This window comes from Cornus florida, unplaced genomic scaffold (genome assembly GCF_030987335.1).
Source record: "Cornus florida cultivar Cherokee Brave unplaced genomic scaffold, ASM3098733v1 CherokeeBrave_3.0.0_Hap2_Chr05, whole genome shotgun sequence".
NCBI classification, from domain to species: domain Eukaryota; kingdom Viridiplantae; phylum Streptophyta; class Magnoliopsida; order Cornales; family Cornaceae; genus Cornus; species Cornus florida.
Window position 1 is genome coordinate 86,853,427 of NW_026775575.1, and position 139,929 is coordinate 86,993,355.

Below are 139,929 nucleotides of genomic sequence, written 5' to 3' on the forward strand. Positions count from 1 at the left end.
TTTTGAAAGACCAGTTTACCCTTATAACACACTGCGTCGTTTTAACTTATACACTTCTTACATTTTTTTTTTTTCCTACCAAAAGATGATTTTCACCCAACACAACCCAAAACAGAGAGCTAGAGAAAGAAAGAAAAAAGACCAAAGAAATTCGAGGTCGGCGGGATGGCTCAGTCTCAGATGACGGCGACTTGTGCGCGAAGGACTCGGCTGTGAAGAGAGCTCGGTTGACTCGGCCATGAACTGTGGAGGCGGCGGCAAGCTCAAAGGGGCTCAGCGGTGAACTGTGGACGACTGTGTGCTCGAAACACGGACGACGGTGTGCTCGGCTATGGAGATGGCGGAATGGGCTTGTGAGCTTGGAATGGACGGTGGAATGGACCGGCGACCAAGGTGAGCTGAACGGCAGGCAAGGCGGTGACGGCGATGGGCTGACGCAACGGTGCAAAGAAGTGCGATATATATGGCCGACGGATCTGGCGGGTGGTGCAACGGTTATGATGGAGCTATGACAGGAGACCCACCGATCCCAACAATAGATTCCTTGGCTTATCCAAACACTCCTCAGACGACATCTACCACTCCGATCCCATCCACAAATTCTTCGGCTTTATCATCCCTTTTAGTCAATCAATTCGCGCGAATGGGGTAAACTGCAAAATATATATATAATTTAGGTGAGTTTCTTACACATACTTCAATAGTTTCAATAGTTCAGAAGATTTTTTATAATTTTTATAATTCGAAAGAATTTCTTGCATATATCTCAATAATTCAAGAAGGTTTAATGCCCTTTACCCCAAAATAAATTACTCTCACAAGCACTCCCTTGTGTGTACTACACGGTGACAAGATTCACATACTAAAAACGAACAAATGACCTAATGGTCACAAAACAACAAAATGACATGAAATATTACCGCTCGAGTTTTGATATGGCATTGCGTCACATGTAATTGACAAATTGACGGTGATATGTTCAATGAATCTAAAAATCATAAGTAAAAACAAAGACCCAGTGGTATCATTTCTTTCACCATAACTAGAAACAAAGACCAGTGGTATCATTTCTTTCATTCGGAAGAAAAGTTGGGAATTTGAATATTGGTGAAGACAGTAGAGTATGTGTAATTACTTTAACTTCAAAAGATATAAAAAAAAATATCAAATTCTTTCTAATTTTATTTCAAAGGGAACACAAGTAAAATAATATGTTAAATAAATACTGTAAAAAAAATATACTTACAAATACAAGAATCTCAATATTAATTAATAATATTTTAATAAAATACAATCACAAATATCATGATAAAAAAAAAATAGAAAAAATAGAACAAAACATAATTATACATAAATTAAAAAAAATTAAAAAGAAATAAAAATTAGAAAAGAAAAAATACTATTATGTAACAATTTTTTTCTTTTTTTTTTCAAATGAAAATTAGAAGAGTTTAAAATTAGAAGAGTTTAAAATTTTTTAAAAAATACTATTTAAAATTACCATTTAAGTGTATGCATATGAAAAAATATATATACCCTTGGAGCAAGGACAGGGCACGTGCCCCCTTAATTGGCTCAGCCCCTGCCTCCCATCACCATCGCCACTTTTCTCTCCTCTCCATCGCCACCCAATTTTGATCACCCTCCGTCATTATTGTTTGTTTCTCTCATAATTTACTTTTTTTTCATCCAGGGAGTTTCTGTTTTTTGATTTTGTTGCCATTATTCGATTCCGAAGAAAGCCCGAGTGAAAGTGAGATATTAAATGTCAGACATTCAAGTTATTGTCCAAGGTGGAAGAAGCAGACGTTATCATCTGAACCGGTATATAATTAAGTCATGAGGTGGAGGCAGTGTGTATATATATAGGTTTGATGGAAGGGATCATTGGTAGGAGGTGCAGTGTGTGTGTATATATATATATATATATATAGGTTTGGGTTTGGGTTTGTGTTCTTTGCTGGGTCTGAAAATTGGAATGGAGTTGGTGGCGGCGGCGGTGGTGGTGAGAAAAGGAGAGGGGGTTTGGGTTTGGGTTTGTGTTCTTTGCTGGGATTGAAAATTGGAATGGAGTTGGTGGTGGCAGCGGCGGATGTGAGGAAAGGAGAGGGAGAAAGAAAAGGGTATTTTTTTCTTTGTTTTTTTTTTTTTTTGCTGGCACCGGAACTCCAGGCAGGGCCAAGAAAAGAAAAGGATATTTTTGTTCATTAAAATAAAGATTTATTTTTTATTTTTTATTTGATGACAAGGTAAGGGATAATAGGTAATTTTTACTTAGTTTGAAGGGAATTTTTGTCACTTGTGCCTAAGCAAGTGTGTACAAACATATATTTTATATTATATAAAAAATTATACGTGTCTTAAGTCATATAAGAAGGAAGTTACTTTTTATTTAGGGTGAGGTGAACCAATAAAATATCAACAGGTGTTAAAATTTTAAAAGAAAAAAAAAATTAATGACTATTAAAAATAAAAACTGATCCTTCCTCTTTCTCTCTCAGATAGAGATATATATTACTAATTAAAAAAAAAGCAAATAAAATTAGAGAACATCTAAATACAATATTTAAAAAAAAAAATAAAAAAAAAATTATCAATTATAGTTATAAATATAATAGACATACATATACAGAGTAACTAAAATAGACTATTGATATTCTAGAAAGAGATATTTATCGAGTAAAAATAATTGAGTGACTTGCATGATTTTGAAAATAAACTCTGTGAATTTATGATGGTGGTGGTGTACGAAAATTAAAAAGAAAATATTATTTAATTTTAAATTCAAAATACAAAAATAATATATATTCTCGATAGTCATTGTTTTATTTTTTAAATTTTTTTTTAATACGTGTGTTAGAGAAGAAGTTCTTTTTTATGAGGCAAGTATTTTTCTTATATAAAAAGATGCGCCATTGAATTTATAATTGGTGAGGATCAATTATTATCATAAACATGTCCCACGTTGTGGTTGTACATATTGCGTAACAGTTGGGAAAGGAGATGCACGGCGAATCATTATCCTCCACATCACAGATTGATAATAGACTGAGGACCCCTTCGTCAATCACTCACTCAATCAATTTTTTGTTGAGCTTGTCAGAGTTGCATAAGTGGCCTTAAATTCGTTCCAAAAAACATATCTGTCGTGTGGTCCATGCAACCATACTGCTGAGAGAAAAACACGTGATCCTGATACATTTAAGCTTGTGCTTATTATGAAAATATAATAATAGAAATTACCGACCTTTAATACTGTAGACACACTTTGACATGACATGGATGGGCAGAGTGAACGGCCTTGATGTGGCAGGTCTCCCTTAATCATCAAGTAGGAGACAATCGTTGTTCGAATGGAGTTTGACTAAATCTTATATTTCGTTTCATGTTTCATTAGGGGGTGGTCATTGACGTCTCACATCGTATTAACTTAAAAATATTATAATAAATAGTTCAATTTGAATATAACCTGTTTAACAATTATGTTAAAAACTCTTAACACTATCACGATTTGTTTATTAAATGAGTTACACGAGTTACTAATAATCTATTTATAAAAATAAAAATAAAAAATTATATTATTTAAATTATTAATAATATTTAATAAAATAATAAATATTAAAAAAATATAAATTTTAATCAATAAAATTACTAAATAGTGTATAGTTTATAAAAAATTAAATTATAAGACACAAGCTTATATAGTAATTTTAAAACTTAAAGAAATTTACTTATAACGTATATAGTTAAACGTGTATAAACGGGTTAAACGAGTTGAACCCCTCAATCCAAATGAATTAATCGTGTTAACTCATTTATAACCCAAACCCGTTTAATGTCAACCCAAATTTATTTAATTCGTGTCGTGTATCTGAGTCTTGTTGGCGAGTCGTATCAATTTTCGCCACCCTTATATTTCATCATGAAATCATCTACGCCAATTTTATTCCTATTTTTTAAACTAAAATTTTGATTGATATATTAACTCTATCTCATAATAGTTGACTGTCTAAAAAATGTGACCTACAACTCAAAACACCAAACTATATTATAACATAGAGGGAATACTATTTTAGCATCTCTTTCAATTATGATAAATAAACGAGATGCAAAAATATAAAATAACAAATAAATAAACACCTCTAATATAAAAATAAGAAAATAAATAAAAATATACGCGCGCGCGCGCACACACACATATATAAATTGACCCTTAAATACGGATATTTAGTCAAACTGTACCGTATTGGACATATCCCATCCCAACGGAAGATATTCTTCCGATCCCGTACAACACCCATTGCTGCAAAGGATCCCAACTCTTATTCCGATCCTCACATTACACGGTCCTTGACCCAAAAAGATGGCACTAAGATCTAGACCTAAGGTAATGGTGTTAACGAAGCAGCATAGCTGCGGAACAATAAAAATAGGTTCAAACTTCAAATCTTGCCAAGTGAGAAAATACAAGAGTACAACTTCTCTTCAATCTCACCCATGAGAATTGAGGTTTCTATAAACACGGAACATTCATTTGTCAAGAAACGAGGTTTTTGATAATATCAAAGCATACATAATACTCTTATAACAGGAAGACACTTTTTATGGGCACTGCATCACAATTAACACGAAGATGGTTTATAAGTTTTAATCTTTCTGCATAAATTGGAGCGTATTTCTACAGATACAGTGACACGCTCATTTAGATACATTTGATACACATCCATAGCAAAAGCACAAGAAAGCACCAGGATGGTACAGCTTAGTTTACTGAAGCCGTAAATGTGAGAGATGGAAGGTGTATGCTAAGATCATCCAAATTGGCGCAGCCACGGATGCTCAAACCATGCTCGTTTGCTAAATGCAATAGGCATATGAAACACAGATGGGGGGAGATATCCTCACGTGCAGCAACTGCTCCACAATCAATCGGAAAACTGGCCAAGACTTGCCTGAAAGATGCTGTTCCTTCCTGCCCCTTCTCATGAATGAAGTATTCGGTAATTAGAATTGAGATTTTCATAGAAAACAAGAATGGGAATGAGCCAACATAAGCACAATATAAACGTCAACTTATATAGCATCAGAATAATGGAAGCAGAGTATATTTAACACTCCCACTATAGCACACATGACACGGAGTGAATCCAACCGCAAAAAAGGAAATGTCATGGAGTTCAATATTTTTCTTAATGGTGTAACTGATATCTAGTAGACAAGTAAAACTTGCAAAGTAGATGAATTATTTTTACTCAATTATATTTGTAGAATCTCCACTTCACAGATTCTTTTACCACAAAGAACATTTAAGTTTCCGTCAAATTAGCAAAATACATTGTAAGTACATGTTATGCTAGGAAAATCCGGCATTGTCCAAAATTAGTATTCTGATAATTCTAATTTTATAGTTTATATATAAAAGGTTCTGATTTCATCTTTTTGATTTAATTTTCTCAAGACTTCATCATTTCACTTATCTTGAATTTAGCCAAGAGGACTATAAGTATGGTTTCAGTGATAGAATCAATGACAGCATAGAATGACAACAAATTACCATAGAACCAAAAATCAAAAACCGCCATTCATTATCCTCATGTTTGCTTATCAAATAAATTCCAGCTTAATCAATTGAAGAGTAGTCATTAATAAATCAAAAATCAAGAACAATGACAAAGGCAGGCCTTCTGACAAGGAACCAAGTAGGGCCAAGACCAACATACTTGTCATATAATAATCCTGAGAGTAAATATAAAATTTTCATAAATCTCCAGATTAGAAAAGATTTCATAATATGATCGGGAGACTTGAAATCTGATTCTCTTCTCTGGGGCAAAAAATTCCTTCAATTTAATCTAACCATCATATGAGACATAAAAGAAACTTAATTTGTCCAATCTTCAAGAGAATCTACCAAGGAAATATATGGTCTAATTGTATTGGGCAAGGATCGGGAGACCCAGTTCGGAAGAGGTAAGCATTTCAAGAGAATCTACCAAGGAAATATATGGTCTAATTGTATTGGGCAAGGATCGGGAGACCCAGTTTGGAAGAGGTAAGCATCCAAACCTAGACAAATGTGTGTGTGTGTGGGGGGGGGGGGGGGGGATTTGGGCATTGTTTGGAGTCAGCAGTCGTACAAGAAGCATCCAGCATTGTTTATAAAGAATTGAAGTATAAGCTTACCTGAACAGACAATTGAGTGGGTTCTCGTATGTGGTTCCAGAGTGTTTCTTTCAATGAATGGACATCAACTCGTTTAGCAGTTTTGTCATATTGGACTTCTATCTTATTTACCTGAGATGTTGAGGCAACAAAAGTGAAAATTCATTACACATATTTTCAATAAATACTGGTATAGTTTAACAAATACTAATTATACTATCAAATGGTGGTAATGCGAAGTATTCCTGTCAAGCTGTGATCTAATTAATACATGGAGGAAAAGAAAACAACCCATGGTTTTGAGACCTTAATTTGTCATTTGGGGCCCAAGCTAACTAAAATCTTTTTACCAAGCAGTGTTACTATGTGCATTAATTGTGTTTCCGTTTTTAGAAACCAAAACGATTGAAAAGAACAAGACTCCAATCTTTTATTTTCCTTTCTTCCTATATCTTAGCAACCAAATGAAGGTGTGATATCTGATACAATATCCCATCAAATTCCAGAAGATGTGAAGCCACAAATCAAATTGTAAGTATACCATAATTCTTTCCTCCTCACACTCACACCAAAGCACTAAAGCAATCAATAAATCAACACATAAAACATTAAATAATAAGAAACCAACCTGGCGAGGCTGAGACACAAGTGCGCTTGAGTCCTCTATATCACTATGGACACATCCATCATCAAATTCACCACCAAACATATTTTCGTCATCCCATGATGGCAGTGGGCCATAATCATCTCTTTGATGAAGAAAGTCATCTGACAATAGAATCCAGATTATTATATATTAATATTTTTGAGAAATATCAAGGCATGATGAGACATAATCATTCTATATACAAAACGAAAAGAATTCAATTGGTCATTTTGGTAGGAGGGAAGAGTGGGTAGAAGGAGAAAGAGGGAACAACAAAGGGATAGATGGATAGGTGTAACAAGGGTCATTTGTCCCACATCGGATCCGGATAGGAAAGTGATTGGGTATAAATGAGTGGATATGCAGCACTGTCCATCAGCTTGAGCTATTGGGTAATGAGAAATCACTCACCCGTTATAGTTTGTATCAGTGTTAGACCCAATCCTTGATCTGGTGTCACCCCAGCGCCCGGCCCGGAAGGCGTCCGGATTTGCAGTCCAAATAGGCAGAGTGGCTCGAGCCGCAACGAGGGCGTCGCAAGTTTGGGTGGGGGAGAATGTAACAAGGATCATTTGTCCTACATCAGAATCCGGATGGGAAAGTGATTCGGTATAAATGGGTGGGTATGCAGCACTACCCAACAACTTCAGCTTTTGAGTAAATGGGCAAGCGAGAGGAGGGAGACGTTTCCCTTAGGACCTACAATATTCCTTCCTCCCAAAAGTTTGGGAAGGAGAGAGGGTTCCCCACTTATTTCTTACATTTTTATTGTTCAAAAAACACATTTATTTAGAATCATAAAAGTATCCCATCACCCCCCCCCCCCCCCTCTCCCTCTTTCCTCCTTTCCTCCCTACTCCACGGGACAACATGAGAGACAGATCCTTTCCTTTTCCTAGACAAGGTTAAAAGAACCAACCCCTTCCCCCCTTCTCTTTTTTTTCCTCTCTTTTGCTTGTAGTTATAAAAAAAATTAGTAAATCACCATGTTAATTATATGTCCCACCAATGGGGCATTAGCCCAATGGTATAACCTTCCTTACCTCAAAGGGTTAGGGGAGGGTTTCGAGCCCCGGCATGGACAAAGTGTGTGTGAGTACTTACCTAACCAAAAACAGAAAAAGTGGTCCAATCGTTCCTAATTCCCTGTAAAGATTAATCCGACACATATCCAATGTACTTAAGAACCCTAATAGAAACGACATCATCCATTAATACTTTGTAAAATAAGTGGCTGCCAGTTTGAAAATGTATCAATTTTTTACTTAAATCTTAGTTACTTTAAAATGATGATAGTTTGCACAAATACATTTCAATTTGTACTTATTGAGAACCATTACCATTCCTCCCCCACTGGAACCGACAATAGAGACCTATATGTGCTAAGTTACACCAAAACAGAGCTTACATAAATCAAATCAACAATGAATTTTTTAAAATAAACAAATGTTTTTGGTCCCAAATTCAAAATTAATGCAATCCGACCGTCAAGATTCTGAATTCCTTCTATTAGTTAATTTTTTAAGCAACCAAGAACGAAATGCTAACAGGATTTATATTTTCTCTGCCCTGAAACTCTAAGAACAAGCTATGATTTCTAATTACATTAAACTTTTCATAATTCAAAACACATTCCTCTGTTTATAACAAACATGCAGTTATTAGATATTCAGCACATAAATCATAAAAAAAGAGCAGCAGATTTTATAATAGCAGCACCAAAACCTGACACTAATAACATGAGCAGTAAGTTCGTATGTGATTTGAGAATGAGAACCCGATGGTTCAAAGAAATTAAAGTATTCAACATAATTAAAGTATTCAACATAAGAAAAACTCAGAAATTAGAACCACTTTCACATCTAGAAAAAAATAATTCAGATATTTTTTGCAAGAGAAGTTATCTTACCAGAACGATTTCTTCCTCTCCTCCCAAGGCACTGCAAACAAAAAACATCTTGTCAATAATTATTTCTAAAAGAATAGATGTCCATTTTTCAATTAGTGACAATCATTACCATAACATTAGGTAGAAGAAATAGCTTGACAAGATCCTCTGGTTGATAATGGCAATCTTCCGGAAGTGTCATATTACATGGTGCTCTATTTGCAGGCAGCAATAATGACTTAGGATTCCTAGGAGGAGCAAAGACATCTGATATGTCATTATCCAAGGCAATTGTAAAATCAATATCAATTTCTGGCTTTTTTTTATTCCTTGGTCTCTTAGTTGTTAATGATGGTTCATTTTCCTTGGCAGGATCCTCTGAACCTAAAAAAATAGATTCTACATTAAATAAAAAACAATTGATGCTAAATCAGAAATGCATATTGATGCCATCGCCTGTAACAAGCTTCCAAAGCCTACCTTTAGCCTTCCTATACTTCCAATGATCAGGACCTGCCCAGGCATTCTGTTTTGAAGTAAATCCCAAACTTAAAAACAAATAGCCATCAACTTTCTCAAATCTGTCATCCACATCATGGTCATGGAAAGTGAATGATTCATTTTCCTGCAAAAAAAAAAAAAATCACAACATGTCAGCCAAGTTTATTCCGATCTTGTTCTGATCAGAAAGAATAAAATTTCAAAGACGACAACTAAAACCACTTCTGTGGGTTAAGTATTTATCAAGCACCTCTAAGTGACTTGGTAAATCTGGATCTCCACCAAAAGAGTCCTCTCCAACCACACTTGCTTGGTCATCGTGATCAAAGGCCCAGTTCTCACAGTTCTCAAATGCATTGCCATCAAACTCAGAGTTATCATTATGAGCTTCATAAACTTGCTCCACTGGTTTCCCAAATGCATCTGATGGTCTCCGATCTTCATCAAATTGATTGACTATAATTCCAAGACTTGGTGAAATTTCATTCTCCCTGGGCATGTTCAACGCCATCTGTTCAATGCATTCTGTAGAGAAAACAAGGAAATGAATATGCCAATTAGAAAAATGTAATTTGCCAGTTCAGCAAGCAACAATAAACATAAACAAAATCATCATATATAGCAAAAGAAGCATACCTCTAGCAAAAGATATATCAATTGTGTCTTCTGTATCATGTTGAATCGCACATGGTGTACACTTCCCTGGTACTTCCAGCGAATCAAAGAGCACCCGACAGCTACCGTATACTCCAAGATTATTCAATAAGAGACCCTTGGCCCCACCTTCATCAAACTGTGCGGATGTCTGATGATAGAGAGGATCCACTGCAAATGCAACTGAAACACACACACACACACAAAAAAAATCCATCATAACCTCAACGCCGTATGTGTCTGATAGGCTGATACTACTAACAGAGTATATGGGAAGTATAGTCACCATCAAACTTCTTCACGTTGAGAGCCTCAAATGACGATTCCAGTGTTGATAAAGGTGACAACTGCGTATACAGACTTCGATTAGTTTTAGATCTAGTAATTCATCTCTTATATAAGACAGCTATCTACCTTCCTCTCTTGCTCTTTCTTGGAGCAACCTTCATCTTGCCCCCTGTTGATGTTGGCATCCTCCACCATATTATCTGTCATAATAGCAAAAATACCCAGATAACAAACTTCTGCAAGTCAGAAACTTAGAAGATACCATAGTGTAGTTATCAGTCTTACAAAGCAATATCTATACATACACATGTATATATGTGAGTCTATAACTGTAATAAACAAATCTGCCTAGGAGAAGCCACAACATTTAATAATTAAGAGCAAGTTGGATATTTATAAGATAATAAAAGTTAACATCAATATCAGAAGAAACAATCTGTTGCACATACAACAGTGCCCTATTTGTGGATCTAGTGATAAAAAGCAAGCAGAAATTCAAAGGAACTTAAGTAGATAAAGAATATTACAACACAACAACTTTTGCAAGAGAAAAAAGTTATTAAAGCCAATTTGAGTAAAAAAAAAAAAAAAAAAGATGCCGAGGATAAACCCTTCTTACTAGTCACCAAGGAAGTGCAACAATTAGAATTATATAGAGTCAAAAAAGTTCCCATGAAATTTGAATAACTACAACCTTGAAGAACATGACTAAGAGAAACTTGTTAAATAAAATGAGCTTTTAGGGGTGATAGAAGATCTAACCTTGTTCGTTTTCTTGTCCCACTCGATTAATCCCACCAAGGACCTTATATGCCTCTGAATGCACTGAATCCACCCTCATTGAGTAAATCTTAACTCCAGCTTCAAGAGTGCAACTTGCCTGCCCACATAAAACTAAAAATATTATACATCAATTCCACAATGTGGTTAAATGTGTGTGTTTTATCAGTTAGGGCTGCAGAGTTCTAAACAACTTTGAAATGAATCTTAAAATATGATCTACAATTTTATTCTCATGATCATGGCTTGTGGCTTCAAGTCTCAAGAAAGCACAATGATGTATATTTATGTACATGTGTATAATGTACCAAAAAACACGTACATTTCATGCATTTTCCCATGTGGGCACATGAACATTAATGAGCAGGTGCTGTTTACAGCAATAATGTTGGTTGTATAACCAACAAAGGAGTAATTATGCAGTGAGTATTTGTTCTTCCCCCAACAAAAAATGTTTAAAATAATACATAGACGAAATGGTTCTGCCAACCTCGCCCTTTCTTAAAAACACACTGTTTTAAATAGCAATATTGAGAGTAAATTGTTGCACATAAGTCTTATTCACCTTCAAATTGTTAAAAGTATATAGCTTTATCACAACACAATCTCTCTTCTTCTAAAGTTAAAAGGGTTCACCCAAATACTTGGCCAATCTTCTAACAAAAGTCAGGATATCCTTCTACATATCCTCATATGTCAAGACCAAAACCTTCTGGGGTAATTCTAAGCTTGCATTCCAATACCCTAACACATGATTCAAATCGGACCAAAGTCAAAGACCCCTTCACAGAACATGTCCATTCCTTCTAGTGAAAGAGGTGGTAACTTACTTGACACCTATGAACTCATTTGGCTAAAGACTAAAGTGCTTAGATATGATTAATTACAGTAAATAATACAAAATATAAATCACCAAACTATTACATGTGTATTTATTGTTCCTCTAATCCATAAGAGGCAAGAGGCAGCAAACCTTTTGAAAATTCGTCTCCACATCATCTTCTTCTTCGACTTTAATAAGGTCACAAATATGATCTATCAGATTCAGCTCCCACGTATTCTTTTGATTAATTTTCTACATCACACACATTCCAAGATTTAAAATGCATATATTTGAGCAATCAAAATCATATTCATACATAAATCAATACATCCACAAACACACACATAGAGAGAAGGAAAGAGAATGTATTGAGAAAAGAGGTCTCAGACATTTTCGCTGGCGAGTTTGATGCAATTATGGAACAACTCGAGAATCTGTTGTTTGCCAAGACAAGGGTCGGGAGGAGGGCCGGCGCAGGTAGTGGGGGCAACGGATTTGCGGCGAATGGCAGCGGCACGGGCGGCTCTTGCCTGAGCGCGTTCCAGTTTGTCGTCGTTGGAGCCCAAGAAGAATGGACTAGTCGGAGATTGGAGGCGAGGGGCCATTGGAGCTCTCTGTTTCAGTGCCGTTGCTGGATTGGGGCTTAGGGTTTCAGCCATTGGTTAGGGTTATGGATCTCGTTACAACTCGATCAGATCTCAGAGTATAATGAAGGATTAATAATACTTGTTTTGAGAGCAAAACAAGAGAGAAAATATTGGAAGTCGGAGGATTGGAGTTCTGATTAAGGTTGTGTGAGAAAAAAATGTTTTCCCTCCGTTTACGTATTTGAATTTGAGGGTGAAGAAATGGTGTTTATCACACAAGTCATTGAAAGATTAGTCACGGTAGATCACGACCGTTAAATTTGTTTACTCGCCTGATCGATTAATAGGAGTTTTTATTTACTTGGGATGGGAAGAACCCGAAAAGACACAAAATGTGATGCATTGTGAAGTGGGAATTCGGATCCTTTCCAAATACTATTATTCATCATTTTTATTATCTTATAACTACTGACTACATTTTGATTTCATAATCAACTTAATTCAATTTGTGTTATTATTGAGCAAGACACTCATGTCACAATCTAAAGTTTAGAGTTCAAATTTACTTATACGTTGGATAGAGGATTATGAAATGTTTTGAAAGATTTAATACTACAATTATTGATAAAAAAAATATATATAAATAAATAATGAGTATGTCACTTTTATTTTTTAAGGAAAATAATGTAGCTTGATGGTACTTTCTTACTTTGAGTGTTCAAGTCCAATATATGTATTTTTAACAATGAAATATATATATATATATTTGTCATTATTACATTACTTTAATACCTTTTTAATTTTTGTCGTTATTACATCACTTTAATGGTGTGTAATTTTCAAAAAACTTAACCTACTTGTAGAGAGATTACATCATGTAAGTAACGCGCTAGTGCGGAAAATGACATCTGCATGACACGAGGAAGGTGAAGTTCTAAAGCATTTCGAAATTGTATAGAGAATTGTGGAGTATTATAAAGAGTCGAAAGGTTTTAGAAAGCTGGAGAGCTTGTAAATAAGCTTTTAGAGGAGTAGAGAATTGTGGAGTATTACATATATTGAAGGTAGATAGGATGAGATAGGATGTCTATAAATTGGAGAGAACACGTAATTAGTATATTTTCTTTTAGTTGAATTTTTTAAAGAAATTAGAGGTGAATGGTGAGGCATTTTTTTATAAATTTTAAAACCCCAATATACATGTTTGTGAATGATGGTGTCTAACCAAGGAATTGCTGAATACAAACAGTTTGTTCAAATTACCATAATTTTTTTCCAGTACTACATAAACCTCATCTCCATGATGAATTGAAACGTGTGAAAATTCATAAATCTATTGTTTCAAATATATTGAAAATTCGTAACTCTTCAGGAGGACCTTCACAATTTTTTATTGTCTTCGCTATTTTTTAATCCTTGAACCTCATCCTTGAACCTCTCAAGCTGATGAATATTATTCAAAATAATACTTCAATAATATTTCAAAAGCTTTTGCATTATCAACATTGCACCAAAATACCCAGCATGTGTGTCCACCAAAATACACTGCGTGACGAATAATACTTCAGCTTTTTGCATTATCAACATTCCACCAAAATTCCTTCCAAAAAAAAAAACATTCCACCAAAATACCTTCCAAAAAAAACATTCCACCAACATACCCTGCGACGACTTGGTGGGGCCGTGGGTGTTGTTGACCAGCATAATAGTATTAGTCATCTTTAAACACTCATTCATTTATGTTGTCTGTGACATTCATTAATTTGCTTTCTCCATATTGTTTTTAAGGCAAATTTCTCAAAACCCCCAAAACTATTAAAAAGTGATCATAAAACCCCAACCAGTTTTTAAAACCCCCAACAATTTAGAAACGTTATCATATTACCCCAACTCTAGCAATTGGCTCCGTTAACCCAGCGCGTGGTTAACAAATGCTTTGACAAATTGACTTTTGTGACGAAAATACCCTTGTTGTCACATGTGCCAAAGAAGTGATGTATATTTAAATGTGTTATACCGAAAATACCCCCAAGCTTGTAATGGTAAAAACCCACAAAAGTTACTCTCCATGTGCGTTGCAGGAAGCCCTAGAAGTCACCCGAGTCGCCGTGTTTCCTCCATTATAGGAACCAGTAGAAGTGATCTTGAAGCGTGAAGGTTAATTGTTACTTTAATTTAAGGTAATTTCGTAACCTAATGTAATCTAATAAGTAGCCCTACCCAAGCACAGTTGATACTAATTTATTTGAGGATTTCTGAAAATGTAATTGCTTTGAGGTTTAAAATCATACATTAGATGTTGTTTAAACCCATTTTCTAAATTTTGTTTTCAAACTCATACATACAATACAATCCCTACCTTAGTGTCCAACTATAACCACCGTCGAAATTAGATGTTGTTTTCAGTTGATTTTTAGTGTTTTTATTAAAATTAGATGTTGATTTGAGTTGATTTTTTATTTGTAGATTCGAATCCCAGAATGTCTTATTCAAGCATAAAGTATGGGAATCTTGATTTAAGGTATACTAATGTTCAATGTGATTGTGGCAAAATAGCTCTAATTCTGGTAATAGGGTCTGATGAGTATGACAATTTGGGAAAGCTATACTACAGATGTCCAAAACGAAGATGTGGATTTTGGGAATGGTGTGAACCAATTTCGACAAGAACTTCAAATGAAAATGTGAAGAAGATTGAGGTTGGTCAAGGTGTTGATAGAAAAGATATTAAGTTGTATGCCATCGAAGGAAGGCTTCAGTTGATGAAGAAACTTATTGTAGCATGTATCATCATTTCTATTGCTGCTTTTGTGAGAACTGTGGGAGAGAAGTAAAGTGCTTGTTGGTGACTACTTGTGGTTTTGTGTTTATGTCAACTTTGGGAGGGAATTGAAGTAGGTGCAACTTAGTTTTTTTGGTATTTAACTTGTTTAGGAGTTGGATGTTTTTGTCTTTGATTTAGGGATGATGTACAACATTGATAATATTAAACTTGTTGCAGCATTTATGATGTTAAAGTAATCTGTTTATCTTAAATTAAAATTCACAATATTGATACCAAATTGGCAAATGCAATATTCATACCATAACCTGTCCAAAAAGTAGTACAACATGTTCATACCATAACTTGTTCATGCAATAAAGTAATACAATCTGTACTTGAGAAATGAAATTCATCCACATGTAACATATTCACAAAACCATACCATAACCTATCCATACAACAAAATGATACCCCAATAAAACATATAGACCATAAAATAATAATTATACATTAAGTGATCAGGTTTGGTTGTGATTACAAAACTCATAGAACTGTCATCTACCATTAAGGGTTACAAAATAAATAGTGAAGTCTCATACACTGTCATAGCACTGTCATCCACCATTGAGGGTTACAAAAAAGTAAAAGCACTGTCATAGCACTTGTCCAACACAAGCTTTACAAAAAGAAGTGTCACCAAAAATCAATGCATATTATTATCAATGCATTATCCATCAAATGTCCAAAAATCAATGAAATATACTGTCACCAATCATCCATCAACCAACCTGCAAAAATAATAAAAGCATTTCATGAATTTATATTCCATGTTAATGAAATCATGAATCAGTCTTATGGCATGGAACTTACTTGAATCACAAAAATTAGTAAGAGGTTCTTCAATCTTGTGTGCCTTGTGTGGATGGATAATCCATATAAAACACTTGATGTTGGTTGAATGATGATGCCTACAGAAACATATAAAGTATTAATGTTAGTGCATTTGTAACAAGGAAATGAATTTATTCTAACAAAACGCATTTATACCTGTGAATGACCTAAAACATCTCCTACACCAACGCCATGACCTCTATTAGTACCCCTATCTCCAGCCTAAACAAACATATAAAATATTAATGTCAGTGCATTGATATGAAGAAAATGAATTTATAACAACAAACAAACATCTATATCAAGAAATGTCAGTTCATTTATATAAAGAAATGTCAGTACATTTATATAAAAAAAACTAGCATTGATACCTGTGAATGACCTGTATCCCCAAGTCCACCTCTTACAACACCTGCAGCCCTAGCAGCAGCAACAACAGGTCTTCCAACACCTCTTCCAACACCTCTTCTATCCCTAACAGCAACAAAAGGTCTTCCAACACCTCTTTCACCCCTAGTAGCAACACCACCACCACCGGCAGGTCTTCCACCACCCCTACCAATAATATTCTCATCCCTGCCACCACCTACTCCACCTGTACCCCTCTGAAGTAGTGGTCGTCCAACTCTACCTTTAGGTGGTCTTGTAGCAGGTTCAGCTGCCTTGCAAGTTCTGACATTGTGGCCCTTTTGAAGACCTTTTTTGCAGCTCAATTTCATCTTCTTCTTGGGCACAGCAGTAGTTAAAACCTCATCTGGACCTCTCTTCCTAATTTTTTTAGGCCTTCCTGGTTGAGGCCTATGAGGTGGTGGCAAAATAGGAGTAGTTCCTACTTCTCTTGTCAAATTTCCCAATGAAACTGGAGTTATCACATGGGCATAACACCTGAAAAAAGTGTCCCTGTAGTACCAAAGACTCGCATATGTTTCTAGATCCTCCCTTCTGAACATTGCCACAGCATATGCATGCTTGCATGGTATTCCACTTATGTCCCAGTACTTACACGAACAGGTTCTCTCTGCCACATTGACATAATCACTAACTTCTGCATCTTGGTATGAGATGTTATCCACTTCATACTTATCATTCCCAGCAGGCTCCACATGTAACCTTCTTACCTTTTCTGAAATCTTTTGTAACTTGTCTATAATTCTTGGGCACAACAATCCATTTACCCTTGCCATGTCAACCCTATTCTTTTCAAATCATTAGCTGTTTTCTGATGCTCTCAAACATATACACTAAAAGTTTTTCCCTTGCTTTCCCAATGAAATTGTTGAAAGACTCACACATGTTGTTAACACATAGGCTACTCTTACTCTTGCCACTATATGATGACTTTGCCCACACCTTCCTAGGAATCTTCATTAACCACTCATATGCATTTTTGTCTACATTCCTCATTTTTTGCATATAAAGCTCAAACTCAGATGTAGTATATGCAGCGGCTGCATCCCAATATAAGTTCTTTAGTCATGTACCTTCGTATTTTAGCTTGAAATTGTCATATAAGTGCTTCAGGCAGAATCTTATGTCTGCTCCAGGGTACATGTTTTCAAATGTCTCAACTAGGCCCTGCAAATTATATTGAAGTGCAAATTAATGTAAATAATTGGATAAAGCTTTATAAAATGTGATAAATAGAAACTTTTAAAAGTTTCATACCTTCTGTCTATCTAAGATAAATGTGAAGTCAAGGTAGTTACCAACCAATCCCATCAATTCATTCAAGAACCATTCCCAAGAGTCCCTACATTCTGACTCAACATAAGCAATTGCAATAGGGAATAAGCCATTGTTGGCATCCCTACCAACTGCAGCCAACATGTGGCCCCCATAGGGTCCCTTCAGGAATGTTCCATCTAGACTAATAAATGGTTTACATCATTCTTTGAATCCTCTTCATATTGATTCTAACGAAAAAAACATCCTGTAGAATGCACGACCTTCATCACTATATGCCATTGTACTTACATGAGCAACACTTCCAGGATTACTTTGAACAACCAGCTGACAATAATCTCTTGCTTTTCCAAATTGTTGTTCATGATTACCCTCGATAAGTTGTACAGCCAAACTCTTTGCCCTTCTAACCTTCTACTTAGTCATAACAACATGAAGATCTTTCTCAACTGTATTTGCTATTCCAGCCACTGTGCAACCAGGATCAACCCTAACTGTCCCAATATAATGCTTAACAATATAGTTATATGTCACCTGTCCATTCACCCTTACACCTATACAATTATGCTTATCATTGAATTTTCTTACTTGAAATGAGTCATCATTAGTGTTGGAAGATCCACGAATCTTCCATCCACATTCTTGTTTGCATAATGATAGTCACTCTATCTCATAATTCCTTACAAAAGTGAGGTCAAACTTCCCTTTGATTGTTGTATCCCTCACTGTTTCTCTAAATTCAGCTGCTGAACCAAACTTCTGTCCAACTTGTAATTTCTTGATTCCCAAGTCCCTCCTCATATTAAAGTTCAAGTTTGTAGAAGTTACACAATTCCCATCATCATCATCACTTTCATTGGCTAAACTTATCAACTCCTCACTTGGATCATACTCAGTTTGTCTGTCAACTTCATCATTTTCATCTTCAAGACCTGCAGATTCAGGTGCATCATCAGCACACGCATGTTCATTCTCAACATTACAATCTTCATTCAATTCAGCTGCATAGTCAGAATGATCATTACATGTATCTACATTCAACTCCTCACTTGGCTCATACTCAGTATCACTATCAACTTCATCATTTTCATATTTAAGACCTGTATCTTCAACATCAGCACCTACATCTGCATCATCAAAATTGAAGTTTTCATCATTATCAGCTGCATATGTTGCATCTTCATCATCATTTTCATCATTTGGTTCATCCTCAATTTAAAAACTGTCATCACTCAAGTCTATGAAAACTTCAGCTGCAACATTAGGTTGTCCTCCATTAGCATTCCTATCATCTCCAGCATTAGGTTCTACTCTATTAGCATTATTTTCACTAATGTTTATACTCCCCTCAACTATAGTCCCATGTACTGGAGTTACATCAACTGTCCCATTATCATTTTCATTCCTATCATCTCCAGTTGGTGGCACCACAAAAATTCTCATGAATGAGAACTTTTTATGCTTACCAACCATCTCAATATAATCATTGTCAGTAACCAATTTTGATAAACTCCCATCAATCAGATCTCTGTAGTACAAAACACTATTTGTAAGACAACCAACTATTTGTGAAATTGCTTTGAAATCAATCATTCACATACGTTCAATATCTACTCCGTCAATCTCAGTAACAGATCCACCAATATATTCCATTTGCCCTGTCATAACAAATTCACCACCATGATGGACTCGAAGACAATATAATTTGTTGAAAATAGGTGTATAACCTATCAAAACACAAATTGTAATAAACACAAATTCATGCTTGCAACTTACTAATTATAATGCTAAAAACCAAACACAAAACCGTAAGAACAACTAACCCTAATACAAAGTACAACATATAAAATTCAAAACACTAATTTAATCAATGGGAACCACAATCCTAATATAAAATTACATTAACCCTAATATAAAATATAAAATTTAAAATTACATTAACCCTAATATAAAATTACAATACATTAACATTAACCTTAATATAAAATTACAATAACCCTAATAAACAATAACCCTAATTTAATCAATGGTCCCAACCTGTTGGAATCATACCCAACACGACAAAGATCCACATGAATAAAGTTGTTCAACTAAAAGTCATAAACTATCAAATAAAGACATACCTGTCGACATATTGTCCACCAAAGTTGAAGACAACAGCCTTGAATAGACCACTCTTTAGCTTCTTCACTGACCCACGAATGAGACCCACAGATGAAAAGCACAACACAGATTCTACTGTAATGCACCCAAGAGTTTGAACAATGAAACGCCTCAACACAGATCCTAGCCGTCTGAGTGTATTCAGTGTTTTAGGGTTCAAAGCAAACGATTCTTCTTCAACGCACCCAAGAGACCTTAGCCGTCTGAGTGTATTAAGGTTCTAATTAGGGTTCTAAGCAAAAATATACAAGTGTAACAATATATATATACGACTGTTGCAATGAATCAAACGACAGCGTTTTAAGTAAAATACAATTGCTGCCTTGAATAAAACGACGGGGTTTTGATGTCCAACTATATTGGCACTAAACGCGGTCGTTTTGTGCTGAAGGATAATATTGTAATTTCTAAAATATGATTTTTTGATTTTTTAAATAAAAGGGAATATAATAAAGGTAATTTAGTCATTTCACATACCCTTAACGACCAATTGCCAGAGTTGAGGTAATATGATAACGTTTCTATATTGTTGGGGGTTTTTAAAACTGGTTGGGGTTTTATGATCACTTTTTAGTAGTTTTGGGGGTTTTGAGAAATTTGCCCTTGTTTTTATGAAAGATACAATTTTTTATTCTTAGTTGATACTCACACACCCCCATCAAAAAATTGTTTGCATTCAAAAGGATTTGAATCTTAAATTTGATACTTTTTGAAGCACCATGACTAAATTTTTACCCACTTGAACCAACCCCTCAGATTCATCGAAGACACATTAATTTCCTCCATTATGAATAACATTAGCCAAAAAAAAAAAAAAAAAAAAAACCTAGCTCCTTGATAACTAATTAGCACTGTGCAACTTGATCCAAAAGTCTTCTGTTCAATTTATGGAGTCTGTAGACATCCAAAACTTCAGTCCTAAGTTTGCTCAACACCCATTGTTTTGAATGTGCCTCTGGGTATCAAAGGAGATGGTCCTGCAAGCAGCAAAATAAATATGTAGAAATCCAAGATCAGCAACTATGATTTATCACCTTACTGGTACAACCAATCAATAAAAACATTTAAATTGTGTGACCACTTTGTTTTAATAGTGTCAATTGATTGGTTGTACCAATGACCTGTTACATCCATTATAACGAATAATTTCTCCGAAAAATCACCAGCAGTTGGGCAAACCCTCTTTTATTTTAATTGTTGGATATATCCAGTATTGCTGCATCAAGAAGTCATATATTGAATTGCAAGTGTGCGCGCGTATATATAAATATATTTTGGTGGGTAACCGCAAAGAGAAGAATCATTTATTGAATTGCAAGTATGTATATAATTTTGGAGGGTAATCCGAAAGTTTTAAGAGTAAGTGGTCCAACATCCTATTTGAACCCCCCTCAAACCAATTTACAGCTTTTCTACAACTAGAAGTCAATTTAACAGCCGTCCGACCTACTCTTCTCATCAAACCTGCTGCTGCACGTAAACAACAGCCGCACAGCCTGAGGTGAAGAACTGCATTTTACATATCATGACTCTAATTGGATTTTCTCATTAGATACGCAACTATGCATCCCAACACTGCACCAGCAACAACCTGTACGAAACAGAATAAAGAACCAACATTCAATCAATGATCAAGAAGTCATCTTTGGAATGCACTCAAGCTATACGTTGAACTAGTTTTTCATCAATTTCAATGCACCAATTCCATGCTACTGAACATAGCATCAATACCTATGGTCAAGGACTCTAGATATCTAACAGCCTTCTGTCGTATCACAACAATAGCTGTTAACATGAAAAAGAAAAACGTTTCATAACCCTATAGTTCAATCATGCATTGGGTACTGGTGGGCACTAGGCATTGTGGAAAGTGGAATCCTGGCATGTCATAGTGTTGCACGTGATAGCCACCTAGCCAAGTAACATGATGATAATGACAACTAAGATCAAGGTTATTGGTTGAGTTTGGAGTGGCATTATTGACATTTCAAATTTTGTTTTCCTTTGATTTACAATCAAAACAGATCATTGTACTCTATTCGATACCAAGAAAATCAAATTCCGTGGTAGTAATAGCAACAATTATACATGCCTGTTCCTCTACATGTTTAACGAGAACGGTGGAGATACCGTCTGCATGGCTACTGCTAAAAGAAAAATACACAAGGAATCAAAAAAATAACATAAACAGAACAGAACTTATAGCAGATTTTGGCAAAGATCAAAATTCTTTTAAATTGAAACTAAAGATTTAACCAGGAGAGGGCACAAGAAGATTGAAAGCAAAGCAAAGGAAGAACTAAAACCCTGTCCTCCTAACCTTCTAAGAACATTCTTTCATGCTTTTGAGAAATTTTCTACAGGGGAGAGAGCTACAAAGAAAAGAATCTTTCTATTCAAAATAAAGGCCATTTTTATTCTTCCATTGCAATGTCAAAGTCCCTCTGTGTTTGATTCCCCTAACTGAGACTGTCATGGATACTAGGCTAAAACATCCGAATGCATATGGCATAAATGCATAATGATATTACAGTAACATGTGCCCATCTTTTGACTTCCAAATTAAATTCTCAGAATTCACAGTAATTGAGTTACTGAGATAACAATACATCAATAAAATAAGTTGATCACCTGCATAAAGAAATTTATCTCGTATAATGAGCTTAAATCAGTGAATACCTAACTATTTAGAATTACGTGTGCATAGATTACAACAGACCTGGAGTGGAGTATGGCCAAGCGAATCACGCAGAGGTCTGGAGGTGGATAAGGGGTGTTCTGGAGGAAATTCACACACAATTTGGTTCAACAACTGCAAATAGATCAAATCGAACAGAAATAAGAATACATGGATGGAACATTTTTATGGTTTACACACCTACTACATGCACAAAAGATGTACTAAATTGCACCATTAAGTTGATTACAACCAGCAAACTTGTACTGCCCCAAGACTGAAATAATTAATCATTTAGTAAAAATCCGAGAAAGGGATGCAGAGTAGAAGTAAAAAGGGAGCCTAGAATTTCCAAGAAACAATTTCCAAAATCATTCCTTTGTCCCCTGCATCGCCATGACTTGTTATTTATGCAGTTTTCTGTTTCATGTTAAATTCAATAAAATTTATGTGTCTATGTGTGTCTTTTTTCTTTTTTTGGGGAGGGGGGTGGAGGGGCACGATCAAGTCAAATCACCATAAGCAATGCATTGCTGTTGTCTATCCATTAATCAATGTCATTAATAAAAAGGTTGATGATGGTCTGAAGCCCCTCAAAAAAGAAAATTCATCCAATCTTGTACGTTCACCAAATCTTTTTTTATTTTTAATAATTGTATTGGAAACTTGCCATTCTCAAGTATTGTTGCAGTAACCATGAAACTGGTTCCTCATTCTTCTTTTTTTCCTAGTTGGTACTCACACACGCATGCTTCCATGAAGGCTTGAACCCCTGACCTCCCTTTGGGAAGTAGGGGCCTAGTTCTTCATTCTTAGAACTTTGTCCTCAATTTTCTATGATAACAGCACCAAGTGAAATGAGGAATGGATTCAAAGAGGTCAGTAACAATAACAACTTACATGGATGGGAGAAAGAACAGTGTTACACTTAGAAACAAAACTGGAAAAACCTAGAAATTATGTAAGTTGTCCAGGAGTTAATAATTGTATTGGAAACTTTCCATTCTCAAGCATTGTTGTAGTAACCATGAAACTGATTCCTCATTCTTAGAACTTTGTCCTCAATTTTCTATGATAACAGCACCAAGCGAAATGAGGACTGGATTCAAAGAGGTCAGTAACAATAACAACTTACATGGATAGGAGAAAGAACAGTGTTACACTTAGAAACAAAACTGGAAAAACCTAGAAATTATATAAGACGTCCAGGAGTTGATCTTAAATCTATTGGCAATAAAAAGGAATTCACTTCATCAAAGCATATCCACCGAACAATAAAATTTTGAACAGAATGTCCTTGATATATCTTTTTAAGTAGTTCTGATTTATGGGTATAATTCCAGCAGTTTTTATTTTTAAAAAACTACAATAGGTTGAAGGTCAAACCCAGTGCACGAGGCTCCCACCATTGCGGGGCTTGGGGGGGTGTAATACCCCTAATTTTAAAAAGGATATTCTTGGTATTTAATGGTATTTAATTTATTATTTAAGTGCATTTTATTTGATTATGTGTCATTATTTTTTTTATTAGGTGCTTAATTGTTTTCTTTTGTGGTGATTTAATTTATTTAAATGATATTTATTTTTAGTTATTTGATTGGAATTACTTGTTAGTATTTTAATTATTTAATTGGCATTAATGGTTTAAGTGTAATTGGTTTAGTTATTTGATTGGAATTACTTGTTAGTATTTTAATTATTTTATTGGCATTAATGGTTTAAGTGTAATTGGTTTAATTATTCTATGTGTGTCTTATTTTATGTGTGTCTTATTTAGTTTAATTGAGTTTACTAATTATTATTTTGTTCAATTAGATTATTTGTTAAGTATTTAATGGTGAATAGGGTAATTAGGTAAATACATCTAACTAGGGTTTTAATTACAGTATAAATTAGGGTTTTATATTATAACCGTCGTAGATTTCTACGTTAATTGGATGGGCCGGTTAAGATTGTGAGTTGGACTTAAATGAACCTAGGGTTTAGAAAAACTCTATAAGTATAATGTAGACGTCTGTGTAGGTTTTTTTTTAAACAAAGCACACGTTTTGTGGAAGTGGAGAAGGAAAAACACAGTTTTTCACATTCTGCCAAGGTTTGATCAAAGCTCCGATCCCGCTTTGTCCGTGGTCCGATCGAGCTGAATTTTGGAGGAGAGGTTCACGACTCAGTGACGCACAATCTGAACGGTGGAGATCAGAGTTTGACCTCGGGAACAGTGATTCGTACTCGTGAACAGTAACTGGGTCGCACAGGTTTTTTCCATTCTGCCCAGATTTCATCAAACATCCGATCCCGCTTCGTCCGTGGTCCGATCGAGCTGAATTTTGGAGGAGAGGTTCACGACTCAGTGACGCACAATCTGAACGGTGGAGATCAGAGTTTGACCTCGGGAATAGTGATTCGTACTCGTGAACAGTAACTGGGTCGCACATGTTTTTTTCCATTCTGCCCAGATTTCATCAAACATCCGATCCCGCTTCATCCGTGGTCCGATCGAGCTAAAATTTGGAGGATAGGTTCATGACTCAGTGTCGCACAATCTGAACGGTGGAGATCAGATTTTGAGTTCGGGAATAGTGTTTCGTACATGTGAACAGTAACCGGGTTTTGGAACTCGCCGGGATTTTTTAAGAAGACGACGTTGAAACTTTGAACAAAAGTTTCTGAGGCAAGATTCTATCCTTACTCTTTCCCTTAGGCTTCATACTCTTTGCACTCTTAAATGATTCCAGGATTAATGAAGATTAAACCAAACTAAAATGATATCTGTTTTGCTATGAAACTGGTAGTTACAGTAGAGTTGTATGCTTATTCAACCTAGACTAAGCATGTTTGTGGATGCATTGTGGTTCTGTGGTTCACGTTTTTCCTTACCACTGCTAGTATAAATTATTGAAAGGATGGGTCTAGATGATAGCTATCTTAAGTTCTGTAATAGCAACTGTTGGAACTTAAATACTAGGAGGATTTGAGTTTAACACTAGATCGATTTTGTGGAACACTATAATTTGAGCATGTCTACACACATACTGTGAATATTGTTTTGATGCTTACATTATCACAGTTTGTATCAACTGTGGAGGTTAGGATTTTGTGATACATACCCTACATATCTGTATGTCATTTGTAAGGTGTTAAATGGAAGTTTTAATTAATTCTGTCTTTATATCAGACTTAAGGGAACAACTTAAATTGGGCATGTATATGTTGTTGTTGTGACCCTATTTATCAATGCTTATTTTATCACTGCTAACATTGAATGTTGGATGTTGGAATTTAGTTGATATATACTTGATTTATTGGTATTATTAACTACTGGAGGATTGGAAAGTAGGCACCGGTATGGGACGGTGGCATACTAAGGATGGGTTTGGTTTTTAAAACAATACCATTACCCACCTACTTGGAATAAGGATGGGAATAACTAAAAGTTAAGTCCCGTGGATTTGTATTGTCATGGCAACTACTTGTTGAGCGGCAATACCAGGGATTTTGGATGGATTTTATATATGTACTGTTATGGTGCCTCGGTATGAGCTTGAGCCTCAGGACCGATGGCTAGGGAGCGTATATGCATCGGGATGTGTAGCTGGCTACGATGGTTGGAAGTGTACCCTGTTTAGGTATAGGTACATATGCCCACTTTGTGTGCGTTTTAGCATGTTACCTCTATTCAGGTTGAGATCGGCCTGTAGTCTAGTGAGAGTCCTTTAGTGTAACTATATATATATATTTACGGACTATTAGCTATTGTTGAGTTGTTTAGGATGTACATACGTATCGTGCCTCTGTTTGGATTGTAGTAGTATAAAACTTGCTCGTGGGCCTGACCCACTTCTATTTTTCATGTACACGACAGTTCCAGGCTTAGACATGCTCGTGCTGAGCAGAGGTCTCTATTCACTCTTCCGACGATGTAGGGCTCTCTCTATAGTTTTATTTCTGGACGTTTATTACAGTTGTTCTATCTTCCGTTTGGATGTTTAATAGGGGTCCACTAGAGATGGATTCCCAAGTTGTAAACTGATGGAGTTTTGGAGTTTGGGTTTGATGGATTTTAATAATTATAATATTTTGCGGATTCTATTTTTAGTTCCTTCCAGCTTTAATTTCATTTCTTAATTTATTTTGTATTCCGTGTTCATTATAAAATATTAATTGTTTGATATTCCCTCGGGTTTGGGCCTGAGCCTGATCAACCCGTATCTCGGATCCGAGGGGTATCACAGGGGGGGTGGTCAGATGTACGCATGCGAAGAGGTTGTTTACGTGCTCACAATGGAGCAACTTTACTGTTGCACCAAGGCTTGCCCTCTTGTCAGATAAATAACTTCTTCAAGAGAGCATGCGAACTTCTTCATTATGTTTGATTTCTTTTTCTTTTCTTTTGAAGAATGTTTTAACTACATTGCATGTCCAAAAGTGTGATGAAGTAGCCTGTCAAAAGAAACAACGACCGCCTCCAAATACCAAACTCATAAACATTTATGCTGAAACACTAAGAACTTATTCAACTCAGGATTTACAAGAGTACTTACATGTGAACTTGCATGTGTGGGTAGACAGATTTGCAAGGTACACTACTAGAATGTAGGTATGCATGTCAAGTGTGGGTGTAAATCTGGAAGTTGGATACATGTAATTCACCATTCTTAGAACCAATGGACGTGTCTGAATGGTCAAAGCCTATCACAAACCCTTCCTTATGTCGTGACGTGTTTACGTGGTATATAGTGCTTAGCATGGATATTTACACTTTTTTTGAAATATTTCATGCAAGAGAAGAACTTAATAAGAACATTCACGTTCCTCTCTTCTTAAGCAGAGACGCATTGTGATGTGTCGAACTGTATATATGTGCACCAAAATCCACGTCACATTGTATTTCACCTACTGGGAAGTGTCCATGCAACATAACATGCAAGACGACTAAAACCAACTCAACAAAAATATGCAACCACTGTTTTTCTGATTGTGATAGGAAATCTTACTTCAGCTTGCCGACCAGCATGAAGCCTAACCCCAGATGCATCATACATCACCTGCATATATTTTGAATTTGTCAACCATCTCACCCAGCCTTGACAAATAAACACAAATAAATTATTTTCCCAGAGTTGGCTATTTCAAAGTTAGTGAGATATAACACAAATAGAACCATTAATGGCACAGGTTAATTTGAGATTTACTTAGAGCAGCTTGAACTATGTTGATGGGTTATTTGTTATGCACACATTCACAAGATGACAGTAGTAACACGAGACGAAAGGATTAAAAACCAACTGGAAGGGTATGGGAATTTGCAATGAAGATAGATGACTACACCCTTACGGAATAGTGACATGATTCACGAGGGTAACATTAGGAGAAAGAGAAGATCAAAATCAGCATACGTTGAAGTAGTAAAGAAAGGTGCAATAACCTGAGGTATAAATGAAATTATAGTATTATACCCTTAAAGTTGGGATAACACTGTGTTGACTTAAGGGATTAATCTTAATGCTTTTTGAATGCAGCAGAACCAATAATCTATCTCATGTTCTCAAATCATAGAGGGACACCAGGTCCAAGATAAAACCAAGACACCTAACCTGCCGAATCTCATCAACATAATCTGAGGTTTTAATTACGATACATTAATCCTCTCATGCAAAAAGTGACTGAAATGAATATACTAATTCATAGAAAGCTTAAATGGAATTAAGATACTTTCCTTAGAGTATCATAGCCAGAGTGCCAGACATTAAGAAAGAATGAATTCCTTTCCAGAACCCTAATTTACTAAAAGAAGTATTTTGAAAAGGTTACATAATCAGATAGTAAGCCAACGTTCCACATTTATACTGCTAGACCATTATCAAGTCATATTCTCAATATAAAATGTCTAAAACATTATCAAGTCTCAAGTGAGGAACCAACAAGTAGAACTGACCAATTCTAGTTCAGTGTGCAAAACTGCAATAATTTGGCAATGATGATGAGTAAGAATTGATATAAACATGTGAGTATGAACAAGATGAACAAAACCTGTTTAGAAAGTACGTACAATACATGCCAAGACAATTGCAATGGCAAAAGTTGGTCCTCCTGTCCCTTCATGTAGTCCTATAGCTACTGCTAGAGCAGTAACAGTTGCAGAATGTGATGATGGCATTCCACCAGAATCAATCATCCTTTTAGAATCCCATCTCTTTTCCTTGTACCTGAATATCTAGGAGAAGTGTATTGTAAAAATGAGATAGTATATAAATATATGCATGTACTTATCAAGGTTTGAAAAATCATACAAGAAATAGACGCATATTGTAAAAATGAGATAGTATTTCAATATATCCATGTACTTATGAAGGTTTGAAAATTATACAAAAAATTTTAGTCATAGACTCATGACCTTTCTTATCATTCGCTAAAAACCTCAGATGCGTCCTTATTGTGTCATCATTTAAAGAGAACAATGATGCAGCAAAATGGTCGAATTAAAGCTAAAATATCTATACCCTTGATGCATTTACACCAATTAAGTAATTAAAAATAGGAAATTGATGCGATACGATTGAAGCCGGAACTAAAACGTGGGAGATTCTATCATTTAAAAGACCAACAATATCTCTTGAACTTAAGTTCCTGAAAATAAGATGGGAAGAGTGAAGCTTCACATAACAACTTAAAAATTTTAAAAAAATAAGTCATAGTTTCTAAACTAGAACAGTATAATATTACAGAATCCATAAGATACAATAAAGACTGACCTATAAGAAAGTTAGCAGTCTAAGTTTCACATGCTTTAGATGGTTCAGAATGATATAGAATTGATTAATATCACTCTCACAAACAAAAGGCAATTAATGACAGATAGTGCAACAGGTCGCCAACTAAGACAGACGCATATCAAAAGGGCTTTGGAGATGATCCTGTAAAGGCTTTGTGGTCTAAGTGACCAAATGTGGAGAGAGAGAGCTTAATACCAAAATAACATAAGTTCAGAGCATCTTGAGAGCACCTCTAAATATATTTATTAGTATACGTAGCATTATTTAATATATGGCATTCAAAATATTTATGCACCTAAAAGGAGTAGGAGACCTTTATTCCCTATGAGATGCAGGGTTCAACACTTGTTCACTAGTATTATAGATTTGTTCAGTTACAAATAATGGAACGGGGATAAGAGCTAGTAAGACGTTGTCCACTGAATGCGAATCTGTAGTAACATGCACAATCAAATTCAGATGGATGTCCTGTAAAAGACCAGAGCAGGCCATATCCATGCTCTGACAATGCCACAGACTAATCACGGATCCATGCTGAAAACCAAGCAACCACGAATGAATGTTCCCTCCCTGGCTTGATCAACAACACATACCTTCCTTCCTAACAGACTAACCACGGATCCATGCTGAAAACCAGGCAAGCATGAATGAATGTTCCCTCTCTGGCTTGATCAACAACACATACCTTCCTTCCCAATGTCAGATTCAAACATTCTCAGACTTGCAATTTCAGAGTGGGAGTGCTGGCATATACAGGCGAATTAAGACACTTAGCTTGTGAGACTATATGAAACTAATGGACCCCTCAATTAGCAACCAACACAAAGTTAACATCAAGACATCTGTCACTTAGTGATACTTCTTCCACCACTCGCATGGCACCAACATGGCAAGTACACTTGTACACAAAGCATCGAACATCGATTTCCTATCACGAGTCCACCTAAATTGATAGATAAGGTATGTGAAGACATAAAAATTGTGACCTCACCATTCTTATAATCTACTTTTAAGAATTAAAAATGTTGGCAAATTCACCTCATGCGAGTGTGAGTCTATGTCCATATCCATGTAACGCAGGTATATAATAACTAGACGCTAGAACTTTAAAAACACACCCAAAAGCTTTATACACAAAAAGCTCAAATGTGTTCCTACACTTTTCACTTACTTTTCTCCATCTCAATAAACTTCACCTTTCTATTCAATACCCAGAAATCTAAAGAAGGTTTCAGGGATACGTACTGGTAAAACTTTCACCTATTGCAATTTTTTGTCAAAAAAAGAGAACAAAAACTCATAATCCGTTGCAAGCACCTAAAGCACAACTATAAATTCAATGCTCAACACACATCAACAGGATAATCAGATAAAATACATTATTTGATACAGGTTATGCTGATACTGTGATGAGATCAATTTAGACACTTTTTTGTTCAGTCTTTTTATTCATTCCATTTCTTCATTGCAGCTTCAGGTGAAACAGAATTTCAAATCCTACCTACAAAGACCAAATTTCAACTCCAAAATTCAATTTTCTACACAGGTTCACATTATCCTTGTTTAGATCATAATATTAACTGCAACAGCGAATTTAGAGCTCTAAACGCATCATACAAAAACCTAGATAACACTAACGTAAATAATTAGAGGATTGATTAACGAAATTTTTATTTTTTATTTTTTTAAAAAAGCAGTTCCTGCAAAAAATATAATTTTGAGAGAGATTGAACGGACCAGGTTGTGAAGAGCTTGAGGAATTGAGCGATAAAGAAGGCGAGGAATGCAGAGAGTAGAGGGACGTTCGCCGGGAGGAGGGAAGCCGGAGACGGCGACGACGTCGCCCTGCCGTCGGCTGCTGTGACCACCTCGTCCATGAATCCGATCGGAAGAATATGAGATAACCACTGCAGCCCCTATCTCTCTCTCTTCTTTCTCTCTCTAGAATTCGACGCGTTTCGGCTCCGCATAATTCTTATTGGAGTTTGCAGAAAGTTAAAAGGGCCCACCAATGAGATGGAACTCAGCCTCCTATTTGTCTGTTCCGCGGCCACATCTGACAAATAGTTGGTTTAGATGGCAAGGAAGAAATAAAAGAATTTGAGAATGCCAAGTAAAGTTAAAAGACTCAAAGTTGAGTATTGTGGAAATTCTTAGAATTATGGGTGGTTTATCATTTTATAATCAAAAAGAAAAAGGACGGTGTTGTTTTTTTTTTTTTTTTTTTTGTGTTTTTTGCTTTTGTAATGTAGTGTTAAGCAAAGATTGAAATGATAATATAACTTTTTAAATTTAACTAACTCATCCATTAACATCACAAAGTGGGATTTAGTGACATTTGAAGCACATTAAAACCTATTCAATTGATAATTAGTAATTTTCAATAAAAGTTTCGAAATTTTTTAAAATTTTTTTTCAATAAAAGTGACATCAATGCAAAATGTTTGTAATAAAATACATTTATTGATTAACATGGTAATAGTCTTATTAAACAAATTAAATAATGCTATGGAAAGAGCTGACAAGAGTCATGAGATGCTACTAACAGCATTAGTCAAATAAATTTCTTAAAATAGCTGAGTTCTATATTAGAATATGTTCAATAAAAAATGATGGTAATTACATATGAATAAAATATCACTACATGTGATTAATTTACATAATTGAGATTGAAATTATGGATCTGACTATACTTTTAACTAGTTGTTCAAGTCGTATCACAAGGTAATTTAACACACAACACGTTAGAAATGTATAAGAACTATTTATTATTATTGTTTATTTTTTTAAGCATAAGATTTTTATTTTTTCAAAAAATAAAAATTTAAAAAAATAAAGTCAATGACATTCAACATTGCTCTGACACAAACTTGCTAGTTTGCATGATATTCTCTCTCTCAAAATAAAACATCCATTTTGATTGTTCTAAACTATAGCAAACTATCGTCAGCTGACATCTCCCCAAGCGTAATGGTACGAAGGTCTAAACAAATTGACATTGAAGAAATAAGACAGTTATGCATAAGCAAAAACTTTCATACATATTATGCCATAAAGGTTAGTTATATTCAATGTTGCCCTATCTAGTTTGTAGCTTCTATCAGTACCAATTGGCCAAGTTGCCAAAACCCAAAAACTGCATAGATTGATCTTTTGCCCCTCTACACAACAAACTTTCTTCTAACTCCATTTTATTTACAGTGCCTCGCCTTCTACGAGTAAGTCCTCATGCATGGAAGTCTAAATGTAGCATGAGGACTGCGAATCTTCTACCAACATTTCCTCGTGCATGGAGGTCTAAAAGTACACTGGAGATTGTGAATCTTCGCGAATTTTGGGCAGTAAGGATGGAGTAGAGTCACTGTCTTCGGTGGGCAATGGTGTATTCCTTCGGGATTGGCGTTTTGTGGGGACAAGCACAGGCTCCAAATTAGATTCTTCGCTATCTGCATCGCTCTCACTATCATCTCCACCCCTGAATACCGGATGGATGTAAGCATTTTGAAGGTACTCTTTCAAGTTCAGGTATGGCTCCCTTGTACGCTCCAAGGTATCCTTCATCATTGCTTCCTGAAAAGTCCAAATAAACAAACAATGTGATTGATTAAAGATAAATTACGACCCAAGGATGAGGAGAAAAAACAAAAAAAGGAGAGAAGTTCCCATTGTTTTTCTTACCATCTGAACTTATAGGGTCTGATTATTTTTTGGCTTAGAGAGAACACAACACCACCACCAAGCCCTTTTTTCAATTACTTGGGGTCGGCTACATGAATCCTATGTTTCCATTCCGCTCTATTTAAGGCCATAGCCCAGGTCAGTCAATCAAAGGGAACACCCTCATTTAGTTGTATATTCATAGGATTCATGTTAATATTGGTCATGACAGTTTTTCTTTTTTAAGCCAGCTGTCAAGCTACCTGCCACAAACCTTCTCATTTATCTGGGCTTAAGACCAGTTGTGTAAAGAACAAAGGCGGAGTTCGCCAGTGTAGAACACAAAGGAGAAGGAAATTCCAAAATCATGCTCCATCAATTTGGCACTGCAAAGTGATCCAACTATTTGAGAACTAAGATGACCTAGCTCTTCTCAATATTAAAATAGCTCTGGTCATTTCAGCATCTAGCAATTATTTCAGAACTAAGACGTATTGGATTTTATTTAATATAGGAAATATCAGGCTATTTCAGCTTTTAACGAACTATTCTGAACAGTGACAGGCACTGGGGAATCAATTGAGGATGCATTAATGGTCAATAGATGAAAATAAATTGGTAAAGGGGAAGAAGTAGATTGTGATCACTAAAAGAGAACAAAATGAAGTCCATCAACAAAATGATGAAAAATGAAGCAACAGAGACGCTAATTGAAACAAACACCAAACCTGTAATGGGTATCTGACAAAAGCTGGCTCATAACGACCTTTGCAGAATATATGGAACGATATGGTCAATACTGGGAGTGTGATGAGCAAAGGAGTTGACTGAGCGGCAGCTTTCGTACTTAATAGTCCCATTAAAAGCAGCTGCGAGACAACCAATGCAGCTATGATTCGTCCATGGACATCAGGCCAGAATGCCGCAGCACTCTCATACTCCTGATTGTAGACGTTTATAATCTACATAGTCAACATAAACTTTATCAGAGCACACACACACACATATATATATATATATATATTTGGGACAAACTATCAAAAGATACTGCAGTGTAAAAGCAATGGATATTTATGCCACATGTAACTGGCATCACAAACACTACTACGATGGACTTGCTACACAATCAAGTTCTGTCCTGCAAGGTATATATACTACACTGGAATTGTTCCATACTCCCCAGATATCAAAGAAATCAATGTTATAGTGTCAAAAGCAGCATGTTCCTGATTGTAGACGTAACTTACAGAATCATGCAACAAATATAATATTTATACAGCATAGTAGCATACTATTTTATTAGGTATAATATAGTTTCAACTTTCAAATTTTTCGTAGTGTATGTCAGGGTTCAAACCCATTGCCTATAAAATACAAATAATTTACTTATCAAGTAAAGAAAAAAGAAAATTCTATCAGGCATATATATATATAGGATGCAAATGTCCCATTCACACACTGAACAAATCAACTAACCTAGGGATCTGAATGCTCCTGTTAATCAACTAACCTAGGGATCTGAATGGGATCCTTGAGCAAGTATGCTCCTGTTAATAATTTTTTTTTCTTCATCTAAGACACATTTTACAAAAGCCTTATCTGTAGTTTTTTTTTTTTTCCCTGGGTAAGCCTTATCAGTTAAAATAAAATAAAACAGGAGGAAATTATAAGCTTGAGCATAACAAGAGATTGGAAATGCCCAGCTTGAATAAAGGCTGATGTTGATGGTCTATTTTAAATTTAGGCAGGCATAAGTGTACCACACACACAGATCTAATCATCGGTCAACTCCCAAGCAATAATTTAAATACGTGTCTGATAAAGATCTGGTAACTTAACAAGAGGTGGAGGAAGAAGAGCAATCCATGGCATCTACCATTTCTATAACAGAGGATGCACGCTGAAATCTCCAAAGTGAATTCCTCTCTCTTTTATTCCTCCAGATCAAATTGAAAAAGTACATATATGCAGATGAGATCTATAGTAGAAACTTTACTTTCTGGTTCACCTGATTTACGTGTGTGTATTTAAGTCCTGTCGTTGAGCTTGGATTACAAATGTCATCAAAATAATACCATATATATTTTGGCTAAAATATCAACATTTACCTGATGTCGGTATACAACATATGCCAGCCCAAAGAATATAATGATGAAAGGAAGTAGAATTGGGGTCACCACAGCGTAAACAAGGCCAAGCAAGAAATAAAGTTGTATTTGGGGTTCCCCTGTGTTAAAACCAAGACTTCCTGGATCCATTGCCTCTTCCCTATCCTTTTCAGTCTTCACCAAAAAGAAATTTTTTAAGTGAAAGAATATCAATGGTTTTAACCGCAGAATCTCCCCAGCAACTCCAGCCCATCCATCCACCATTATATAAGTTATAAAGAAGGTTGCCTTCATTGGAATCGAACCACCAATTGTTATTGGGATACTGCACAAGTATGCACTCAGCATTAGGAGCACTAGACGTAAATTACAGTCTAGATGAAACAATACACATAGTACCCACAAAAAAAAACTGGATAAGAATATGCCATAAATGTAATAGAGTGTCATTCTGTCTCTTAAGGGAGAAGGCAAGAAACATATCTCAAAATCACATAGAAGGGAAGATACACAGTCCTGAATAAATCTGATTATGCATAAAATACATGAAAATTCACACTCTCAGTCTTCTAGGACCTAAGGGAAAAAAAAAAGATGTTTCCTTCAATGTACTTGCATGCAATTCCACATTGAATGTGAACATTTTACCCGTTTATAGGAAAACATCTAATACCCACAACCAGTTGGATTCAACTACTAGATATATGAGAAGCAATGAATTATGCTTTCTTACTATTTTTTTTCCCCTTAGTTGGTACTCACACACACATGCCTCCACTGAGGCTTGAGCCCTTGACCTCCCTTTGGGAAGTAAGAGCCTGATACCACTAGGCCACTGGCCCATTGGTAATTATGCTTTCTTACTTGCTTAGTTGCTTGTGTCCATGTTATGGAGAGTCAAAGAAATCCTGATGATTTATAGTGGGCTGACAATTGAATTCATAAGACCATTACTCAAAGTTGGTACCAGCTATGCAGGATACAAGGAGACAGAATTCGTTCACTAGACAGATTTGTTCAAGAATCTGATTGTAGGAAATATTCCTTCCTACAGAAGATTCAATAAGAGAAATCAAATGCCAAACTTAGACAAAGTTAAGATCTTAACTGTAAACATGAAAAAGCATGTCCCTTTCTTTTTGATAGATATCATCCAAGACCAATCCTTAAACAGTAATTTATACATTTGATTGTAGGAGATTTTACTGCTACCCTTCATTGATCCTTTGTTCTCTTTTAGATCCTAATACAAATCACTTTTACATCTTTGGATTAGTTAAAATGTTTACTGGAAGTTTGTTTATTCTTCATTTTTTTTTCTCTCTCTCTCAATATTATGCCTTGGATTCATGACACACTCCAATTAAGTTCCAATCTTTGTATTGTTGCCCAACAATTTTATTTTATTTTATGAAAGCAGACGTATTTCAGAAACTAATCCAACTGCTATCAGTGCAACTGTGGGGATTTACAATGTATGTTATGAATATAATTATAGGGGCAAGTCAAGTGGGTGTGTAAGTTTCAAATAGGAAAAAAGAGAATAAAGAATAGAATTATAGAAGTCATCGGTCAGATGGATAACTATTTTTGAGCAACAAATAAGCAACTTAATTTGGTCAAAGCAACTATCTGCAACTTAAATTGGCTGGTGAATATTTTCAGAACACAATCTATTTTTTTTTTAAATTTTTTGTCCATGGACAAGTTAATACAAAGAAACACAGGTTAACACATGAAAGGGTTTCAATCAACCGACAAAGATCACAAAGAATACGCATAATGCATAGCAAGTGATAGGAACATACTCATTTGCAGACTGGTGAATAAAATTATTTAGTTGTTGAAATGCAGTTCCTGTAATAATGCTCCCAAGAAAAACATTAATAAATTGGAAAATATAGTATCTTGTTGCAGATCTCCTCTCTAGAGCTGATATGGAGTTAAATCCTTCAAATTTAGACATTAGCATCAATATTGAGGGTAGAATAATGAGAAAAATCTTCAATGCAATTCCTGGAAGAAAACCTTGGATGAATGACTTGATAAATTTCCTGCATGGAAACATGGTGTTGTAATCAAATATTAGTAGTGAAAAATTGATAAACTAGGCAAGGTTAGGACAGAACAATCAAAAGTAATGCTATCTCACTTCATATATAATAAAACTGTTTCAAGAAAAAGATGTCTTTTGATGTATATTATCAAAATAAAGATGGCCAGTTTTAAGTATTCAGACCTTAGATTCTGATTGTTCTTAAATGTTAAAAGAAACCAATAAATCAGCACTAAGATTGTGATAGTTGAAAAACTATGACTGGTACACTCATGCAAGGAAAAGTCATTCTGAATTAATTACTAGCAAAGATCATCTAATAAGGTGACCTTAAAAGTATAAAACCTAGAACTTGATACTCATAGGGTCAGCGAAATATATGCAGGTAACTCCCTGCAACCTGGAGCTGGAGCTGGCAACTCCCTGCAACCTGCTTTTTAGCACATACACACATATGTATGTGCATTGGTATTATACCAATTACCAAGTCAACACATAAACTGGGCAATCTTTCTTTGTAGATTCATTCATTGAAAGCACTCGTGAGTCGTGACAAGGAACTTCAATGTTTTCTCAGAACTGTACCAAAAGGGTTTGATAAAGAGTTTCTGTTGTTATGGAGAGAAATAAGACTTGGAGCAAGCCATTTAGATATGCACTCATTAATATAGACTACAGCCCCCAGCCTTTTGTATTCTTGTTCGATCATTGAAAGTAGATGAAATGTCCCTATAAGATGCTGCTATCTAATAAGGAATGAAGCGAATGCACAAATACACCTCCTTTAGAAGTGATCAAGCATTATAAGCACTCTTAATAGTGCATTGTCATGCCCAGGCTTTTAATCCGCCCGAACTCATACGAGGCACGAGATGTCCATTTTCTGAAAGCTACTGAAAACTTTTAAAAGACTAGGCTAAATGCAATGGGAAGTAAAATTATCTAAAAGAGTCTTTGTACATTTTTATGGAGTTGCCACGTAACACCAACATAAGGTGTGTTAGACCTCCTGATCCAGGTTTTATAAAGAAAAAAAAAGTTTTCATGGCTATTTGGAAAGGTTTTAGAAAAAGAAGTTTGATGGCTATTTGGAAACATACTTCTGAAGATTATTTTGGAAAGGCCCTTTTTTGTTTACATTAATCGAAGGGTACTCACTCATACAAGAGGAAGATGTTAGTCACTGTAAAACATATATAAGAATGGTTATCATAAATCTTTACAATACTCCCTATTTTGGCTATCAATCTTGACCAAACAGTTGTGTGTGGTATTGCCTAAAGGCCAAAGTGGAATTCATATGAAAAATCATACGGAATGCGTCAAAGGTGACTTCTACCTAAAGGCCAAAGTGGAATTCATATGAAAAATCATACGGAATGCGTCAAAGGTGACTTCTACCATAAATAAGACAATAGCCATTAGAGGTCATTCGGGATGTCACCTAAGTCATGCTGAGACTTAGTTTCGCAAAAGTCATGGAAGGAAGGGTCTTAGGAGAACATGGGAGTATTTGAACAACAACAATAACAACAAGAAGCATGCCTTTTCCCAATTACTTGGGGTTGGCTACATGAATCTTACATTTTCATTCCGCTCTATTTAAGGCCACAGCCTTCAAGCCACATGCTAACACGGGAGTATTTGAAATATTTTAAAAACCAAAAGATTCATGAGAATAGAAAGAAATTGCTTGGGAAGAGCTTACTTGTGATGTAAAAAGGATCTTGGACACCACGAAGGGTTTTACAAAACAAGTAAAACGTTTTCTGAAGAAAAACATGTGAGGGAAATATGTTTTATGAAACCAATAGTGTTTTGGAAACAAGATATTGAAAGTGAATAAGCAGCAATAAGAGAATAACTGAGGCATTTTTCAAAAACATTGATGAGGACTTGGGAGAAGGAAGCATAATTTTGAAAACATGTAGAGGATATAAAGAGTGCTTCAGATAAGAAACGAATCATATTTTATATAATCCTATGTGTACTGACAATGCCCAGTAAGCATGACCACAAGAAGACTACATTCGCCAAAAAACAATTTAATTAGATGCTGTCAAGTATCTAACATAAAAATTATATTCTTATTTGAACCCCAGCCATTCTATATACAGCCAACCACAGAAAACAAGCAATATGCCAGATCTATAGGATCTTAAAATCAGAACAAATTCCTGCCACATGGAATGAGAAAAGGACATGGTACTATAACATTTCTCATGTCCAATGATAAAAGATATCCATCTTATGTCAATATGCCACATTACTTACTTCCAACTGCATTATAACCAGAACCATGAGCTGATCGATTGCCATAATAAAAATAAAATAAGAAAGACTTCCTAACAAGGTCCATTAAACTTCATTTATGTCTCTGATGTATTATATGAATAATGAGACTCTAAAAGTTGGTTTTCGACACACTATACGATCTCAGGAGACTCTAGAGAAGCAGGGAAAGGAAAAAAAACATTCAAGCTGTATAAAAGCTGGGATGATATTGTAGTTTGTACCAAGAATATGGGACATAAAATTCCATAGAAATTGAGAAAATATAAATGTCACGGTGGATTGGAAATACTACAAGCAACTGAATCATGTCATATGCAAAGATTTTTTCGTACCACAATAAACTATTGCCTGCAATATGAATAGGATATAATTTATAAGCACATATTTTAGTATTTTCGATGGCTAACAACATCATTAATGATCTTCTCAAGACAATTCAAATATTCAACTGGCTCAATATCGCCAACGAACAAAAATGTGTGTGTGTATACATGCATCTATAGAGAAAGACATCACTACTACAGAATTTTCGGGGTGGAGTATCCATGGTCTTGGATTAAGACTGTGTTTCAAGAAAGAAGAAGAAGATGATGATGATGCAGAAGATAATAATAGCAAACTCACACTTCAATTATGGACTTCAGGAAGGGAGCTGCTTTCTCTATTCCATCAATGTTAGCAAGTGTCTGCACAAATGCTATTGGAATCATGAAAAAGAAGGTGAGGAAGAAGAATGCAACAGCAATTATAAGCCTCCTAATTGAGAGCGAAACATATGGGATTGCCAGGTTATCCCAATAAATATCACGTGGCTCTGGAGCCCACTCGGTTAACCATATAGTTGGGTTTCTGGATTGTTGAGTTTGTGCACAAACAGCAGCTCCCCATCGAGTTTTGAAGGAGACAAATGAAGCTGGCATTATATATTTAGGATTGGTGGTAATAGTCTCTCTCTCTGCAGATATCTGACAATGATCCACCCATAATAATCAGAGTAAGCAATGAACCAATATCAAACTGTACAGTAAAATGTAAAACACATTCTATAAATTATGCCCTATTTTAACGAGTTTTTTTTTTTTTTTTTGATAAGTCTATTTTAACGAGTTTTGAAGGAGACAAATGAAGCTGGCATTATACATTTAGGGTTGGTAATAGTTTCTCTCTGCAGATATCTGACAATGATCCACCCATAATAATCAGAGTAAGAATTGAACCAATATCAAACTGTACAGTAAAATGTAAAACACATTCTATAAATTATGTCCTATTTTATCCAGCCATGAAACTAAAGTTGTAGAAAGAACAGTTTCTTTAATCTCTAAAAATAAATAAATAAAACTATAATAATGTTAGGCAGATAAAATGGAACACCCTCCTAAAAAATGCTATGTCACGAGAAAAGCCAGTCATTTAAAAAATGCTGGTGTAATGTGTTAAAATCTGAAGGCCTTAAATGTGCATCCACATACCAAGCAGAACATATAGTAGAAGGAGGTCTCGAACTAGTAACACAAAGTAAAAGAACATAAGTCTACCACTCAATATGGACTTACAATCCTGACAGAAGTGAGAAATTAAAGGCATTAGCCCATCATGATTCCTAAAGCACAGGAAAACATCCATTCCTCCCTTCTCTTGGACATCTCTAGGATTAACTACCACGATCTAAATTTCCTTATGCTTCGGCCAGGTTTCAATGATCCGGCATCTTCGTGCGTTAAGATCATGCAGTAACATTTCTGAGGTAGCTTGCTAAGTGCAGCTCATGGTATTGAATTTTTGAATGACTTTGTTATAAGGGTGTTGCTTTTAGAGAAATCCAAAAGAAAACCTACAGAACTTTTGAAATTTCAAAGATTCAACCAAAATTCACATAATAAAAATTGAATAAAAAATATTATGTAAAACTTGAATACTCAAAACTTTGAACAAAAGAAAATTCTATAGCATTATGATCCAAACAATCATAAATTGTTGGGGGGGGGGGGGGGGGGGGGGGGGGGGGACTTTAAAGATACGCCAGCTCCTCAATAAAGGATGGTAGAATGAGGTGTTGGAAGGACACTCGGTGTATTAATGCCCCTTTGATGCTGATTTCCAGAACCTTCTATATTTTGAATCATAAGGAGGCTCTTGTCTCATATGATGCTTGGTTTCCGGAGAGAGTTCTTTGGGAAGTGCAGTTCATAAAAGTGTTAATGTATTGGAGTTATTGTTAGTCGATGCATTCTTTAGTTTGTTGTATGGATTTCAGATGAGGAGTGATGCTGGTTTCTGAGAATGCAAGAAGCCAGAAAATTTTCAGGTTAAGTCTTCTTATAAGGCGTTGGTTGTTGATGGGTGTGGAGACTCTAGGTTAACCTTGGAACCCATCTGCAGAGCCAAAATACCTTCCAAAGTGGGCTTCTTTGTACAGATGCTTCCTTGGAAAAGATTCTAACTATGGTATTATGCTTTGATCATTGTTTGGTGTGCAAGGTGCACTAGGTGATATGGAGTTCGGTTTTAGAGGTGTTGACAACTTGGACTGGTAGAAAGTGAAATCATTAGGAGGAGAGTGGGCCGGTGCATGCTGCATGTGCATTTGGAAGGAAGAATAGACATATCCCCAATAGTTTTCTTTTCTGGTTCATGAGCTGACATCATGTTCAATTCCTTGATCTTGCGGTTGTCGCATAAGAATACTTTGTCCATGTTGATTTCTTAGGTGACATGTTTCTTGGTTAGAGCCTTGTTTAATGTTGGATGACCTAAAATATTAATTAGCTGAGCTAAGTTTAAGAATATAGTTATTTTTGAAACAAAAAAAAAAACTTTTAGAATGTAGTTATTTATAGTAATTAGAAAATACCTTTTAACATATAGATTTTGAAAGCTTAAAACTTTTACCTTTTTTATTTAAAAATAAATAAAGAAGATTTTACTTCTATTATATATATATGGTCAACCTAAAATTGATGCAACAAACAACCATTCAATGTTTCATCAACATATGTTGATTTGTTATCAACTTTTTCAAATAAAAGAATTGAGTATAATGGCTATCAGTCCTATGTAGATTTCTACCTTGCCGCGACAAATGTGAAAGCAAAATTTAAACTTATAGGCTACATATACATTGTTTCTGTTGATATTGTTACAAATAAGTGTTAACAACATCTACTCTAATGCTACGTTTGGTGTGCATGAATGGAATGGAATGCAAGTGGGAATGGAATGAGAATGGGAATGGGATGTAACGCCCATTCTCATTCTATTGTTTGGTTGTATGAAACACATAGGAATGGAATGATAATAACCATTCTATTTTTTGGTTGGACCAATTTAAAATTTAGAATGGAATGAATTTCAAATGGAATTCTCCAAAATACCCTATTACTGACAAATAAATTAAATTAACAGAATAGCATTCTTTTCCAATATTTTTAAAAGAAATTACGCAGGTGGTAGATGGTGGTGACGATGGTGGTTATGGTAGAAAGTGGTAGTGGTGTAGGTGGTGGTGTTGGAAGGCAGTGGTGGCAGAAGGCAATAGTGGTGTTGGTGGAAGGCGGTGGCGGTGGCAGTGGCGGTGGAATTACTGGTGGTAGTGGTGTCAGGTGTCCATGGTATAGGTGATGATGGTGGAAGGCAATGGCGGTGGCAGTGGCGTGGTGGTGGTGGAAGGCGGCAATAGTGCAGGTGCTGGTGATGGAAGGCAGTGGAGGTGATGATGGTGGTGGTGTTGGAAGGCACTGGAGGTGGCGGCCGTGGTGGAAGGCAGTGGTGATAGAGGTGGTCGTGGTGGAAGACGGTGGTGATCGTAAAGGTCGGTGGTGGTGGCGGTGGCGGTGGCAATAGAGGTGGCGGTATTGGTGGAGGTGGCGGCGGCGGTGTGGTGGTGGTGGAAGGCGACAACAGTGGTGGCGATGGGAGTGGTGGAAGGTAGTTGTGGTGTAAATAGAAGGTGGCGGTGGTGGTGGTGACGGCGGCGGTAGCGGCGGTGGTAATGGTGACAGTTGTGGTGGCAATGACAATGGTGGAAGGCAATGGAAGTGGCAGTGGTCGATGGTGGCGGCGGAAGTCGCTGGTGGCGGCGGCAGTGTGGTGGTTGAAAGTGGAAACAATGGTGGTGATGGCAGTAGCAGTGGTGAAAGCCAATGGACGTAGCGGCGGCGGTTGTGGTAGAAGGTGGTGGAAATCAACGGATGTGGTGGTGATGGTAGTGGTGGAAGCCAGTGGTGGTGGAAGGTAGTAGTGGCGGTGACAGTGGTGGTGTTGGAAAGCAGTGGGGGGGTGGCCGCGGTGGTGGTGGCGGTGGCGGTGGAAGGCAGTGGTGGTGTTGGTGAGTTTTGGACTTAGAACATGATGGTTTTTTCGGAATTTGATTTTTTTAAAATTTTACTTGGGAATGGAATGGTCATTCCATAGGTTTAGTTGTGGTATTGATTTTCATTCCAATAGAATGCCCATTCTCACTTTAAAGTGTATACTAAACAAATGAATGGTTGGAATGGGCATTCCATTCCATTCATGCACACCAAATGCAGCATAAAAGCTTAAGCTGTTAGAAACGGTGTCACATTACTATTTATATCCTCTAACACACCCCTCACGTGTGGCCTTCTTTCTGGTCCAACACGTGTTTTCAATTTTAATTATCAGGGTGATGGTCAGGTTTGAATTTGAGACCTTTGGCTCGGATATCATGTTAACACTAAAGCTATTAGAGAGGGTGTCACATTACTATTTATATCCTCTAACAATAAGGATGTACATAATTGAATGTAAAATTTGCTTTATATGTACAAGAGATAGGAATATATCCACCCTCATCATTTTACCTTCCGAAAAAAAGAATTATTTATATTGGTTTTTGAGCTCATTTGTTTAAAGACTGCAAAGCTATTTATCAGTGGTTGGGAGCAAATATTGGGTTTTGAGCTCATTTATTGTGATCATATGCACCTGATCATGTCCTTTAATGTTGAGAATTATACACTTCGTTTGGCACCGAGGAAGCAAATCACATCACAAACATAGAGACCCAATCACAAAACAAACAACATAAAGAAACACGAACGGACAGATTAACATGGTTTGCTGAACTCGACCTACGTTGGAGAAGAAATTTCAATAATCATGAATCAAGAAGAGAATATACTAATGGTAGAGAATGCCTACCCATTTATTGCATCTCTCTACTCTCACCCACTCTCTTCTCTTCTCACTCCTCCATTCTGTTTCTTCTCTGCCTTCTCCACCCAACTCCACATCTATTTAGAGTTCCTAACCCAACTCCTTGTAGGAAGACTTTATTAACAAGAAATTACCTAATCAAATACAACTCTAATTTAGAAACCTAATTAGACTAAAATTTGAGCACAATACATAACATTTAATCTTATAAACCTTTGTAGATTCTGTTTCCCCATATGGAAAGGAGAATCTTTCAAGATTGCAAGCATAATATATATATATATATATATATATCTACAGCTATTAAGAATAGTGCATTATGCGCTGTGTGTCTGCTTATACGGGGTGCTTTTCTTCTCCTTTTATTTTTCTCTTTAATATTCTGCTTTCTGTAACTTTTAAAAATCCAAAAGCAGCACTTGTAACCCTTTTTCAACACTCTAATCTTACTTTGATAAACTCAATTGCTTCCTCCACAGAAAGGTTCAATTACAGCAACCAAACCCACAAAAGAAGTCAAGTTAAGTTCATGGGTTATTATTCAACCCCTCTAACCCTAATCAACATCAATGCTTTTACCTACCTTTAACCTTTAATTAACTTCTAAAACCCAAAGAACTAATACAGAAACTCTCGCAATTAGTTTTCAAATTATTACAATATATCACTTATAAAACCAAACCAATTCCAAACGTTTTCCATCTATAAAGCCTGTAAACCTTCTTTCTACTTATTACAACTCTAAGCCCACACCATAAAATCAATTGTAGGCAGCATTACTTTTAGTTTCCTAGTACTTTCATATAATATTACCTCCTCCAAAACATTTGTCATGTCATTTGTGTTAAAAGATATAAAAGTTGACGAGAGAAATTTAACATGAAGAACACAAAGATATACGTGGTTCAACCACTAGGGCTTACATCCATGGCACACAAAGCCCAAATGGCTACATCACTTTCTTCGTATTCTTTCTTATTTTTGTATACAATGATTACCTCTATTTATAGGTGAAAGAATACAAACATGTGCTAAATATGATATGTAAAAGATTCCTAAAACCACTCCCTTGATTCACTCATATCAATATTCTGTCAAGGAGTGATTTAAGGGCTTTAATCACTCCTATAATGATATTCTCCAACAATTTGGACCATTATCAAATCACCTTCTTTGATAGCTTTAGTCAAATTTTATGGTTCGAAATTCAGATTGCAATATTTTAGCACCACTGCTGGTTCCTGATATGATTGACTCAACATAACAGAAAAAACACCAACTAAACCAAGATGATTGGATAGAACACTATTATACAATAGATCCAGACTTAAGTGATCACAGCCACTTCATCACCTACCTTCAGAATGTGAGCGAGAAGCCCTAGATAGCACACGGAATCCATCCCTCCCCACCAGAACCCCCAAAACAAGGGATGTTGATAATTGATGAATTTGACAACAATATTCTGGCAGATGAAAGGTCCTTAAAGTTGTCTGTTTCATGATACACGGAAATATAATTCTTCACAGACATCAAAAAGGATATCTTCAAGAAAGACTTCAGTGAAGTACTTAAAATTAATCACAAAAAGCAAAGCATTTAGATTCCCTTTTACTAAAATAAAAAGAAACACGAGAAATGGAAAATTTTCAACACATCCATGTATGTATATGGGACATAAAGTTAATAGGTCACCTTTCTTCTAATATTCATACAGTAATAAATTCCTGTGTAGTATAAAGTGAGGATAGCTAGAGCATATTTAGGAAGCTCAACACAAGGGTAAAATAATAATAATAAGTTTGGAAAAATGAGTAATAACAATATCAACATTTAGCACTTACTTCTTCTGATAGCTTCTCAATCTCTGATGTATAAAAATCAATGGCATCCACTCTCTTCCCCCATAGGCCAAGAAAACCAGTCTGCTTAATGAAAAAAGTTCCCTGACAAAAAGTTAGTAATGAATTCTAGGATACAGCATGATGTAACTTTTTTCTAAAGCTCGCATAAAGCACTATTTTTAAAGATGTCAAATGACTATAAAGTCATTAACTGTACAATACCTTCACAGAGGGTCTTTTTGATTGATTTCTAGAATATTTCAGCTGATAGTAGTCAAGCCAGTTCTGCATTCTTTTCTTCTCCTTGACTAATTTAGAAAGTTTATTTGCATTGCACACAACCTGCATGCAAATGTCTAAGTAAAAGAAGTTTATAGCATTTCATCCACACAGTAATTGGTTCTTTGAGTTTATGCAGTACAAGTGTGAGAACAATACTATATTAGATAGATATAAATGAAATTTGTATACAACCTAGAGATCATTATTTAGAAAATAAATGAATTCAAATGTACAATATAAAATGAGCTTGATACCCACATGATAAACAGTCAGGAGCAATGCTGGTATTATCTGAGTCACTGAGAAAGAATGGTTTCTGAAGTTGGTTTCATGAATAGCCAGTTAATAAACCTAAATATTTAAAATATCCTACAAAGGTGGGGATTTACTAGTTTTAAGTGTTAAAATAGCCTCCGAAAGTTTCAAAAGCACAATTCATTAAATATTCACATCCTCTTAGAAGGTCAGGCAACACTGGTATTATCTGACTCACTGAGAGAGAATGGCTTGTTAAGTTAATTTCAAGATACTAAAAAAGGGTGGGGGATTTATGAACTTGAAGTGTCAAAATAGCCTCCAAAAGTTTTAAAAGTAAGTCCCAACTTACCATTTTTTGGGTAGCCTTCCATCTCCCACAATCATGCCCATCAGCTAATTTAAACTAAAACATAAGTCACTGAATCTTAAACAGGAAAAAAGGGCTAGCCCAGTGCACGAGGCTCCCACCATTACTGGACAGGCTGCTTCCGTTTTGAACCCGTGACCTCTGAGTCACAGTGGAGCTACCTTACCGTTGTGCCAAGGCCCACCCACACTGAATCCTAAACTGAAGTTCATCTTAAATATACAATTTGAAGTCCAGAACAGTCCCCACAGAAACCATACTATTTAACTTTTAAAATAGCTTAATGGTAATTGAACACTCTCAATCAGTCAATCACACTTCCAAGTTTACAGTCAGCTGGTTTTGACCCAATTTAAAATGCAAATAAAGAGAGGCAAGAGTGAGAAAGAAAAAGGAAAGAAAGGGTGAAAAAAGAAGAAGGAAAATAATCATATCCGTGATTGTCATTTCTCTGCAACTAATAGAAATTCATCAAATAAAACATAACACAAAAAGACAGTACATGAGAGATGTAAAATCCCAAACCTCAACACTACATACCAAATTACAGTCTAAATAAGACTAAAATGAGGACTACTTCACAACTTGGAACATTTAACCTTAGTCCAATAACAGGCCTTAGTACAGTGTACATTGAAGCCACCTCCTCAAGACTCTTAGCTTATCAACATAGATGGGAGTGCTGCCTGATAGTAGAGGAGGCTCAGAAGTAATCATTAGGAAACAAGAAAGGTGGCCGTCAAACACCTTTGCTAGTCCTAAGGTACCAAAATAACAGCGTACTACCAAAAATCAGTGGCAAAAGGTAATAAAAGTTGGAGGTGGAGGTTGATCTTAGCCTGATGACCATACCTCCCATATTCAAGAAATAAATATAGATATCCTAATAAACTATATCAAACCTCTATTGAAAGTCAAAGGAATAAAAAATTAATCTCTGAAAATCCTCACAACCAAGCCCTTCATTTTCAGCTAACATATAAAGAAACCGTCTAATAGACACAAGATTCACCGACGGAGATCATGATGGGTCTCCTCACACGCTTTCTGCGATACACATATATTTAGGCGTAGGCTCAAGACTTCTAGGGTATTTTGTTATTTTGGGGGTTTTAGTATTTGACAGGAGTTTGAGTCGTTTGACTGTTTACTACACTTTTTTTATTTTGGTTTCTTATATATATGCTTTGGTGCCATAGGGGGTTTTACGCCAGACTTATATGCTTTGTATTGATAATATTGCAGACTTCTCTTACTCCCTGAGATTTCTTTCTTCTGTTTAACTTCCCTATTCTTCTTCTCCTCTTCCCTTTCTTCCCTCTTCTCTCTTTATTGTAGGACTCAAGGAAGTCTCAAATAGCTGAAATAAGAAGCATGAAGTGGATGAAATTTAAGATAGTACATGGCTAGAGTTTACAGTCAGATTGTAGGAATGTAAAATTTTAAAAATGAGAAAAGAAATGAGGAATAAGAGAAACATATTGAACATAGAGGAAAGGCATATAAATTCTGTAGAAAAAGCATATTAAATTCTGAACATAGTTTTTAAATTTTAATGGAGTAGTAGCAGGACGAAACCTGATAAGTGAGATAGTGATCTGGATGGTTGACCATGAAAAAATGCTCCACAAGCTGACTGACTGATTCATCAGGGTCTGGCGGCACATTTTTAACAAGTACCTACACAAAAATGTATAAAGTTCAGAAATAAGAAATGAGACGCATAACGCTGATGGAAACAACAGTTTAGAAGCACCACAACTCAAACTGGCATTTTGTTATGACCACAAATCATCATCATCCTTACCTTAATCCCATATGAATGGGGTGTGCCACATGAATTCTCTCTCTCAAAGTTTTTCTATTACATGCTAATTCTCCTACTATATTTAACTTTTTATAACCATTTTTAATAACCTCATCCCTGTTATTTTTTGCTGCCCTCTCCGTCTGTTTCCTTCTATTACAACTAGTCTTCCTTGTTTGACCAGCATGTAGCTAGGCCTCTGATATATGTCCAAACCATCTAAGTCTACTCTCTCAAGTTTTCTCACCAATGGGTGCTACACCTAGTTTTCCTCTCACACTTTCATTAGGGACCCTATCTCTTCTAGTCACTCCACTCATCCATCTTAACATGATTTTAAACCATCGAATTTGTGTTATGAACACAAATCATGTTTTTAAATAAGAAAGATTGAACTATAATAAATATCTTGTAACAAAAAGGACCAAAAAAAATTGATTAATTGCTACCAAGAATTCACCTTATATAATTAATTGTTGTTGGTTTTAAACATATTAAGTGAGGGTAAGGCTTAACCAACAGTAGGTGATGAAGAACCAGGCCTGACCTGAGAGCTTGAAGTCCATACGGCCCATGCCTATTATTGGAGACGTGGGAAGGAAAGATAGAATTAAGAATTAAGAATTTTGACTTTTGACTTTTATTATTATTATTATTTGATTTTAGGATTTCTATTTATGGTAATAGTTTGATTAGGGTTTTTCTTCGATCCCTATATAAGGTTGGTCAAGACATTGTGAAAGGAAGCTTTGATGATTGATTATTGATTATTATTCAGAAATTATTGTGTTTCTTCTCCCTCTGTGATTCTTCTCTTCTCTCTCATTCTGATTTCTTCCCTTATTATTCTTATTCTATTTCTCTCTCAATCTCCTTCTTAACTTCTTTCTTATTTACTTGAATTATGTTCTCGAATTGCCCCTACCCGCTACTGCATCAGTAGGTTTCCAATTCCAAATGATCTACATCAAATTGAAGAAGATAAAAGAAACATACCAACAAAATTTTCTTGAGTATGACTCCCAAATTGTTCCACACATGGGAAAAAGTAATAATAATAAGGATGGCAATTAAGAGTTTATAGCCGGTTCCTCCCATACTAGGTGATGCTCACCTTGGAATCACTATTATGTGCAATCTACTTATAAGCTTTGCAAGACTCATGTATGGTTCTCTTGTGCCAAATCTTATTATTCTTATTCTATTTCTCTCTCAATCTCTTTCTTAACTTCTTTCTTATTTACTTGAATTATGTTCTCGAGTCGCCCGTACCCGCTACTGCATCAGTAGGTTTCCAATTCCAAATGATCTACATCAAATTGAAGAAGATAAAAGAAACGTACCAACAAAATTTTCTTGAGTATGACTCCCAAATTGTTCCACACATGGGAAAAAGTAATAATAATAAGGATGGCAATTAAGAATTTATAGCCAGTTCCTCCCATACTAGGTGATGCTCACCTTGGAATCACTATTATGTGCAATTTACTTATAAGCTTTGCAAGACTCATGTATGGTTCTCTTGTGCCAAATCTTCCATTATGAGGGGACCTCCAACTACCTTAAAACTTATTCAGATTCTTGAGAAACTCAAATCGTGAAACAATTTATGGTTTAGATAAAGGCAGAAGACACTATAATTGAGAAATTACCAAAAGTATATTAAAGTTTCCATAATCGACTTTTTGTGATCAAGTCAAAAGCTATCATTTAGTACTTGTTTCAAATATGAGTAATCACCATCAACAGTGTACTACTAGATATCTTTGATGACTCCACTAATATTGCACTTGCCTTGTGATACAAAAAGGCTTTCACACACAAATTTGAACAGTTCCAACATGCCCAAACCTTCGAATATTAGGGAAGAAGAAAGCTCCCATGTTTCATCATCGATATCTGCTCGTGCAGCTTTCATTTCCCACTTTATTCTTTTTAAATGATTTACCAAGAAAAGGACTTTCAACCGTGATGTTTATTCATCATTCCTCGAAACTTGCTATTAGTTTAAACATGCACCCCAATTGATGAGGCCCAAACCAAGACCACATATTAGCATGAGTCCAAGAGAGAAGATTTCTACATCATTAAGCTTATTCAAGAAATATTCATGAAAAGGTATGGAATCAGGTGAAAGCATTAAAAAATGCACAATTCTAATATAAAAGTAGTTTATAAACTTCAACAAAATGATAGACTACATTAATCAAAGTCGATATGGAAATATCCAACATTATAACTACCCTGACTATCTCTGTATGACATATACGTTCTTTTCGAGTTTTTCAAACCTTGAAGTTATAATCTTGAATTAAATATTACTCATAATTCTAGATCATCCAAGCCAATTAAAGAAACTAATTGAAACCAAGGAGTAAAAGTATAGTCATTTGTATTCATTAGTCTTATGAAAGAAATAGTTGGCTTACGGTAAATTGGTCTGGGCGCCGATGCTCTGATGCAAGAAAATGCAACCTCATTGATGCTATTATCTCATACTCCTTTTTCAATACATAGCACGTCCAGAAGGTAAAGACATAAGCCATTACCAAATGGGTCCAGAATCTGCAACCCGAAAATAAGTAGAAATTTATTGAAGCAGCATAATTGCAAATCAAAGTCGCTATTACGTTTTGAAAGGAAGACCACAAAATCATAAATAATCTAATAAACCAGCTGCAATAGCTAAGGTGCCATGCTGAGGGGCACACTCTGCATTCTATTTGGGGAATTGCCAGAAAGTCCCAACAAGGTTCTCTAACTCATATACTAGGAAGTGGCATAGCCTCCAGGCTTCTTTTGAGTTTGTAAGTGTGTGTGTGGCCTTTAGATCATTTTAAAAACAGTGTTAATACACACTTCAAGATTTATAGTACATATGAATCAATGTTGCTGTCGTAAAAAAAGCAGTTGTTTTTCCATGAGAAAACTATTGGACCATAACCCTAAATATTGATGTAGAGTAGCGCGAGGCCCGTGATCTAAATTAAAGGGGTGAATAGGTTTGTTTAATTAATTGATTTTAACTAACTTTTGAATTTTAACTAGATTAAGGACAACTCAAAAATTAGATAAATCCATTCATCATATTTTAAAAGCATCTATAAATATGTAAGGTAAAGCATTAGCACAATAAAAACAGGATTTTAATGTGGACACCCCAAGGAGAAAAATCACGGGATCTAGTCTAGACTAATCAAATCCACTAAGATTCCATTTGGTTTAGATGGAATCAACTAGAAGAAAAAGGAAATAGATTTAAATTTTTTTTTTAGAGTTTGGATAGAGTGAAAAGGAAAAGTTCTCGAAAATAGGATTCCCGCACTTGGCTATTTTCTCCCAAAAGGTTTCTCGCACAAAACACGTGAAAATATTTCGCATGAAAGAAGCACCTTTTATTTTACATTCCGATTTACCCAACAACAACTTCATTGTTTTTCTACTGATTTCAAAGGACTGCAGACCAACAACTTCATAGTTTTTCCTGTGGGTTTCAAAGAACTGCAGACCTGGGTGAAGGCAAGTTCTCTCTCAAATTATTTAGCTATATGTATGGAATATCAAGTAATATCCTGTGTGCGTGGACGGATCTAATCTTTGATAGTAATAGTACAAGCATAAAATTGCTATAAGTTAATCCCAAACCAAGGTCCTAAAATCATTGGACGCCCCTCTCGACTCCTACTCTCAATCCCATATATATATATATATAAGACTCAATTTCACTCATATAAAAGATAATCCTGGACTGTATATTTAAAGTGTTTCTTCTAATCTAGCTTCATCAGAAAGACTTGATACATAGAAAATTTGTCTGAGCACCCATTTCTTTATTGAACTAGATGTTGCTTCCAATCTTTATTAGTGATTAGATTTCTGAATGAATTCATTTTGTTGTTGCCTACAGCAGCTGAAAGTACATCGTAACTTGTAGTAAAGCTGAGGTCTATGAAACTGAGATGAGACTCTAAAGAATGAGGTGCATGGTTTGTGGCATTTCAGAGCAAGGACTGGTGAAACACAAAATTTTATTATTCTACTATTTTATATAAAAAGCGCAATTTAGGTAAGTACAAATATTTTCTAGCAACTTTCATGGAATCCAAACTATAAAATGGTATTTTCCAACAACTTTCTTGAAAAAAATTCATGCCAAAAAATCATTTTTATTTTCTTTCACTTTACTTTCTTTTCTTTTCACTTTCCACTATTATTTTCTATCTATCCAAACACTAACTTAACGAGAAAGAGATCATATAACTATGTTAAAAGTTTCCCCAAACCCCTAAAAAAAACCTAGTTACCTCCTGACACAAATGGACGCCAATGTCCCCAATCGAGTCTGTAGGTCGTAGGCTCCATCAACAAATCCATGCCTCACGTAATTTGCTTCTTCACAAACACTGTGATCTCTACAACTAGTTTGTCCAAGCAGTGTGTTTGTTGTGTAGAACTCCTTGTTGGTGTTGAAATCTCCATAGGCTCATCAAAAGTTGATAATCAACACCTAAATACATACTCACTATACTAGATTCTATGATGATACTGAAAAAACAAAGTTCTAGCAAGAATTTGCTGGGTAGCACTCAAAATCCCTATATATGCTCTATTGTCTATCAAAGTGCCTTGTTCTATATGTATTAGGATTTTGTTTAAGGAAGTTCCAAAACATGGTTATGCAGTTCAAAAAGAATTCTTATGAATCAAAACATGTAAAGTATGAAACTCTAATTGATGAATGTATGAACCATTAGTGAGTACGTATACGAGTGTTGAGTTTACCTTTTTGCCCTTATATGTAGCTTTGTCTTCCAATTAAGACATTGGACAAAAGGTAAGCAACGAACACCTAGGAAGCATGGATACTTCCCCAGGGTCGTTGTGGCCATATTAGATGCCTATCCAACATGGATATGTGTTCGATACGGATGTATCGGAATTTTAATTTTTTTTGTAATAAAAAATAAAATCAGAAAAGGCTAGTGTTAGGACCTCTATGGGCGGGTGTGATGTGGGCGAGCACTGGCAGGCTACAGGGTGTCATGATCCCACATCGCCTGGGGAAGGTGATATGCTATATATAACATTTAACACTCTTTTATGACACAACACATTTTAAAGCTGTGATGGTCGTGAACCCATCAGAACTCCAAAGTTAAGCGCGTTTACTCTGGAGTAGTACCAGGATGGGTGATCCCCTGGGAAGTCTCTAGTTCGGTTAACTAAAAACGGACAATATTGTGTCTGGGTAGGGTGGGGGTTGTTACAAATGGTATCAGAGCCTGACTCAGCCGAAAGTGTGGCCAACAGGGGGGGTGATTGTGACGACCTTTGTGGGCAGGTGTGATGTGGGCAAGCACTGGCAAGCTACAAGGTGTCATGATCGCACATCGCCTGAAGAATGTGAAGTGTTATATGTAAGGTTCAACACCCTTCTATGACACAACGCGTTTTAAAGACATGATGGTCATAAATCCATCAGAACTCCAAAGTTAAGCGTGCTTACTCTGGAGTATCCATACTAGAATGGGTGACCCCATGGGAAGTCTCTGGTCTGAGGGAGCTAAAAGCGGACAATATTGTGTCTTGGTAGGGTAAAGGTTGTTACATACGGCTGGGCAAAATTGTAAATATTAGAACATACAATTGGATAATATCAACTGTTTAGCTTGAACATATCATTAGATAATATTAGAGGCAACAATTAATTAAATATCATTAAATTGTTTCAGAAAGGGTAGAAATAGAGGCGGTTCTCACAAAAAGAAGTCAAGTGCCAATAAAATGACAGAGTGGTAGATATTCAAAAAAAAAATCTCTTATAATTCAAACTTCCACATAAGAAAATAAAATGTTCACTATTGTCAATTAACAAAGTCCCATTGAATCCTCTCCTCCTTTTGTTGTTCACAAATTATATGTGAACAACACATATTATATGTGAACACAAAAGGAGGAGAGAATTCAATGCTTTTATGCAGTGAAAGTAACACTTAAATGGATCAGGTAAAAATCAAAGACTTAAATGGATCAGGTAAAAATCATTAACATCAATTCCCAAAGGGAAAATCATATTAAGAAAAAAGAAAAAAGAAAAGAAAAGAAATATACGTCAAATTTTAGTGTCAGAAGTCTTGCATACCTACGTGATCCGGCAGGAATGTTTGAGATAGAAAGCTTGTCTATGTCACTGTAAGTTAAATTAGAATGCTCTAAAGTACCATTGGTAAAATTAACTGGCACCATGACTGTGAAAGCAAGGAATGTGATAGGAATGAAAATTTTAAGTCTGCAATCAAGAAAAAGAAAATGAAGCAGAATCAATCCAAGAGAATAGAAGGAATATCATGTTATCAAGAACACGATAAAATGCAAAACAGTATCAACCTAATTTCTTTCTTTCTTTAACTTCTCTACAATCCTTGTATTTATAAAACTCAAAACAACATCACTCTGTTAACATATTATATAGCACCTTTGATCTTCTTTATTCAATAATCATCGTCCTTTAAAAATTTGTTTGAACAAAATGCACTGAAAAATTATTTGCATTTAAAACGTAGATCGCATTGTTTGATACTATTACTTCTAAATTAAATATTTTGTGCCTTTAATTACTTCTTTGATTCAAAGATCAGTAGCTGGAAACATAATTTTACTTTTAATTCCTTTCTTGTGAGGTTGTTTACAAATACAAGAGTCGTAACCACATGGGTTTCTATTCTTGCAAGGGCTAAACTTGTTCACTTTGAAGCTTTTTAATTTTTAAAACAAATTTTTTTTTTTCTGAGTTAAAACACAAACATTCACACAGGGTTTAAAGTTTACACTTCAGGGATCCTGAATAGTGACACTGATAAGGCATATATTATAAATACAAACTAGGTTACAGATGAAACAGATGCAACAGAGGATGACACATGAGTTCAGAAGTTTGTCAATCACAAATTGAGTATGAAATGCTTTTCTCTAATGTTTATCTGATCAATCATAATAATAATCACCTTTTCGGATCTAAATGATTATGGAATCAAATATGTGGTCGAAATCAACTATTAGTGATTCCCACAAACTCAATTATATAGTTTTCTATTGAATTGTATAACAACAATTGGATCCCCAGGACAGACATTAACTTTCCTTAAGTCTAGGTGTGGCTAAAATTTTTTTTTAAAAAAAACTACTCTTCTTCTTCTTCTTCTTCAGCTATTTTAACAAAAAAAAAAAAAAAAAAAAATAGGTATGTTAAATAATAGTGTCTTTAACCTCTTTTCTTTCTACCTATCAATAAATAAATAAATTAAAAAGTTGTTAACCTCTCTTCTTCTTCCTTCCTGTCTTTTTCTTTTCTTTTTAATATCTATAATGATTCACCTTTCAGCCATTTCACAATGAAGTTTTAAACTTATCACGGATTTTTTTTTTTTAAATTGCAAGACATCAGGTATCCCGTATCCCCAACAGCCAACCACACAAGCAACAAGTATATGAAAACGATGGGAACTGAAAGTTATCAGAGCATACCCTGTCAAGTAAATCCTCAGGTAAACAGCAGAGTCCAATCCTGCATGGTCAATAAGCTCGGGTTCTGGCATTTGCAATGCAGCAGGCATCCAATTCAGAAATTTCATGTATGAACGGTAGTCCAAATTGACGAATCTGTGTACAAATGCACCCGAGTGCAATGGACTGCTTCTTAAACCCTTTAGATACCATTTTGGAAAGTAGACCCTATCGTTGAAAGGCTGAAGCCGAATTATAGCAAATGCCACAAAGAAAGCAAATGCACTAAGGATATTGATAGCTGCTGCAACCCCTATATCATTAAGTGAAGCCATTTATCCACTTCAAAAAAGATGAGTAATTTCCCTGTGCACAAGGAGAACTTCTAATATTATATTTCATGTACAAAATCAAAGAAAAGTATGAACTGCTGATCAAGTGCAACCCGTTATTTTGTGATGTTACATGGACTCTTCAAAAGTAGCGAAGTACCCTCGGACATGGGTATGGGATATACGTCCGACACTTTTGGGTGGACATGTAGTTAGAAACCATATCCAATCATTCAATTATATTATATTATTAATTTAAAATGAGTTAAATGCCTAAAATGAACACTATATTAGATAAAAACATTACTTTACTCTGAAAAAAAAGAGTAAAATGAATATTTAGCCGTGTCCATGTGTCCTGTTTAGAGATCTGTGTCCATGTCTTCTTCTGTTTAGAGATTTGACATGTCCGACGCACGGATACATATCCGTGTCCGACACACATATCCGAGTCCAGGTAACATAGGACTGAAGGGTGTAACCTTTGTATATTCATATGTATGCGGTGCATTGTTGCATTATTAGAAGCTTTAAATCTCTAGTACTTTTAACTCTCAGGATTCCATTATAACCGGGTGTCCACAATAGGTATTAATTAGCACCAAAATTTGTCCAGAATAATGAAATAAGACAACACAAAAAAAAGCATTCCATGATGTTGCAGGAACAAAATTACAAATAACAATATCCTGCTCCTACACTCAAAAAAGACTGCCTTCCAGGTTCCAACTGCGCAGAAATGTGTTTTTAAAAGAAACAAAATAATATATATATATAAATCAAGCCAAAGAGATTTAACTTATCAAGGTTCAACAATTTCAATTAGTGAGCTACTTTGAAAAATCTAATTATCACAAGCAATACCAAGTTATTGCACCCGGTAAGTCCAACAAAATCAAGTGTTTTCCAAAGAATTGTGTTGATAACAGCACAATCAGGGTTTTCTTTATGGATACAATTTTGAGATGAAATTAAGATGCATATGAAAGGGAAAAACTGAGAGTTGTTAATTCTTATTTTTTTATTTAGAAAAAAAAAAAAAAAAAAAAATGAAATGAAAATTGTTACCTAGATACACCTTTTGTTTCTTTTTTTTTTTCCAAGTCGACAAAACCTTAAACCCCAAGTTCTTCAGATTCGTTGAATCGTATGTCATCATATCTATCCTTATTGCCACAACCTTAAAATTGTGTATGATCTGTATAAATGCGTGTATGCGTGTGTATTCATACATATATATATATATATATACGTACAGCTGCATATACATTGTAAACTCTAGAGACGAACACGATTAAAAAGAAATTCAAAGAAACATACACTTCAATCTCTGAACTTGACTTCTGTCCAGTGCTTGATAAACCCAAAACTCTTTCAAAACTAAGTCAAATCGTTACGTTTCGAGTTCAAATTGAACTGCTTGTCCTAACTTGAGAGGAGAAGAAGAACAGATCGGACACGAAACCGACAAAGTTCACGGTTATAGTTTTACCAAAACGACAACGTCCAGAAATTTCTTGCCAAATGGAGTGAGATTCTTCGCTAGAATGCGCCGAAGATGGTGAGAGATGTAAAAAAGAAAATGACATGAAAATATAAACTAAAAAGCGCCTGAGACAGCGAAACAATTGATGGGCTGAATGTGAACAGTGCTTTGCCTATTTAATTCTTCAGTTTGGTTTGCTGTCGGCAATTAAAAAAGTTATAACGGCTACTTTTCTAAGCTCTGTGACAAATGTACTAGTGTACTACGTAGTATATTATTTTCGTCCTTGTCTAACCTTTTTCTTTTTCCTTTTCTTTTCTTTTCCCCTTCAAAAGCACAGGAAAATTAGGAGAGATCTAAAAATCGAAAAACCAAAAATATATAAAAAAAAAGAAAGTCACGTGATCCAAATATAACACATTGAAATAGTAAAACTTTTCAAAATATTATTTGTATCATTTTAAGAGCATATTAGATGGTTTAGTAAATAGAAAATGATTCGAGTCCATGTTAAAATTTAGGAAGATCTGATCCAATACATAAAGGAGGATCCAAATTCACATTATTCTTTATAAGATCCAAATACACAGAAGAGGATCCGAGTTCACATTATACTTCAGAAGATTCGATCAAATGATCAGGAGATGATTCGAGTTCTTGTAACTACTTCAAGACAATGGCCGATACATCTTTTATATATATATATATATATATTTGTTTTGCTTTTCTGGCTTGGCTTGGCTGAATAGGGATATATATTAATTGCAATATATGACCCTATATACAGTTGTACAGGGTGGTGTGATCCTAAAATATCAACATTGCTTGAATGCGTATGAAGAAATATATACATGTAAGACGAGTTATTATCAGCAATAATACACAAGGTGCTGTCTGCTGTGTGTTTTCCATTTCCACACATCCACGTTCAGGGTGGCACCTACTTGCCTGCTACCAAATTGGAGAAATCGGATTTTGAAGAGACGTCTAAAATGGTACATGGTACCACTACAAAGAAATTATATATTTGATAGCCAGAAATCTACAACCAATGCCATTCACATGACCCACAGCCCTGCCCTGAATTCAGGGCAGTGGGTTGAATAGTTCATAAAATATTACAATTGCCACAGAACAATCATCAGATTAAACTCCAAATAAACAGCACATCTCCTCATTTGTTGGCAGTGAAACCACATCCACCAGTGCCTTATAAATGTAGGTCAGTAACTCATTCCAAAATCACACGAAGTGAAAGAGAAATTACGGGATTAGTTCTTTTGATGAACAGCAATTCGGTGAATGTCCATCTCCTTCAACATGACAGAGCGTCCGCATGAATCACATGGAGCAGTTCTTGACCCACACTCACTCTCGTGTTCCGAAAGTCCTCTTAATCTGTCCCTTGCATCTGCAGCAGAATTGCCAGCTTGAACCATATCCCCACAAAACCGACATGTAATTAAGCGCAAGGGGCAATCTGAGGATTGGTGTTGCACCTGCAAAAAGATAAAGGCAAGGAGGAAAGGAATTAAAACAAGGCAATTGTATTAACAAACTTATGTTACAATATAATGGCTAAATTTTAAGGTTTCATCTCCTAAATTTTTCTCCGTTCATTTTGGCCAATGTAGATAATATCGTTCAACCAGACACAAGAAATTTCTGAATTTTGGGATTTAGCAAGAATTTCAAATTTGGACACAGACCGAGCCAAGTTTATGACATCATTACTTCAAATACTCTGTCCTGTATACCATCCCATAAACTGGGAGCTGAACACCTCAATCTGACAGGTCCAAATGGACTTATTGCCCAATGCCCTTTGAAAGAAAATTATTCAAAATCAACACTGATCAAGCGTCACATTTTTGCAAGTCAGAAAATTTATGGAATTTTTTTGTTTTTCTTTCCTGAAAAGGTATTTTGCAGATATAAAAAATATGCTGATCAGAACACATTTGCAATTGCTCAATTAATGAGGCAGCTCACCAATTTAGGGCCAGAACTGCCACATTAGAACACTAGAGATCAGAAAGCAGGTAACACGGTGTTACCTTAGCTTCCATCAGAAAAAAAGTTAAATCAACTATGAAACAAATTGCAGAAACACGTTGCTTACCATCTTTTTACCTCTTAGCTTCCATCGGAAAAAAAGTTAAATCAACTATGAAAAAAATTGCAGAAACACGTTGCTTACCATCTTTTCTTTCTCAAGGACAATTCCACAGGGGCAGTGAAGAGGCTCATGGAAAACTTTCACGTGCTTCTCAATTTCTCCTTGTTGAAAAGCTTGCCCACATTTATCACAGTGGATATGATTTTTGGACTCTTCAATCCTAAGAACAACCCCACAACCAGCATGCTGACAGACGACATTATGCCTGCTACAATATGCCTCATGTAGGGCTATAGTCCTAGTGGGTATATAATGCTTGCAATTTCTACACTCCACAGTATCTATCTCCATAGATGAAGAGGAAGACATAGTTTGTTGACCCACTTTCTGATCAAAGTTATCTTGAACTGTTACTCTTAACAGATAGTTTGTTCTCCCCTTGAATCCATATACACCAATGCTGTAGGTACCTATTCCCAAACTCTGGTCTTTTGAGCTAAGGATCAAAGCCTTTGAACCAACATCATGTGAAGACCATCCATGCTGGTGCCTGGTTGGGAATAAGAGGGGATGCCTGGAAATATAAAGATCAGTATCACCATCTTGCCTATCTGGTTCTAGCTTTACCACAATTTTGGAGTCTGCAGACAAAATCTTTCCCCAAGTATCGTTGTCTATTGAGAACTTGTAATACACATAGTTTCCTTCGTCAACAACGGCAGATTCTGATATTCCAAATTTAAGAGCTTTTAGGACATGCTGATTTGTTCCCTCTGCAACTGACTCAGGACCTACTACATCAACCTCAATATCTGTTTCTAGAACAGACACACTTGAAGAGGGTTTTAATTCAAGAACTCGTAAATGGTACTCCAGTGCACCATGCTTGACTGTGAGCACATCATCTTGAGAAAGAGTTGCATGCTGGCGAAGGCTTGTTTCAAGGACAGCCTTGTGATTGGGTATGTCTGAAAAGCCAAATTCATTAGGTTGAAGTTTTGCATAAGCTCCTTTTGGCAGCCAAACGTAACGAATTTCAACCAAGGAAGTCTCGGGAGCTTCTGCAGGGAATAAGTTACCCCATACATGAGGAGGAAGCCCAACGGAACCTTCCTCAGCAGTGAATTCCAGGACACCAGCATGTGTTGTTTTATGATTTTGTCTGTCATCATCTTTCACGTCTGAAGGCACCTCTTTATGTATTAGTGTCAACCGGAAGTGTATGGGTCCTTTGTCAAAAGCACCTTGTTCAGACAAATCTGTGAAGCAGGATGGTGGTAATTTGATTTTATCTCCATTACCCTGATAAGGCACAGCTTCTAAGACACGATAAAACATAAGCCCTCTCCCAGCAAGTAGACTTTCTTCCATTTCTTGATCAGCCTGACAAGAGCAATCAAAAGTCCTTGTGAATAATGAATGTATTTAACTCATTAGTCATGAATGGAGTAAGTGGCGTAAACATGATTTTTTTTAAACAATTTCATCTTTAGAACCTAAGTAACGGAACAAAACAATAGAGGTCAGCATTCAACTATAGTATTCAACAACCCTACATCCCATGTTTTGGACAAGCTTGCTTGGTCAGACATGGGGTAGAGTGGCAACCTAAGAAGCACGGACACGGATACGACACAACACGACATGGACACGACAAGTCCAAAAAAAATTAGGACATGGACACAACACAGCGAATAGTATATATATATGACGTAGTACTTCAAAAATTACTGAGTGTTACTATTTTTTATCGACCTCACAATGAAAAAAAAACAAAAATCATAACTCATAACTAATAAACTATAAAAGAACAATGTTGCAGAGTTATAAAACCAAATAAAAAACAAGACATCAGAATAATAACTAGTATCATTTAATCACCATTGCAACTTTACTCCAAATACAAAAGCATAGACAGAAAGGACTATTAACATTCATGACTGTTTAACATTCAGGACTTTACTGTTAGCACTTAACATTCACAAAAACCTAAAGGCTAGTCCCCAAAAAAGATACAAAAACAAGTTAGTGTACTATCATCTATTCCCATCCATCATTTGACCTAGGACTTTTACCATTAACAATACCGAAAGGGTAGTACAAAACAAAAAACAGAACATATCAGCATTAAAAAAAAAAAAAAAAAAATTTCAGACACGCGTGTTGAACACAACCCCCTGGTGTGTCAGACGCGTGTCCGCGGAGTGTCCGTGCTGTGTCCGAAAATTTAAAAAAAATAATAAATTCCAAACACGTTTTTTGGTGTGTCCGACACGTGTCGGGGCGTGTCCGACACGTGTCGGGGCGTGTCCGACGCGTGTTGGACACGGATTCTTCGCCCATTTTGGCATGTCCGTGCTTCCTAGGTGGCAGCTTTACCTTGTTGGTAGGTTAAACTACCTACAGGCTAGTTCATTATAATTTGGAGATTGCAAGGAAATCATCAGATCTCTAAAAATTAATTACTCAAAGTGAAAATGAGGGAACAGTGAAAATTCATCATCGTGAGATTCACAATTGACTGTTATAGCTACCTTGGATTGATCATTTACATGGAAAGTTAACATAGACATTGCGGATAGAGTTCAGACAGAATTGGTTGATACAGAGAAGTGCATGAACGAGTTTTTCCGTTAACAAATACAGAACAAGTTAATGGAAAAAGTGGAATAAAATTATTTAAACTCCGATCTAGTACAAAGTGACGAAAAATTTGTAGATTTTCTAGGTAATTTGAGATGTACTGAAGCAGGGTACAGCTAGCTCCTGTATACTTCATGTGTACATGGCTTGCATGTTTTTTGGCGCTTCGTGTTTTACAACGCTTTTACTTATACAAAAAGGATAAGAGAGGAACCCTCACCAAGATCACACCCCTCAAACATAAAAACCATTCTAGGCAGGGTAGACTTTTCCACATTAGTTGTACATATCATAGTCCCCTAGCCAAACAACACAAACTCGAGCATATTTCACATTTCTGCTGGCTATGCAACCAAATATTCCTTAAATTTTTGTAGACAACACTTACGGAAATCCATCCAACACATATCTGCAGAAAGTAATAAAGACTTTATTATCACCACCTTCTCACCCTCTGTAAGCTGTGCAACTCCTCCCTCTTCAAACAACCATGTTACGGAATTCACAAAAACACACACTTCAATCTCTGCTGCACCTTATCATCCTTACCTTCACTCCGTATGAACAAAGTTTCTATTTACATGTAGTTTCTCCTATTATATCTAATTTTTTAAAGACGTGTCCAATTACTTCATCCATGTTAATGTTGGTCAGCTTTTTTGTCTTTTACCGTCTCTTAGGCCCAGACAAGCCTAAAAGGGCAAAGAATCCGTGTCGGACACCAACACATGCTGGACACGCCTCGACACGTGTTGGACACGCTTGGGCACGAGTCCGACACTCCTTGGATACGTGTCCCATTCTTGGGGATTTTTAAAAAAGTTTTAGAAACAATGTTGAGTTGAAGTATAAATATTAAGAGTTGTTTAATAACTTTCAGCAATATGATGGTAATTACTTAAAAGTTGTTTTATAAAATAATTTTATATTAAAACAATTAGAAATTATCCTTATATTTAAGTTCAAGGTTCGAACTCTTGCACGATCATCTTTAACTCTCTTGTTCTCCCACCAACCAAGCTTCGCTACTGGTGGATGGTCTCTCTATCTCTCTCTTCTCTTTTCTCTCTTCTTCTTCGCCGTCCTCTTTTTTTTTCTTCTTCTTGTTGTTCACAAATCCTAGATACTTCTTTCTTCCTTTCAAAATTTCGTTTTGCGTTTCTTTTTCCTTTTTCCTCTATTCCCCGTGAACTTTTTTTGTCTTCTATGGATTCTTACATTTATTTTTAACGAAGGCCTAATTCTTATCCTAACAAAACCCTAATCCTCTTCGTTTCTTTGTTTTTTCTCTCTTTCTTAACCCTCTTTCTATCATTCTTTCTTTTTCCCAGCAAAACACTTTTTTTTTTCATTATGAGGTTGTAAAAACTAATATTACTCTTAATTTCTTAAAGTACAACATCATATATATAAAATATATATTTATTATTTGCCATGTCCATGTCCGAAATTTACTGGATTTGACATGTTGCCGTATCCGTTTCCGTGCTTCTTAGCGGCTAACAGTCATCTCCTCCTCTTTACATACCACATCTATTAGCCATCTGGCACCATCTTCTTCAGGGGAAATTTCCAAGCAAAGAAAACCACCTTTAAAGGGGAAGGGTTCCAAATGGCATATGCTCTTCATGGAAATTCCTAACTCCCTCCCTCCCTCTACAATCTCTCAAAAAAGGATAAACCACTAAAGATCCCCATTAAACACCTTTCATGTGATTGAATCCTCAATCTGCGGGAGCATATCAACTAAATGAATAAAAAGAATGGACACTCAAATGGGTTATTTTTATCACATTTTGTGGATTGAAGCAAATATACTTAATTGATAATTTTAAATTAACGCAGATTGAGTATGATACACTCGGTTATTTCAATCACACTTAAGTTTATGCCCTTCAGCTGTTCCATACGAATACACATATTTTGTTCTCCAATGACCAACATATACATAGTATATACATATTGCATACTCCAATCTTAGATCAAAATTCATAATGCCCCAAATAGAAACAAATGAAATTTAGTAGTACATAAAAAAGGTTCCAAAATTACAAATAAATGTAGCAACTCCATATCTATTGCAGATTAATTAATCAACAAAATTTCTCTTACTAATTCTGAAAGAGTTCAAAGCAGAAACAAATCAATTACATGCCCTAATTGAAATAGGAAGGGTTTTTTTCTTTTCAAGAGAAGCAAACAAAAAAAGATTGATTTAGCATAATATTGAAACAGATCAATTCAAAAAAGAGGGCAAAAGATAGGTGAGACCTTGAGTTGAGCTTCGGCAGCCTCGATCCTTCGAGATCTCTGCGCAGCTTCAATGGACTCGCGTTGCTTAATCGCCTCCTGTTTGGATTTTCTCTCTCTTTGCAGCTTCAGCCTGGCCTTCTCTTTCCTCTCCGTCTGTTCTTTCTCCAACTTCTCTCTTGCTCTTCTCAGCTCAAAATCCATCTCTCTAACCTTCCAATCTCAATCTCAGTAATCTCTCTCTATATACCTCAGCAATCTCTCTCTATATATAAAGCGTGTATAGCTTTCCCGAGACAATTGCAACGATCAAAATTCAGAGGAGGTTTAATTAATTGTTGTGGCGTTGAGGTTTTTTAGAGTTGAAGTCTCCGATTTCTTGTTGAAGATGATATGAAAACAGGTATTTATCCTTCTTGACTCACAATTTGGATCATTTTCATTCGAGAAGGAACTAGGCCTTACTTTCAGACATGGGTCTCAATTGGTGGGGCCCATCAACCCAAATGGCTTCAATGGGCCCAATCAGCCCATATACCCTCCCTTTGACCAGAAATGGGTCCAATCAGTCCATATACCCTCCATTTGACCATAATCGCACAATTTTTTATTTTTTTTTTTATTTTTTTTTATATATATACATATATATATATATATTTTGTGGTGTGCTAGAAGTCTTGAATTCTTTTAAAAGAAGGAATGGCATATTTGACTTTTTAAAGTATTTTCATACTACCAATGTTCTTAGAGCAACCCTACCAATGTTCTTAGAGCAACCCAGCGCAAGGCACCCCTTTCATTCTACACTTTATGTAAAGTGTATAAGCATATCAGCAATTAATTCTATACTTATTTTGGAGACTCCAAATTTTTGTTGTGCACTCATGTTTTTTATTCTATATTTTATTAAATAATTATTTTTAAAAAACTAATTTTTTATTTTTTATTTTTTTTTATTTTTTTAACGATTTTATTCTCAACAACTATAATACTAACGGCTATAATTGTTTGCTCCAATTATATATTTAGATACAAGATTTTTAAAAAACAATAATATTACATATATTAAAAAAAAAAAAAAAAAAAAAAGTGCATTACATAGCTTCCTACAAATAAAATAAAACAATACAACTCAAGGAAAAAAAAAAAAATACATTAATACTTCCACATATGAAAAAAAATATAGTAACATTACAATTAATTGCCCCTTTTTGCATAACACGCCATAATTTCATTTTGTCGATGCTCGATTCATACTTTCATCGCCGGTGTTGTAGCATTATTTGGATTTTTTCCCATCATTTGTCTTTTCTAAAGAACTTGCTCCTACTCAATCTCCATCATCTTCATTTCTTTTTCCGCCTCAAGCTCATTTAAATTTCATTTCTTTTTGCAGCTTAAGCTCCAATCGCCTTGTCCGTTTTTGTTTCATGCCCAAATCGAATTTTAATTTCATTTTTAAGGTACGAGATTCGAGTGCTAAGTTGTCCATCAATTTATTTTGCTCGGCAAATCCTTGAAACGATGTAAGAAATAAGTCATTTTGCACATTATCTTTACTTTTACGACCCCTTTTGACAGGTTTTCGCCCAATAGGTCATGAAGTGTCACGTGAACCTTCGTCAATGGCCGGTTAGCCGTTGTCGCCAAGGTTTACCGAACCTGGTGTTGATATTGCAAGAGTTGACTAAGTAGATGAATTAGTTGGGATTGAACCTGTTGTTGATGGAACTGTTTGGTAACAATCTCCAGGCTCATTCATATCAAGATCCATAGCTCTCTTATTTGTGTTTGGTGTTTGTTTTTTCTTCATTGTATTGCAATTTTGGAGCCATTTTGAAGATTTCTGAAGAAGATTCCAACAGTACTCCAACTTAAATGGTTCCCTTTCTTCATGTTCAAATAATGCTTTTGTTGCCATGTGCTATAAAAATTAAACAAAAACTATATTTAGACAGATTGTCAATTAAAATAAATATTTATTTTTAAGGAAATTTAGACAGTAAGAAATTTATTACAAAGTAAGAAACTTACGACATCTTCAACGTTGTATCCACTTTGACATTGGTTTTGGATCTGTTGGTGGTATCCACTAAATTTGCTGACTACTTGCTTAATTATTGTGAATCGATTCGACAAACCTAACTGCTGTCGGCACTGCACCATGTCGCTCATTTGGCATTTGAAATCAGCATGGATACGTCCCCAATATGTGTCACTTTGTTGATTTGCACCTATTATTGGATCTTTCGGTCCCAATATTAATCCACACTTTGCATAACGCTTCATCTTCTTGGGTGGACCAAATTTTCCTATCTTCCTTGAATTAGACTTGGATTGAGAAGGTTCAGATTGAGATGTATATTAGGAAGGAGGTTAAGATTGGATAGGAGGTGGGTATTAGGAAGAAAGTGGGTATTGAGAATGAGATTGATATTTGGAAGAAGGTAGGGTTTGAGAAGGAGATTGGTATTGGGAAGAAAGTAAGTATTGGGAATGAGATTGGTATAAGGAATGTGGTGGGTTTTGGAAATGAGAGAATTGAGATTGAGATAGGTTTTCGGATTGGTAAAATCCTGAAGAGTAAAAATCATAATTGAATTGTGGTTGTAGTTCAGAGTTTTGCGATGGGGGTAATAGAGGTCATTGATCCATAAAGTGTTCAAGGAAGAAAATTTCGTCAGAAAAAATTGAAAGAAAGATTGAGAAAGAGAAAGATAAGTAACTGATGAATAATGAGAAATTTTGATAAAAGTGTAATGGTATTTATAGAGAATATGTGATATTACAAACGGTTATATTCACTTTGTTTTTTCTCAACGACTATAATTTATTTGTTTTTTCTCAACAGCTATATTATATTTGTCTTTTTTTCTAACGACTATATTATGTTTGTCTTATTCCAACGGCTATATTATGTTTGTTTTTTTCCCAACGGTTATATTCTGTTTGTTTTTTTTTCAACAATTATATTCTCAATGGCTATATAAACCATTCATTCCCTCATTTTTTTCAATTATCAAGTCCATTTTTTTACATCTTCGAATCATTTTCTCTTATTTGAGTCTTTATCTTTATTATAGAAAAAAAAAAAAAAGGCTTCATCATCACAATCTATTTCAGTGTCTGGGTCAATTTCTGACGGAGAAGATTTTTTTGAAGAACGTCAAAAAAGGATGCGGTGATGCAACTGTTATCACCTGAGAAGGTAAATGCATTCTTTCGACGTCGTAAAAGAAAATATATTAAACGTGATCGAGAGGAGGCAGCTCAACGCCTATTCCAATAATATTTTGTTGAAAATCCCACTTTTACACCCGAGATGTTTCGTAGACGATTTCGGATGCTGCGAGAGTTATTTGTTCGCATTTTAAACGATGTTACAACATATAACGAATGGTTCATCTAGAAGCCTGATGCCCTCAGTCGTATGGGTTTCACTCCTATACAGAAGATGACAGCTGCAATACGTATACTCGCATATGAAATTTCAGCAGATCTTTGTGATGAGTATATAAAGATTTCTGAAACCACTGCGGTTGAAAGCTTAAAGCGCTTTTGTGATGCTATAATTACGGTGTATGCAGGGCAATACCAATGCACACCAAATGAATAGGACATTGCACGTCTGCTTCGAGAAGGGGAGAAAAAAGGCTTCTCAGGTATGCTTAGCTCCATAAATTGTATGCATTGGAAATGGAAAAATTGCTCTACAGGGTGGCATGATACACATAGGGGAAGAAATCATAAGCCTACCCTCATATTGGAGGCGGTTGCACAGAAAGATCTGTAGATCTGGCATGCTTTATTTGGCATGGTTGGTTCAAACAATGACGTGAATGTCTTGGATCATTCCCCAGTATTCAATAGCCTGATCAATTGCACAATGCCTCCGATTAATTACGAGATAAATGGGCATCGACATGTAATGGGAAATTACCTATCTGATGGTATTTATCCCAAGTGGGCAACTTTTATTCAGACCATCCCACACCCAACAATTGGAAAAGAGAAATTATTTGCTAAAAAACAAGAAGCCGTTAGGAAAGATGTTGAACGAGTGTTGGGCGTGCTACAAATCAGGTGGGCTATAACGCAAGGACCCGTACATTATTAGGATAAAGAAGATCTGAACAATATAATGAGAATGTGCATCATATTGTACAATATGATCATTGAAAATGAGTGCGAACACAGTTTGCGATGGACACCTCCGCCGGATTAGCCAATATCCCTCCCACAATACATTTGAAACCTAACAATGTTGGCGACACACATTTCCAGTCGCTTTAGAAGAATTCGTAATAGAACGGATAATACTGATCTTAGGAGACATCTGATGGAACATTTGTGGAATTAATTTGGTGATGAAAATGTTTAAATTTGATATAATCGAATAAAATGTAATTTTTATATTATTATGCGAATTAATTAAATCATTACGTGATGAAAATGTTTAAATTTATTAATCGAATAAAATGTTATTTTTTTTATATTATTATGCAACTGAATTAAATTATTATGCAATAAATAAATTAATTAAATTGATAAGTCAAAAAGTACAAACTTTTTTTTTAAAAAATAATTAATTAAATTCTTATGCAAATTAAATGACTCTCTTTATTTATTTAGGAAAAATGACTCTTTTTTAATTAATTAAATCATGACTATCTTTACATTAATTAATTAATTCAATACACATACAATAATTATTTTACACATTATCACACAATATCACTTTTCCTTTTTATATCATTATCACACGCAATGGCCTACTGCGCCAGGTGCTACTTCATTCTTCATCTGTGGAGTGTGGAGTGTGTCATATGACATGGGGCCTACTTGTGTGTAATGTGCATAGTAAAGGCTTTCATTCAACATAGGTTCAAATATTGTACACTATTGCCTTGAGCTAGGGTTGCTCTTAGAAAGTACTTGTATACTCCGATTTTAAGGAGTAATTATATCATTTTGGTTATTTAAAAGTCAAGTGAGACTATAGATGTGATGTGATGTGATATCTTAGGGTGGGTTTGATATGCGATGTATTTTAAACGTTATATTTTTGGTTAATATCAAAACAACCGTTTTGTTATAAGAATGTTTTGAGTAGAAATCGAAACTATGTTAACAAAAATTTGTTTTGAGAAATTCAAAAAATTTGTTTTACTTTTTTCGCTACAATATCAAAACACATAATATACCAATTTAGTGATATGTGTTTAGACAAAAAAATCTGATATATTATAAACTATTCCAAATTAATATCAATTGTCCCAAATATAATATGAGTCCAAATTTGAATACCAATATCAAATTTGAATACCAATATCATAATGCATGCCAAACGGGCTCTTAATAATTCATTTGGTATATAAGTATATAAATTATAAATCACCTTTTTTTTTTCTTTTTTTTTTTTTTTTTTTTTTCTTCTTATAAATTACAGTGTGGTACTTGAATCCTCAATAGAATACAACCTGAATAAATATACACATTGGTAGTCATAATATTTATGGTGAAGTGGCTACGCCTGTGTATATTAGCCAAAATTATATTTTTTTTATGTTCGGTGTGCCACGATTGGAATGGAATTTAAAGTGGGATGAAAATTCATTACACAACTAAACCTATGGAATGACCATTACATTAGAATGAAAATCCATTTCACAACTAAACCCATGGAATGACCATTCCATTCCCAAGTATTTTTTTAAAAAAAACCAACTTCTCAAAATACCTTGATATTCCAACTCCAAAAACCACCACTATCTTCTACCACAACCACCTCCGCTTTTCACTACCACCACCGACTTCCACCACTACCATCGCCTTCTACCACCACCACAACCACCGATTTTCATAACCGCCCACCGATTTCTACCACCGCCACCGCCTTTCACCACCGACACTACCTTCCTTTGCCGCAACCACCATCACCACCTCCACCACCTTTCACCATAGCTACCACCACCATCGCCACCGTCTTTCACCATCGCTACCTCCCATCATCGTCGCCTTTCACCACCACCACCGCAGCTAATGCCTTCCACCACCGCCACCACCTTCCCCCACCACACTATTGCCACCGCTTTCCACCAACACCATCGCCGCCTTCCAACACCATCACCTACACCACTACCGCTTTCCAACTCCAACACCATCGTCACCACCATCCACCACCGCCACTGCCACCATTTATTTTTAAAATATTATAAAAGAATGTCATTTTGTTAATTTAATTTATTTATTACTAAGAGTGATATTTTAGAGAATTCAATTTTATCATTCTATTCTTATACTTTTCATATTTACAACTAAACAATATCATGAGAATGACCATTCCATTTAATTTTCTTTCTCACTTGCATTCTACTTCATTCTCATTTGTATTCCATTTCATTCTTGCACACCAAATACATCAATAAGTCAAATTTATATTCTCTTACTTTCCGTAATCATATCACTAGGCAAATGGAGGACAAATACTAATTTTATTTACAAGGTTTTTAGGTTTAGTGAAAATAAAACCATTAAAAGAATCATATAACTCCCATACTCTAAAAATCACAATAAGAGTCCACGTATAGTTTGTCTTTAACCTTGTGAAGTCTTTAGCCATTGAGGTGAAAGTCACTTTTATCAAGATTTGTCCAACTTAATTTGATAATTGACTTTGATGATCAAACTCATATTTACGATAGATTAAATGAATTCAATAAAAATAAATGATTTAATTTTGATTTAATGAATTCATCATAATGCAGTTCTCATTTATATAAGTTAATCGCACTTGTTCTACTTTTGAACTCCAAATCTTTATTCTAATTTTATTTACATAACAAAGTGTTTCGATTTAATGAGAATATTACAATACGAATGCACATATATATTATATAATCTGTCTTCAACTTTGTGAAACCTTTCATTGTTGAGGTGAAATTCACCTTCACCAAGACAGGTCCACATTTGAAAATTAACATTGACGTACGATTTTCGAGTCAAATCCACCATTTAGATTTAAAATGAAGGTTTGATTTTTAAATAAAATGTAGTAAGATACTGTGGAGGGAAAAAAACTCCCTCCAATAAAAAGCGCACACGTTATCACTACACATATCTACATTCCAAGGACATATAAGGCCCATCATACTCAAGCCCAAATTGAGGGTATTTTTAGCCCAAGACCATTGTTATTTGTCCTCCAACCTCCATCAAGGCCGAATTAAGAGGTCATTAGCCCAACTTGTTAATATTAAACATCCGGTCCGTTACTCAAGCCCAGCCGGATCAAAGTATGTTTAGCCCAGTTATTCAAGAATGCATAAGTCCTACCATTGAAGGATTTACCGTAGAAGGAAAATTCTGAGATAGGAAGTTCTGTACAAGGCAAGTTCTATGTATGGAAAATTAGACAATGGAAAGAACTCTATTAGTAAAGAATGTTTATATAGAAAGAATTGGAGGGCAAGCAAGGCGAGTCCTACCATAATTTTACAATCTTTTGTATATAAATAGAGGCTTAGACCTCCAATAAAGGGATCAAGCAATTCTACGCTTCGAGATATATTGTTCTTGTTTATTTTACTATTGATTGAGTGAGTTGTTTTATTTTTCTTAATCATTATTGGTTGAGCAAAATTTTGCACCTACACTTTGGCACCGTCTGTGGGAATCGTATAAAAATATACTCCCACTTGTTCTTCAAATCAAATCCTTAGTCATATCTGGAATGTCAAACGGAGAGTCAGCAATGAATCAACAGATAGAATTGATGCAAAAGATGCGAGAGGAGTTCTTGCACCAATTTGAGACACTCCGGCAAGCAAACGATACGAGTGTCGCCCAGATAGTTGCGCTTCAGCGGCAGACTCATACGCTGCACACGGCAATGGCCAGGCTAACGCCACAACCACCACTAGGCGATGCTGCAGCACCACCCCCCACCCAGAATTTACCTCCAGTTCACGAGCCTCCGGCCAACGGGACACCACCCAACGGGGCTCGACCTAATGAGGTTTAGCAAAAGCAAGGGACGAGGTTTGAGGCGGTTGCTTCGGATAATCTCCCGTGCTGCACACAGGATGAACAGGCCGAGTCCAGCCATAGGCTTACGGTATGGTCCAATGGCGTTCCAGATGGCGCACGCATACAAGATGCCTTCGACGAAAAGAATCCATTAAGAGTTCAGACACCAGCCGAGATGGCTAGAGAGCACAAGAACTCCTTGGTCAAGACCCCCTTTACTGACAATGTGTACCTTGTGGAGAGACCAAAAAAGTTCACTATGCCATCCTTCACCCAGTTCGATGGGGCAGGAGACCCCTCTCGGCATCTCGATCATTATGCGCAAAAGATGGCACTGGACGATCATAACGATCCGTGGATGTGTAAGGTTTTTCCTACCAGTTTAACCGGAGCAACGTTAGAATGGTTTAGGAATAGGCCACACAAGTCTATCCCTGATTATGAGACCTTGTGCACTATGTTCTTAGCCCAGTATTGCGGAAATAAGAAGTAGAAGAAAAGTATCGCCAGCCTTTTCACCATAAGGCAAAGGAAGGGAGAAACTCTGTAAGATTTCTTATCCAGGTTTAACATGGAAGCCTCAGAGATAGCAGATTGCCACCCTGCCACGGCAATCGAAACATTTAAGTTGGCAATGATTCAGGGAACCAAGTTTCACATATCCTTGATCAAATATTCCCCCCCGGATATGCAGACTTTGAACGCTAGGGCACAAATCTACATTCGGTTGGAGGAAAACGTAGCCCACCGTGCACAGCACGCTACCCTCGTCACAGTGGAAAACAAGTCTCGAGAGAAAGCTGCAAGCACAAGGATGCAGAAGGTTCCTCATACCGCCACACAAGTCACCCAAGCGCCTGAGAAGAGGCAAAGGACAGAGGACAGGCTTACCCCTCTCCGTACTACCTTAGCGCGCCTATTCCAAGAGAATAAGACGAGGTTCGTAACTCCTCAGCCCATGAAACAACCCTTGGAGCAGAGGGACAAAAGCAAACATTGTGCCTACCATAGAGACTATGGGCATACCACCAATGACTACAGGTCCCTTCAGCGATAGGTAGAAAGCATGATAGCGAGAGGAGAGTTGGTGGAGTATCTCGCCACGAAGGAGTACGTAAAACCTCGGGAGGTTAACCCTCGACGGGTAGAGGGCGGTCAGGTAAAGGTTATCCATGCCATACACGGAAGGTCAGAGGATGATAAAGAGTCTAAAGAATTGTACAGATCCAGGCTGAGAGAGGCTCATAAGTTATGAAGATTGTCTTCGGTAAACACGGTTGCACCATGCAGCATCAACATTGGATTCGGTAACAATGATCTGTCTAGAGTCCAGCGCCCGCATGAGGACCCCTTGGTCATTAGCCTCCTGGTAGCGAATTATATGATCAGGAGAGTGCTGATAGATCCGGGAAGTAGCGCCAACATCATTACAAAAGCAGCCTTTGATCAGCTGGGGGTCTCACCATCATCCATCAGGCCAACTTCTAGCCCCTTAATGGGGTTTGATGGTACTAAGGTGAATCCGCTTGGGGTGATCGATCTATCCGTTACTGCAGCAAAGAGGACTCTGAAGGAGAACTTTGTAGTGACGGAAATTCATCCATCTTATAACCTCATTATGGGGAGAGGTTGGATCCATCGTATGAACGGAGTCCCTTCTACCCTTCATCAAGTAATGAGGTGTTTATCCCCAGATGGCAGGGAGGTCATCGACCTCTGGGGAGACCAGGTTGCTGCAAAAGAATGTTACATGCTAACGCTACATGAAGCAAAGAAGGCGTCAAAATCACCTCAGTTAGAGGCGAATCCCAAAGACGCAATCAAATAGCAGTTACAGTATCCTCTGCCCAAGTATCTCAAAGCAGAGGAAGAAGTCGAGGCTGAAGCACCTACCGAGGAATCCCTCGAAGCTATAAAGGTAGTCCTCGGAAACCCTCAGAAAGTCACCTACATTGGCTCATCTTGCACAGCTGAAGAGAAGGAAGCATTGATCAGGGTCATTCGGTGCAATTCGGATATCTTTGCCTGGGATCACTCGGACATGGTAGGGATCGATCCTACGGTCTCATGCCATAATTTAAGGGTTAACCCAGAATTCAGGCCAGTCAAGCAGAGGCACCGACGGTTCGCACCTGAACGAAATCGCATAATAGCCGAAGAAGTAAATAAACTATTACAAGCAGGATTCATTCGAGAGGTGCAATACCCACAATGGCTCTCAAATGAAGTAGTCATTCAAAAGAAGAATGGGAAATGGGGGGTATGTGTAGATTATACTAACCTTAACAAAGCTTGCCCAAAAGATAGCTTCCCTCTGCCCAAGATTGATCAAATGGTGGATGCTACGACAGGTTATGAGAGGCTCACATTCCTCGATGCATACTCCGGCTATAATCAGATTCCCATGAATCCTAAAGATGAGGAGAAAACCGCTTTCATCACAGAGACGGGCACTTACTGCTACAGAGTGATGCCCTTCGGTCTAAAGAATGCCGGAGCCACCTACCAGTGACTTGTCAATAAAATCTTCAATAATCTACTGGGGAATACAGTTGAAGCCTATATTGATGACATGGTGGTCAAAAGTATACGGAAAGAGGACCACCCGAAGCACCTCCAGGAGGTCTTTGATACTCTCAAGAGGTACAATATGAAGCTGAACCCCACCAAGTGCTCCTTCGCCGTCTCGTCAGGACAGTTCCTCGGACACATTGTAAATAAAAGAGGAATAGAAGTAAGCCCAGCTCAGGCAAAGGCACTCATACAGAACCAAGAGCCAAAAACCCGCAGGGAAGTGCAACTTCTAACCGGCCGAATTGCGGCTCTCAACCGGTTCATATCCCGATTATCTGATAAGTATAAACCTTTCTTTGATGCTATTCGATCCAAAAACAAAGATATATGGGGACCTCAGCAGCAGGAAGCTCTCAATCAATTGAAAAGCTACATGATAAAACCCCCAATCCTTTCTGCTCCAACGCCCGGAGACACTCTCATCCTGTACTTGGCAGTATCAGCTATAGCAATAAGCGCAGTGTTGATTAAAAAAGAAGGCAAGGTTCAGCACCCAATCTTTTACACAAGCAAAACGATGACGGATGCCGAGACACGGTACAGCAAGACGGAAAAGGTAATCCTGGCGTTAATTTATGCCAAGAGGAAACTTCGACATTACTTCGAATCTCACAGCATAGTGGTACTTACAAATCACCCTATACGGGCTATCCTAGCTAAACCAGACTTGTCTGGTCGAATTACAAAATGGGCTATTGAACTTAGCTCTTTTGACATCACCTATACACCAAAGGTATCTCACAAGGGGCAGTTAGTAGCGGATTTCCTACTAGAGTATGAAGATCAATCTGAGGAACCGACACTTTAAGAGCCGTACTGGGAGTTACGGGTTGATGGCTCTTCCAACCAGAAAAGGGCAGGGGCCGGTATTGACATCACAACACCCGAGGGTACCAAGCTGCAGCAGTCAATTTTGTTAGATTTCCCAGCTACTAATAACGAGGCCAAGTATGAGGCATTGCTTGCCAGACTTCGGCTAGCTAAACAGCTATAGGTACGGTGTTTAAAAGTTTTTAGTGACTCACAGCTTGTGATCAATCAAGTGACAGGGCACTATTATCCCAAGGAGGAACGTATGAAGTCATACAAAGATGCTGTAGAGAGTGCTATCCGGGAGTTCGATCAAATCGAATTCCATCAGGTACCACGAGATGAAAATGCCGAAGCAGATCGATTGGCCGCAGCCGCATCATCTTCAGACGGAGAGTTGATTCGGCTTGTTCCAATCGATGTTCTCGAAGAACCCAGCATTAATCCCCGGCAAGAGGTGATGGTGATCCCTGAAGTTCCACGTGAGCCATGCTGGATTGATCCAATCGAGGCCTACCTCAAGGAGGGAGTTCTCCCAAATCAAAAAGCTGAGGCAAGGAAGCTTAGGCTTACCGCGGCTAAGTACTCAATCATCAATAACCAGTTGTACCGAAGGTCATTCTCCGGTCCTTATCTCAAGTGTTTAACCCCTACTGAGGCTCTCACAATTCTAAAACAAATTCATGAAGGAGATTATGGAAATCACTCGGGAGGAAGATCCCTTGCACACAAAATTCTAACCCAAGGTTATTTTTGGCCATACTTGGCTCGGAATGCCGAAGAATACTCAAGAAGATGTGACAAGTGTCAGCGCCATGGTCCAATAAAGCATCAACCTGCCGAAGGTTTGCACGCCATGGCTAATCCATGGCCGTTCGCCCAATGGGGGATTGATGTAGTAGGACCGTTACCCAAAACCATGGAAAAAAAGGAGCATGTGCTTCTGGCTACGGATTACTTCACCAAGTGGGTGGAAGCTGAAGCCTTCTCTAGCGTCACCCACGAAGAAGTATAGCATTTCATTTGGAGCAACATTATTTGCCGGTTTGGGGTACCAAAAGTCATCGTAATGGACAATGGTAAGAACCTCGATAACAGAAGTACAAGAAAGTTCTTTAGCGAACATAGAATCCTGCAAAAATTGGCTGCAGTTAGTCATCCACAAGGCAATGGGCAAGCTGAAATAACTAATCTCACGATATTTGGGTGCTTAAAGAAAAAATTGGAGAAATTAAAGACAAAATGGTACGAGAATCTCCCTTAAGTGCTCTGGGCCTATCGAACCACTCCAAGACGACCCACGGGAGAAAGCCCATTTGCTATGGCATATGGATCCGAAGCTGTCATTCCTACCGAGTCCATAATCCCAACCCTTCGGAAATCCTTGGTACTGGAAGGGAACAATGAGCAACAACTCGAACATAGCCTTGATCTTGTGGACGAAAGGAGAGATGCAGCAGCAATTCGGCTCGCGGCATACCAACAGCAGGTGTGTAACAGTTATAACAAACGCGTCAGATTCCGGAGCTTTGTGGTAGGCGATTGGGTTTTGAAGCAGGAGACAGCTCATGTAAAGAAACTGGAACCTAATTGGACCGGACCCTACAGGGTTACCGAAGTAGTGGGGAAAGGAGCATATCGTTTGGCCGAAACTGGCGGACGTCCCATTGCGCGTCCTTGGAACGCAATACACCTTAAAAGGTATTTCCATTAGTTAAGTTTGTCAATTTTGCTACAAATTCTTAACAAATAAGGCTGAGTATGTCCACAGTCAGCCAAACTTTTCTTTATTTTGCTTCTATATTCAGTACAACTCTGCTCTATTTTTTTTTCTTTCTATAAAAATGGGGGCCATACTACTCTATGATTATGCAACTTTTATGCATGCGTCGCATTAGATTATGCAACTTTTATGCATGCGTCGCATTAGGCAATTTTTATGCATGCCAAGTCGCACTATGCAATTTTTATGCAATTAGAAGCAAGCTGCTAAAAAGCATTCGTCACAATGATTTTTAAGGAAAAAAAACATGAGTTATGGCCTATGCTTAAAACTTTTTATCCCACATCGACAAAAAAGTATGTGCTACATTCTGTTATATATGGGAATATTCAAATAGTTAATTACGGTGTAAGGAGGGCCCACTGGTAGTTAAGGCTGTCAAGCTCGATACCAGAGGCATTCCTTACACCAACCTTTTTGACAAAATTCAGTCTATATCCCACATCGGATAGAAATAGAAAAGAAATGCGGTTCATATATGCGTGGTCCACAACATTTGGTTGCCAAGAAGGGAGTATCAGTGGAGGAGGAAAGTCTCCAAAGTCAACAAATAGGAAACTTCACAGCCACTGTTACTCGCTTTCTTGGCCTCTTATCATTTTTGAATCCTCAGCCTCATGATAAGTTGTTTGAGAAAAAATATAAACAAACTTCCCCTCAGGCTCAGCGCCGTGGGGTAGTTCATTCGCCTCGGACCCTAAGTGTTCGGCTCGGCAAAAATCTCGCCTCGGACCTTAAGTGTTCGGCTCGGCAAAAATCTCGCCCTGGACCCTAAGTGTCCGGCTCGGCAAAACCTCCCCTCCGGCTCCGCGCCAGGGAGTGTTTAATTCGCCTCGGATCCTAAGTGTCCGAGACAGCGCCTCGGACCTTAAGTGTTCGGCTCGGCAAAAATCTCGCCTCGGACCCTAAGTGTCCGGCTCGGCAAAACCTCCCATCCGGCTCCGCGCCAGGGAGTGTTTAATTCGCCTCGGATCCTAAGTGTCCGAGACAGCTTCGGACCCTAAGTGTCCTATTCAGTAATATTCCTCCACACTCAGTGCTGAGGAATAATTCGCTTCAAACCTCTGGTGCCCGGATCAGAACTCTTTCCTCCGGAGTCCAAGTGTTTAATACCCTGTGGATGTGGATATATCATAAGTTCATCATGATCCACCCCACATCAGGAACACACAAGAAGGAAAGAGTATGTATACGTCTACTGCAGGAGAGTCAAAGGCAAGGAGAGTTCACTTAACAGTTAAATCATTGTCCATATGAATCATCCTGAGATATTAACTAAACTGTTAAAAGGATCACTTTCTTCCCACCATCCTTGTTTTTTCTCGGATAGCATAAATCCGAAGCATAAAGACAATGTGTTTTTGTTTGTCATAAAAATATTACCAGTCAGAAAAATATGAACAGTATCAAAAGCATACAGCAAAAACAAATCAGGTATTGAAAGCCTAAAACAAAAAATTATATTCATTATCCCAAACATACTGTCAATAAAAACAAAATACATGGTTCTACTTCCTCTTCGGATCGAATGGAGTAGATTCAAAAGCATCCACTACAGTAGGACTTGGGGTAGGAGGAATTGAAGCCGTAGGGGCAGAAGAGCTAGGAGTACCCTTCAGGTGCGCCTTCACCATCTCGGCGAAGCGGATTTCAGCTTCCAAAGCCTCTGGCCCTTCATCATATGGGAAGTGCACCCCCACCTGCTTGTCAAAAGCGTCCGGATCCATCGTCCTAGGGCCTGAGCCCTGATTATAGCCAGACCAGAACGCTTTAGCACTAGCCAGGTGTGCCAGACAGGAGTAGCGCCCCTGCATTTGCTTCCCCGCCTTGAAGCAAGTAGTAAGAGCCTCGGTCAGACGTTGAACTTCTGCCTGAAGAGAATCCACCTTAGCCTCAGAAGCAGCCAACTGCCTCTTATACGCATCCTTGGCTTCAGAAGCTATCCTCAGATTGGTAGAGGCAGTGGTGGCTCTCTTCTCTGCATTGTCAAGATCCTTTTCCAGCTTCTTGATGGAGAGGGATTGGGCTTCAGCAGTGGCGCAGAGGGCCATGGTGTGGTATAGACTCTGTATAACAGAGGAACAAATATGAGCATAAATGGAAACATAAGCAAGCAAGAGGAACATAATTCTGAAGGAGCAATGCGAACCTCTATGGCCCGGACCGGGGCAGAGGGGAGTAATTGTTCCAACCCCATTTGGCTGATGGCTTCCTCGTCCTTTGGGAGCCACATCCCTCGAGTCACCGCCAGTGCAGCTAAAGGGTCTGTAATCACAGAATCCCCTGAGTGCAGGACTGACTTGTCAGCCCTGGTGAAGGAAGGAGTCCAAAGAGCCCCAGTCTCAGCCAGAACAAAGGCCCTGACTTCATCTTCAGGTTCGGCCTCTCTAGCCTTTTTCCCTCTGCTTTTAGAAGGGACCTTGCCCTTGCCAGAGGATGGGGGGTTGAGGCGAGATTTCTTCATTGGTGGTTCCTCAGTCTCCACCTCATCCTCAGTAGATCTAATAACGACCAAGGGTTGGGCATCTTCGGCTTTCTTTTTTAAAGCCTCAGCCCTCCGTATCTCCTCCTCAGTCATGGGGAAACTGTCAAAGGATGGTAGAGACAGATCCATGAGGTCTGCAGCAACAGCACTGGAGGCAATATCCTTGAGGTTTGAAGAAGTTAGCAGGTCCTCGATAGGCGAGGGGTCACTCCAGACTCGTTCCTCAAGAAAAGAAAGTCTGTTCCTTGCTGCGGAGGATGGGAATGTAGCTGAAAAAATACCAAGAAACTCATAAGTACGGCGAAACATTAAGACTTGGCAAGGAAAACAGCCAGAACACTTGGTATGAAGGGAGGTTAAGTATTCTATACCTAATTTCCCGAACTTGCGCGGGATGGGGAGCGTAATTGATTTGGGCACGAACCATTTTCCTTTAACTATAACCATCCTTTCTTTCCACTTCTTCTCGGATGAAGGAAGGTTCGTGCATATCCTCTGATGAAAGGGAGAGGTAAAAAAGAAGCGACCAGGCTCGGTCCCATGCTTAGATATATTGTAAGTAAGCAGAAGGTCGGCAAAGGTCAAATCCAGAGCCTCTAATTTCCGGCGCACCAACAGTGCCGAAAGGATGCGAAAGAAATTAGGATTTACCCGAAGGGGGGCAAGACCTAACTTGTTGAAAACTAAATGATAGAAGGGATGAAGAGGGAACCGAAGGGCGTTAAGATGCCCTACCGAAAGAAGCAATTCACTCTCTTCAATTCCCTCGCCGGAGGTAAAATCGGCACCCTCGGGATATTCTGCAATTTCTACTCCCTCAGGAATATCAAATTCTTCCATTACCGAAGCAATAGAGACCTTGATGCGGCGAATAGAGATGATTGCTTTCCTCTCTTCATGAGTAAGAACATTATCGGAGCCTGAGGTGGATGTCTCGGCTGGAAAGGGGGAAATACCTAATTGATTCAACGAAAGACGATCTGTAGAAACCCTAGGAGGGGGAGCCCTAATGCGAATGGGGGAAGATGAAGGTGTGGATTCAGAATCCCCAATGTCTATACGTTCGGGAGTAGATGAAGTACTCATAATGAAAGATTGAAGAGAAAGATGCGGAAAAAAAAACTAACCTGACAAGGCGATGGAATGAAGAACGCAGGAGTGCAGCAAGGGCGAATGTAACTCTTGCAGAATCTTGTATGACGGAGTAATAATGAAAGACCTCGAACCGCTTCTGAAGCAAAGTAAAAAACCGGTTTCAATTCCCTCTTTAATGGGAGCCGTCACTCAATTAAAAATGAAATTTGGGGCAAAGTGTGGAAGGAAAAAAACTCCATCCAATAAAAAGCGCACACGTTATCACTACACATATCTACATTCCAAGGACATATAAGGCCCATCATGCTCAAGCCCAAATTGAGGGTATTTTTAGCCCAAGACCATTGTTATTTGTCCTCCAACCTCCATCAAGGCCGAATCAAGAGGTCATCAGCCCAACTTGTTAATATTTAACATCCGGTCCGTTACTCAAGCCCAGCCGGATCAAAGTATGTTCAGCCCAGTTATTCAAGAATGCACAAGTCCTACCATTGAAGGATTTACCGTAGAAGGAAAATTCTGAGATAGGAAGTTCTGTACAAGGCAAGTTCTATGTATGGAAAATTAGACAATGGAAAGAACTCTATTAGTAAAGAATGTTTATATAGAAAGAATTGGAGGGCAAGCAAGGCGAGTCCTACCATAATTTTACAATCTTTTGTATATAAATAGAGGCTTAGACCTCCAATAAAGGGATCAAGCAATTCTACGCTTCGAGATATATTGTTCTTGTTTATTTTACTATTGATTGAGTGAGTTGTTTTATTTTTCTTAATCATTATTGGTTGAGCGAAATTTTGCACCTACAGATACCTTCTATTTTAAATTGGGGATTATTTAATTATGAATATTTTAAAATCTGAACAATATTACCAAACACGCAAAGTGAAGAAATTATGATGGCTGCTTCTTTCAAAATTACTTTTGAGGAAAAAGAAATTTACCCCAATGTGCACACAATTTAAGAAAATTACAGAATTAAACTCAATCCACAAATCACAATTCACTCTAGTAATGACTTTCTATATGGTAAATAGAATGCAAAACATAAGAACAAGTATGGTGTAATCCAGACCATGATCTCATCTTACATGCTTCTAGCTAGCTAGCTCGCTCTAATTATTGTCTTTCACATTTAACTTTCTCACGATTTCGTTATATGCATTGTTTGCTGCTCTGTTTATCGCGATTAATCTCTTAGGCCAATATTTTCCTTTTCCTACAAATTCATTATTTACGAAAACCTCAATAACTTCAGACTCCTTCCATAGATCTACAAATTGCATTTCACATCTACTCTTCTGACATAGCTCGTTTAGCTTTGTAACAGGGTGTAGCTGCAGTTGTTCTGGTGTGATTGTAGGTTTCAGCAAACTCTTGGCCACCTACATCAAGTTTTAATAGTGTAATACCATTAGGAGGATTTTAACCAGGTCCTGCTTGACATGCGTTTTGTTTCTGACGTTTTTATTTTTGGATTGTTATAATGTCGATTTTGATAACAAAAACATGTTTGGTACGGCCTTATTTTATTTTACATAGTGCTAAAACACTTCGTGAATAGTGGTCCAAAACCAAAATACCAAAAAATTATTTTTTTCTTGTTTTGACAACTGTTCATTGACCCAAAACCATAACAGTAGCGCAACACCGGCTAAAAACAAAATGCCTAAAACATCGTTCCAGATGTGCTTTCGATTTTTTTTCAAAACATTCCTATAACAAAAACACTGTTTGTGTTTTAGCCAAAAACAAAACGTCTAAAATAAAGTGCATGCCAAACAGGCCCCAAGTCCATAACCATATAAACTCAATTACCCAAAAAAAAAAAAAAAAAAAAAAAAGATTTCGAGTGACTAATAATCACATTAATGTGGTCATTTAATCACAAATCAATACTTAATTTTAACATATTTAAATGAAACTAGTATACTAGCTAGAGATCGATACACAAATACATATAATATTTATTCCATAAACCTTTCAAAAAATATATATATATATATATATTTATTCCATAACATGGTATTTCTGTATATGCAAAAAAGTTTAAATAAATTAAAATTCAGCAGGTGCATATATGGGATTCTAAATTGCTTTTTAAGAGAGGCAATAGAGAATGTGCAAGAAAAAAAACCTTCCATGTAACATCCAAAGACAAATTGCTGTCAACGAAGATGGCCCCTAATGTGGATTCAACAATATCAGCAAGCACTTTTGGTGCATCGATCAAGCCATTGGAATGCAGAGGATAATCCGGAATCGCTTTCATGAAGTCCCGAATCTGAACAAATTTATGATATTTAGTCCTCAAACTAAATCAAGTTGAAGTGTGTTTTTCTTTTCTTAAACATTAAAAAAAATAATTAAATAAATAAATAAAGTATAGATTAGGACTTTACTTGTCCATTAAGAAGAGGTTTATTGTGACGTAAATAATTGTGAAGCCCATGTTTGACTGCGGCACATGCGAGCTTCTCCGAGTTGACATTGACCGAACGGAGGCGGGTGAACGTTCCCGGCGGTGGATCGGGATACAGGAAGTAGTGCTCTTTGGTGATGAGAAGATTGAGCACGCCGTCACCCACGTACTCGAGTCGTTCGTAGGATGAACAAATTTCTTCTTCATTATAATTATACGAACGATGTGTGAAAGCTTGTTGTTATTAGCTTTTGTCATTAAAACTGTACCCTATGATCTTCTCTATCTCTGTCAGACTCGGAGACCATTCAGTTTCTGTAGTTTTGGACTCCTTTACTTCTTGTTCTGACAAAGCAAGCTCTTGTATCAATGGAAGAAACCCCGTTCAGTAGTCGAACCCTTTTCATCTCCTTCTTCTTCTACATGACAAGTGATTACTTGTTCTTCATTGTTTCCCATGAGACTCACACAATTAAGAAGAGAGAGCTTTGATCTATGCCGTCCTGTAGTTGTGTGTGTGTGTGTAACAGGGACTTTTACAATAAAGTGGTCTTAGTGTAGTTATATTACCCATAGCTAAACTAAAGGTAGTTTACATATTTACAAGTTCATGAGCTAAGTTCTATTTTAGCCCTTTATTAAGTAGAATTTATATTTTACCTAAATAACAACTTATTCAAGTATTAGAATTTTGTCAAACAGCACTTAGGAACTGTCACATAGCTCTAGAATTAGGAGACACAACACGTAGTCTACAAAGAAGAATTGAAAAACTTAAATCTAGAATTATATTAATACAAAATATTTTAGAAGCTAGACGTCAACGATTTTAGTTTATGAATAGACTTGACTTTAATAATTTAGATATTTCTATAAAACGATTAGGAGAAAATTTAGATTATATTAAAGAACAAGTAGTACTGAATTCTAGTCCAAATAATTTAGATAATAAGTTAATATTAGTCGCAATTAAAGATATCAATAGTGATATTAAGAATATTGCTGAAAACCAGAAAATAATCCTAAACTCTTTAAAATCCCTTAAAACCGATATCCAAAAATTATTACAATAGTTTTATGAGCACCAGTAGTCCTGAATATTTAACCGCGTTAGCTGAACTTTACAAAATTGATAAAGAACCTATAGGATTTACTAACTTTAAAACAGACGTACAGTCAACTAATATACATATTAAACAAAATAACTTTTTAATTCAGTTATTACTCCAGTTATCTACTAAAGTTAATAAACTTGAAGACAAATTAGAAGTAATATAAGAAAGTATTTCCAGAGAATCTTCAAAAGAATTATCTGAATTATCAAATAAATAAAAGAAATAAAATTGTCAGTCAATAATCAGTCCTCTCCTACAACAGCCAAGCTTGTAAATTTATTACAACTTCAACCTCATAAGCAAATATCACAATGGCCATTATCTTTAGAAAAACCAAAGAAATAATGAGAGTAGAAGATTTATATGATAATGAACATGATGCTAAAAAATATATAGAATAAGGAATGAAGAAGATAAAAAATAAAATTAATCTTTATTCTAATAATTTATTAGATTTTCAGAGTAAGATATATAATCATTTTAGCTAAAGAAAAATAAGTGCAGTTAACAATCAAGTAATTTTAAACCTTATAACACCCGAAGCATGCCAAGAACTAAATAATAATAATTTAGAACTTATGCATTTAGGCGTCATAATGATAGGATTAGTAGGATTAAACTTGCTTATATTAATGATGACCGATGGAATAACCATCAACAAGCACAAATAGCCAGCGCCGAAATAGACTTAGCCGACAATGCCGCAATAGTAGGATGTATTCCCAATTATACGATAACTACTAGAGAATTCAGTAAACATATTAAGATAGTTATATCTACAAAAGGATATAATATGACAGGGCAATTTGAAAATCTATTAGTTAATACTTTATTTATGAGAAAGGCAGTTAATTAGTATAACTTAAAGTTTAAAGCCCAATTTAGTGAAATAGTTAAACCTTTTAATCGCAAATATGTCTAGATGATAGAAGCCAGAAAAGTAAGCAGTATTACCCATGAAGGCACAGAATGGAAATTACCTAAACTTACTACTACACCTAAAAAGATTCCCGAAAATAATATGATATATGTTTCAAATAGCGGAGATGCTAGCATAAGGTTTAGTAATTATAAAAGACAAGACAATTTAGTTGATGATACTCAGGAAGACTTTTTTACTACACTAATAGAGATCGAATCTCCAGAAGACTTAAATGTCCTTTATGATAGATTAGAAGATGAAATTCTAGATAGAATAATGTACGATTTTGATAATTTAGAATTAGAAGCATTGCAAGACAAGTATCCAGGACCTAAATACCAACTTATCGAGAGTATTTATTTAGGACAAGGAAATAATGATGATATTAAGAAAAATATTATAAGTGTCGGATTTGAATCCTTCTATACAGCGTTAGAATTAAACACAGTAAAAGAAGAGTTAAATGTAATAGAGCATAGAGAAGGGAAAACACCAGAAACATCAAAATCTCACTCAATCGACCAAGAAATGAGTGACCAAAGAAAGACTAACACCTTAGGTAGTAATACCTTAAGTGATGACTTTACAACTGGACAAAGATTAAATCCCTCACGAGAAACTTATGTAGAAAATAGAAATATACCAGATATGTACACCTTAACACAATATCGTAGACAATATGAAAATATACTAGCGCAATCATCAGGAACAATATTAGACATAGCAAGGCACGATCCCCAAGACTGGGCAAAGGTAATCGAAAACTGGGAACAAGATTGTATTAGGCAATCTATTTTGACCAATTTTGACAATAGAACTCAAGCCTTAACCTATTGTGAAACCTTATTAAGAGGAACCATTGATGACTGGTGGCAGGCTTATAAAGTAATTTATCCAAATGATTATGCAATCTTACGTGATAATTTTACCATTCAAGGCTTTACAAGCCTCATTGAAAAAATATTAATTGGTAAAGACAGATTATTAGATGATACCTTAATAAAACAAAACGAAGCTTTACGTAATTTAGAATTACTACAGATTTGTGATTTTAGATACATAAAAAACTAAACCAATAAGTTTTTTGAGTATTTTGCAGTCACTGGTAAAACAGGTGATAAAACATTACTTGATTGATATCTTCAGAAGTTGCTTGGAAGTGTATGAACTAAATTATAAGAAAAATGGTTAGAAAACCCTAGACGCGATACGCTAACCATATGAGATAGAGTTAATCATGTGTATAACATGTTAAAAGTAGAATGTCGACAACGTAAAGAGTCTAAACAAATCAAAAAATAATTTTATTATACATGTAGATAAATAGATTTTTCACCCCAGTATGGGTGTATGCCTTAGAAGAATTACAATTATAAACATAATAAACCTAAAAAATATAATCTGCGAAAAAGCAAGACCTACAAGAATTTTCGTAATAAAAAACCATATGTTAGAACTAACCCTAGGCAATTCAGAAAGCGACCTTGGTATAAAAAGCAAAAGATAAATAAAAATAAAAGGACAACAAAGACAAGGATAATAAGGTAAATACTTTACCCACAAAAGAAAGACATTGCAAATGTTTTATTTGTGGAGAACTATGACACATTAGACCAAATTGCCCTCATAGATACAAACAGAATCCTATTAAAAGGATACAAGAATAGATCAACTTTCATAATGATGAAGACTTTGAACAAGGGGTTCATTCAATAGAAGAGTTCATTCACACTATAAGTAATCCCTCATGTCAGTATAACTTAGTTAGTTTTCAATTTTTTTCTTATAATTGTAAACAGTGCAATACATCTATTAAAAAAGGTCATTACTGTGAAAACCATTGTAAAACTTTATTATGTCATAATTGTTATACAAAATATGAAGATAAACAAAAAAAATATTTTAGTCGAATCTATAAATTCAAAATATAAACCATCTAGTCTAATTCAATTCCCAATAACATTAGAATTTAGAGAAAAATTAGTTCAAACCTCAGCTATGCTTGATACTGGAGCATTAAAAAGTATAATTCAAAAACATTTAGTCCCAGACGAAGCCTTAGTAAAGTTAAATTATAATGTTAACATGAGCCAGTATAATAATGAAAAACTTCCAATAACCCATTGTGTTCAAAACATTCCTATATTAATTAACAATGAAAAGTTTGTTTTACCCCAGACTTATGTAGTTAATAATATTCCTAGCACCTATGATTTTATCTTAGGATTAAATTTTATAAATTCACTTACTGGAGGATTTTTGTATACTCCTACATGTTTACAATTTTTTAAGAAAGGAACCTTTATTCCATCTAGAGATCCTTATATTTCTCAAAAAGATAAATGAGCCATTACATATGTTAATACCTTACCTATAACAGAAGAAACGACAGAAAATTTATTTGATGTATCCGAATTTTTAGAAGACGTTTCTGAAGCTTTAATGTTTCTTAGTTATCTTAACGAACCAAAGATTTTCCTTAATAATAAAGCTATATTAAAAAACCCCAAACTAAACATTGGTAATCTTATACGATTAGCTGAAATCACAGAAATTTTAGGTGAAGACCCCCAGAAACATTGGTATAAAAATAAAATTGAAGCAAAATTAAATAAAATATATTCTTTTATAAATATAAAGACACAAGATAATCCTCATACCTTAGACGATCAAGAAGAATTCCAAAAACAAATTAAAGAACTGTTATCACTAAAAGTAATAAGAAAAAGTAATAGTTGACATAGGAGTCCAGCTTTTATGGTCCGAAATCATGCCGAAATAAAAAGAGAAAATGAGCATTTTTAGGATTATTAAACTATGGTCGCAATTTTATTCCAAAATTAGGACAACTAGTAGGACCTTTATTTTCAAAACTAGGAAAACATGGTCAAAAGTATTTCAATACCCAAGATATAGAGTTAGTTAAGAAAATTAAATCTTTAGTCTCTCAGTTAGAACCCACACAACTAACTATTTCTGAGCAACGGACTGATGAAGATGAAAATCTTCAGAAGGTTCAATTTCTACAGGTATAAACCAAGTATGCCAAGTTACTACCCATGTTTTCTCCCACCTACAGAGAAATCCTGAGACAATAAGTTAAGCTCTTCCCAGACGACATCAAAGAACTTATTCTTGAAGAAATTAAGTTAGATGGGCTCAAGGAATGAGTTGATATCCAAAATTACCTCAGAAACAACAATTCACCCAAAGGCACCCGTTATAACTATACTTTCATACGATTAATACAAACAGGCACTGACATACCAATAACCATTATCTTGTTAGATATAGACCCTATTTTCTTTATTCCTTTTGAAGTACCCAGAAAAACCCTTTTCTCTACCAAATCAACCATTTATTATTTAAGCAAGCTATTAGAACTAGGAATGATATATAGTATCATCATACCCAAGGATACTCCCTTAGAATATCTAAATTCTTTATGTAATTTTTCCAACCGTTTAAACCAAGCCATTGCCTTCAAACAAAAACTAACTTAAAATTTTATGCCAGAAAGTCCAATTCTCCTTCAAATCCACAGTACTCCCCCAGAATGGGTAAATGATGGAGTTATAATTTTGGGACAGCATCAAATTTACATTTATTCTGATCCAACTGAAGTCAAAATTCTTACCCAACATGTTGATTTTGTAAATAACTTTCGTAATGAGATAAAACCAGCTACCTTTAACCATTTGGTGTATTATAAATCCTATCGGCAAATTAACCCAAGCTACAATCCTGGTTTCAGACTCTATGATCATAATATCAACATGAAATTTTTTGTTAAAGCAAGAATTACTCATGTCATTAAGTCCCCTCCAGAGATTGAAATATCCCCAGAAGTTGAAGAAATAATAAATGAAGAAAAGATGTTGTTAGAACAGTTTAATCTTGCCTATAAAAATGAAAAAACCAGCTCACCAGACAGTACTGATGAATACCTGGCCCGCAGGCATGCCAGAGCAAGAATTGACAGTCCAACAGATAGCACTACTGACAGAAATTTATCCAATATGCAAGATTTTTAGTAAAAAGCAGATTCTCAATAGTGTATAGTTAAAAGCAGATCCACCGAAAGCAGATTCTCAACAGCAAAAGTAGATATAATTCTCCAGAAGAAGACATCAACAGTTCAGCAATAATTCATGTCATCTTATCTCTAAAGCATCTTGAATCTCAACCATCCATGCAGCATCTTCAAGCTCAACCGCCGATTCATCCCTTTCTTCTACAATAAAAGGAGTCTCTCTGCTCAAGTAAAGAGCATCGAGTTTTAGAGCAAACAAGTCTCGAACCATCAAGCATCCCAGCCTTCAATTTTCAGTGTGTTTTCTTTTGTGACTTCCTTCATTATATTTCCTTTGTAACATATAGTGTGAGAATGTATCCATGTATAAACATGTGTATCTATGTATATATTTTCCATGAAATAAATCATCCAGTTTGCTCCTGTTCAACAAATTTCTTTTCCTTATTTAGTATTTTCAGTACTTTCGGCCAAAAGACTTCTGTCGACAAATAGATCAAATATATAGATTTTATTTAACCAGACAGTGTAGATCCTAGAATTTTCTTGAATCCAACCAGTACAAGTAGCCTTAGTTTTAATTTATCATTTTCTTCTGTGAGTTGACTCGAACTGTTGGCTTGTTGGCCCGTTCTTTGCCGGTGTTCAGGCGTTTCTACAGGGCGTTATCAGGTTCGGCAGTAATTTCTGTGATTTAATTGTTAAATTGATTCTATGTTATTTTGCATGCTTCTATCCGGTTAAATCCATCTCAATTTTGGTATCAGAGCTATACTGTTTCATTAAATTTAATTTATATATGTGATCTTTTGTCTAAAGAAGTCTATAAGTCTTTATTAAGCTACTGTATAATTTTAATTTACCGTAAAAAATTAAAAAGAAAAGAAAAAATATTAAATATTTTGTTTAAAGACATTGCTGTACTTTTATTTCATAATCTAAGGCTTTTTGTTATATTAAAATATTACTTTGGATCTTTAGTAATATAAGTTTTTTTTGTGGTATAAAGAATAAAGTGGAATCCATTTTAGAGAAATATTCTCTAGGTCAATCATTTTAGTGAAAATCAAGACTTTGTTTCTATTTTAGAGTAACATTTGGGGCTTAAGCCCATGTATTAGTAATAATCCCTATATAATATATATGTTTGGTCGATGGTATTGGTGTGAACTGGTATGATTAATTACACGCCCAATTTAAGACAGTTGTATGGAGAGAAATATAAATTAAAAATATATATAGATTTGATGGGTTCTATTAATTAGTGTATGATGTATATCTAAATTTTCAAATTAAGAAAGCCAAAGGAAATAAATTTTTTAAAAAAAAAAAAGTGAAATCAAAGGGTGATAAAAAGAATATATTTCACGTAAATTGATTTTATTTTCTGGCAACGGTATAGCTCTATTATTTAATCTTGTTTGATGATAATATATAGTATGATCATATCCAAACCTTTAACTTGGATTAGCATCATCTGATTATTATGATTTCTCATGAGTCATGACCAACACCTAACACCTGTCCCCATAAGGATATGATGACGTAGTCTGTTCTCCTTTTTTTATTTTTATTTTTATTTTATCAAAAGGTCAAAATTAAAATATAAAAAAAATACTGTATATATATATATATATATTGGGATAATTTCACTTACCTCCCTCGAGGTTAAGCGTAATTATAGGCGGTACTCTTAACGTTTCAAATATTATAGTAACCTCCTTCCAATGTGACTGAGGTCAGTTCCAATAGAAACTCCATGTTAAATGACTAAACTACCCTCTATTATTAAATTAATTTTATTAATTAAAAAAACCTTTAACAAAGTACCCATTCTACCCTTAACTGAAAAAAATGGTGAGGCAAAGAAAAAAAAAGAAAAAGAAAAAAAAAGAGCGAACCAGGGAACAAAATTTTCATTTTTCCCAGACCTGATCCCATCCATATGAGCCTTCGATCCAAGACCTAAACAACACAATTGTTGAATCCATTAGTCTGCCTACTTATTTATCTGTACTCTGAAACCCCAACACTTCCTCCATTTTCATCACAACGGACCACCTCTGCACCACCATAGCCACTGTCGATACCATCACATCTCAACTCATACACTTCTATCACCATAAAACGCATATATAGTTTTATACATATATGGTAAGTGTGTATACATATATATATATATATATATATATATATATGTATATGCAATCTCAACAAAGGGAATTAGATTTAGACGAGATCTGTAAATGCAGAGATTACGGTGGTGCAAGTAACAACATTCTGATGAAGCATTTCATCAAACAACATGTGCGTCATTCGAGAGTCAGACAAACATAAGATTCAATAACAAAACTAAAAAACCAAGCTTGCCGCAGTCCTCACCAACAAGTTATCGCCGTCACTGGTTCAACAACAGCGTCCTTGCTTACTGATGGTCGGTATCGCTGTTGAGATCATGCATCGCCGCTGCCGTTTCAGTTTGCTTCATCACTGGATCAGAGGTGTCTTGCGTCACCGGGCTCACTCTCTCTTTCTACATCTGTGATACCCCTCGAATCCGAGACATAGGTTGATCAGGCCAAACTTAAACCCGAGGGAATATCAAACAATTAATATATAAACGAACACAGAATACAAATTGAAATAATAAATAAATAAATAATTAAAAGCTGAAAGAATTCTAAAACATAATCCTTTAAAATTAAATACTTAAATTCTAATAATCCAAAACTTCCATTAAATTAACAACTCGAGAATCCATCCTGTGGACCCCTAATAATATCCCAAACTGAAACTGAAACAACTGAAATAAAATCTAAAGCTAAACATGGGAAGTAGTCTTACGTAGTCGGAGGAAAGAGTGTCTGTATCTGCTCTGCACGATCAAGATCTAACCATAGAACTGACGAGCATATGCAAAATAAGAGAGTGGGTTAGGCCCACATGCAAGTCCAATTCTACTACGATCTATACAGAAACCCGATACGCAAATACATCCAAGATAGCTCAACAATATCTAGAGTAGTCGATATATGTATAAGTACACACTATAGGATGCTCACTAGTCCAATAGGTCTGTCTCAGTCTGAGTAGAGATACTATACAAATCGTACATAACGTGGTCATGTGTACCTAGACATACCAAACAGCAACTATTGTCCAATTATCCATCCTAAGCGATATACGCACCCTAACCATGGCCCTGAGACTCAAGCTCATATCATGATACCATAGTATAAATATATAAAGTCCGTATACTCCTAATACAAAATATCATCCATCTGGTATAGTGGCCTGATATATGTATAACAGTCCATCCAGTAGGTCATTCAATTATTTTATTGACATGACACAAGTATGAGTAAGACTTAACATTTATGGTTAATCCATACTTCAATCCAGATTAGGTAGGACTTAGTATTTGAACTAATCCATCCCTAATATGCCACCGTCCCATACCGGTGCATACAATTCTCCAATTAGCATAAATGATAAAACAGCACTAGGTATTCATCAACCATTCTCCAAATATGCATCAATATAAATTAATACATATACAATGATACTAGGCATTCATTATAGAACCTAAAAATCATGTTCCAACTATTTAAATTGCTAAAATAAATTAAAGCATTTGAATCCTCCAAATCGTTCAAAAATTGATACAGTTTATAGTAAATTAAATACCAATTTAATTCCAACTAAGCATAGTTAATTTCAAGTAATTCACTATACTTATATCTTTATTTAAATATGTTTAAATAGTATTAAATCATATTTACAAGAATCTACAAGTTCCAGTATGTAAGTTGATTAACAACCAAAGTGCAACATGTATGATTTTTCCTTAAGTTCACACTGTCCATTCCCTAATCCATTCATGAATTATTGTTTTCCTATATTTTTACAGGTCTATGACAATCAAAAACATCATTTAAAACAGTTTAAACGAAGTAAAAATACCCTGTACAGTCCAAACGCAGCCAAAAAACCAACAGTATGAAATTTCAGGCGAGAGTAGGCCCTCACAAATTGAGAGTCTGCCCATTGGCATGAGAGCCGGCTCCCTAACTTTGGGAGCAGGCTCTGTGGAACTAGGAGTTGGCTCCACTCTCCTTGGAGCCGGCTCCATTGATGAGGGAGCTAGCTCCCTCCTTTTAGGAGCCTGCTCTCTCACTCCTTGAATCCGTTTTGCGTTTTCCGCTTCGTCTTCTTCGCTTCCTGTGATATCCCCTAATTTCGGAACACGGGTTGATCAAATCCGCGAACAAAATTAAAGGATATCAAAACATTTAAAGTATTTAAACAAGCACAGAGTACAAAATGAAATAAAAGAATATTCAATATGCTGAAGAAAAACTTGTAAATAAAAATTTTCATTAATAACTCGTCAATGGTTACAACTCGGGAATCCCGTAATCTCAAGGACCTCTTAACCAAAATCCATTATCCATAAATCCATTAATAATCACTGAAACAATAATATCCTACTTTGAAATAAAATAAAAAGAATAGATAAGTCCTCCAGTTGCGGATCCTCAACCTTGAGACTTGAACTTCTAATAACCTAAAAAATAAAATCGTAGGTTAAACCCTACGAGCAAGTTCACTCTACTAGGCCTCTGAAAACCAAAAAACAGATCATCTCTGATTAAAACCAAACCTAATAAAGTTTTAACTTTAATAAAGCACGATATACATGTCTATATATAATTATATATGCTATACTAATCACATCCATTAATAGGTTTATTAAATTTCCAAACGTATTAAATAATTATTAAAATAATAATCATTCCTAGACCAATCTATCATTTATTTTTTTTAAAAAAAACTTTTTTAACCTTAATCCCATTCTATTCAGTTGTTTAATCATTTAAACAATAAATTATAATAAAAAGAATATTATATTTAATCCCAAACCCGATAATGATTTTAATTATTTAAATCACAAATCCAAAATCTAAGCTTTGACAAATCATCCATGTCTCCACCAGTATTTTTTTATTAATATGCATAAAATAATACACTAACCTGTAAGTACTAGACTATTCTAATTTAAGAATATCTAATCCTAATCCAGTCTATACATACAATAACCATAGATAATATTTTAATCATCTAACACGTAACAATTTAATTACGCTTTGGCAAATCAACCATGCCATTATAAATATTTTCATTGATATATTGGCAACTCAACCATGCCTCATTAAATATATTTATTTATACAATGACAAATCAACCATGCCTTCACAAGTATATTTATTTACACATTTGGCAAATCAATCATACCATTATAAATATATTTATTTATATATTGGCAACTCAACCATGCCTCCTTTAAGTATATATATTTATACTTTTAAATTAACAATTCAACCATGCTTTCTGTATAAGTATTTTATTCATACAAATACTTAAGCAAAATACGTTCGCCTATGGCAACTCAGTCATGCCTACAATTCAACTATGTATCAACTTTAAACGTAAAAATAAATTAATTCACACATAACCATTTCATGCATATTATATGCATAAGATTAATTTAATAACTAGCCTAATATAATATATCAAATAAGAATAATAATTTAATTGTCTTAAATGATATATACATATACCCATATATCATAATATATGTATATATATGTATAATACCTTCAATAATAATCCTTAATTATTTAAAATCATATATACATATACATTAATGAATATGTATATACATATAGTTCCTTCCATCCTACACATAAATTAATTAAATCATATATACACATATATAATTAAGTATATATATAACTCCTTCCGTCACCAAACTATTAATTAATGACATTTACGCAAATTAAACGTCACTAAATATCGTCACAAATGGTTTCCCATAAATACTCCATATCAGTTTAAATAATTTTCCAACACCATTTCACTAAAATGTAAATATCTCTTAGTATGATAGGAATCTGATAATGAAATTGGTACCATTGGAAAGAGGATGAAAAATCCTTGAATTTGACCTCAAGAATGACCCAATTTCGATTTAAGATGACTAAGTTATGACCGTTTTAATTTTATGTCACAAACAGGCAAAATAATTGGCTGAGCTCAAACATTACTGTGAGCGCAACCGCACCGGATTAAATACGACACATGGCGCACTAGGATTCCCTGCTGCATCAACTCTGATGGTTTGCACCACACTAGGTTATTTCTAAGTTGATTAGACCACATCTACGGTCCAGATGCATGCGCACACTAGATCTTCAAGTATCGCGATACGCTGGATCATCCACCCATCATCATTTAATCCAACAGCCATTATTTAAGTGTACACCATGTTTTTCATGTGCCGTGCCATACCGAATCAACCATCCCCCATTAGCCCAATCCAAGGGCCATGATCCGCGTGCATAGTAACATATAGATATTGCGCCGCACTGGATTACATCCTATTGATGCGCCGATTCCTACAGAAGCGATTTCTACTGAAGCTTCTATATATATATATATATATATATATATATATATATATATCAACAGTATATGTATATGTATATATATATATATAAATCTAATATAATAGGAAAAATAAATAATTCTTCCAAAAAAAAATAGGAAAAATAAATCTAATAAATTCCTAACAAATATAAAAAAATACCAGAAAATTCTAAAAAAACTATATAAAATTCCCCGAAATTCTATAAACCCTAAATAACTTTCTTGGGTCATAGATCATGCATAACAGTTGATTTAAAAATAAATATAACCCATACATTGATCAATTTAAAATCCAAAGTTATATATATAAGAAAAATATAATATTTCATACTTTTAATTCATTAGAACTAATCGGTATTTAATTAATAAATTTAATTAAAACTTTGACACTCAAGGTGAAATCCTTATGAGTTCTAAGAGGAAAGTTAGAGAAAAACTCGCCTGAAGGTTTCGAAACGAAACCGACGCTTCAAGCTTTGATTGTCTCTTCCAATCCAAATGTCCTCCTTTTTAGATTCGGCCTCCTCTTTGTCAGTCTTCTTCTTCCTCTCTCTCTCTGCCTCCCTTATTTTTCTAACGTGTAAACTTTTAATCCTAAAACCTTATGTGTATATTTATACATATTAAAATCCAAATCATATTCCAACTAGGAATATGAATTAAAATAATAATCTTTAAATAGTTTATATCTATAAACATATATTATAATATATATATATATATATATATATATATTTATAATTAATACAAAGTTGATCATTTAAATAATTAAATAACCACGGGTCTTTATTAATTAACCCAATAAGGCTTCATACAAGCCCAAGACCACATCTTTTGGTCCAACTTCCCTTAAGCCCAAATCCAATTAATTTAAATAAATAAAATAATTAAATAAATGCTTAAATTAAAAACTAATTACATGAAGCAAACAAATAAAACAAAAATTACAATCAAGTCACACCATACCAATAAAATCAACACACCAATAATTCAATCAATAATTAAGCACACACATAACAATCATCATATTAATAATTCACGAAACATAAATAAAATAAAACAATTAATCTAAGCACTCAATAAAAAAAATCAATTAAAAATTAAAATAAACGCAATTAATTCAAATTGAATCAAATAAATTATTTAAAAATAAAATAAAAGTAATTAATTCTAATTAATAAATCCTTTAAAATATCGGGGTATTACACTTCCGGCGATTCCCATGGCTTCTGTAATCTTTTAAACACTTGTTCTAATGTTCATTCAGTGTCCCAGATTATTTTAAAGACATCAACATGCATCAACAATCTCAATTAAACAAGGTTTAACAACATATACAGAAGGATACATTTAAATGCTTTAAGAATTTTCAAAACAATTTAATTCAACAAAGCAAATTACAATTTAACACATGCATCACAAATATGTTTTAGCATTAATTAAACACCTGGAGTCTACCTAGGCATGCACAGAACACAGGTTTAAGGGAAAGAGTTAGAATATAGACTTGCCTCTGATTTCAGTTTAGAAATCTTAAACTGTTGGCTCTAGCAACTCCAGCGACCTTAATTACTTTTACTGACCTCTGCTGCTCCTAGTTCAACCCACGAGCATGCGTCAATGACTCCTCCTTGATTCAGCCTTTGACCCTAACCAAAACCCTAACTTGTCTCTTTCTGTTCTCTCTCAAACCACCCTGTTCTTTCTCTCAGCCTCCACTGTTCGTAAATAGAGTTCTAGAAACCCTTGCAGACCTTAAACTGTTATATTTATAGGCTTCAATGAAAACCTAATTCTAATTCCCTAATAATCCTAAGTCGGCTAAACTAAATCCCGTGATTTCATAAATAAAAGAAAAACCCTAATGTAAACCAACTAATGCAGTTACATAATTAAAACAATTACTTAAATGAAAGAAAATAATAATCATACAGTAAGTCAATTAAAGAAAAATAAAATACAATTAAATAACCAATTAAATTAAACAATTCATTTAAACAACATATTCATCAATTAATGCAAATAAACACGCCAATAAACAATTAAACAATTAAAAATGTAATTTAAATATTTAATTAAATACCAGGACTATCTTTCTAAAATTATGGGTATTACATTCTTCCTCCCTAACAAAAGGAATTCCGTCCTCGGAATTCGCTCTTACCTTCTTCCAATATTTTAGGAAACTGCGAGCGAATGACATCCTCCCGTTCCCAAGTGGACTCAGCCTCATTGTGATGAATCCACTGAACACGCACTAAAGGGATAACCTTATTATAAAAGATCTGATCCCGACGGTCGACAATACGACATGGTGGCTCCAAATAGGTTGCATCTGGCTGCAACTTAATCTCCCTAACATCGATACAATGATATCGATCTTCATCTAGCAGAAATTTCCGCAACATGGAAACATGGAACACATTGTGTACGCGATCCAAATTATCCGGAAGTGCCAACCGATAAGCTACAGCACTAACTCGATCCGTAATCATGAAAGGACCGACAAACTACGGTGACAACTTCTATTTTTTCCCAAAGCGCATGACACCTTTCATAGGCGACACTTTGAGTAGAACCTAATCTCTAACCTAAAACTCCAAAGCACGAGTACGACGATCGGCATAACTTTTCTGCCTACTCTGGACAGTGCGCATGCGATCCTGAGTTAGAGTAATCTTCTCAGAAGTAACCTTAATGAACTTAGGACCCAAGAATCTACTCTCTCCAACCTCTATCCAACAAACAGGTGATTGACACGGTCGGTCGTACAATGCCTCAAATGGCGCCATACCAATTGTGATACCCCCGAATTTTCGAATGCGGGTTGGCCAGGCCCACGCCCGAATACCCGAGGATATCAAAACAAATTGATAATAAACGAACACAGAGTACAAAAGAATAAAGAAGAATAAATAAAATGCTGACAAGAAACTAAAATGATAATCTAATAATAAACCTCATAATATATTTCCATTAATTAATAAACTCTTCTGATACAACTGATCCTCCAAAATACAACTCGGGAATCCATACTGTGTGGACCCCTAGAAAATTCAAACTAAACAAATGACAGTAATCTAAAACAGGAAACTAAATCATAAAGGAACTCCTATGTAGCATCGGAAGAATGAAGTAGACTGATCCCTGCTTAGCACGAAAAACCTTTACTCGTGACGAACACCTGAAAAAATAATGGTGGGTCAGACCCACAAACAAGTTCTACTCTACTACAGTCCAAGCAGAGATCCGATACATGTATACATCCTAGTCAATCCAACAGTAACTAGTAGTCCGTATATATATATATACACACTAAAGGAACCTCACTAGACTATAGGGTTGTCTCAACCTGAATAGTAGGCAACATGCAAAACGCACATATAGTGGGCATGAGTACCTAGACCTACCAGGGTACATAACTACACTATATCTAGCTACACATCCCGGCGATATACGCGCCCTAACCATTGATCCTAAGACTCAAGCTCATATCATGGCACCATACTTATATATATAAAATCTAGTAACCATCCTATCCAGTATAAATTAATCCTCCATAAGTCATTCAACTTGTTCAGCTGACTTGACTTGAATATAAGTAGGACTTAACATTTTAGTTAATCTATTCCCTTATATAATAAATTAATCCTCCATAAATCATTCAACTTGTTCAGCTGACCTGACTTAAATATAAGTAGGACTTAACATTTTAGTTAATCCATTCCCTTATATAAAATAGGTAGGACTTAACTAATAAGTTAATCCATCCCTAGAATGCCACTGTCCCATACCAGTGCATTAAACTACACAATCCAACAATTGATGTAACAATTAAGGAAATACATCAAACATTCCATAAATAACTATGATAAATATGATATCAAGTTATCACATAATATGAATGACTTATTATTTCTTTAAACTTCCTATATCATATGTCTTACACAAACTGAATCTTATACATGATGATATTTTATTATACCGTTAAATAAGGATTCTCTATATCCAATTCATCCTACACATTTAATCTCAATTGCTAAAATATTTTAAAAGATTAAATCCATTCGTTTGTTTAAAACATTCAAATAGCAAGCATCATTATGATTGAGTCTATTTAAATTTATTAAAACCCAAACCTAGTCCCTATTTAATGTTCAGGAATCCTAGGCATGTTTCTACGTTCCATCATTCCACAGATATGAAAAATACATAATTTAAACATGTAAAAATTCAAATAAGAAATCAAATCAAAATCATGCATTTTATCAATTCATAACACAAGAACAGATATGAACCAATTTCATAAAACCTATGTTCTAACCCAATTAAACATGCATAATTATTTAATTTTATGTGTTTAATAAATTCTGGAATTTCCTAGGCATGTACAGACACACGAATCAAAGGGAAAGAGATAGAAGAAGAACTTGCCTTAAACTTTTGGATCGAAAGTTAAACTTCTTCTTCCTTGATCTTCTCTCTATAGGGTTTTTCTCCTCATTCCTTCCTTTTCCTCCTCCCCTCTCTAACACTATCTCTCCAGTATATACCACGTGAATATTTCTAACCCCCTTTTACAACCTATAGCTATATATTTATAGGCTAAATAAAATAACCCTAACCCTTTTCCCAAACCAAGTCAACTAAAAAAAAATGAAAATAAAAATATTTAAAAGATAAGCAAAATATGTTACGTATATAATTTATGTATATGTTTATTAAATAAATAAATTATACGCATTCCATTATTTATTAATGGATTATCTAATAATATTTAAGTTACCGTAATATTATAAAGTAACTTAAAACATAACACGTATCAAATCTATGTATATTTTTATTATTTAAATAAACATATACATCAGATTAAATATTACTATCCAAATTACCATAAAAGTAATTAATAAATTACTTTCTCTTTTATATATATATTAAAAAGGTAAGTAAAATATGTTACGTATATAATTTATGTATATGTTTATTAAATAAATAAATTATACACATTCCATTATTTATTAATGGATAATCCAATAATACTTAAGTTACCATAATGTTATAAAGTAACTTAAAACATAACACGTATCAAATATATGTATATTTTTATTATTTAAATATAAAACATATACATCAGATTAAATATTACTACCCAAGTTACCATAAAAATAATTAATAAATTACTTTCCTTTTTATATATGTATATAATATATATCTATATATATACATACATTATCCATGGGTAATAATCCATACACATCCAACCTCCTATCCAAGTAGTCCATGGGACCCAATTGGTTGGCCCATTACTACTAACCATAACCATAAAAGAAAAAATAAAATAAAATAATAAAAGAAAAGAAAACATTTTATTTACAATTAATCAAAACACCATTTAAGTACATAATCTAATTAAACAATTAACACATAGACAAATACAAATAATACATAGACACATAATCAAATAATCAAGTAATACCTAATTCAATTAAACACATAAGCAATTAGTCAAATAATTAAAAAATACAATTAAAACAAATAAATAAATACCGAGACTATCCTTTTAAAATTAGGGGTATTATATTCTTCCCCCCTAATAAAAGGAATTCCGTCCTCAGAATTCGCCCTTACTTTCTTCCATTATGCTCGGAAACTGTGAGCGAAAAACATCCTCATATTCTCAAATAGACGCAACCTCACTATAAAAGCTCCACTTAACTCCAATATACCCAGTGGTATACAGAGTTCCTATATTTTAAGAAACACAATAATTATACAATGCGTAGGTTGTATCAAATAACAACGTAATCCTCCTATGTCGATAAGTGAATGATCTACATACCTCCAAGTGCCATAGAATATACGCACAAACTCCTATGCACCCAGCGCTAATAATTTGGTAACGCTAATTCAGAGGTGACTGCCTCAATTACGAAACACAATCGTCTAAAAGTCAATGTAATAAGTAAAATTGACCTTTCTCCAAAAATCGCCTTTCTTCCTACATAGAAAACAGAACGAGCAAACTACTCACTGATAGAAAAACTCTAGTATACGAGTTCAACTATTTACAACATCCTACTGTTGCCTCCCAACCGCGCGCAGTTCAATATAAAGGGAAGTATCTATTTCCGACATATTTTTAAATGAAGTCAAGGTCTGATTGTACAACCCTTACTTCTATTTCCAACCAACAAATGAGAGGTATGCATTGTGAAAGTTACAAAACCTCCAAAGTTGTCACACTAACCTCCTTGTGCCAACAATATCACAGACAAAATTCCGACAAGTGAAGTAAATACTTCCAACAGTCCATGAAAATCTAGGATATACGCCTCAAACATATCCTTTATGGTCTAATTTAATCTCTCGATTAATTCCTCCGTCTATATATATGAAGTAGAGCTGCTGCTCTAAAATCTTCATAAAGCTCCTTCGAAGTAGCACTTTGCATCCACTAATATGGACATCCACATGCTATAACACCACTATCACTTAACTATATAACTACTATGAAGTTCTAAAATAAGCATCACTCAAATTTATGTCCTCAAGCGATCTTTCTCAATCCACCACTCGGATTCCATATGGAAAATTGAAATTCCAAATCAATGTCGATCCTTCCCACTAACTATCGCTCCTGTTTAGTTCAACTTCCATATTTGTTATAGGAAGTGGCTAAAGATTCCTATGATATCTAATGATCAACTTTCCACCTTTGTAGCAGGTTTTACACTAAGGGTAATTATATACACGTCCCTATCCGTACCTGTTCACCAAAACTGACATTTGATATCGTGATGTACCTTCTAATCGTCTGGGTGTACCAAGAAAAATTATAAATTTTCATCTCAGTTGCCCGACAGTCATATCACTATTTATAGAAACTACTAACTCCTCCTCCAGTACCTTAAACTCCATCTGAGTAAGGTAACACCTTCTCTAGGGTCAGTTCCGATATTCAAAATTGACCTCCTGAGCTACCTTGGTAATAACAAGTGTTATTATTCACACTTTGCATCCATCTAAGCTGTCTCGTGATCCGTTATATTCGTATGAATTGATATCTTACCAGCTCGATCAAAATAGGCAAAATGAAACTAATTTAATTTTATCAGTCAACTAATATCCCATCTAGAATCCTGACCCTTGCATCAAATCAGCAATCCCTCAACTAAATCCGTGAAAATGCTCTGTCATTTCCACTTCAGTATAGAAAATAGCTGCAAGAATCCAGTGATCTCTGATGGTCCATCTCTACTATTTAATAAATATTAGACTTAGAGAAAAAACACTATATTCCTCTTCATGCTTGTCTTCCAAACATCTGCTTCATATTGTGAAGCATCATGTTTCTACTAGGGTGTATAAAGAACTAAGAGTGTGAAACTCAATCCTTACATCCTCCATCAAATTTGTCTACAGAAAGTACCGTTAGTCCGGTACCACCAGCTTTCATCTGTACCCATTGTTTAAATTGGAGCATCTTCAAAAGCGAATTCTGTAACTAAATCTATCCACCACTGATCCGTGATAAACTTGCCGATATTAAAAATCAATCGGTAATTCAATTTATCAATAGTTAACTATGACTTTAACTCAATAAAAGTCAATAAACTACGACCTTTCCATACATACCATGCACCTCATCTTTATATAAGTATTTGGTCTCACCATCTTGTCTTTGACACACCCTGCTTCTTTAAGACAAGTTAATGACAATCCGACTTCTTTATCTAACTTCAAAAGAATATGAAATCTTTCCATCCTCTACATAAGTCATTAATTTCCTTGCAACAGCTAATTGTTGCAAATTGTGACTAAAAAAATAATTCCATATTATTTATGGAAATGAAGAGACTTAGTTTCCTCCTCCATGTGCAACACCGGCAAATTCCTCCCAATGACACACCCTCTTGAATAAATTCTTGATTAAGAATTTACTGATGAATATTTATTCAGTCTCCTATCCTCACTCGGTGTCATTCCAATAAGTACTTAATCCAGTACTAAATCCTCCTTCTGACTTGGTAACAACTTCTGAAATTTTCAAGAAGATGTTCAGCAAATCCAGCACCTCTGATATATCATCATGGCGTTTTAGTGATCTTTATTTACCACTACCTCACGCATACCGAAACATTAACAATCACCAATATCATGACGTTGTAATATGATACGAATTCATACCTAACGTAAAGTATATCAAATTAATCGTTCTAGATTGTTTGACTCGTAGTGATGGTTTAATTATCCCATCCCAAAACACACCATAATGACACATGTCCAGGTCCAATAGATTGGTTAGATTTATGTGTATCTACCAAATCTTATGACCGTATGCTCACAAATTTAGCGTAAATAGCGCTATGACTCCATGTTATTAAAACAATAATTGGTTGATCACACATTTATGTCCCCAACTAAACCACATACCAAATCCCGAGTAATTAACAATAAAATAAAATAAAACACGTATGATAAACACAATAGAACAAAATATATTCCTACTTAGGACATCGTTCTTTCTAGAAAAGAAAGTCTCCTTTGAAATCAACCTTACTAGATTGTTTCAAAATTTCCTTTTATAGTTTTGTAAATAATCATTCAACCTCGAAACATATCATTTAAAACATCGCTTAAAAGCACAAATGTTTTCCTAAGCAAATATCAAGGGCTTAACCCTCATCCTCCTTATATGCGGAATGTAAACTGTCTTACTTGACTTTATAAATCGAATTCGAACGTCACAACATAATACCAATGCCTTTTTGTATGTGATTTAAAAATTATGTATTTCGTTCTGATAAGAACACATCCGATCCCCAAACTCTTGAACAATACTTCTTATATACCTCTTTTAGAGATGATAAGAAAGATTTAATTATTTGTAGATTGATCAACCCCAATTCTACTAATAACATTCGCTATACTACTAGCAATTCAGATCACCTCGCGCAATCATCCCTCTTCAAGATTTAGTACCCTCTCTATTGGATACACATAAATCTCCTCCATTAGGATCCTCTTCGGCTCCTGCTCCTTGCTTGTCTCCTTTTTGAGATCAACTGAAGTCGTGTTGGTCCCGATATGCAGTGACCTATCACGTACACCTAAATCCTTCCTTGGCTTATACTTTTAAAGTAACGCCAAACGAACCTAAACCGTCAATCCTTAACTCTGCCTTCTGGCAACGAAATCGATAACATACTCCTCTACTCCTTTGGGTCTTTATTGCTTTCGCCTTGAACCTATCCTTCTTCTAGTGCCAACCATTCTATGACTACAGAATATAATTGACATCAGCTCCTCCTAACAAACCGTAAATAAAGTACAACGAATCCTAATATGGGCTCTAAGTTTTAAGAGACGCAACGCGGAAGTCACATAACGAAAGACACTCCTAAGGACACTTGAACCTGGAGTGCTCTGATACCAACTGTGATACCCCCGAATTTCCGAATACGAGTTGGCTAGGCCCACTCCCGAATACCTAGGATATCAAAACAAATTGATAATAAACGAACACAGAGTACAAAAGAATAAAGAAGAATAAATAAAATGCTGACAAGAAACTAAAATGATAATCTAATAATAAACCTCATAATATATTTCCATTAATTAATAAACTCTTCTGATACAACTGATCCTCCAAAATACAACTCGGGAATCCATACTGTGTGGACCCCTAGAAAATCCAAACTAAACAAATGACAATAATCTAAAACAGGAAACTGAATCATAAAGGAACTCCTATGTAGCATCGGAAGAATGAAGTAGATTGATCCCTGCTCAGCACGAACAACCTCTACTCGTGACGAACACCTGAAAAAATAATGGTGGGTCAGGCCCACAAACAAGTTCTACTCTACTACAGTCCAAGCAGAGATCCGATACACGTATACATCCTAGTCAATCCAACAGTAACTAGTAGTTCGTATATATATATATATACACACTAAAGGAACCTCACTAGACTATAGGGTTGTCTCAACCTGAATAGTAGGCAACATGCAAAATGCACATATAGTGGGCATGAGTACCTAGACCTACCAGGGTACACAACTACACTATATCTAGCTACACATCCCTGGCGATATACGCGCCCTAACCATTGATCTTGAGACTCAAGCTCATATCATGGCACCATACTTATATATATAAAATCTAGTAACCATTCTATCCAGTATAAATTAATCCTCCATAAGTCATTCAACTTGTTCAGCTGACCTGACTTGAATATAAGTAGGACTTAACATTTTAGTTAATCTATTCCCTTATATAATAAATTAATCCTCCATAAGTCATTCAACTTGTTCAGCTAACCTGACTTAAATATAAGTAAGACTTAACATTTTAGTTAATCCATTCCCTTATATAAAATAGGTAGGACTTAACTAATAAGTTAATCCATCCCTAGAATGCCACTGTCCCATACCGGTGCATTAAACCACACAATCCAACAATTGATGTAACAATTAAGGAAATACATCAAACATTCCATAAATAACTACGATAAATATGATATTAAGTTATCACATAATAGGAATGACTTATTATGTCTTTAAACTTCCTATATCATATGTCCTACACAAACTGAATCTTATACATGATGATATTTTATTATACCGTTAAATAAGGATTTTCTATATCCAATTCATCCTACACATTTAATCTCAATTGCTAAAATATTTTAAAAGAGTAAATCCATTCGTTTGTTTAAAACATTCAAATAGCAAGCATCATTATGATTGAGTCTATTTAAATTTATTAAAACTCAAACCTAGTCCCTATTTAATGTTTAGGAATCCTAGGCATGTTTCTACATTCCATCATTCGACAGATATGAAAAATACATAATTTAAACATGTAAAAATTCAAATAAGAAATCAAATCAAAATCATGCATTTTATCAATTCATAACACAAGAATAGATATGAACCAATTTCATAAAACCTATGTTCTAACCAAATTAAACATGCATAATTATTTAATTTTATGTGTTTAATAAATTCTGGAATTTCCTAGACATGTACAGACACACGAATCAAAGGGAAAGAGATAAAAGAAGAACTTGCCTTAAACTTTCGAATCGAAAGTTAAACTTCTTCTTCCTTAATCTTCTCTCTATAGGGTTTTTCTCCTCATTCCTTCCTTTTCCTCCTTCCCTCTCTAACACTATCTCTCCAGTATATATCACGTGAATATTTCTAACCCCCTTTTACAACCTATAGCTATATATTTATAGGCTAAATAAAATAACCCTAACCCTTTTCCCAAACCAAGTCAACTAAAAAAAAATGAAAATAAAAATATTAAAAAGGTAAACAAAATATGTTACGTATATAATTTATGTATATGTTTATTAAATAAATAAATTATACACATTCCATTATTTATTAATGGATTATCCAATAATATTTAAGTTACCATAATATTATAAAGTAACTTAAAACATAACATGTATCAAATCTATGTATATTTTTATTATTTAAATAAACATATACATCAGATTAAATATTACTACCCAAATTACCATAAAAGTAATTAATAAATTACTTTCTCTTTTATATATATATTAAAAAGGTAAGTAAAATATGTTACGTATATAATTTATGTATATGTTTATTAAATAAATAAATTATACACATTCCATTATTTATGAATGGATTATCTAATAATACTTAAGTTATCATAATGTTATAAAGTAACTTAAAACATAACACGTATCAAATCTATGAATATTTTTATTATTTAAATATAAAACATATACATCAGATTAAATATTACTACCTAAGTTACCATAAAAATAATTAATAAATTTCTTTCCTTTTTATATATGTATATAATATATATCTATATATATACATACATTATCCATGGGTAATAATCCATACACATCCAACCTCCTATCCAAGTAGTCCATAGGACCCAGTTGGTTGGCCCATTACTACTAACCATAACCATAAAAGAAAAAATAAAATAAAATAATAAAAGAAAAGAAAACATTTAATTTATAATTAATCAAAACACCATTTAAGCACATAATCTAATTAAACAATTAACACATAGACAAATACAAATAATACATAGACACATAATCAAATAATCAAGTAATACCTAATTCAATTAAACACATAAGCAATTAGTCAAATAATTAATTAAATAATTAAAAAATACAATTAAAACAAATAAATAAATACCGAGACTATCCTTTTAAAATTAGGGGCATTACACCAATAGTCTTCTAGAAACTATTATTATTTGCAAACTCCACAAGTGGTAAATAATTCGCCCAGTGGCCCTTGAAATCAAGAACACACGAACGAAACATATCTCCCATGATCTGGTTAACCCTCTTAGTCTGTCCATCAGTCTGAGGATGATAAGCAGTGCTAAGATGCAACTATATATCTAAAGCCTATTAAAAACTCTTCCAAAATCCTAACACAAAACTCGAATCCCTGTCTGATATAATAGACAACGGAATCCCATACAACTTCACAATCTCTGTAATGTAAAATCTCGCCAACTGCTCTGAAGTAAAGTCAGTGCGAATAGGCAAGAAATGAGCTGATTTAGTCAATTTATCCACGATAACCCAAATAGAATTGTGATTCTTATAGGAATTAGCCAATCCCTCCACAAAATCCATAGAAATGCTCTCCCATTTCCACTTCGGTATCAGTAGTGGCTGTAGAGCTCCTAGCGGCCGCTGATGATCAATCTTGACCATCTGACAAGTACGACATCAAGAAACAAAAATAACAATGTCCTTTTTCATACCTGCCCAACAAAACTGTCCTTTATATCCTAATACATCTTGTCTCCTCCTGGATGAACAGAAAACTCAGAGTGATGAGTCTCAGTCATCACATCCTTCCTCAAATCGTCAGCAGAAGGTACTCTAAATGTCCCTTGTATCTCAAACCTCCATCAGTCCCAACATAGTAAAATGGGACCTCCCCAGAAGTTATCTCTGCAATTTTGTCAATGCACTGCTGATCCATGAGTTATGCCTTCTAAACTTTGTGAATAATAGAAGGTGTAACTACCATGCAAGCTATAAAAGCATCCGATAACTCATCCACCGTCTTCAAAGCATTCCACTTAGTAGTAAATAGAGCAGAAAGACTAGCAGCTGGTCGGCAACTGAGTGCATCTACCACCACATTCACTTTCCCTAGATGGTACTGTATAGAGAAATGATAGTCTTTCCTTGCAAAGAAGTATCTGTGTAGACAAGATACTCAACCCCGCTCTGTGGAGTAGACAAAACCAGTGCAGAAGTCAACTTGCGTTTTAGCTCATCAAAAGCTTTCTGATAGTGTTCATCCCATACGAACCGTACACCCTTTTTAGTCAGATGAGTGAGTGGCCTCGCTACCTTTGAGAACCCCTAAATGAACCTACGATAATATCCTGCCAATCTGAGGAAACTCCGAATCTCGGTAGGTGAAGTAGGCTGTCCTTACTCAACCATTGCTGAAACCTTGGCTGGATTTACCGCTATTCCCCTTTTTGACACCACATGACCCAGAAACTTCACTTCCCGCTTCCAAAATTCACACTTCTTGAACTTGGCATATAACTAGTGTTCACGAAGCATCTGCAAGACTGTGCGTAGATGTCTAGCATGATCGTCCTCTGACTTTGAATAAATCAAAATGTCATCAATGAAGACAATGACAAATTAATCTAAGTGAGCCCTGAAAACTCTGTTCATTAAGTCCATGAAAACCACAGGTGCATTAGTTAGTCCGAAATGCATGACACGAAACTCGTAAGAACCATATCTAGTGAAAAACGCTGTCCTTGGAACATCCTTCTCCCGAACCCAAAGTTGATGATATCCAGAACGAAGATCAATCTTAGAGAAGTATGTAGCTCCCTTTAACTGATCAAAAAAATCATCAATCATAGGCAAAGGGTACTTGTTACGAATAGTCACCTTGTTCAACTCTCTGTAATCTATACATAGGGGAAGTGAACTATCATTCTTCTTTACAAACAGAACTGGTGCTCCCCAGGATGAAGTATTCCTGCGAATAAAACCCTGGCTGAGTAATTGCTGAATCCGATCCCTCAGCTTTCGCATCTCCACTGGTGCTATCCTATATGGTGTTCTAGCAATAGGCGTAGTGCTTGGAGCTAAGTCAATCACAAAGTTTATCTTGCGATTAGGTGGCAACCTTGGAATCTCCTGAAAAACATCCAAAAAATCCTGTACGATTGATATGCTATACAATGATACATAAATCCTCTCCTCCGTTTTCTTCTCCATATGGAACAAATAAGTGCTAGTGACCCCGTTAGAATGTGGCATAGCAACGACGTACATATATTGACCAGGTATGGTAAAAACAACATACCTATCATAACAATTAACTTAGGCATGGTAGTGCGATAACTAATCCATCCCAAGTATCACATCATAAGTGTGCATGTCTAGGACCAATAGATTGGCTAGAAATCTGAGTCTACCAATATCTAGTGTCACAAGCCCATCATTCTTATGTAAAATGGCTGTATTGCCTAAAGGTGTAGAAATACCCTGAGGTCTACTGCATACCCGCGTCGTCATCCCAGATAAAATAACAAAAGATCTAAATACATATAAGTGTGTATCACCCGTATTAAATAAAACATGACCTTTTGAACCATAAATAAGAAGCATACCCTTAACAGCTTAGGGTGCTTGAATATCCTATGGCATGGGGTTGTACACCTTGCCATAATGCAACTATTGCGGTGCCTGTCCCTGAGGTTGTGGCGGTACTGGTAAAGCCGGATATGTCTGTCCCTGAATCCGTGGAACCTGTGGAGTGGGTAAAGGTATCGGTGCCTTCTGTCCCTGCTGCACATGTTGTCCCTAGCCCTGTTCTGCTTTAGGACACTGCCTAGAAGTATGACCATATTCTCCATAAGTGTAGTAACTATCCTGGAAAATGCCAAATAGCCTCCTCTGTCTGTTAGCCGATGGCTGACCCTGTCTTGCCTGTGGTCCCACATTCTGCTGCCTCTGAATAGGTACCCCATCCCTGTGAGCATCTGAACTACACTTGTGCTTCTTCCAAGACTCTTGTCCCTGGAATTTGCCTTTGTCATTCTGTCGGTATCCATTGCCATTTCCGTTCTCAGCTGACTGATTAGCAGAGTCTCTTTCACCCCGCTTTTCACCCTTAGCCTATCTGAAGTCCACGGTCAACTAATATTGCTGTAAAGCGGCATCCACCACCTGAGCATAAATAGTGTAGGCTGGACTACCTGTAATAGCTCATTTAATAGACCACATAAGCCCCTTAACGAAACTATTTCGTTTCTTTTCCTCTGTATCCACCTTCTCTGGAGCAAAAAGAGATAAACGCGTGAACTGCTGCTCATACTCTGCCATTGTCATATTTTCCTGTTACAGATTGTAATACCCCTGATTTTAAAAGGATAGTCTCGGTATGTTTTTAAAAAATTATTTTAATTGCATTTAATTATTTAGTTGATTTCTTGGCTAATTGTTTACTTGTTTAATCGATTTAATTATTTGTTAAATGTGTTAATTGATTTAATTGTTTAAATGAAATTGTGTGTGATGATGTGTATTTATTTAGGAATTTAATTATTTTATTTTATTTTTATTTTAATATTTTTAGGGAATTGGATATGGATAGTAGTAATGGACCAACTAATTGGGCTCCATGGACTACTTGGATAAGGGGTTTAATGGGTACGGATAATTACCCATGTATATGTATATTTAATAAATAAATAAATATATATATATATAAGGAAAGTCATATATATTTATATATTACATATAAAAAGGATTACACATAGATTATACGTACCATATATTTTAGTTACCTTTTTAGTATTTAGATTTTATTTTATTTTTATTATTAGTTTGGCTTGGATTGGAAAAAGGATTAGTGTTATTTTATTTGACTATAAATATATAATTATAGGGTTGTGAAAGAGGTTAGAAAATATATTACGTACTATATTTTAGAGAGAGAAAGAAGGAAGAGGAAGGAAGAGAAAAGGAAGAAGGAGGTTAGGGTTTTTTTATCTAATCCCTAAAGGCAAGTTTTAATTCTTCTCTTCTCCTTTGATTCATACCTTATGCATGCTAGATTAATTCTAGGTTCTTTAAATAAATTAATTGAATCTAATTATATGAATTTATGTGGAAATTTCAGTTCATCTGTTTTAATAATGGGTTTGTATTAAATTTCATATTTTAATAAATTAAATTTGCATGAGTTGTATTATATTATGTGTTCTAATCATGAGTTGTAATATATATTATGGGCTGTTAGTCTGAAACAGTTTTATATTTTTTTGTGAAATCATAATTGTATTTTTCTTCATGTGCGTGGAACGAGGAATGACTTGTAGGATTAACATGAACCAAATTAGCATAAACCCATTTATGACCATGTACGAAATCTGGGAGTGTTTTATTCAATGTTGGGATTTAAACATGAATCCATTATTGTGAGGGAAATCAGAAGATTGTATGTATATGTATAGGCACGCTGAACGAGACAACTTTGTTTCCACGAATCAATTTTAGGAATAAGGTGTGTGATGAATTCAAAACTAACTTTTCAGTGTAAAAGGTGCACGCCGAACGAGGCTTTAAGAATGCATTATATAGTTAAATTTGTAATTTAAATTTAGTTTCTTCCTAAGGCATACACAGTTGGTAAGAATAATCTTGTGTACATAAAAAAAAAACAATAGTAATAATAATTAGTTATGCATTAAATATTTTTTAAATATTATTTTGATTAATGCTAGGATATTAAATTGATAATTGTTATTTTTGATTGATGAATCTAAATTTAAATATTTATTTAATTTAAATAGATTCATTAAGAGTTGGAATGCATGATTTAAGTTTACATGCTAAGTATGGAATTTGATTAAACTTTAAAAAAAAAAAAATTAATTAATTAAATATTGTTGGATTACATTATTTTAATCAATTGTTTAGATTTAAATTAATTTAATCAGAACATGGAGATGTACAATTTAATTGAGATGTATGTTAATTTCTTGTGATGTAAATTAAATGCATGCTACTTAGAATTGATATTTTTGCTCAAGTAAATGCAAAGGATGTGTATATGATTTATATCATATTTATTTAGATTGTTAGATGTAAATAACATTTATATTGTCCCTGGATTGGAAACTTTTATTTGATTATGGTATAGATTAATGCACCATTATGGGATGGGGGCATATTAGGGACGGATTAACTTACGAGTTAAGTCTTACCTATTTTTAATAAGGGAACGGATTAACCATAGTGTTAAGTCCTACTTATTCATGTCAGGTCAACGGAATAGTTGGATGACATAGTATTGAAATAATAATTGGATAGTTTATTTTTGATGGTTGGATAGGACGGATTTTAAATATACAATTATACACCATGATATGAGCTTGAGTCTCAGGATCAGTGGTTAGGGTGCGTATATTGCCAGGGATGTGTAGCTAGATATAACGTAGTTGTGTACCCTGGTAGGTCTAGGTACTCATACCCACTATATGTGCGTTTTGCATGTTGCCTACTATTCAGGTTGAGACAACTCTATAGTCTAGTGAGGTTCCTTTAGTGTGTGTATATATCTATATATGGACTATTTAGTTATTGTTGAATTAATTAGGATGTGTACATGTATCGGGTCTCTGTTTGGGATGTAGTAGATTAGAACTTGTATGTGGGCCTGACCCACCATTATTTTTCAGGTGTTCGTCAGTTCCAGTCTTAGAGATTGTTCGTGCCGAGCAGAGACAGCCATTCATTCTTCCGACTCTACGTAGGACTCTTCTTCATTAGTAACTTATTATTTTTTTTGATTCAGTTATGTCAGTTAGGATATTATTAGGGGTCCACAGTATGGATTCCCGAGTTGTAGTTTAATTAATTACTGGTATCAGAAGATTGGAGGATTTTATTATGGGATTTTAATCATTATTTATTTAAGGATTTTTAAATAAGAATTTATTATTTAGTTTTCCTTTCAGCTTATCTGTTTATTTTTAATTCATCTTGTATTCCAATGCTTGTTTAAATATTAATTGTTTGATATCCCTTGTATTCTGTGGTCGGACTTGATCACCCGTGGCTCTAGAATCGAGGGGTATCACAGTTGGTATCAGAGCACTCCAGGTTCAAGTGTCTCTAGGGATCTATCGTTTTAAGACTTCCGCGTAGCGTATTCTTTTATTTAGAGCCTAAGATTAGGATTCGTTGTATTCTTTACGGTTCGGTTAAATCGTACTAATGTCTGTCTTTTTATGTTAACAGAATGGTTAACGCTAGAAGAAGACGGGACAATCAGAGAAACAGGCAACGAAGGGAGGCGGCTCGTAGGCAGCGTCAGGAGGATGAGGGTCAGTTCTATGAGGAGCATGAGGAAGTTCAGCAGACTCGGGATCAGGGAGGAGATCCAGAGTTTCCTCCTCACATCAATGACCTTATTGCTCGGGCTATAGAAGCAGGGGTAACCGCTGCACTTCGGAATCAGCCTTAAGTACAGCCGGCACCGTTACCGGCACCGGTTGTTCGGATTGATACTTGGGAGAAGGCTAGGAGTTCTTTCACAAAGGGGAGCCCACCTGAGTTCACAGGCTCCACCGATGCGAGAGCAGCTCATCAGTGGAAACAGGACATCGAGCGACATCTTCGCTTGGTTCAGTGCACGGAGGTTCAGAAGCAGATGCTTGCTACTTTCAAGCTAGTTGGGGATGCACTACAGTGGTGGGAGTCAGTTACCACCGCAGCGGAGAGGATGGCATTGACTTACGATCAGTTCAGTGCACGCTTTGATGAAAAGTATTTCCCTTATGCAATCAGGGCAGCCATGAAGACTGAGTTTCTTAATCTGCAGTAGGGGAACATGACAGTAGCGGAGTATGAGCAGCAGTTCACACGCTTGTCTCTCTTTGCACCGGAGGAGGTGGATACAGAGGAGAAGAAGCGCAACAGTTTCGTCAAGGGACTGATGTGGTCTATCAAGAGAGCTATTACGGGTAGTCCAGCCTATACTACTTATGCTCAGGTGGTAGACGCCGCTCTACAGCAGTATCAGTTAACCGTGGATTTTAGACAGGCCAAGGGTGAGAAGCGGGGTGATTGAGACTCTGCTAATCAGTCAGCTGAGAAAGGGAATGGGAACAGACACCGACAGAATGACAAGGGCAAATTCCAGGGACATCAGCCTTGGAAGAAGCACAAGGGTGGTTCAGATGCTCAGCAGAATGGGGCACCTATTCAGAGGCAGCAGAATGGGGGACCACAGGCAGGACAGGGTCAGCCACAGGCTAACCGACAGAGGAGGCCATTTGGTACTTTCCAGGGTAGTTGCTATACTTGTGGAGAGTATGGTCACACTTCCAGGCAGTGTCCTACAGTAAGACAGGGACAGAGACAGGGACAACATGTGCAGCAGAGGCAGAGGGCACCAGTGCCTTTACCAGCTCCACAGGTTCCACGGATTCAGGGACAGACATATCCAGCTTTACCAGCGCCGCCGCAGCCTCAGGGACAGGCATCGCAGCAGTTACATTATGGCAGGGTGTACAACCTCATGCCACAGGATGTTCGGGCACCTCAGGCTATTGAGGGTAAGTTTCCTATTCATGGTTTACATGGACGTGTTTTATTTGATACAGGTGCTACACACTCATTTGTAGCTAGGACTTTTGTTGCTTTATCTGGGATGAGGACGAGGGTATGCACTAAACCTCAAGGTATTTCTACACCATTGGGCGATACAGCCATTTTACATGAGAGTGATGGGCCTGTGACACTAGATATTGGTAGACTCAGATTTCTAGCCAATCTATTGGTCCTGGACATGCACACTTATGACGTGATACTTGGGATGGATTGGTTATCGCATTACCATACCCAAGTTAATTGTTATGATAGATCCGTTATTTTCACTATACCTGGTCAGGACATGTACATCGTCGCTATGCCGCGTTCTAAGGGGATCACTAGCACCTATTTGTTTCATATGGAGGAGGAAACGGATGAGGGGACTACTGTATTATTGGATAACATACCAATTGTACAGGATTACCCGGATGTATTTCAAGAGATTCCAGGGTTGCCGCCTAGTCGCGAGATCGACTTTGTGATAGACTTAGCTCCAGGCACTACGCCTATTGCTAGGGCACCATATAGGATGGCACCAGTGGAGATGCGCGAGCTGAGGGATTAGATTCAGCAGCTACTCAGCCAGGGTTTCATTCGCAGGAGTACTTCACCCTGGGGAGCACCGGTTTTATTTGTGAAGAAGAAGGATGGTTCGCTCCGCTTGTGTATAGATTACAGGGAGTTGAACAAGGTTACTATTCGTAACAAGTATCCTTTGCCCAGGATTGATGACTTGTTTGATCAGTTGAAGGGAGCTACTTATTTCTCTAAGATTGATCTGCGGTCTGGATATCATCAACTTCGGGTTCGGGAGCAGGATGTCCCGAGGACAGCGTTTCTCGCTAGATATGGATCTTATGAGTTTCGGGTGATGCCGTTCGGGTTGACTAATGCACCAGCAATTTTCATGGATTTAATGAATAGAGTCTTCAGAGCTTACTTGGATCAATTTGTCATTGTCTTCATAGATGACATTTTGATTTACTCGAGGTCAGAGGACGATCATGCTAGACATCTTCGGATAGTCTTACAGACGCTTCGTGAGCATCAGTTGTATGCCAAGTTTGAGAAGTGTGAATTTTTGGCAGCGGGAAGTGAAATTTCTGGGTCACGTGGTGTCAGAAAGGGGAATAGCGGTGGATCCAGCCAAAGTTTCAGCGGTGGTTGAGTGGGGACAGCCTACATCACCTACCGAGATTCGGAGTTTTCTCGGTTTGGCAGGTTATTATAGAAGGTTCATCCAGGGGTTCTCAAAGATAGCGGGACCACTCACTCATCTGACTAAGAAGGGTGTACGGTTCGTGTGGGATGAACATTGTCAAAAAGCTTTTGATGAACTGAAGACTAAGTTGACTTCTGCACCGGTTTTGTCTACCCCACAGAGCGGGATTAAGTATCTTGTCTACACAGATGCTTCTTTGCAGGGTCTGGGATGTGTCTTGATGCAGGAGGAGCGACCAATTTCGTATGGATCTCGGAAACTTAAGCCTCATGAGCTTAATTATCCAACACATAATTTGGAGTTGGCAGCGGTGGTCTTTGCCTTACGTATTTGGAGGCATTATCTGTTGGGTGAATCCTTCAGATTATTTAGTGATCACAAGAGTCTGCAGTACTTGTTCACTCAGCGAGAGCTGAATATGAGACAACGCCAATGGTTGGAGTTTGTGAAAGATTATCATTTCTCTATCCAGTATCATCCAGGGAAAGCGAATGTGGTGGCAGATGCACTCAGTCGTCGACCTGTTGGTAGTCTTTCCACTCTGTTCATTACTGAGTGGAATGCGTTGAAGAGGGTGGATGAATTGTCGGATACTTTCTTGGCTTGCATGGTAGTTACACCTTCTATCATTCACAAAGTTTTGAAGGCACATCTCACGGATCAGCAGTGCATTGATAAAGTTGCAGAGATAGCTTCTGGAGAGGTTCCATTCTACTATGTTGGGGCTGATGGAGGTTTGAGGTACAAGGGACGGTTAGTGGTACCTTCTGCTGATGAGTTGAGGAAGGATGTGATGACTGAGACTCACCACTCTCAGTTTTCGGTTCATCCTGGAGGTGACAAAATGTATCAGGATATGAAGCGGCAGTTTTGGTGGGCAGGTATGAAGAGGGACATTACTCTATTTGTCTCACGATGTAGTACTTGTCAGATGGTCAAGATTGATCATCAGAGGCCGCCAGGAGCTCTACAGCCACTGCCGATACCGGAGTGGAAATGGGAGAGCATTTCTATGGATTTTGTAGAGGGATTACCTAACTCGTTTAAGAATCACAATTCCATTTGGGTCATCGTTGATAGGTTGACTAAATCTGCTCATTTCTTGCCTATTCGCACTGATTACACTTCGGAACAGTTGGTGAAACTTTACATTACAGAGATTGTGAAGTTGCATGGCATTCCGTTATCTATTATATCGGATAGGGATTCGAGCTTTGTATCAGGGTTTTGGAAGAGTTTTCAGCAGGCTTTGGGTACAGAGTTACATCTTAGCACTGCTTATCATCCTCAAACTGATGGACAGACCGAGAGGGTTAATCAGATAATGGAGGATATGCTTCGTTCTTGTGTCCTTGACTTTAAGGGCCATTGGGAGGAGTATTTGTCACTTGTGGAGTTCGCATATAACAATAGTTTTCAGAAGACTATTGGTATGGCACCGTTTGAGGCATTATATGGACGACCATGTAGATCTCCTGTTTGTTGGATGGAGGTTGGCGAGAGTCGTTTTTTGGGTCCTGAGTTCATTAAGGATACTTCTGAGAAGATTGCTCTTATTAGGGATCGCATGCGCACTGCCCAGAGTAGGCAGAAGAGTTATGCGGATCGTCGTACTCGTGTTTTGGAGTTTCAGGTTGGGGATCAGGTTCTACTCAAAGTGTCTCCTATGAAAGGTTTACTGCGCTTTGGAAAGAAAGGGAAGTTATCACCACGGTTTGTGGGTCCATTCATGATTACCGATCGCGTGGGAGCTGTAGCTTATCGGTTGGCACTTCCGGATCATTTGGATCGCATCCACAACGTGTTTCATGTTTCCATGTTGCGGAAATTTCTGCGCGATGAGGATAGGTATCAGCACATAGATATGGGTGAGATTGAGTTGCAACCGGATGCAACTTATGTGGAGCCACCGTGTCGCATTATAGACCGTAAGGATCATGTTCTTAGCAATAAAGTCATATCGTTAGTGCGTGTCCAGTGGAGTCACCATAATGAGGCTGAGTCTACTTGGGAGCAAGAGGATGTCATTCGCTCACAGTTTCCAGATATAATGGAAGAAGGTAAGGGCGAATTCCGAGGACGGAATTCCTTTTGTTAGGGGGGAAGAATGTAATACCCCTGATTTTAAAAGGATAGTCTCGGTATTTTTAAAAAAAATTATTTTAATTGCATTTAATTATTTAGTTGATTTCTTGGCTAATTGTTTACTTGTTTAATTGATTTAATTATTTGTTAAATGTGTTAATTGATTTAATTGTTTAAATGAAATTGTGTGTGATGATGTGTATTTATTTAGGAATTTAATTGTTTTATTTTATTTTTATTTTAATATTTTTAGGGAATTGGATATGGATAGTAGTAATGGACCAACTAATTGGGCTCCATGGACTACTTGGATAAGGGGTTTAATGGGTACGGATAATTACCCATGTATATGTATATTTAATAAATAAATATATATATATATATAAGGAAAGTCATATATATTTATATATTACATATAAAAAGGATTACACATAGATTATACGTACCATATATTTTAGTTACCTTTTTAGTATTTAGATTTTATTTTATTTTTATTATTAGTTTGGCTTGGATTGGGAAAAGGATTAGTGTTATTTTATTTGACTATAAATATATAATTATAGGGTTGTGAAAGAGGTTATAAAATATATTACGTACTATATTTTAGAGAGAGAAAGAAGGAAGAGGAAGGAAGAGAAAAGGAAAAAGGAGGTTAGGGTTTTTTATCTAATCCCTAAAGACAAGTTTTAATTCTTCTCTTCTCCTTTGATTCATACCTTATGCATGCTAGATTAATTCTAGGTTCTTTAAATAAATTAATTGAATCTAATTATATGAATTTATGTGGAAATTTCAGTTCATCTGTTTTAATAATGGGTTTGTATTAAATTTCATATTTTAATAAATTAAATTTGCATGAGTTGTATTATATTATGTGTTCTAATCATGAGTTGTAATATATATTATGGGCTGTTAGTCTGAAACAGTTTTATATTTTTTTGTGAAATCATAATTGTATTTTTCTTCATGTGCGTGGAACGAGGAATGACTTGTAGGATTAACATGAACCAAATTAGCATAAACCCATTTATGACCATGTACGAAATCTGGGAGTGTTTTATTCAATGTTGGGATTTAAACATGAATCCATTATTGTGAGGGAAATCAGAAGATTGTATGTATATGTATAGGCACGCTGAACGAGACAACTTTGTTTCCACGAATCAATTTTAGGAATAAGGTGTGTGATGAATTCAAAACTAACTTTTCAGTGTAAAAGGTGCACGCCGAACGAGGCTTTAAGAATGCATTATATAGTTAAATTTGTAATTTAAATTTAGTTTCTTCCTAAGGCATACACAGTTGGTAGGAATAATCTTGTGTACATAAAAAAAAAACAATAGTAATAATAATTAGTTATGCATTAAATATTTTTTAAATATTATTTTGATTAATGCTAGGATATTAAATTGATAATTGTTATTTTTGATTGATGAATCTAAATTTAAATATTTATTTAATTTAAATAGATTCATTAAGAGTTGGAATGCATGATTTAAGTTTACATGCTAAGTATGGAATTTGATTAAACTTTTAAAAAAAAAAAATTAATTAATTAAATATTGTTGGATTACATTATTTTAATCAATTGTTTAGATTTAAATTAATTTAATCAGAACATGGAGATGTACAATTTAATTGAGATGTATGTTAATTTCTTGTGATGTAAATTAAATGCATGCTACTTAGAATTGATATTTTTGCTCAAGTAAATGCAAAGGATGTGTATATGATTTATATCATATTTATTTGGATTGTTAGATGTAAATAACATTTATATTGTCCCTGGATTGGAAACTTTTATTTGATTATGGTATAGATTAATGCACCATTATGGGATGGGGGCATATTAGGGACGGATTAACTTACGAGTTAAGTCCTACCTATTTTTAATAAGGGAACGGATTAACCATAGTGTTAAGTCCTACTTATTCGTGTCAGGTCAACGGAATAGTTGGATGACATAGGATTGAAATAATAATTGGATAGTTTATTTTTGATGGTTGGATAGGACGGATTTTAAATATATAATTATACACCATGATATGAGCTTGAGTCTCAGGATCAGTGGTTAGGGTGCGTATATTGCCAGGGATGTGTAGCTAGATATAGCGTAGTTGTGTACCCTGGTAGGTCTAGGTACTCATGCCCACTATATGTGCGTTTTGCATGTTGCCTACTATTCAGGTTGAGACAACTCTATAGTCTAGTGAGGTTCCTTTAGTGTGTGTATATATCTATATATGGACTATTTAGTTATTGTTGAATTAATTAGGATGTGTACGTGTATCGGGTCTCTGTTTGGGATGTAGTAGATTAGAACTTGTATGTGGACCTGACCCACCATTATTTTTCAGGTGTTCGTCAGTTCCAGTCTTAGAGATTGTTCGTGCTGAGCAGAGACAGCCATTCATTCTTCCGACTCTACGTAGGACTCTTCTTCATTAGTAACTTATTATTTTTTTCGATTCAGTTATGTCAGTTAGGATATTATTAGGGGTCCACAGTATGGATTCCCGAGTTGTAGTTTAATTAATTACTGGTATCAGAAGATTGGAGGATTTTATTATGGGATTTTAATCATTATTTATTTGAGGATTTTTAAATAAGAATTTATTATTTAGTTTTCCTTTCAGCTTATCTGTTTATTTTTAATTCATCTTGTATTCCAATGCTTGTTTAAATATTAATTGTTTGATATCCCTTGTATTCTGTGCTCGAACTTGATCACCCGTGGCTCTAGAATCGAGGGGTATCATACAGATTAAGGAACTTTATCTTCATAGTTGCCCTGACTGCATAAGGAAAGTACTTCTCATCAAAGCGTGCACTGAACTGTTCATAAGTCAATGACATCCTCTCCTCTGTAGTGGTAACTGACTCCCACCACTGTAGTGCATCTCCGACCAGTTTGAAGGTAGTAAGCATTTGCTTCTGAACCTCCATGCACTAAACTAGACGAAGATGTCGCTCGATGTCCTGTTTCCACTGGTGAGCTGCTTTCGCATCGGTGGAGCCTGAGAACTCAGGTGGGCTCCCCTTTGTGAAAAAACTCTTAGCGTTCTCTCAAGTATCAACCTGAACAACCGGTACTGGTATAGGCACCTGCTGAACTGGTGGTTGATTCCGAGTGTAATTGTCACATCTACTTCTATAGCCCGAGCAATGAGGTCATTGATATGAGGAAGATACTTTGGATCTCCTCCTTGATCCTGAGTTTGCTGAACTTCCTCCTGCTCCTCGTAGAACTGACCATCAGCCTCCTGAAACTGCTTTCCTTCATCGCTAATTGTTCCGTCTGGTTCTAGCATTAACTATTCTATTAACATAGAAAGATAGACATCAGTACGATTTAAACCGAACCGTAAAGGAATACAATGAATCCTTAACTTAAGCTCTAAACAAGATAATACGCTACGCGAAAGTCTTATACGATAAAATCCTAGAAACACTGAACCAGGAGTGCTCTGATACCAACTGTGATACCCCTCGAATCTGAGACATGGGTTGATCAGGCTCAAGCCCAAACCCGAGGGAATATCAAATAATTAATATATAAACGAATACAGAATACAAATCGAAATAATAAATAAATAATTAAAAGCTGAAAGAATTCTAAAACATAATCCTTTAAAATTAAATACTTAAAATCCAATAATCCAAAACTTCCATTAAATTAACAACTCGGGAATCCATCATGTGAACCCCTAATAATATCCCAAACTGAAACTGAAACAACTGAAATAAAATCTAAAGCTAAACATGGGAAGTAGTGTTATGTAGTCGAAGGAATGAGTGTCTGTATCTGCTCTGCACGATCAAGCTCTAACCCTGGAACTGACGAGCACCTAAAAAATAAGAGAGTGGGTTAGGCCCACATGCAAGTCTTATTCTACTACGATCCATACAGAAACCCGATACGCAGATACATCCTAGATAGCTCAAAAATATCTAGAGTAGTCGATATATGTATAAGTACACACTATAGGACGCTCACTAGTCCAATAGGTCTATCTCAGCTTGAGTAGAGATACTATGCAAATCGCACATAACGTGGTCATGTATACCTAGACCTACCAGGAAACAACAACTATTGTCCAGTTATCCATCCTAAGCGATATACGCACTCTAACTATGGTCCTGAGACTCAAGCTTATACCATGACACCATAGCATAAATATATAAAGTCCGTATACTCCTAATACAAAATATCATCCATCGGGTATAGTGGCCTGATATATGTATAACAATCTATCCAGTAGGTCATTCAATTATTTTATTGACATGACACAAGTATGAGTAAGACTTAACCTTTATGGTTAATCCATACCTCAATCCAGATTAGGTAGGACTTAGTATTTGAACTAATCCATCCCTAGCATGCCACCGTCCTATATCGGTGCATACAATCCTCCAATCAGCATAATTGATAAAACAACACTAGATATTCATCAACCATTCTTCAAAATATGTATCAATATAAATTAATACATATACAATGATATTAGGCATTCATTATAGAACCTAAAAATAATGTTCCAATTATTTAAATTGCTAAAATAAATTAAAGCATTTAAATCCTCCAAATCGTTCATAAATTGATACGGTTTATAGCAAATTAAATACCAATTTAATCCCAGCCAAGCATAGTTAATTTCAAGTAATTCACTATACTTATATCTCTATTTAAATATGTTTAAATTTCATTAAATCATATTTACAAGAATCTCCAAGTTCCAGTATGTAAGTTGATTAACAACCAAAGTGCAACATGTATGATTTTTCCCTAAGTTCACACTGTCCATTCCCAAATCCATTCATGAATTATTATTTTCCTATATTTTTACAGGTCTATGACAATCATATACATCATTTAAAATAGTTTAAATGAAGTACAAATACCTTGTACAGTCCAAACGCAGCCTAAAAACCAACAGTACGCAATTCCGGGCGAGAGCAGGCTCTCACAAATTGAGAGCCTGCTCATTGGCATGAGAGCCGGCTCCCTAACTTTGGAAGCAGGCTCTGTGGAACTAGGAGCCTGCTCCACACTCCCTGAAGCTGTTCTGCATTTTTCGCTTCGTCTTCCTCGCTTCCGGCGATTCCCATGGCTTCGGTAATATTTTAAACACTTGTTCTAATGTTCATTCAGTGTCCTAAATTATTTTAAAGACATCAACATGCATCAACAATCTCAATTAAACAAGGTTTAACAACATATACAGAAGGATACAGTTAAATGCTTTAAGAATTTTCAAAACAATTTAATTCAATGAAGCAAATTACAATTTAAACATGCATCACATATATGTTTTAGCATTAATTAAACCTCTGGAGTCTACCTAGCCATGCACAGAACACAGGTTTAAGGGAAAGAGTTAGAATAGAGACTTGCCTCTGATTTCAGTTTAGAAATCTTAAACCGTCGTCTCTAGCAACTCCGACGACCTTAATTGCTTTTACTGACCTCTGCTGCTCCTAGTTCAACCCACGAGCATGCGTCAATGACTCCTCCTTGATTCAGCCCTTGACCCTAACCAAAACCCTAACTTGTCTTTCTCTGTTCTCTCTCAAACCACCCTGTTATTTCTCTCAGCCTCCACTGTTCGTAAATAGAGTTCTAAAAACCCTTGCAGACCTTAAACTGTTATATTTATAGGCCTCAATGAAAACCTAATTCTAATTCCCCAATAATCCTAAGTCAGCTAAACTAAATCTCGTGATTTCATAAATAAAAGAAAAACCCTAATGTAAACCAACTAATGCAGTTACATAATTAAAACAATTACTTAAATGAAAAAAAATAATAATCATACAGTAAGTTAATTAAAGAAAAACAAAATACAATTAAATAATCAATTAAATTAAATAATTCATTTAAATAACATATTCATCAATTAATGCAAATAAACACGCCAATAAACAATTAAATAATTAAAAATGCAATTTAAATAGTTAATTAAATATCAGGACTATTCTTTTAAAATTAGGGGTATTACAACATCCATTATGGTCAGTGACTGTAGATCAGTCCTCCATTGCTGCCGCCGTTTTGTTCCTCGCTGCTTGCTCGCCGTCGAGACCTTACGTCGGTAAGCATCGGTAAGTTGTTTCGTCCTTTTTGTTTGCCATTCAAACCTTACCGTCGTCGCGTCACTGACGTCCTTGCTTGCCGTTAACTGAGCACATCATTGCTCATCGCCGATGGGTTATTCATGGCTCGCTGACCTGGGTGATTATCCTATCTGCGACGGTCTAGACGTGGATCCAAGAGATTAAACGGATGTGATTACAGCCCTTGATGAAAACCATTGATCCAAAATTGGCGATGGAGAAGGGAGCGAATTCTAAGCAGTTTTTCGGCGAGGTAGTGCCGGTGATTAAGCGCATCATACACTAGTAGGACGATGGACCATGGAACCACCATTCAAGGTCGGTCAGAGTTTAGAGAGAGAGAGAGGAATCAGAGAAAGTACAATTTTTTCCCCTTATTATTAGGTTAATTCGTAATTTTCAATTAAAAATGAGGGTATAAATGTCTTTGCAATCTTTATAAGGGTAAATGTGATATTTCACCTTTAAAAAGGATGATATCAGCAAAAAAAGATCCTTGACCGGCATTGACTGCCACCATAAAGGGCAAAGTGTTATGCCGGAGTTAACCTTGAGGGAGCTTACTATAATATTTGAAACGTTAGGGGTACCGCCTGTAATTACGCCTAACCTCAGGGGAGGTAAGTGAAATTATCTCTATATATTTTTTTATGAAAATCATAATTGGAAAATCAGTATCGCATACAATTAGGAATAATAGTCAAAGTTGGACATGTACACCCAATTTTTTATGTCACTTTATATATATAAATATTTTTTTGTTAAATCACTTTATATAATTATTGTTAATGCTTGAGGCACATGTCATATTTTTTTGGAAACTTGTGTCCCAAGTATGAGCAATGTGTTTATTTGATTTTATGTGGGAAAAAGAAGTAGAAGAAGAAGAAAAAATAATAATTTTAAAATAAAATTTGAAAACAGTGTTAGAAAACTCTACTACCACTCATTAAAATATGTTTTGAAAATTATATTTTATCTTTAAATGGTATGACAATTTATTTCAATATCAATATTTAATAAATCTCAGACTTAAATGTTATGACTCCATTTCAAGCCCAATATCTCATCGTCTTCCTTGGTTGTGGTTACGTACTGTTGAATATATTGTAATATATATATATATTCACACGTGATATATGTGAGATATAGAAACAACGATAATAACTACCATGTTTTTAGAGGGTGGCTGTTGAAGATGTACGTGACTTTTGGTTTATATCTTCAGAATAGGTTGCAACCATTCAGATGATGCGTACGTGACTTCTAGTTTGCACCTTTTGGAAATCTATAAATAGTGATTGGTGCTACACATTCTGGATTCACTCTTTTCTATTCTATTTCTTGTATCTAGTCATAACAGTTTCAACGAGTGTTTAGGGAATTCCTTCAGTATTGCTAACCACAGGAATTAAGCTTTTGTTGTATCCTGGAGGTGTTTTGCTATGAAACCCGATAGTAAACTATTTGAGAATGGGGGCAAATAACACCTTAAGGAAAGTGACTACACGCCTCATAATGTAATACCCCTAATTTTAAAACGATAGTCTCGGTATTTTAATTAAAGATTTTATTAAATTTTCATTGAATTATTTGCTTATTTGCTTAATTGGTTAATTGTGTATTTATTTAAATTCATTATTTAATTATTTATTTAATTTAATTATTTGGTTAATTGTTGATTTAATTGACTTATTTTATTTAATAGCCTATATGATTTATTTGTTTTAATTCTGTGTATGCTTAGATGGACTTAATTGGTTTATAATTTATATGTGTTGTCTATAGTTTAGGTTTAGGGTTTTTCTTTTATGAAGTTATGTTAGCCAACTTATAATTAGGTTGGAATTAGAATTAGGTTTTATAGAAGCCTATATATGTATAAGTTAGGTGTTTGCCAAGGGTTTTAGAACCCTATTCACGTATTGTGAGGCAGAGAGAAACAGAGAGGGATTTGGGAGGGAAAGAGAGAAAAACTTGAGAGAAACATAGAGAGGCTCAAGTAGGAAAGAAAGGGCGTTGCTCGTGGGTTGAACCAAGAGGCAACAGAGGAGGAGAATAGTGAACAGAGGAAGAGAACAGTCTTGGGATTTGTCGGAACTCAGAGACGGTGGTTTAAGATTTCAAAACTGAAACTGAAGGCAAGTTTTATTCTAACTCCTTCCCTTAAACCTGTGTTCTGTGCATGCTATATAGTCTTCAGAAATTAATTTCAACTTTAAAATGGATGTTTGATACATGTTATACCAAACTGTAAACTATTTTATGTTAATTAACTGAAATTGTTTTTCTTGCATAAACTGTTTCGATTATGTTTTAAATTTTTGTCAAGCAATTTGTATTGGAATTTGGGGAATTTCTAGGACTCTTGGGACTTAAATTGGATCCTAAAAACTTTTAAAAAATTAGGACAGAGGACTTGAACTTTGCCGGAAGCGAAGAAGAAGAACAGAGGAAAAGTAGCACGGCTCTCAGGGAGAGAGCCAGCTCCCTCCATTAGGGAGCCGGCTCTCACCCCTCTAGAGCCCGGCTCTCCCTCATAGAGAGCCGACTCTAGAGGGGTGAGAGCAGTTGTGATACCCCTCGAATCCGAGACACGGGTTGATCAGGCTCAGGCTCAAACCCGAGGGAATATCAAACAATTAATATTTTATAATTGAACACAGAATACAAGATAAAATAAGAATTAAAAATAATAAGTTGAAAGAATGCTAATTGAAAATCCTTAAAATCATATAATTATTAAAATCTGTTAAATCGAAACTTATAATACCCCTAATTTTAAAAGGATAGTCTCGGCATTTATTTATTATTTTTATTGTATTTTTGGGTGATTATTTGGTTTAATTGTTTTATTTTTATTTATTAATTTGATTTAATTGTTTACCTATGTGACATGTGTTTATTTTATTTATTAATTTGATTTAATTATTTACCTATGTGACATGTGTTATCTTTTATTATTTAATTGGTTAAGTGTATTTAATTATTTAATTGAGTTTTAATTTAATTATGTTTTAAGTTACAGTTAACTTTGGGGTTGGAATTTCACGTATAGGTAAGCCGTAACAGAGATAGTTTCATGGGCCGACTAGGTTTAGAATTAGGGCCCTGTCTCTAATTAAACAGGGATTAGGGTTTAGGATTTTTTTTATGCCTATATATACATAGTTATAATTTGTATTAAGGGTTGAAAAAAAAACCTACTCACGTAACATAGATACAGAGAGTTACAGAGTGAGGCTTGAGAGAGAGCAGATCAAGTTTGTGAGGTTTCCAACCGAGGCTTCAAGATTTGGCTTAGGAAAAGGGAAGAACAGAAGTAATAGGAGGCTAGACAGTGTTGTAGTGGTTACCGGAAGTTAGGACGACGGCGACAAGTTTCAAGTCTGAAACTCAAAGGCAAGTTCTTATCTTCCTCCTTCCCTTGGCTCGTGTTCTGCGCACTTAGATGATCTCTAGGGATGAACTAATTAATAATTGAAACTTACGTGTTTATTATATGCTCCGTTGATGATCTGGTTGCTTGAAAATCAAATATGTTTACAGGTTGTGCATGTTTGTTTCAGTTCTATTCAGTAAAACATGTTAAACTCTGTTGTAGTTTTAATTATCATACTTGTTTTTATCTTCTGTAAACGGATCATGGAGATGTTATTGGGAGGATATAAGACTCCTAGGTGCAGGGGTGAAGAGAAACAGATGGGTTGGATCATAACTGATATTGCAAATTGTTTACAGTGTTGCTCTTCAAACATGCTAGTTCATTGGTTTAGTTTAAACTCTGTAACTGTTTCCAATATTGTAAACAAATCTTGGAGATGATTCTAGGCTTAATTAAGGCTTCTTGACGTGTTCTAAAAACCCACAGAGTGATAGGAGTAACCCAGTGACGAAGCAGGGAAGCTGAAACAAAGCAACGGGGATAGAGGCTCTCAAATGAGGTGAGAGCCGGCTCCATGGATGTGGGAGCCGGCTCCCACAACAAGTAGAGCCGGCTCTAAGGACTCCTAGAGCCGGCTCTAGGCTGAAAGAGCCTGCTCCCAAAATTTGGAGCAGGCTCCCTTTTGCAATATACATTTAATTTTTATTTTTTTTAGTTTTAAGGCACTGTTTGGGCAATCTGGGTTATTAATCAGTTTTAAAATTTTAATTGGGTGTAAATAATAATTTTAACATGTAACTAAGGTCTTGAATTGCATAAATTTACCCCTTAGTTTAAATGGAATTAACAGTACGCTATTTGACAACTTTGCGTACAGTTAACGGCTGAAAGGAGATTTGTTGATTAATTTTAATCTGATGGTTTAGGGTGCCATAAAATGATTTTAAATTTATTTTAGATGCACGATGAAGTCTTTTAAAGTATTATATTGGACTTGTGGCATAGTGGGGGGTTCGGTGCTAAAGGATACAACAAAATATAAGTATATGACTTAGTACTCTGTTACCGGATGGAGGGAACTAGATCGCTTAGTTTAATTTAGCGATTTATTGGACTATAATATTATTATAGAACTAATTTTAAATATATGATAGGGTCATTGTTTTATTAAATTTGAACTATGCATGTGTTGGATGTTAATTGTTAGAATAGTTAATTCTTCGATGCAATTACATGGATTACTACTGGGTTTTAATTGCTAGATTGTTAAGATTCCTTCTGCAATTATTTGGATGGTGGGTTTTGGTCTGTAAATTATTGAACTGTTATATATGTTGTAATTTACATGGATGTGGAGGATTGTATGTACTGGTATGGGACGGTGACATACTAGGGACGGTTTGGCTCAAAATGCATAAACCTAACCTAATGGATTAATGGAATGGATTGAAAGATATCGAATCTTAATTGTGACTAAGTCAGATTAGCTGTAACCAAGTTGGATGACTTACTGGATTAACGGATGGTAGTTAAGTGATATCAACTGAATAAGTTGAGTGACTAACTAGTTGGTTTATTGTATGTCAGTTTAATAAATAGTTGAACTGCATACCCTGGATTTGGACGGACTTTATATATATGTTTATGGTACCACGAGTTGAGCTTGAGTCTCAGACTCATTGGTTAGGGTGCGTATATGCAGTGGATGCATAGCTAGTTATAATAGGTTAAGGTGTACCCTGTTAGGTCTAGGTACTCATGCCCACCTTTGGGTGCGTATTCGCATGTTGCCTTCTATTCAGGTTGAGACCCCTATTATAGACTAGTGAATGTCCTTTAGTGTGGATATATTTATACGTATGGACTAGATAGATATTGTGAGGTGTCTACGGTGTATCTACGTATCGGGTCACTGTATGGATTGCAGTTAGATTAGAACTTACTCGTGGGTCTGACCCACTCCTTCATTATTCTTTTCAGGTACAGGACGGTTCCAGCCTTAGAGCTTGATCGTGCTTGTCGAGGACAGTATCACATCCATCTGACTACGTAGGACTTCTCTCGATGTTTCTAGCATTATTTATTTTCAGTTTTCAGTTTCAGTTGAATCTTTTGGTTAGGGGTCCACCAATGGATTCCCAAGTTGTGACCTTAAAGTTTTGGAGGATTGGAGTTTTATTTTTCAGCTATGCATGGAGGGTTTTATAATTAAATGTTCTTTCAGTTTTATTTCCATCTTTATTATTTCATTTTGTCATCTGTGTTCGTTTTAAAATACTTTAATTGTTTGATATTCCCTTGGGTTTGGGCCTGGGCCTGATCAACCCGTGTCTCGGATCCGAGGGGTATCACAAAACTCCATAGGTTTACAACTTGGGAATCCATCCATTGGACCCCTTATTAAAGATTCTCAAACCGAAACTAAAAAATAATAGAAATAAAGTCCAAAGCTAACATAAAGAAGATTCCTACATAGTCAGAGGAATGAATGTCTGTATCTGTTCTGCACGTCCAAGCTTTAACCCTGGAACTGACGAACACCTGAAAAAATAAAGAAGTGGGTCAGGCCCACATGCAAGTCCTGATCTACTACAATCCAAACAGTAATCCGATACACAAATACATCCTAGAAAGACTCAACAATATCTATAGTAGTCCATATAAGTATATAGTACGCACTATAGGACGCTCACTAGTCCAGTAGGTCTGTCTCAGCCTAAATAGAAGGCAACATGCGAATACGCACCTTAAGGTGGGCATGAGTACCTAGACCTGCCAGGGAACAACACCTATGTCCAGTTATCCATCCTAAGCAATATACGCACCCTAACCATAGTCATGAGACTCAAGCTTATACCACGGCACCATATAATATATATATAAAGTCCGTACTCCTCCTAATACAAAATACCATCCATTTGTGTAGTGGTCTGATATATGTATAACCAATCCATCCTGAAACCATAGTAGGTCATTCAATTCTCAACTGATATGACACAAGTAGGTGATGGACTTAACCTATGTGATTAATCCATACCTTAATCCATGTTAAATAGGACTTAGTATTTAATCTAGTCCATATCTAGTATGTCACTGTCCCATACCGGTACATACCATCCTCCAGTTAATACGGTTGATAATACAGTATTAAATAGTCATCAACCAATCCCATAACAAGCACAAATACAGTTTAACATATATATAATCAATTTATGCATCCAATATAAGAATTTGAATCCCAAATTACAGTCCATTAATATGGCAAAGTAAAACTATACACTTAACTCCTCCGAACAGTGTCATAATAGATACAATTGATAACATATTTAATCACCAGTGAATCCCCACTAAGCATGCATATTATTAAATAACAGTATGCTTATAACACAGCTGCGAAACATGATTTATAATTTCAAGACATGCAGAGAAACCAACTTACTAAAACAATGAGCAATTACCAATTTATGTCAAACCTTACCCCATACAGGTTTATTTTGAAACCTAGGCTAATTCCATCCCAAATTCCTGGATATAAGCTTGCTTCTCAATTCATTTATAAGTCTTAAACAGTGTATTACATCATTCAGTAGCCTTGAAACAGTTTCAGAAACTCAGTCTCAGCCAAACAGTCCATTAAAACTCAGTACGAGCAAAAACAAAAGAGAGAGAAGGCTCTGAAACTTAGAGAGCCTTCTCCATTCAAGGGGAGCCGGCTCCCCACCCTTGGGAGCCGGCTCTAGGCTGTTGAGAGCTGGCTCTCAACCCTAGAGAGCTGGCTCTAGCTTTGTGGGAGGCGGCTCCCTCCTTTTGGGAGCCGTCTCTCACACCCTTAAGAGCCGTTTCCCCTGTACTGCTTGTCTTCTCCGACCCCGGTGCTTTCCAGACACTGAATACAGTTTTATTACATGTATTAAGGTTCCATCCTCATTCCAGATTGATCACAAGGCGGAATTACACAACTTAGAATTGAATTAGACATCAACTTTTAAAGCAACGATAACAAGATTCAATACTGAACTGTTAAAACAATTGAAACCGGATTTATTCAATGCTTCAATATTATGATTAAACATGTTTAAAAGATGTAATTAAAACTTAGTTTAATCCCTGGAGTCTTCTTAAGCATGCACAGAACACAGATTAAAGGAATAGAGAAGAACAGAGACTTGCCTTTGAGACTTTAGATTAAAATCTCTAACCGTCGTCTCTATCAATTCCGGCAACGTCAGTTATGTTAAACTACCTCTGCTGCTCCTAATTCAGTCCTGAACTCCTCCTTGAAGGTTCTCTCTGTATTTTGTCTCACAAAAGATTCAGTTGCTCTCTGTATCTCACGGTCTCTCTGTTTTTACAGAATTTGGCTTAGTTTTCTAAAACCTTAAACCACCGTACTGCTTATATTTATAGGTGAATCCTGATAACCCTAAGTCCATAAAGATATAACTCGGCCCATAGGTACCTAGGTTATAATCAACGTCGGCTACCCATGTAAATTTTAAACCTAACTTACGATAAGTAAATAAATTCAAAAATGAAAACAATTAATTAATAACAATTCTATCAGGTAATTAATCAAATAACACAATTTAATGAAATTAAAGCCAAATAAATAATTAAAACAGTTAACTCAAATAATCAAGCAATTTACAATAATTAACATTTAAATAAGACAATTAAATCACTTAACTAATTAAAACACTTAAACAAATAATTCCTATTAAATAATCAAAATAATCAATTAACTCAACTAATCACACATAATCAAATAAAACGCAGTTAAATAATAAAATTAAAATCCCAGGAATATCCTTTTAAACTAGGGCAATTAATTAAAACCAAAAACAATTAATTAAACAATTAAAGCAATAAAGAAACAATTAACCAAGACAACTACAATTTAATCAATTAAACCAACAATTAAATCAAGTAACTAATAAAAAAATTAATTAAAAGAAAATAATTAATCAAAATACCGAGACTATCCTTTTGAAAATTAGGGGTATTACAGTCAGCTCCCATGTTGGACACCCTACGGGTGTTTTGTTTTGGCACTTTTCAGATTGCAGGGGCTAAAATATAATTCTCGAAGTTCATTGGGGGTCTGTAAATTATTTATACAACATATTTAAGGCCTATGGATGTTGGTTTATGCTATGGTAATGGACATCATGAAATTTAGATACTAATTTGCTTGCTGTCAGGGATGGTGAATAATTTAATTGTTAGTTTTTGCTTAGCAACTTAAATGGACTAGTATGAGAATATATATATATATATATATATATATATATATATATATATATTTATATATATATTTAATATCAGTATAATGTGCTTAGTTTATATTTCTGAGTCTCATTATATCATGCTCTGGATTTGTAATTGAGGATTAAATGGACATCATGAAATTTATAGACTAATTTGCATGCTGTTAAGGATGGTGGAAGATTTAATTTCTAGTTTTGTTTTAACAAATTAAATGGATTAGTCTGGAAGTATTTTTTTTTTTTTTTTTTTTTGTAATACCAGTATAATGTGCTCAGTTTATAATTCTAATTATTATTATATCATGTTATGGATGTTAGTTGACGAACTACTATAATTTCTGTTCTGTCAATTATATGGATATGGATGATTTAAATTGTTTACTTTACTCTAGCAATTTAAATGGATGTTATATGATCACAATCATATACTGTATACATAATAGGACCTTACATATATTTGACTTCTATTATGATTGTTTCTGGATACATTTGATGTTCAAATGAGTGTTGCTTCATTTATAAATCATATGCATTATATGCACAGGTATGGGACGGTGGCATATTAGGGATCGATTAGATCAAAACGCTAATTCCTACCTATTCATACATACGGAATGGATTAACTAAAACAGTTAAATCCTACATGGATTCATGTCTTGTCAACTAAAACAGTTAAATGACATATTGGATGCTTGTTTTATTTTCTGTATTAGGAAGGATTTATATATATACTTATGGTACTGTGATATAAGCTTGAGTCTCAGGATCATGGTTAGGGTGCGTCTAATGTGATACCCCTCGGATCCGAGATGCGGGTTGATCAGGTCGGAGCCCAAACCCGAGGGATATCAAACAATTAAAATATTTTAAATCGAATACGGAATACAAAGTGAAATAAGAAATAAAAATTAAATAATTGGAATAAATTAAATTAATAAACCTTGAATTATAAATATTTTAAATTCGATAATCCAAACCACCAATCCATACAACTCGGGAATCCTTCTAGAGGACCCCTAATAAAAAGTCTCGAACTGGAAATAAAACATAAAGCTAAACATAGAGAGTGGTTCTACGTAGTCGGTGGAATAGAAGTCTGTATCTGTTCTGCACGATCAACCTCTAATTCTGAAACTGTCGAGCATCTGAAAAATAAAGGAGTGGGTCAGGCCCACATGCAAGTCCTGATCTACTACGATCCAAACAGTAATCCAATACGCAGATACATCCTAGAAAGACTCAACAATATCTAGAGTAGTCCATATATGTATATATAGTACACACTATAAGACGTTCGCTAGTCCAGTAGGTCTGTCTCAGCTTGAATAGAAGGCAACATGCGAATACGCACCCGAAGATGGACATGAGTACCTAGACCTACTAGGGAATAACACCTATGTCCAGTTATCCATCCTAGGCGATATACAAGCCCTAACCATGGTCCTGAGACTCAAGCTCATACCATGGTACATATAATAAATATATAAAGTCCGTACTTTTAATACAAAATATCATCCATCTGTATAGTGGTCTGATATATGTATAACAAATCCATCCTGAAACCATAATAGTTCATTCAATTTATTTGATTGACATGACACAAGTAGGTGATGGACTTAACCTTTATGGTTAATCCATACCTTAATCCAAATTAGGTAGGACTTAGTGTTTTGAACTAATCTATTCCCAATATAGGTAGGTCTTAGTGTTTTGAACTAAGCCATCCCTAATATGACACCGTCCCATACCGGTTCATATATATCCATTTAAGTAGGACTTAACATTTTTATGGTTAATCCAACTCATTCCAAATTAGGTAGGATTTAGTGTTTGAACTAATCCATACCTAGTATGTCGCCGTCCCATACCGGTACATATAATCCTCCAGTTAACATAGTTGACCATACAATATTAAGTAGTCATCAACCATACTCCAGAATATGCACAAGATAAATTTAATGCATATACATAAATATTAGGCATTCATTACGGGGCCTAAAATCCAATTCCAATAATGTAAAGTGTTATAATAAATTCAAGCATTCACATTCTCCATCATAGTCCACGAATTGATACAGTGAATAGAAATTTAAGTATCAATTTCACCCAAGCTAAGCATAGGTAATTTTAGTTAATTTACTATACTTACAATACTATGTAAATATGATTTATATTTATAATTAAATCATATACAACAACCTTGCTAAGCTCCAGTACATAAACCTAGCAAATCCTCCAACATAGTCCCTGAATTGATATAGTTAATAGAAATTTAAGTATTAATTAAACCCAAGGTAAGCATAGGGAAATTTAGTTAATTCACTATACTCATAATACTATGGAAATATGATTTATATATATAATTAAATCATATATACAAATCTTGTTAAGTTTCAGTGCCAATAAAACTAGTCCAACAGTCTGTAACCCTCAATTTTTCTTAAACCCATACATTCCATCCTTTAATCCATTTTTTTTTAATTATTATTTTCCCATGTCATTATAGGTCTATAACAGCCCATATAACATTTAAAATAAGTTAGACAGAGTAAAAATACGCTGAATAGTCAAAACACAGTTGAAAAACACGAAAAATGCAAGTTTGGAGCAAGAGCAGGATCTCAAAATTTCAGAGCTTGCTCCCACACACTAAGAGCCAGCTCCTAAATATTTGGAGCCTACTCTTAGGGACTTAGATCCTGCTCTTACAATGTGATAGCCGGTTCTTGCCTCAAGAGAGCTGGCTCTCAGTTTTCTTGGAGCCTGCTATCTCCCTTTTAGAGTAGTTCGTCCGTTTCCTTCATCTTCCTCACCTCCGGCAATACCCAGGGCCTCTGTATTGTTTTAAATACTTGTTCAAAGGTTTAATCTTAGTCCTAGGTACATCTTAACCCACTGACATCCAACCATAACATGTATTGAACACACCCTTTTGAAGCAACAACTACCGCATCTTAGTTAGAAATTTTTAAGCAATTTAAAACAGATTCATTCTTTGAACTTAAATTATGATTTTAATCCTTGTTCTAGGCTTAAATCTTAGACCCAGATTAAGTACAAGGCATCAATATGCATTAAAGATCCCAATTAAAAAAGCTTAAATGCAACAATCGGAGGAAACAAAAAAAAACAGAGCATTAAGGACTTTGCAAAACAGTTCATACAACGAGGTTAAATAAAATTCATTCATGCATAAAAGACTTGTTATATGTTTATTTAAATCTGTTTTACCCTTTATTTAATTCCTAGAGTCTAACTAACGTATTTAACTAATTACACCTTCGGCGCTCTTGGTTCAACCCAGAAGCACTCCGTTACAACCTCCTTGAACCTCTCTGCAAGCTCTCAAGTTTCCACTCTCTGCTTCTCTGTGTCTCTCTATCTTATTGTATACGTGAATAGGGTTTTGTTTGTAACCCTAAACATACGTATAATGCAATATATATAGGGCGTCATTGAACCCTAAGTTTAATTCTACACCAACCCTAAGTCGGTTATATAAAACCCTAATGATACGTTAATACTTAACAACCATATAATTCATTAAACAAGAAATCTAACTAACGTATTTAACTAATTAATATAATTAATACAATTACATCAAATAACCAATAAAAAACAAAATCCAATTAGCTAGAAAAATTAGCAAATAAATACAACACTTAATTCAATTAAGGAAACTAAACAACTAAAATAATTCATCAATGCATCCAAATAATAGCATTCAATTAAACAGTTAAATACTAAAAATGCACTTAAACAAATAAATTAAATTCTAGGACTGTCCTTTTAAAGTTAGGGGTATTACATATATCACTTAGGATGAGTAACTAGATATAATTGATGTTCCCTGGTAGGTCTAGGTACACATACGCACCATAATGTGTGATTTACATGATACCTTCTATTCAGGTTGAGATTACACTGTAGGCTAGTGAGCATCCTTGTAATACCCCTAGTTTTAAAAGGGATATAATCGAAATTTTATTGTTTATTTTATTATTTCAGTATTTATTTTATTATTTTTAGGTGCTTATGTGGCTATGTGTGAAATTTGAATTACGTGATGTATGAATTGACTGGTTGGTTTAATTTAATTATATGTTTGATTTGTATTTAATTGGCTTACTTGTTTATTTGTTTTATTTTGATCTCACTATTTTGTTTTATTTTAATCTCACTGTTGTAAGGAATTGTTTAATTAGGTAATTAAGTTAAATGAGTTTTTTTAAAATACGTTCAGTACTTAGGGTTTTTTGGGAAGTCACGTATGTTGGCCGACATAGATTTTAAATAGGGTTTTCTATGGGCCGACTAGGATTTAGTGTAGGGTTTGAATTGAACCTAGGTCTTGTGTAAACCTATAAATATAGGTATTAAGTTCTGCCTGGGGTTTTAGAACCCTATTCACGACAGTGGAGGCAGGAAAGGAACAGAGGAGGATTTCCTAGTTCGCCGGAGAAACTTAGGAAGACGACGCTGAGGTTTTGAACTGAAAACTCACATGCAAGTTCTAATCCTAACTCTATCCCATTGACTTGTGTTCTTTGCATGTCTAATTCAACTCTAGGATTAAACAAGAATCAAACTTAAACTGGATTATATGTCTTTGTATTTTCCACTGAAGATAGCCATGAGTATACTGCTTGTTTTATGATCTTTCGAGTTTAACTCATAAACTAATTCATAGAACTGGATGTATAATGTCTGTGAATTGATATACAAAGAATTAAATTAGCTTGTAACACTGGAAGATATTAATCTGGGCTGCATGTTTAGGTTCATCTGTAACGGTTTATGTTTATATGTTTCGTTTTGTTTATTTTCATTCTTTCTTGTAGAACTTTGTTCTAATTAGAGTGGATCTAGGATTAATGGTTTTTACAATATCTGGGACATTGAAACTTAATTTTAATCAGTAGAAATCATTGGAGTTAAGGACTGATCAAACTAGACGTCACCG

General features: G+C 35.6%; 5 protein-coding genes across 7 annotated transcripts; all 5 read right to left on the bottom strand.

The window, feature by feature from the left end:
* Window positions 1-4,430: 4,430 nt before the first annotated feature.
* LOC132307384 (condensin complex subunit 2) lies at window positions 4,431-12,734 on the bottom strand. The gene is made up of 13 exons (XM_059805115.1): window positions 12,132-12,734; window positions 11,893-11,994; window positions 10,902-11,019; window positions 10,266-10,339; window positions 10,138-10,198; window positions 9,834-10,034; window positions 9,448-9,722; window positions 9,177-9,321; window positions 8,827-9,080; window positions 8,718-8,748; window positions 6,791-6,930; window positions 6,184-6,294; window positions 4,431-4,978 (listed from the first exon to the last, which is right to left on the bottom strand). Exons 1-13 carry the CDS (start codon window positions 12,399-12,401, stop codon window positions 4,763-4,765), a joined length of 1,998 nt encoding a protein of 665 aa, XP_059661098.1. The 5' UTR covers window positions 12,402-12,734; the 3' UTR covers window positions 4,431-4,762.
* An 8,368-nt stretch (window positions 12,735-21,102) lies between these two features.
* LOC132307386 (uncharacterized) lies at window positions 21,103-31,278 on the bottom strand. Of its 3 annotated transcripts, XM_059805119.1 has the most exons (6): window positions 31,018-31,277; window positions 28,557-28,713; window positions 27,502-27,552; window positions 22,550-22,642; window positions 21,923-21,974; window positions 21,103-21,421 (listed from the first exon to the last, which is right to left on the bottom strand). In XM_059805119.1, the coding sequence occupies exons 1-5, from the start codon at window positions 31,155-31,157 to the stop codon at window positions 21,972-21,974; spliced, it is 444 nt and encodes a 147-aa protein (XP_059661102.1). In that variant the 5' UTR covers window positions 31,158-31,277; the 3' UTR covers window positions 21,103-21,421; window positions 21,923-21,971. The 3 variants fall into 3 exon arrangements, with proteins under 3 accessions (XP_059661102.1, XP_059661100.1, XP_059661101.1); XM_059805117.1 differs by lacking the exon at window positions 21,923-21,974 and having other exon boundaries at window positions 31,018-31,275; XM_059805118.1 differs by lacking the exons at window positions 21,103-21,421; window positions 21,923-21,974 and adding an exon at window positions 22,004-22,461 and having other exon boundaries at window positions 31,018-31,278.
* A 753-nt stretch (window positions 31,279-32,031) lies between these two features.
* LOC132307385 (CSC1-like protein At3g21620) lies at window positions 32,032-58,854 on the bottom strand. Its single transcript, XM_059805116.1, has 12 exons — window positions 58,291-58,854; window positions 56,660-57,004; window positions 55,278-55,424; window positions 51,565-51,700; window positions 48,907-49,008; window positions 46,644-46,763; window positions 46,422-46,502; window positions 40,021-40,361; window positions 36,854-37,099; window positions 35,046-35,370; window positions 33,666-33,899; window positions 32,032-32,850 (listed from the first exon to the last, which is right to left on the bottom strand). The coding sequence occupies exons 2-12, from the start codon at window positions 56,971-56,973 to the stop codon at window positions 32,578-32,580; spliced, it is 2,319 nt and encodes a 772-aa protein (XP_059661099.1). The 5' UTR covers window positions 56,974-57,004; window positions 58,291-58,854; the 3' UTR covers window positions 32,032-32,577.
* A 590-nt stretch (window positions 58,855-59,444) lies between these two features.
* LOC132307388 (uncharacterized) lies at window positions 59,445-65,896 on the bottom strand. The gene is made up of 3 exons (XM_059805120.1): window positions 65,490-65,896; window positions 60,657-61,958; window positions 59,445-59,955 (listed from the first exon to the last, which is right to left on the bottom strand). The coding sequence occupies exons 1-3, from the start codon at window positions 65,670-65,672 to the stop codon at window positions 59,728-59,730; spliced, it is 1,713 nt and encodes a 570-aa protein (XP_059661103.1). The 5' UTR covers window positions 65,673-65,896; the 3' UTR covers window positions 59,445-59,727.
* A 17,462-nt stretch (window positions 65,897-83,358) lies between these two features.
* LOC132309622 (ribonuclease 3-like protein 3) lies at window positions 83,359-85,239 on the bottom strand. Its single transcript, XM_059807914.1, is given in 4 exon segments — window positions 83,359-83,628; window positions 84,381-84,527; window positions 84,646-85,010; window positions 85,236-85,239. Coding segments are annotated over 4 exon segments (786 nt in total).
* Window positions 85,240-139,929: the final 54,690 nt, after the last annotated feature.

Bases quoted from the DNA above. Each gene is read 5' to 3' on its own strand.
- LOC132307385 (XM_059805116.1), bottom strand. From the start codon at position 56,973: ATGGCTTCACTTAATGATATAGGGGTTGCAGCAGCTATCAATATCCTT. The intron at 46,764-48,906 runs GTTTCGTCCTGC...ATTTGCATGCAG, and splicing joins ATCACTATCTCACTTATCAG to GTTGTGTGCAATGCAAATAA. The intron at 46,503-46,643 runs GTATTGTACAGT...TTCATTAAGCAG, and splicing joins CAAAAAGACCCTCTGTGAAG to ACTGGTTTTCTTGGCCTATG.
- LOC132307384 (XM_059805115.1), bottom strand. From the start codon at position 12,401: ATGGCTGAAACCCTAAGCCCCAATCCAGCAACGGCACTGAAACAGAGA. The intron at 10,340-10,901 runs GTTAGATCTTCT...CTATTATGACAG, and splicing joins GGGACAAGAAAACGAACAAG to ATAATATGGTGGAGGATGCC. The intron at 10,035-10,137 runs GTGACTATACTT...TGTGTGTTTCAG, and splicing joins CAACGTGAAGAAGTTTGATG to TTGCATTTGCAGTGGATCCT.
- LOC132307388 (XM_059805120.1), bottom strand. From the start codon at position 65,672: ATGGATTTTGAGCTGAGAAGAGCAAGAGAGAAGTTGGAGAAAGAACAG. The intron at 61,959-65,489 runs GTCTCACCTATC...TGCTCTTGTCAG, and splicing joins CTGCCGAAGCTCAACTCAAG to GCTGATCAAGAAATGGAAGA. The intron at 59,956-60,656 runs GTAAGCAACGTG...ATCTTTTTGCAG, and splicing joins TCCTTGAGAAAGAAAAGATG to GTGCAACACCAATCCTCAGA.
- LOC132307386 (XM_059805117.1), bottom strand. From the start codon at position 31,157: ATGGACGAGGTGGTCACAGCAGCCGACGGCAGGGCGACGTCGTCGCCG. The intron at 22,643-27,501 runs GTAAGATTTCCT...ATCTATTTGCAG, and splicing joins ATGCTGGTCGGCAAGCTGAA to TTGTTGAACCAAATTGTGTG. The intron at 21,422-22,549 runs GTCTGTTGTAAT...TGTTTCGTACAG, and splicing joins TTGGCCATACTCCACTCCAG to GTTGTTGCTGGTGCAGTGTT.